Source organism: Palaemon carinicauda, chromosome 1 (genome assembly GCF_036898095.1).
Source record: "Palaemon carinicauda isolate YSFRI2023 chromosome 1, ASM3689809v2, whole genome shotgun sequence".
Taxonomy (NCBI): domain Eukaryota; kingdom Metazoa; phylum Arthropoda; class Malacostraca; order Decapoda; family Palaemonidae; genus Palaemon; species Palaemon carinicauda.
Window position 1 is genome coordinate 265,752,622 of NC_090725.1, and position 144,179 is coordinate 265,896,800.

The 144,179-nt window shown below is 47.6% G+C and overlaps 1 protein-coding gene across 1 annotated transcript; it reads left to right on the forward strand.

The window, feature by feature from the left end:
- The first annotated feature begins 7,435 nt into the window (after positions 1-7,435).
- LOC137656020 (pterin-4-alpha-carbinolamine dehydratase 2-like) lies at positions 7,436-96,695 on the forward strand. The gene is made up of 4 exons (XM_068390204.1): positions 7,436-7,588; positions 69,318-69,660; positions 82,012-82,134; positions 96,058-96,695. The coding sequence occupies exons 2-4, from the start codon at positions 69,367-69,369 to the stop codon at positions 96,235-96,237; spliced, it is 597 nt and encodes a 198-aa protein (XP_068246305.1). The 5' UTR covers positions 7,436-7,588; positions 69,318-69,366; the 3' UTR covers positions 96,238-96,695.
- Positions 96,696-144,179: the final 47,484 nt, after the last annotated feature.

Here is a 144,179-nt window from a genome sequence, read left to right on the forward strand (position 1 = left end):
TAGACCAAGGTGTGTAAGGTAGATTTTGATGAAGGAAAGATTCCGTATTGATTCGTGCGATGAATTTTACGATTTTGATAAATACTAAATGAGGATTTTATTGATGAAATAAACCAGAATGGAGTATTTTTAGAAAATGAAAAGGTTGTGTGAATGACGTTTTAAGCTTCGATTAAAATTTTTTGTGGCATTTACAAAGAGAGAAAGTTTTCAAAGTTGATCTAGCTGGAAAGGCATTGCAGAAGTAACTTTATTGTCGAATGTAGCTTGTTGAGAATGGTTACAGTTTTTTTTATAGTGAAAACAAAGTTTATGTTTGAATATATAATGGGGCAAGTAACTGAATTTGATTTAGAAGTATTGTAGGTCTGGGACCTTCAATTTCTTTACCCCAAGATTTTACAATTTGTTTGGATAGTGATGAGAAATCTGAAATAGGTGCAATTTGGGTGGAATGCTTAAGAATGGACGTGGCTATTTCATGTAGTGATTTTGATACATAAAGACATAAGAGTAGGGAAACAAGTGAGGTCGAAAGGGTGAGAAGACAAAGTATGAAGGCATTAATTAATCTACTGTCATAGTATTTAGAAGTGAATTTGAGTGCTTGCTGAATTAAAGTTGAAACGTGAAAAATCAATTTTTAACAAACCAGTCTTTGAATGATTGCATTGGAGATGGAGTAAGAAGGATGAATAGGGGTACAAGAAGATGGGAAAAATTATTTAACATGAGTTGAAAACAAGAGCCCTGGCTTTAATCATAAAAAAAGTATTTTCCATAAACTTGTTAATAAAGAGTGCAAAACCAAGGAAAGTACTGGTTAGACAGAGTAAAGTATGTCAATGATTGTTGGTATGTTGTAGGTGAGAGTGCTTACGATATAGATGTATTGTAGACCTACACATATTAAAGGGTCGTCAGCATGGTTATAAACTTCATGCTTAGAAATGTGATGGACTAATGGAGTGGAAGCTATCAACCAGCTGCAAGAGTTGATTAGGATTTAAGATAAGACCAATAAGGCTCGATGTCAAATAAAAAGAGGAATAAGGTTGCCTGAACTGAGTAAAAGTATCGAAGAGAGGTTCGGAGAAAATTAGAATAATCAATTATCAATTTGGCTTTGTGCTTGGAAAATTTATATTTGAAATGAGGCAATTATGCAATGAATTGTATTATAGGCGTACACTAGAAAATTCAGAAAGGCCATTCAACAATGTACCAAGTAAAATGTGGGTTAAACGAAAAGAATATAAAGGGTGCCACAAACTCATTGGCCATGTATAGCCCAAGACAAAACCTGAAGTGAAAACAGGCAGGTACAGTAAGCTGGAAGACTTTGAAATACAGGTAATTGTTTATGTTATTAAGGATCAGCACGGAGCCTAATTCCTTTTTATCATAGTAACAGATGCTAAAATAGAATAACTTGGAACCTACAGTTTGCAGATGAGTGTGAATGGCACAATCAACTGTAGAAATCACACCAATATTTATAAGTTGGAAGAATGTAATATATAAAGAAGGCTGAAAATCAATTTAAGGAAACCATGTTGATGGTGGTAGGTAAGGGGAACAACAAAGGTTACAAAGGTGTCAAAAGAAAATCTTTGGAAAAGAGACTCCACTGGCTTGGACACATAATGATGAGAGACCAGGAGGATGTTGGAGATGGATGTTCCAGGTAGGAGGAGGAGGGGAGACAAAAGAGGTGGATGGTGTGTGTAACATCAGATATGGAGGAGAAAGATCTCACAGTAGAAGACATCGGAGACAGAAGAAATTGGAAACGGCTTTCAAGAAATAGCGACCCTGTATAGCGGGAAAAGCTTTAGTCGAAGAAGATATTGATGGTAATAGGAAAGAGAACAAACTTTGAAGGTTGTTAGGAATATGTAATGGTGAAACAGCCCACTTAATGTGACAGATGGTGTCACAGAAGAAACAGTATGAGGCTCAAATGTATTAAAGTATTGTTAGTGTCTGGTGTGTAAGCAAAGAAGAGCTGCTTGTGGGAGTCATTAATGCTGCCAATGGGACCTCACGTAGTACATGATAGGCATTACTTAATTAAGGCTCTTTACAGCATTTCTTCGGGCCCTGGTTACTCTTGCTTTACATCCTCCTGCTTCACCTCCATTCCCACTTCCTTCCATTTTACTGTCCAACCTCTTATAACTTTTGCTTGTGTGTAACTGCAGAGTTTTCCTCCCAGTTTCACTTGGCTGCTAAATGGCCTGCAAGGCCCCAGCGCTGTGCTATAAAGCTCAAATTTATGAATCGAATCTAATCCATATAAAAAGCTAATAGTTTGAGGTTGAAGGAAGTTTGATTTGTTCTATCATCATGGTACAGTATTAACATCATCAAAGGTAACTCGCACATGTTATGGTAGAGTAGTATGGTAATTTCTTTAAAAAACAGAACATTTCTGAAAAGAGAGGACAGGACGAACGACAAACTTGATACAGTTGGATTAGACAGGTGGCAAATGTATCTTGTTAGTGGAGAGTAAAATTTTCTATTTATGTACTAACGTAAGCAGTTGAGACATTACCCTTAGAAGACAAGTGATGGAGTTTCTGAAAATTTGTGACTAAAGAAGGCTGTTGCATACCCATAGCAGTAGCTGGATAAGGGATTAGCAACCTATGACCTGATGAGGTCATTAGAGCATGAAGAAGTGTCTTCTTTTGCATATCCACCGGCTGTTGTTTCAGCTATTCATTTGATACCAGAAAAGGGGTACCTCTATATGGCCACCAGGAGGGACACCCCTCACCCTCCCTGGACGTTTGACGAGTTGTGGCATAAAAGTAATAATCCACGATAGAAGAGCGGGAGTTGTTGGAGAAAGGCATAATCGACAGTCAGAAGGCTATAGATTTTGTCGAATTGTATTCAGTCATATTGCACCCAAGTCAAAATTAGTAATAAATATTAATTCTCCCTCCAAACGGTGACTACTATGTGATAAACACACTAATAAAAAGTGGAAGGTGCAACGAATAACAATGAACATAACTTTCAATACTATAATGTTCAATATACTGTGTTAAATTACTTTCCAATCAAATACTGCACTACCCACCTCAAATGTACCTTGTTCTATTTTGTTTTATCACCCAAGGGAGAACCATGTAAATAGCTTTTACCCATTATACTGTGGCTGTGAGTGACAAGACTGAAATTTGTGACTGGAAAGTGTGGGAAGATTGCATTGCAAGAGGTAGACTTTTAGTGCACCGTAAGATCTGTATACCTTTAGGTCTTACTCATTTCATTTACTTTCCAACCAAGCCAAGCTGGTACGTGCAAGCATGTGCGTAGATGTGGGAACCGCCATTTCTCTCGCTTTGCTTCAAGGTGTAAATGGAACCAGTTGAACTTTATAGTGTAATAGTGGAGAGGCCAATTTTCTGAATTCCCCTCATTTGGAACAACCGCCACCTCTACTATACCCCCTCTCACCTACCGTTGTTCCAGTATTTGTGTTCCCTATAATCTTTACTACTGTCATACTCTCTGCCCCTCTCTCATCATGCTTTGCATCATTGATGTCTGCAAGTCAAAACTTTTTGGGAAAATCGTGCATCAAGTGAAACTGTCTGGTGGAGTTGCAGCTTGTGAAAGGGAGAAATTGGGGAGGGAGCAAGAAAACGGGCGTGTGAAAGAAGTGAAGATGGTCCATTTGTGGCATAAAGGGAAAAAAACTGATTGCCTAGAGAACTGGTTGGTATGTATAAGAGAACAAATTAACCAAGAGGTTAGGTTCAAAAGATTGAAGGGACGCATCTGGGGGTCCGAATAGGATGGGAGGATACATGCCCATGAGTTCAAAGGATTGAGTGAAAGTCATAGAGCATGTCAAGGGAACGAAATTACTAAAGAAGTTATCCTTTGGGGAACAGGGAATGGTGCTGTCAGTGCATCGCATGTGGTGTGCGGTAGGTAGCCTATTACTGACGAGTCTTTGCAGTGTTCCCTTTGCTCGTAGTTACATTGTTTTATAACCTTCAACTTTACCTCTTGTTTCCATTCATCCATCTTGCTGGCCAACCTCTTTTAACTTTAACCTCGCAGTGTAAATTTTGGGTTTTACCCTAGATGGACTTGGGTGATGAATGGCATCAGGCTTCAACACTGTGCTGTAAAGCCCAATTTTATCCTTTCAAGCTTTTCTTTTTTTATGGTTTGATGTTATATATTTAGCGAATTGCGTGTCAGCTGTTGTGAATATATATATATATATATATATATATATATATATATATATATATATATATATATATATATATATATATATATATATATATTATAAAAAAGCACTTTCCCAAGATTAGAATGGTTATGTAGCTAAGCAAGTAGTAATAATTATAATAAAATTTTAGTTTGCAGCCCCATTCCTTTTCAATCCCAGCTATGCCACCCCACAGCGACTAGTTGTCATATATCTAAATCACTAATTAGATTAACAGAAGCGTTAACAAACTATGTGTTATCTCTCTGCTATTACTAGGAATGCGTCTCTTAATAAAAATAGAAAAGTTGTAAATGTCGTAATGGTCGGGTTTATTAACCGCTGTCAATGTGGAAGAAATTAATGAATGACTGCTGGTGAATATGCTTTCGGTTAAAATCTCTCCTTCATTCTTAAGGTGTGATTGACTGCTAATTTATAGTCAACAGGCATCAATAAAAGGTCTTAGCACTATTTGTTAGCCTTGATTGACTTTCATTCTCGTTTCTTTTCCTCCATGTTGTTGTGCACTTCTTTTTCAATTTTTATTTCATGGTGCAATCGTGGGGTATTCCCATGTTGCACCTCAGTGCTGAATGGCATTCCCAGTCCCATGTCGGACAATATATATGGTCATTGTTTCATAAATTCAATCCAGTTACTATCTGTAACCGTAACAGGCTTTTAGTGGAGTCTCCAGAGATTGTTGTAGGCTCTATTTGGATTTATAAAATATGAACCATATAGTCAAGCTTTCGTACAGGCCAGGAGAGTCACAGTTGATGATTGGGAATCTTCTTAAGGAAAGTCGAACAAAGAAAAATTGTAATTCGGCTGTTGGTTTGACTTTACGAGCTATCAAGCTGCTAGTACCTCCTCATCACACTAAATCCAGCAATTGTCATTTGTACTTATGTCATAAAATTGAGTTAATGATCCAAGATTTCTACGTGCATTTGTTTAATTGATAGAACATTTGTAATATTTGTTTATCAGAAACAGAATTGACAGCTCAAATAGCCTACCCAGGTTATTAGGCCTAAATTATTTGAATTATTAAAAGCCTAGTTATTTATTGCCAATAAAGTTTGCCTTTAGATTTCTTCAAGAATTATTTCATTGTCAAAATAAGCTCAAAGTTCCGTCACCAGATATCTTTATCCTTAAATTTTACAGGTGAATTTAATACCACAACCACAGAAGGAGATAAAAAGGACTTTTCTTTTATGGCAATTTCAAGTTAGGATATAATTTTCTTGTAATCTGTTCTGTGAAAAAAAGGCTCTGATTTTTATTTAGAAGTTAGCATGACCGCTGAACGACTCACTTCATTACTTTCGTGAAATCATAACAATCTTCCTCATTATTTACTTTGAATACGACTGCGTTCACCTGTCTCCAAATCATCATTAGACCTATTGCGATTGTTTTAAGAAACCATTGATGATTTTATCGTAGGTGTGTGTGTAGAGAGAGAGAGAGAGAGAGAGAGAGAGAGAGAGAGAGAGAGAGAGAGAGAGAGAGAGAGAGAGAGAGAGAGAGATAATGTGTTACTTGCTATTTGTTTGTGGACATGGTTTATGTTTATAAATACACTTCCCAAACAAGTGGCCACGCTTTATGGTGAACACTTGTCTCTCTCTCTCTCTCTCTCTCTCTCTCTCTCTCTCTCTCTCTCTCTTGAATTGTAGGTAGTAGACTGTAGACTAGTAGTTCCTCAGTACCCACCTCTACCTTCAGGCGCAAGTTGCTACGTACAATATCTTTCCTTCCTGTGAAGATTTTTTAAATTGATATATAACTTTTCCGCAAATTACAAAGCGGTAGGTTACTCGGAATCAAGATTGCATCATGATAATGCAACCACAGAAACTGTGCACAATATATGTTGGTAACGGACTGTGGTTATGTCATGAAAAAGGCTGGGGTAAAAATTTCATTAACGAATATCAAATGAAAGGGCCAAAAATAGGTTGTCATATCCTACGGGGAAACTGCTCATACACACACACACACACACACATATATATATATATATATATATATATATATATATATATATATGGGAAGTGCGTTATGCTTTGCAAACACTAAAATACTTACCACATTCACGATAAACCTCCTCTATTTCCGTGATTAGCCTACCGGTTAATTTTACTTTTGTGTTATTCCTTTAATGCACAATGTTGGAGCTGTTATTATATTCAGTCTCCTGTGCTTAAAGGCCAAAATGGTGACTGTTTAGAATCGATGTTCACAAATGGGAAATGAGTGCAATAGTTCATTTTAAGGTTTTTGATTTAGTTGTTATACTAAAATAGCTATATTTAAGTTGGAAACAGCAACCCTACTTCTGAATTTGGGAAAATATTGAAAATACAGTGTAACCTTAATATTGCAAGTTGCATTTTATCTGAAGCATAACGATGATTATTTTATGTAGGCTACTGTATCGAAATAGTCCCACATTCTAAATCTGTTGTTAATGAAATTATTTGTTTAAGGTTAAAGAAAGAGGTTCGACTTTACTGTATTTGGTTTCGACAGAGAATGTGTTAAGATTCCCTTACCTTGTGTAAGACACAAGAGAGAGGGCGAATTTGAAAATATAATTATATTTAATACGTCTCTTCCCACTGTCCCACATTTAGTGAACGGATGTATCTATTAAGCTTGGTGTGAAAATTGTCCTTTAATAAATAAATAATAAAAGTAACGCTTATCCTTTACATTCAGATCTTCCTGGACAATTCCATTCTGTTCGTTATACCAGGCAGGCAGTTAGTTCTAATAGCCAGGCCTTCTCCGTCATGAGGCTCAATACTATACAGTATTTTAGAAGTTTTATTCCAGCTGTGACCAAGTTGTGGAATGATCTTCCTAATTGGGTAATTGAATCAGTAGAACTTCAGAAGTTCAAAATTGCAGCAAATGTTTTTATGTTGAACAGGCTGACATTAGTCTTTTTATAGTTTATATATGATATATCTGTTTTGACGTTGTTACTTTTATTAGAATGATTTATTAATTTTTTCTCATCATTTATTTATTTCCTTATTTCCTTTCCTCACTGGGCTATTTTTCCGTATTGGAGCTCTTGGCTTATAGTATCTTGCTTTTCCAACTAGGGTTGTAGCTTGGCTAATAATAATAATAATAATAATAATAATAATAATTGGGGTGACTTTCAGGTCAACGCTTAACTCTAGTAAAGTAGAGAGCCAAGGTTGTTGACTGTACCCAATGGAGGTTGTCATAGTGCAAGAACACGAGTAGCAACAACAAATCTTAGCCGAGTCAAACTTCTTCGTACCGAGCTGGAACTCTTATTGATCGTAAGAAATGGTGAGTTAAAAGTATCCTTCTCACTAGACCGTTGTGTAATGGCTATTATAAACATGAATAGTAGGGAGGCTTGTGAAATAAGGTCGGTTTGTGGGTTTATATGTTATCAGAACTGATGAAAACGCTTGGCGTAATGTTGGTCCTTGTGTCTTGGGGGTTAAATGAATCCATACGGTGGTTTGTCACGTATGAGAATTATATGTAAAAAAAGCAAACTTTACCAAACAAACCAGTTAGTTTAGGGGACATCTGCAAATGTTGTCATAAAGTGTAACCAACCGGACGGGCGTTTTGTCCAATGCTGGTCTCTCGTTGCTATCCTAGCTTGAGTATAGCCTAACCTACCATGGGATCTGAATTGGACAGGGGTCTAAACGAAGCCATATTGTGATTTTGCTGTGTACCTTTCTATTTCTGCCTTGCTAAAAGTTATGAAACATAGTGTAGCACAGCTTCTCCAACATAGGCCAAAACATCATTCCTTAACCCAAAAATAAAATGCCTTTTGTGGGGTGTATGTATGATAGCGGCCACCTATATGTTTGATTACGGCTAACTTAGAACCCCATAAGGTAACTAGGTAAGGACACGGCTTGTAGGTTAGGTTAGGGGGGAAAGTTTAGGTTAGTTGATATCCATTTTTAATCCACATGGGAGGAATGGGCCGCTGATATACAAAGGCTCCCCTTATGTAACTTAAGAGCCTATGCATTGTGAGAAGTTTGGATGATTCTGCGTAATACATATGTAAATGAACCATTTACATTTTGCTATGCTAGGTTTTGGTATACAAGGTGTGATAGTTGTGTAGTGCAGTACTTAGTGTCTGGCCAAATACATGAATCGTATATTATTCGGTATTACCGTAAACATGGAAAAGGAATGCCGTTTTATATTGAAAAACACCATTTTTCTTCGAAAATTTCCTATTTCCTTTGCAAAGAAATAGTTAATAAGATATAACCTAACACATCCTACGGTAATGGGGGCCACCGAGTGGGAACCGGGGGTTTTTGGTGGGAAAAATTTACTTGATAGATAATAAGAAAACTAATCTATTCTTCTCTATACAACATTATCTGGGCAGCAAAATAAATCCATGAAAAATTAGACAAAATGTTGGCTTCCTATTCCCCTGAATCGAATCAAATTTGCATTCTTACAGACTATGAGAAAAAGAGAAGACAATTAATGAAGAATGGCATGATATTAAGACCATATATCAGTCAGTTGGTAGTTAAGTTTTGAGACATGCAGTTACAAGGAGAAAACCATGGATATCAAATGGAACTTGGGATACAATAAAAAGGAAGGAAAAACAGAAATAGATTGTTGAAAGTTTAATAGGAAGTAATGAAAACAATAACGTAGAGAATGCTAAGTATTCCAGTATTGACAGCGAAGGTCAAAAGAAAAGCCAGGAATTATTAATGAAATTCTACTGGGACAAAGAAGAAGAAGCATATACCCATCAAAAAGAGGGATGGATCTGTTATAACAACAGAAGATGAAGAAAGAGAACGTTAGATGGAACACTTTGGTGATGTTATGAATAGGAGATACAAAGAGAATAATATGATTGATAGAATATACCTAAAGTTGAGGAAAGCCTTGATGTGCCCATGACTGAATTCTGTGTGTTTAAAGTCGAAGCTATCATTAAAAAATTCAAGAGATGGAAAGTTTGGCCCCCAGCCACCCATTGAGATACTACCACTAGAGAGTTTTGGGATCCTTTGATGGGCCAGACAGTACTTCATTTATACCTCTCTCTGGTTACGGTTCACTTTCCCTTTTCCCACACATACGTCGAATAGTCTGGCCTATAGAGTCCTTTCAATGACGTCACTGGGAATCGCGGGCGGCCATGCTGGAGGACATACAAAGCGAAAACATGGCGGCTGCTACAGCTAATATGGACAATGAGAGCGACTTTGTCAAACAATTGTCGGGTGATGATAAGCGTTTTTACAAGCAGAAACTCGATCTAATTGATGGCCTAGATCCATGCCAGATGCAGAATTCATTCAGTCAAATTATTGAGGATTATTTCCATTGAATAATCTGCTTCCAGAATTTGTTGTTTTTCCCTTTAATGCTTTTAAGTCCAAAATTAGATAAACACTGGGCCAATGAAGAGAGTGTTTATGATTATAAAGCTAATGTTGATCATTTAGCGTAACCTTGTGTCTTATAATTTTTGATTGTCAAAATTTATGTAAAAGTTTTGCATTATAATGTCAAATCTTTATCAGTTCATGCCTAACCATTGTGTTTGTGTTTGGTTACAAATGCTATAATTTCTTATATACATATGAACATATGATGGACAAACTCTATTGTAATGCTCTTGGATGATTGTTTTGCCTCCTTGCAATTAAATGCGCAAGTTTAATTATTTTTTCGATGTTTCATATATAAGCTGAAGATCCCTTCGGGTTAAACCAGCTTTCAGATATTATTATTATTTATAACCAATGTTTATTCATCACATAGGCCTGTATGTCTGCACAATTTAATACACAAATTAAAATAAATATAAATATACACTTAATTATATATAGGCATGAGCACCTTGACGAAATAGAGACCTAGGTAAGTAGCCTTTGTTAATATAGCCAATATGGGCGCTTTTAATTTTTGTTTTGAAAATCTGAGATGCCCCTCTTGATGTTTAAAAATTGAGATGCCCCCTCCCCCACACACACTACACACTGAACTGACGATGATACTTGTGAAGTCACCCATGCGATCGGATATAGCATGTTTACACAGGAATAATGATACTTTTGGGCCTAGCCGAGACTGACCTGATATGAAATGATCAGAACAGATACGTGCGTAGGGTAGTGAGGATTCATGTAGATCAGCCCGTGATATTGTGGTCAACCACAAGTCCCGTCTGCGCTTGGATAATTCTTCTGTATCTTTGTCCTGATTCTGAATAACTGCCGGTATGCGGTAGAAACTCTTGTCATCTCTTTGTCCTCGATTCCCACAGCCAACAATAGCGCAAAAACTTGGCATTGTGTGAATGTGAATGTGATGAGATGGCTAACTATTCAACAGTTCAACCACAGTTATTCACTGAACGCGTCTTTGTTTGTCCTCCAAGATGGCGGACCGGAAGTTTGATGACGTATAATAAAAGGACTCTATTTACAAATTCTCTTCCATCCTCATACACCTGACAACACTAAGATTACCAAACAATTCTTCTTCACCTAAGGATTACTTACTGCACTGTAGTTGTTCAGTGGCTACTTTCCTCTGGGTAAGGGTAGAAGAGACTCTTTAGCTATGGTAAGCAACTCTTCTTGGAGAAGGACACTCCAAAATCAAACCATTGTTCTCTAGTCTTGTGTAGTGCCATAGCCTCTGCACCATTGTCTTCCACTGTCTTTGGTCAGAGTTCTCTCTTGCTTAAGGGTACACTTGGGTACATTATTATATCTAATTTCTCTTCTTCTTGTTTTGTTAAAGTTTTTATAGTTTATGTAGGAAATATTTATTTTTATGTTACGGTTCTTAAAATATTTTAATTTCCCTTGTTTCTTTTACCCACTGGGCTATTTTCTTTTCCAACTAGGGTTGTAGCTTAGCAAGTAATAATAATATGATGGAATGACTGCTAAGATGATATTGGCTGAAAATGAAATGACTCCCAGAATACTTACAAGATTATTTTGTAGAATGTAGCTTGAAGAGGCAAGACCTGATTAATGGGAGCGAGGAGTATTGGTGAAAATAGCAAAGAAATATCTGACTGATTGCAATAATTATAGAGACATCAAACACGCCAGTTGTCATGAAATATGTAGTATGCTTATTCTAAAGAAACTAGAGTGAAAGATTGATGTAAAGCTGAGATGAACAATCGGGATTTAGGAAAGGTAGAAATTGAACTGACCAAATTTTCATTTTAAGGCATGTGGTACACCCTTGTGCAGAATATAGAAATCCACTTGTGATGGTATTTTTGGACTATGAAAAAGCATTTGATGGTGTGTACTGGCCAATTTTATGGAGGGTCCTGCATTATTATGTAGTTCCTCTCAAATATGTAAATTTGATTGTGTTCAGGAGCAGAGCAAGTACAAAGTCCATGTTAGTGGAGTCCTTTCAAACAATTTTCCAGTGAACAGTGGAGAACTCCAAGGGAATGTGTTGTCACCTTTGTTGTTTATCCTCCTCTGGATTTTGTATTGCATAGAACAGTTGGGATGGTGGAGAAGGATTGGACTGGATTGGTAACAGGAAATTAGCAGACCTAGAGTATGCGGATGACGCTTACCAGAATGGAGGAAATATCGCAAGAGGTTGGGCTCAAGATAAATAGATGAAAGACAGATGATGACAAGAGGAAATATTATTGGAAGGGGAAAGGATTAATGAGGTGGAATCATTTAGATCTTTAGGAACTATGATCTCTAATACAGGATCTTTAGAATTAGAGTTTAATGAAAGGTTGAAAAAAGCAAATTAGACAATGACTAGGTTAAGTAAAATTTGGAAATCAAATCATCTGAAATTACATAAAAATCAGGCTATAGAGATTGGAGTTACTGTATGGATATGAGTTGTGGTATAAAAATGAATCGATACCCAACAGATTTTGTAGATTTGAGAACGAAGCCCTCAGAAGAATATTGGAAGTTAAATGGTAGGACAGGATTAAAAATGAAACTAAAAGAGAGATTACTTGAGTACCATATGTGGATGAGATCATGATGAGGGGTAGATGGAGATGGTTTGTGCATGCTCTTAGCACTCCTCAAGAGAAATTACTTCACCAAACTTTTATCTGGTCTCCACAAGGTGCTAGAAGAGTTGGAAGACTCAGGCCTACATGGCTGAGGACTGAAACGTGAAGTAGATGAATGGAGAAGTGATGATTTAAAAGCTCAAGATAGAAACTGGCAAAATCTAACCGAGGCCCTTTATGTCAATAGGCGTGGGAGATGATGATGATGATGATGATTCCCCAAAATATTTCTATCACTCATTTATTTAAATCTAGGTCTGTGACCTTGGGATGGGGATCCAAGGGGCTGGCCCCTGCCTAGGTCTCAGAAGGGGGCTAGGTCTGTAACCTGAGAAGGGGGGGGCCTAGGTCTGTGACCTAGGTAGGTTTGTGGGTAAATTTTTATATTAAAACAATATCTTAAACGGCATTGAAAAACTGGTTCATGGTGTATTTATAGGTATTTTGAATGTTTTGATAATGATTTCAGCTGGAAAGCCATAATTTTTTAGTTATTGGGGGTTGACTTCCAAGTAATATTAATGAAACATTGTGAAAACACTGGACTTTTTGTTTGCCAGGACTTCCAGACTCATAGAAAACATAACTTTGTATCCCATTTTCCATGGAGGTGTTCGTGCAGTGTTTATCGTACTACAAATACCTCCATAATTAATTGAGCTAATGATTTAATGGTTTTTTGTTCTGCCTTATGCTTGCTTCGCTCGCTATTAAAAATGATCTCAATGCTTCTATGTTCTGTAAAGTGGAATATATTTCACTATGCTTGTTAGCCCTATGGGCTAGTGTTTCGGCGTTAATTATCACTTGTACAAACTTAGATTTTCTTACTTTGGTTATAATTACCCAGTGATTCATGATTATGGGTTTAAACAAATTTACTAGTAATGTTTTATTGAAATATGTTAATTAAAACTGTTTTGGGAAAATTGTGTTAATGTAAAATAAAATAGGTTTTTGACCTGGGAAGAGTGGGTCCTGGGGTATGCCCCAGGTAAGGTGTGGCCTGGGAATTACTAGGTTAGGTTAGGTGGATTTGTTAGGTTCTGTGCTCTTTTACAAATCGTGAAACTGTTAATAATCACGTTTTTTTTTCCTGTTTTCGCCCTCCCAAAGTCCCAGGTTCCCACCTGTGTCTGTTGGGAAGGGAAGGATAATGGTAGAATGGTTTATTTGCGATTGAAATAAAGGTCAAATTCGTTGAATGCACAATATTTACCGTAGGAAAATTTTCTCTATTGGAAATGTAGTTCTGTGTTGTTCTATAATTTTACTTATTTTCCCAACTGATCATCAAACACTGCAGTTCTATTAATTTCTGAATGATTATTTGTGTTAACCACCTGTTTACTAGTTTCCTTATCCCCCATAGCAACAAAATTCTGGCCCATAGGTTTAAAGGTGACTTATGAATGGCAGGGGCAAGGGACAGTGACATTGCCCTAGCAAGCAGGACAATGTCCTAGAGAGTGACCAATATTCATACGATTAGGCCCCTAGCCCCCTCCACCCTAGCCAGGACCAGGGAGGGCCAGGCAATGGCTGCTGATGACTCAGAAGGTAGACCTATTGATTCTCTCGAACCCCCATCCTTAGTTCACAAGGATGGTGAGGTTGCAGACACCCAAGTGACTATTGAGTTTGAGGAGGACTTGAACTCTAGTCTGGTGATCACCAGGCAGGGGCGTTTCTATTAGATCGCCATAGTTCAAATGTATTTTTTTTTTTGTTGGGAAATTCCCAAAACCTCTGGTTTGTACCATTTACAAACCAGTCAAAAAATTTATGCGTCATAGATTTGGTTAAAAGTTAATGTACCGTATTGATACCTATGCCGTAATTTATATTGCTTTCCCCAGATGGTATTTACTAAGTCATGACTCACTTTGGTTGCAATTAAACATATGTGGCAGCCATGTGTGAATATGGCAAAGGAAAATAGATGTGCTATGCATACCAACCATATATGGAATTTTTTTTGGTGATATTTTTTACATTAACATGAGCATCTATACAGTTAAGAAAGACTTTATATGTACTGTACTGTATATGGTAATGAAGAAGGTGAAATTACAACATTGTAATAAAATATAAGATTACTTTGTAATATATTACCAAAAGAGATTGAACGCTTCTCCCAGCGAGATGTTTTATTATAACTGCTGTCATGATGGAACTGAAGAGGAAAAGTGGGCATGATTGTTGTAGAACATCATCCAGGAACTTGTTCACAAATTCTTGGATCTTAATTCATTTGAAATTCCAGCCAATGACTAAATCATACAAAAAACAGAACAGCTCCCACAATTGATTACAGTACTCACAATCTATCGTTAACCTCCCTTAAATAAACAATGGATGTTAGTTATGGTTAATATATGATTTGTTCCGTAACTGGAATACAAACCACACTTTATTCCGTAACCGAACTACAAACCATGCTATTTACATTGGGTTTACCTTTTAGCGCAGCTGATTTGACGAGCCAATAGTTTTAACGAGGGTTAATTACCCCCGCGCTAGTTAGCGCGGGGTAGGGGAAGGGTAGCTTGCTACCCCTCCCCCCCCACACACCGGTGACTTGCTTCACTTCACTTTTGGCTCGGCGGTGATCAGACGTGTCTGTTCATCGTCCTCGTGACAGCCTTTAATTTTTCTGCTTTTTCTTTCTACAGCTTGTGTGTTGGTTGGAAGTTGACTTTCATTATTATTATTTTACAATGCGTACGTGGCCTGGTGTCGCCGGCTGCCCTTGTGGGACCTTTAGGCTATGTTGGCCTTAGATGCGGACCCTCACACCCTTTGCCCTCAGTGTCGGGGCCGACGGTGTGACTAGGAGAACATGTGTTGTGAGTGTAGGGAGTGGTCAGCCTCCCAGTGGGAGAGGTTTGGCCGCCGGCGTAAGAAGAAGTCCAAGAGAGACCGTTCTCCTTCGGGGGTTGCTTTGAAGGAGGAAGGTTCTCGAGATTCTTCTTTCGCCGCCCAAACCTCCACCGAAGCTCCCCCTCGATCGGCTCCTAAGGAGAGTCGGCCGGGTGGTAGCGCAGGCCATAGTTCTGTTTCCCGACCTTGGGTGGGGGGAGAGGGCGTCGCCTCCCATAGCGGGGCGGTTCCCCCTCCTCCTCCGGGGAGGTCATTGATAACTCCTTGTCTAATGATGATCTCTTACAGATTTGGGCTTCCCTGGGGCTTAAGGGCTGGGCAATCCTCTGCAGGTGCAGTTGAGGATGATGGTGCTGAGGGCTCTCCTCCCCCTTCCGTACATCCTTCGAAGGGGGAAGTGAGTCCTTCGGGCTCTTCTGCTGTTCAGCTTCCTTCTAATGGGAAGTGCTTTGACTGAGACACCCCATCGGAGGACTGATGGTCCTGATGATCTTCCCCGTGGCCACCTCTGCCGTAAGGCTCACCGTCCGCTGCGTCGCAAGGGCCTCCCTTCCCCTTATAAGGGGGTTAAGATGCGCCTTTTTGGATCTTCTTCCTCCGAAGGGGACTCTCCTCGTCGTACTCAGACTACAGCTCCTGCTCCTTTGGACCTCTCTGCAGACCGTTCTCCAACTCCTGATAGATCTTCACCTTCTGGGGAACTCGTCACCCGACGGGCAACGGTCCCTTCAGGGCAAAGGGATTCCTCCCTTCCACGTGCAGTGCTAGCGCACAGGCGCTCTCCTGCTCGTCAGCGCTCTCCTGCTCGTCAGCGCTCTCCTGCTCGTCAGCGCTCTCCTGCTCGTCAGTGCTCTCCTGCTCGTCGGCGCTCTCCTGATGTTCGCCCTCGTCGTCAGCGCTCTCCTGCTCGTCAGCTCTCTTCTGAGCGTCAGCGCTCTTTTGAGGATCATCGCCCTGTGGTCTCTGACCATCCTGCAGTTCCTGTTGAGCTCCCTGCGCGCCATCAGTCTCCTGAACTCTCTCATCCTGTGTCTACGTAACAACGTTCACGTTCTCCAGCGCGTGTGTCAAAAGCACATGTTCGCTAACGCGCCCACGATCTTCCTGTTCCTGTTCGTGAACGCGCCGCGCCACCTGTTCCTTCACAGGATCTCACGCGTCGCCCTCCTGCTCGCCAGCGATCACCTATGCGCCAGCGTTCACCTGCTCGCCAGCGCGCACAGGCGATTTTAGTATCGCCTATTCATCAGCGTTCTCCTACGCGTCAACGATCACCTACGCGCCAGCGATCACCTGCTCGCCAGCGCGCACAGGCGAATTTGGTATCGCCTATTCACCAGCGTTCTCCTACACGTCAGCGATCACCTGTTTATTGGCGTTCTCCGGACCGCCCGCGTGATTTACAACCTGCGCGCACGCGTTCTCCAACGCTTCGTCAACCGGAGGTTTTAAAGGGACATGGTTCGCCATCTACTAGCTCGCCATCGCGCGATCACTCACCTGCGCGTGCTGCTCGCTATCGCTCGCCAACGCATCACCATGCCACAACGTGCCATCGCCCACCTGCGCGTCAGCGCTCACCAGCTCACCACCGATCGTCTGTTGATCTACATCGCCAGCGATCTTCCTCACCCACGCGGCTGCGCGTTTCCTCGCCATTGCGCCAACGCATTCGTTCGCCGCCTCGGACACGCGCTCATTTACCTGCCCACCCTCGCGCCCACTCGCCTGCGCGCCCGCGCGATCATCCACCTACGCGCCCGTGCGATCGCGCTCCTGCGCGACCATCGTTCGCGGCGACTTTCGCAGCCGGCGGTAGCAGCAGGAACGCGTGTTCCGAGACAACGCTCGGGATCGCCTCCACCCAAACACAGGATTGTAGTGCAGGACAAGGATAATACTGAGGAGAGGTTAGTGCATCATTCTTCCCCACCTTCTTTTCAGGCAGGTACTGTGGTGTCCACTCCAAAGGATCGCCCGATCCCTTTCCCTTTAGCGAGGATTTCGGACTCTGTGTCCTTGGAGCAACAGACTTGGTTTGGTCCCCTGGCGCGGGCGTTAGTGAGGGTTATGAAGCCAGCACTCGCCGACCAAGGTAACAAACCAACGGCTGTCTCTCCTACGCTGAAGAGAAAGAGAGGAGTGGACTTCGTGGTGACTTCCCCTAGGCCGAAGTTGTTTCCCAAGAGGTCTGTCGCTTAGGCCCTTTCTCCTGCTCGAGTGCTTTCTCCTTCTCCCGTGGACGAGGCCTTTCCTTCCTCGGGTGAGTCCAGTGGAGCGGTAGTCTTCCCCTCGGCACCAAGGGGGGAGACTTCGCTTCATGGAGGAGAATCATCTCGTGAGGAAGGGGCTCCTCGAACCTCTTTGTTGGGATCCTGTATCCCTCCCAGGAGGGAATCCAAGGACTCCAAGACCGTCCCGAAATCATCTTCGAGGATTCGCCAGGAACCCACGGCTCCCCGGGGGAATGTCCACGTTTCACCCCAGGAAGAGATCCCTGGGGCAGGAGACTTAGCTACCAGCCCGCAGTGAGGAGATCAGCAGGAATCCGAACATGCCTTCTGGCAGGTCCTAAGCCTGATAAGGCAACTTAACAGGCTTATGGATCCAGTCATCGCCCCCCGTGAAGGCAAAGACACGATCTTAGATGAAGTGTTTGACGTTCGGAAGGCCCCGAAGTCCAGTGCGGCTCTGCCCTGGTCTCGGGGTCCGAAGAGTGCCAGAGCTAGGGCCAACGCTCAGCTCGCGATTCTTGCCTCCTCCAGTCGTTCCGCTGCCGGGAACAAGCTCCTCCCTCCTCCTCGTCTTCAGCAGAGGAGGTATTTCGAGATTCTGGGCGAGTCCAGCCTCGCTCTTCCTCTCCATCACTCTGTGGAGGAGCTGGTGAAGGGAGTTTCCCTTGAGAAGCTCTCTGCCCGGCAGGTGTCGTTCTCGGCGGCAGAGATCCTTAGCCACGAGAAGGTCACTAAGTGTGCCATGCAGGCCACTTCGTGGCTGGACTTTTGGCTAGGATCTCTGGGCATCCTGTTGCGCTCGGAGGACTTGTCCAAGGAGACCAATAGGAAGGCCCTGGAGACCTCCTTGCTCTCGGGCACCCGCTCCATCGAATTTTTGGCGTACCAGGTTACCATCCTGTGGGCCAACTCGGTGTTGAAGCGTCGCGATGCTGTGTCCGAGAGATTCCATCTGTAGGTCCCCGCCGTGGATGTGAGTAGGCTCCGACATGCTTCCCTTCTGGGGGAGAACCTGTTTGAGCCTCAAGACATGGAGCGAACAGCTGAGAGGTGGAGGAAATCCAGCACGGACTCCCTCCTACATAGGGCCCTTACAGCTCGGCCCTATAAACCTCCAGCTCCGCCGCAACAGCAGCAGCAGCCTCGTAAGGCTCCAAAGCAGGCACCGGCAGTTAAGAAGGTGGTGTCTAAGCCCCAGCCCTTTCCAGCCAAGGTCAAGAGGGGCGGTAAGTTCTCCAGGGGAGGCAAGACTCCTAGGGGTGGCGGCCGCGGCCGCAAGCCCTAGGGGTGGCAGTCCCCCTGAGTGTCCACCTGTGGGGGGATGCCTTCAGCGTTGCGTCTGCAGGTGGCAGCAACACGGGGCCGATGCTTGGACGGTCTCAGTGATCGGCCAAGGCTATCGCGTCCCGTTCACAACATCTCAACCTCCCCTGACAGCGAATCCAGTGTCGTTGAGCTCCTATGCCACGGGATCGGCAAAGTGGCTGGCCCTTCAGGCCGAAGTCGAGACGATGCTCGAGAAGGGTGCTCTCCAGGAGGTCGTCGACGGCTCCCCAGGCTGCTTCAGTCGACTCTTTCTTGTAGAGAAGGCTACTGGAGGCTGGAGACCCGTCATCGACCTCTCAGCTCTGAACGGGTTTGTCAAGCAAACCCGGTTCAGCATGGAGACAGCAGACACGGTCAGACTTGCAGTGAGACCACAAGACTTCATGTGCACACTGGATCTAAAGGACGCGTACTTCCAGATCCCAATCCATCCGTCTTCCAGGAAGTACCTGAGATTTCGCCTAGACGACAAGATCAACCAGTTCAAGGTGCTGTGTTTCGGTCTCTCCACAGCTCCTCAGGTGTTCACCAGAGTGTTCACCCTGATTTCATCTTGGGCGCACAGGAACGGCATTCGTCTCCTTCGTTATCTGGACGATTGGCTGATCCTAGCAGACTCGGAGTCGACCCTTCTTCGGCACCGAGACAGGGTTCTGGATCTTTGCCAGGATCTGGGGATCATGGTAAATCTTGAGAAGTCCTCTCTGCAGCCGTCCCAACGACTGGTTTATCTAGGCATGCTAATAGACACCAATCTCCACAAAGCCTTTCCATCAGACGACCGGATAGCAAGACTGAGGAGGGTGGCGGAACCCTTCCTCAGGCGAGAAGAACTCCCATCGTGGTTGCGTCTCTTAGGTCTCCTATCCTCCCTGGCTCGTCTGGTTCCAAACAGCCGCCTCAGGATGAGATCCCTTCAATGGCGGCTCAAGTCCCGGTGGAATCAAGGATCCGATTCCCCGGACATTCTGATCCCAATAGGGTCTCTGGAACAGACGGACTTGCGGTGGTGGCTGGTCGACGAGAACCTGTGGAAGGGAGTGATTCTTCTCCTCCTCCCCCCGGAATTGACTCTGTTTTCGGACGCGTCAAAAGAAGGGTGGGGGCCGCACGTTCTGAACCAGAGGGCCTCAGGCCTTTGGTCAGAATCAGAAAAGTGCCTACACATCAACCTGCTAGAATTGAAGGCCGTCTTTCTGGCTCTTCAGCAGTTCCAACGGTCCCTGGCGGGTCACTCCGTGGTGGTGATGAACGACAACACCACGGTAGTGGCTTATATCAACAAGCAGGGAGGCACTTTTTCGCAGCAGCTATCCCATCTTGCAGTAGAGACTCTGAGGTGGACCGAAACCCACTCGATAACACTATCAGCTCGCTTCATTCCTGGCAAGAGGAATGTGCTCGCCGACAGTCTGAGCAGGGCCTCGCAGATAGTGATTACCGAGTGGTCTTTGGATCCTCAGATAGCCAACAAAGTCCTGACTTTGTGGGGTTCCCCGACTGTGGACTTGTTCGCGACAGCTTTGAACTTCAAGCTGCCCCTGTACTGCTCCCCAGTCCCGGACCCCAAGGCACTCTGGCAAGATGCTTTCCAGCAACGGTGGGACAACATCGACGTGTACGCCTTCCCACCGTTCTGTTTGATGAGAATGGTGCTCAACACGACCAGACTCGGTCAACTGTTCGATGACTCTGGTAGCTCCGCTATAGCATCACCCGGAATGGTTTCCGGACCTTCTGCAGCTCCTGACGGAGCTCCCGAGGGAACTTCCTCCACGACACGAGCTTCTCAGACAACCCCACTCCGGCGTCCCTCACAGGGCCGTAGCTTTGCTTCGGCTCCACGCCTGGAGACTATCCAGCGTCTCCTCGCGGAGAGAGGCTTTTCGCAACAGGTTGCGGAGAGAATGTCTCTGCACCTGCGAAGGTCCTCTGAGGGAGTCTACCAAGCAAAGTGGAGAGTCTTTTGTGGTTGGTGTCGTGGAAGGGGTATCTCTCCACTCGATGCCACTATTCCAGCAATAGCGGACTTCCTCGTTTATTTGCGGGAAGAAATGCGCCTTTCTGTCTCGGCAGTGAAAGGCTATCGCTCAGCCTTAAGCTTGGCCTTCAGACTGAAGGGCGTGGATATTTCCTCATCGCTAGAACTCTCTTTACTCATACTTAGCTATGAGCTTACCTGCCCCCAGTCGGAAGTGAGACCTCCTCCTTGGAACGTGGTTCGAGTCCTCAGGTCTCTTAAGAGACCTCCTTTCGAGCCATTACGCCAGGCCTCCGATCGCCACCTGTCTTGGAAGACGGCTTTCTTACTCGCTTTGACTTCGGCCAAGCGGGTTAGTGAACTTCATGGTCTCTCGTACGACATCGCCCATTCAAGGGGAGGGGGGAGGTAACGTTCAGGTTCGTCCCTGAGTTTGTTGCCAAGACTCAGAATCCTGAAGTGCCGGATCCTCGCTTCGACTCTTTCAGGATCGCGAGTCTCCGTTCTGTAACAAGCGACCCAGACCAGCTGCTACTATGTCCAGTGAGGTGTCTGAGGCACTACTTGAAGAGAACGGCTGCAGTCCGTCCTCAAGTGCGAGCTTTGTTTGTGAGCACAGGCAGGACTAAGAGGAGGGTCACCAGGAACACCATCTCGGCTTGGATTCGAAGGGTTATCCACCATGCCTTGAATCCTGACCTTCCTCCGTCACGTCGCCCTCGGGCCCACGATGTCAGGGGTATTGCTACATCCCTGGCCTTCAAGAGAAACTTCTCTGTGACGCAGGTACTTCAAGCTGGGGTCTGGAAGCGTCAAACGACCTTCACAGCCCACTACCTGCAAGACGTGACCCACAGGAGCCTCGATACGTTTTCTATCGGCCCTGTGGTGGCTGCACAACTGCTGGTCTAACCTCAGGCTCCTTTTTGGACAAGTAGCAGTAGGTTGAGGGCATTGTTACCCGGTCTTAGTCTGCGTGAATGAAAGAGTATGTCTGACCCCTACTTCTTTCTTCATTCTCCCCTCTCTTGGGGAAGCAGCATCCTGGTCCTCGCATAGCTGACCTCGACCTCTGCAGGTAACCCATGCTTCTTTGTGCTCCTAGTATTAAGCTTAATACTGTTGCGTCTCCCATACCCTGACGAGGTGGTATTGGGAACATCCTATCCTAGAATTCCTATCTGAAGGTCTCAAGGTCAACTTCATAGGACGAATCACACTCTCCTCCACACACTGCTTATGTAGGCCACTCGTTCCTAGCGATGCTAGGAACTTGTGAGGTACAGGGGCTCCCTATCTCTAGTGCTGCTCACTGAGGGATCGAGCTCCCGGGCAAGCCGAAGTCAGTAAAGCTGTGGACTTTCTACCCTTCCTAAGGGGTAAGTCACCCAATGTAAATAGCGTGGTTTGTATTTCGGTTACGGAACAAATGACAAATTCGAAGATAATTTGTATTTTTCCTAACCATACAAACCTTAGCTATTTACACATATGTGCCTGCCATCCCTGACCCCCAAGTCAAATCCTACCTCTAAGTGAAGTGAAGCAAGTCACCGGTAATGGGGGCCACCGAGTGGGAACCGGGGGTTTTTGGTGGGAAAAATTTACTTGATAGATAATAAGAAAACTAATCTATTCTTCTCTATACAACATTATCTGGGCAGCAAAATAAATCCATGAAAAATTAGACAAAATGTTGGCTTCCTATTCCCCTGAATCAAATCAAATTTGCATTCTTACAGACTATGAGAAAAAGAGAAGACAATTAATGAAGAATGGCATGATATTAAGACCATATATCAGTCAGTTGGTAGTTAAGTTTTGAGACATGCAGTTACAAGGAGAAAACCATGGATATCAAATGGAACTTGGGATACAATAAAAAGGAAGGAAAAACAGAAATAGATTGTTGAAAGTTTAATAGGAAGTACTGTAATGAAAACAATAACGTAGAGAATGCTAAGTATTCCAGTATTGACAGCGAAGGTCAAAAGAAAAGCCAGGAATTATTAATGAAATTCTACTGGGACAAAGAAGAAGAAGCATATACCCATCAAAAAGAGGGATGGATCTGTTATAACAACAGAAGATGAAGAAAGAGAACGTTAGATGGAACACTTTGGTGATGTTATGAATAGGAGATACAAAGAGAATAATATGATTGATAGAATATACCTAAAGTTGAGGAAAGCCTTGATGTGCCCATGACTGAATTCTGTGTGTTTAAAGTCGAAGCTATCATTAAAAAATTCAAGAGATGGGAAGTTTGGCCCCCAGCCACCCATTGAGATACTACCACTAGAGAGTTTTGGGATCCTTTGATGGGCCAGACAGTACTTCATTTATACCTCTCTCTGGTTACGGTTCACTTTCCCTTTTCCCACATATACGTCGAATAGTCTGGCCTATAGAGTCCTTTCAATGACGTCACTGGGAATCGCGGGCGGCCATGCTGGAGGACATACAAAGCGAAAACATGGCGGCTGCTACAGCTAATATGGACAATGAGAGCGACTTTGTCAAACAATTGTCGGGTGATGATAAGCGTTTTTACAAGCAGAAACTCTATCTAATTGATGGCCTAGATCCATGCCAGATGCAGAATTCATTCAGTCAAATTATTGAGGATTATTTCCATTGAATAATCTGCTTCCAGAATTTGTTGTTTTTCCCTTTAATGCTTTTAAGTCCAAAATTAGATAAACACTGGGCCAATGAAGAGAGTGTTTATGATTATAAAGCTAATGTTGATCATTTAGCGTAACCTTGTGTCTTATAATTTTTGATTGTCAAAATGTATGTAAAAGTTTTGCATTATAATGTCAAATCTTTATCAGTTCATGCCTAACCATTGTGTTTGTGTTTGGTTACAAATGCTATAATTTCTTATATACATATGAACATATGATGGACAAACTCTATTGTAATGCTCTTGGATGATTGTTTTGCCTCCTTGCAATTAAATGCGCAAGTTTAATTATTTTTTCGATGTTTCATATATAAGCTGAAGATCCCTTCGGGTTAAACCAGCTTTCAGATATTATTATTATTTATAACCAATGTTTATTCATCACATAGGCCTGTATGTCTGCACAATTTAATACACAAATTAAAATAAATATAAATATACGCTTAATTATATATAGGCATGAGCACCTTGACGAAATAGAGACCTAGGTAAGTAGCCTTTGTTAATATAGCCAATATGGGCGCTTTTAATTTTTGTTTTGAAAATCTGAGATGCCCCTCTTGATGTTTAAAAATTGAGATGCCCCCTCCCCCACACACACTACACACTGAACTGACGATGATACTTGTGAAGTCACCCATGCGATCGGATATAGCATGTTTACACAGGAATAATGATACTTTTGGGCCTAGCCGAGACTGACCTGATATGAAATGATCAGAACAGATACGTGCGTAGGGTAGTGAGGATTCATGTAGATCAGCCCGTGATATTGTGGTCAACCACAAGTCCCGTCTGCGCTTGGATAATTCTTCTGTATCTTTGTCCTGATTCTGAATAACTGCCGGTATGCGGTAGAAACTCTTGTCATCTCTTTGTCCTCGATTCCCACAGCCAACAATAGCGCAAAAACTTGGCATTGTGTGAATGTGATGAGATGGCTAACTATTCAACAGTTCAACCACAGCTATTCACTGAACGCGTCTTTGTTTGTCCTCCAAGATGGCGGACCGGAAGTTTGATGACGTATAATAAAAGGACTCTATTTACAAATTCTCTTCCATCCTCATACACCTGACAACACTAAGATTACCAAACAATTCTTCTTCACCTAAGGATTACTTACTGCACTGTAGTTGTTCAGTGGCTACTTTCCTCTGGGTAAGGGTAGAAGAGACTCTTTAGCTATGGTAAGCAACTCTTCTTGGAGAAGGACACTCCAAAATCAAACCATTGTTCTCTAGTCTTGTGTAGTGCCATAGCCTCTGCACCATTGTCTTCCACTGTCTTTGGTCAGAGTTCTCTCTTGCTTAAGGGTACACTTGGGTACATTATTATATCTAATTTCTCTTCTTCTTGTTTTGTTAAAGTTTTTATAGTTTATGTAGGAAATATTTATTTTTATGTTACGGTTCTTAAAATATTTTAATTTCCCTTGTTTCTTTTACCCACTGGGCTATTTTCTTTTCCAACTAGGGTTGTAGCTTAGCAAGTAATAATAATATGATGGAATGACTGCTAAGATGATATTGGCTGAAAATGAAATGACTCCCAGAATACTTACAAGATTATTTTGTAGAATGTAGCTTGAAGAGGCAAGACCTGATTAATGGGAGCGAGGAGTATTGGTGAAAATAGCAAAGAAATATCTGACTGATTGCAATAATTATAGAGACATCAAACACGCCAGTTGTCATGAAATATGTAGTATGCTTATTCTAAAGAAACTAGAGTGAAAGATTGATGTAAAGCTGAGATGAACAATCGGGATTTAGGAAAGGTAGAAATTGAACTGACCAAATTTTCATTTTAAGGCATGTGGTACACCCTTGTGCAGAATATAGAAATCCACTTGTGATGGTATTTTTGGACTATGAAAAAGCATTTGATGGTGTGTACTGGCCAATTTTATGGAGGGTCCTGCATTATTATGTAGTTCCTCTCAAATATGTAAATTTGATTGTGTTCAGGAGCAGAGCAAGTACAAAGTCCATGTTAGTGGAGTCCTTTCAAACAATTTTCCAGTGAACAGTGGAGAACTCCAAGGGAATGTGTTGTCACCTTTGTTGTTTATCCTCCTCTGGATTTTGTATTGCATAGAACAGTTGGGATGGTGGAGAAGGATTGGACTGGATTGGTAACAGGAAATTAGCAGACCTAGAGTATGCGGATGACGCTTACCAGAATGGAGGAAATATCGCAAGAGGTTGGGCTCAAGATAAATAGATGAAAGACAGATGATGACAAGAGGAAATATTATTGGAAGGGGAAAGGATTAATGAGGTGGAATCATTTAGATCTTTAGGAACTATGATCTCTAATACAGGATCTTTAGAATTAGAGTTTAATGAAAGGTTGAAAAAAGCAAATTAGACAATGACTAGGTTAAGTAAAATTTGGAAATCAAATCATCTGAAATTACATAAAAATCAGGCTATAGAGATTGGAGTTACTGTATGGATATGAGTTGTGGTATAAAAATGAATCGATACCCAACAGATTTTGTAGATTTGAGAACGAAGCCCTCAGAAGAATATTGGAAGTTAAATGGTAGGACAGGATTAAAAATGAAACTAAAAGAGAGATTACTTGAGTACCATATGTGGATGAGATCATGATGAGGGGTAGATGGAGATGGTTTGTGCATGCTCTTAGCACTCCTCAAGAGAAATTACTTCACCAAACTTTTATCTGGTCTCCACAAGGTGCTAGAAGAGTTGGAAGACTCAGGCCTACATGGCTGAGGACTGAAACGTGAAGTAGATGAATGGAGAAGTGATGATTTAAAAGCTCAAGATAGAAACTGGCAAAATCTAACCGAGGCCCTTTATGTCAATAGGCGTGGGAGATGATGATGATGATGATGATTCCCCAAAATATTTCTATCACTCATTTATTTAAATCTAGGTCTGTGACCTTGGGATGGGGATCCAAGGGGCTGGCCCCTGCCTAGGTCTCAGAAGGGGGCTAGGTCTGTAACCTGAGAAGGGGGGGGCCTAGGTCTGTGACCTAGGTAGGTTTGTGGGTAAATTTTTATATTAAAACAATATCTTAAACGGCATTGAAAAACTGGTTCATGGTGTATTTATAGGTATTTTGAATGTTTTGATAATGATTTCAGCTGGAAAGCCATAATTTTTTAGTTATTGGGGGTTGACTTCCAAGTAATATTAATGAAACATTGTGAAAACACTGGACTTTTTGTTTGCCAGGACTTCCAGACTCATAGAAAACATAACTTTGTATCCCATTTTCCATGGAGGTGTTCGTGCAGTGTTTATCGTACTACAAATACCTCCATAATTAATTGAGCTAATGATTTAATGGTTTTTTGTTCTGCCTTATGCTTGCTTCGCTCGCTATTAAAAATGATCTCAATGCTTCTATGTTCTGTAAAGTGGAATATATTTCACTATGCTTGTTAGCCCTATGGGCTAGTGTTTCGGCGTTAATTATCACTTGTACAAACTTAGATTTTCTTACTTTGGTTATAATTACCCAGTGATTCATGATTATGGGTTTAAACAAATTTACTAGTAATGTTTTATTGAAATATGTTAATTAAAACTGTTTTGGGAAAATTGTGTTAATGTAAAATAAAATAGGTTTTTGACCTGGGAAGAGTGGGTCCTGGGGTATGCCCCAGGTAAGGTGTGGCCTGGGAATTACTAGGTTAGGTTAGGTGGATTTGTTAGGTTCTGTGCTCTTTTACAAATCGTGAAACTGTTAATAATCACGTTTTTTTTTCCTGTTTTCGCCCTCCCAAAGTCCCAGGTTCCCACCTGTGTCTGTTGGGAAGGGAAGGATAATGGTAGAATGGTTTATTTGCGATTGAAATAAAGGTCAAATTCGTTGAATGCACAATATTTACCGTAGGAAAATTTTCTCTATTGGAAATGTAGTTCTGTGTTGTTCTATAATTTTACTTATTTTCCCAACTGATCATCAAACACTGCAGTTCTATTAATTTCTGAATGATTATTTGTGTTAACCACCTGTTTACTAGTTTCCTTATCCCCCATAGCAACAAAATTCTGGCCCATAGGTTTAAAGGTGACTTATGAATGGCAGGGGCAAGGGACAGTGACATTGCCCTAGCAAGCAGGACAATGTCCTAGAGAGTGACCAATATTCATACGATTAGGCCCCTAGCCCCCTCCACCCTAGCCAGGACCAGGGAGGGCCAGGCAATGGCTGCTGATGACTCAGAAGGTAGACCTATTGATTCTCTCGAACCCCCATCCTTAGTTCACAAGGATGGTGAGGTTGCAGACACCCAAGTGACTATTGAGTTTGAGGAGGACTTGAACTCTAGTCTGGTGATCACCAGGCAGGGGCGTTTCTATTAGATCGCCATAGTTCAAATGTATTTTTTTTTTTGTTGGGAAATTCCCAAAACCTCTGGTTTGTACCATTTACAAACCAGTCAAAAAATTTATGCGTCATAGATTTGGTTAAAAGTTAATGTACCGTATTGATACCTATGCCGTAATTTATATTGCTTTCCCCAGATGGTATTTACTAAGTCATGACTCACTTTGGTTGCAATTAAACATATGTGGCAGCCATGTGTGAATATGGCAAAGGAAAATAGATGTGCTATGCATACCAACCATATATGGAATTTTTTTTGGTGATATTTTTTACATTAACATGAGCATCTATACAGTTAAGAAAGACTTTATATGTACTGTACTGTATATGGTAATGAAGAAGGTGAAATTACAACATTGTAATAAAATATAAGATTACTTTGTAATATATTACCAAAAGAGATTGAACGCTTCTCCCAGCGAGATGTTTTATTATAACTGCTGTCATGATGGAACTGAAGAGGAAAAGTGGGCATGATTGTTGTAGAACATCATCCAGGAACTTGTTCACAAATTCTTGGATCTTAATTCATTTGAAATTCCAGCCAATGACTAAATCATACAAAAAACAGAACAGCTCCCACAATTGATTACAGTACTCACAATCTATCGTTAACCTCCCTTAAATAAACAATGGATGTTAGTTATGGTTAATATATGATTTGTTCCGTAACTGGAATACAAACCACACTTTATTCCGTAACCGAACTACAAACCATGCTATTTACATTGGGTTTACCTTTTAGCGCAGCTGATTTGACGAGCCAATAGTTTTAACGAGGGTTAATTACCCCCGCGCTAGTTAGCGCGGGGTAGGGGAAGGGTAGCTTGCTACCCCTCCCCCCCCACACACCGGTGACTTGCTTCACTTCACTTTTGGCTCGGCGGTGATCAGACGTGTCTGTTCATCGTCCTCGTGACAGCCTTTAATTTTTCTGCTTTTTCTTTCTACAGCTTGTGTGTTGGTTGGAAGTTGACTTTCATTATTATTATTTTACAATGCGTACGTGGCCTGGTGTCGCCGGCTGCCCTTGTGGGACCTTTAGGCTATGTTGGCCTTAGATGCGGACCCTCACACCCTTTGCCCTCAGTGTCGGGGCCGACGGTGTGACTAGGAGAACATGTGTTGTGAGTGTAGGGAGTGGTCAGCCTCCCAGTGGGAGAGGTTTGGCCGCCGGCGTAAGAAGAAGTCCAAGAGAGACCGTTCTCCTTCGGGGGTTGCTTTGAAGGAGGAAGGTTCTCGAGATTCTTCTTTCGCCGCCCAAACCTCCACCGAAGCTCCCCCTCGATCGGCTCCTAAGGAGAGTCGGCCGGGTGGTAGCGCAGGCCATAGTTCTGTTTCCCGACCTTGGGTGGGGGGAGAGGGCGTCGCCTCCCATAGCGGGGCGGTTCCCCCTCCTCCTCCGGGGAGGTCATTGATAACTCCTTGTCTAATGATGATCTCTTACAGATTTGGGCTTCCCTGGGGCTTAAGGGCTGGGCAATCCTCTGCAGGTGCAGTTGAGGATGATGGTGCTGAGGGCTCTCCTCCCCCTTCCGTACATCCTTCGAAGGGGGAAGTGAGTCCTTCGGGCTCTTCTGCTGTTCAGCTTCCTTCTAATGGGAAGTGCTTTGACTGAGACACCCCATCGGAGGACTGATGGTCCTGATGATCTTCCCCGTGGCCACCTCTGCCGTAAGGCTCACCGTCCGCTGCGTCGCAAGGGCCTCCCTTCCCCTTATAAGGGGGTTAAGATGCGCCTTTTTGGATCTTCTTCCTCCGAAGGGGACTCTCCTCGTCGTACTCAGACTACAGCTCCTGCTCCTTTGGACCTCTCTGCAGACCGTTCTCCAACTCCTGATAGATCTTCACCTTCTGGGGAACTCGTCACCCGACGGGCAACGGTCCCTTCAGGGCAAAGGGATTCCTCCCTTCCACGTGCAGTGCTAGCGCACAGGCGCTCTCCTGCTCGTCAGCGCTCTCCTGCTCGTCAGCGCTCTCCTGCTCGTCAGCGCTCTCCTGCTCGTCAGTGCTCTCCTGCTCGTCGGCGCTCTCCTGATGTTCGCCCTCGTCGTCAGCGCTCTCCTGCTCGTCAGCTCTCTTCTGAGCGTCAGCGCTCTTTTGAGGATCATCGCCCTGTGGTCTCTGACCATCCTGCAGTTCCTGTTGAGCTCCCTGCGCGCCATCAGTCTCCTGAACTCTCTCATCCTGTGTCTACGTAACAACGTTCACGTTCTCCAGCGCGTGTGTCAAAAGCACATGTTCGCTAACGCGCCCACGATCTTCCTGTTCCTGTTCGTGAACGCGCCGCGCCACCTGTTCCTTCACAGGATCTCACGCGTCGCCCTCCTGCTCGCCAGCGATCACCTATGCGCCAGCGTTCACCTGCTCGCCAGCGCGCACAGGCGATTTTAGTATCGCCTATTCATCAGCGTTCTCCTACGCGTCAACGATCACCTACGCGCCAGCGATCACCTGCTCGCCAGCGCGCACAGGCGAATTTGGTATCGCCTATTCACCAGCGTTCTCCTACACGTCAGCGATCACCTGTTTATTGGCGTTCTCCGGACCGCCCGCGTGATTTACAACCTGCGCGCACGCGTTCTCCAACGCTTCGTCAACCGGAGGTTTTAAAGGGACATGGTTCGCCATCTACTAGCTCGCCATCGCGCGATCACTCACCTGCGCGTGCTGCTCGCTATCGCTCGCCAACGCATCACCATGCCACAACGCGCCATCGCCCACCTGCGCGTCAGCGCTCACCAGCTCACCACCGATCGTCTGTTGATCTACATCGCCAGCGATCTTCCTCACCCACGCGGCTGCGCGTTTCCTCGCCATTGCGCCAACGCATTCGTTCGCCGCCTCGGACACGCACTCATTTACCTGCCCACCCTCGCGCCCGCGCGCCGCGCGCCTGCGCGATCATCCACCTACGCGCCCGTGCGATCGCGCTCCTGCGCGACCATCGTTCGCGGCGACTTTCGCAGCCGGCGGTAGCAGCAGGAACGCGTGTTCCGAGACAACGCTCGGGATCGCCTCCACCCAAACACAGGATTGTAGTGCAGGACAAGGATAATACTGAGGAGAGGTTAGTGCATCATTCTTCCCCACCTTCTTTTCAGGCAGGTACTGTGGTGTCCACTCCAAAGGATCGCCCGATCCCTTTCCCTTTAGCGAGGATTTCGGACTCTGTGTCCTTGGAGCAACAGACTTGGTTTGGTCCCCTGGCGCGGGCGTTAGTGAGGGTTATGAAGCCAGCACTCGCCGACCAAGGTAACAAACCAACGGCTGTCTCTCCTACGCTGAAGAGAAAGAGAGGAGTGGACTTCGTGGTGACTTCCCCTAGGCCGAAGTTGTTTCCCAAGAGGTCTGTCGCTTAGGCCCTTTCTCCTGCTCGAGTGCTTTCTCCTTCTCCCGTGGACGAGGCCTTTCCTTCCTCGGGTGAGTCCAGTGGAGCGGTAGTCTTCCCCTCGGCACCAAGGGGGGAGACTTCGCTTCATGGAGGAGAATCATCTCGTGAGGAAGGGGCTCCTCGAACCTCTTTGTTGGGATCCTGTATCCCTCCCAGGAGGGAATCCAAGGACTCCAAGACCGTCCCGAAATCATCTTCGAGGATTCGCCAGGAACCCACGGCTCCCCGGGGGAATGTCCACGTTTCACCCCAGGAAGAGATCCCTGGGGCAGGAGACTTAGCTACCAGCCCGCAGTGAGGAGATCAGCAGGAATCCGAACATGCCTTCTGGCAGGTCCTAAGCCTGATAAGGCAACTTAACAGGCTTATGGATCCAGTCATCGCCCCCCGTGAAGGCAAAGACACGATCTTAGATGAAGTGTTTGACGTTCGGAAGGCCCCGAAGTCCAGTGCGGCTCTGCCCTGGTCTCGGGGTCCGAAGAGTGCCAGAGCTAGGGCCAACGCTCAGCTCGCGATTCTTGCCTCCTCCAGTCGTTCCGCTGCCGGGAACAAGCTCCTCCCTCCTCCTCGTCTTCAGCAGAGGAGGTATTTCGAGATTCTGGGCGAGTCCAGCCTCGCTCTTCCTCTCCATCACTCTGTGGAGGAGCTGGTGAAGGGAGTTTCCCTTGAGAAGCTCTCTGCCCGGCAGGTGTCGTTCTCGGCGGCAGAGATCCTTAGCCACGAGAAGGTCACTAAGTGTGCCATGCAGGCCACTTCGTGGCTGGACTTTTGGCTAGGATCTCTGGGCATCCTGTTGCGCTCGGAGGACTTGTCCAAGGAGACCAATAGGAAGGCCCTGGAGACCTCCTTGCTCTCGGGCACCCGCTCCATCGAATTTTTGGCGTACCAGGTTACCATCCTGTGGGCCAACTCGGTGTTGAAGCGTCGCGATGCTGTGTCCGAGAGATTCCATCTGTAGGTCCCCGCCGTGGATGTGAGTAGGCTCCGACATGCTTCCCTTCTGGGGGAGAACCTGTTTGAGCCTCAAGACATGGAGCGAACAGCTGAGAGGTGGAGGAAATCCAGCACGGACTCCCTCCTACATAGGGCCCTTACAGCTCGGCCCTATAAACCTCCAGCTCCGCCGCAACAGCAGCAGCAGCCTCGTAAGGCTCCAAAGCAGGCACCGGCAGTTAAGAAGGTGGTGTCTAAGCCCCAGCCCTTTCCAGCCAAGGTCAAGAGGGGCGGTAAGTTCTCCAGGGGAGGCAAGACTCCTAGGGGTGGCGGCCGCGGCCGCAAGCCCTAGGGGTGGCAGTCCCCCTGAGTGTCCACCTGTGGGGGGATGCCTTCAGCGTTGCGTCTGCATGTGGCAGCAACACGGGGCCGATGCTTGGACGGTCTCAGTGATCGGCCAAGGCTATCGCGTCCCGTTCACAACATCTCAACCTCCCCTGACAGCGAATCCAGTGTCGTTGAGCTCCTATGCCACGGGATCGGCAAAGTGGCTGGCCCTTCAGGCCGAAGTCGAGACGATGCTCGAGAAGGGTGCTCTCCAGGAGGTCGTCGACGGCTCCCCAGGCTGCTTCAGTCGACTCTTTCTTGTAGAGAAGGCTACTGGAGGCTGGAGACCCGTCATCGACCTCTCAGCTCTGAACGGGTTTGTCAAGCAAACCCGGTTCAGCATGGAGACAGCAGACACGGTCAGACTTGCAGTGAGACCACAAGACTTCATGTGCACACTGGATCTAAAGGACGCGTACTTCCAGATCCCAATCCATCCGTCTTCCAGGAAGTACCTGAGATTTCGCCTAGACGACAAGATCAACCAGTTCAAGGTGCTGTGTTTCGGTCTCTCCACAGCTCCTCAGGTGTTCACCAGAGTGTTCACCCTGATTTCATCTTGGGCGCACAGGAACGGCATTCGTCTCCTTCGTTATCTGGACGATTGGCTGATCCTAGCAGACTCGGAGTCGACCCTTCTTCGGCACCGAGACAGGGTTCTGGATCTTTGCCAAGATCTGGGGATCATGGTAAATCTTGAGAAGTCCTCTCTGCAGCCGTCCCAACGACTGGTTTATCTAGGCATGCTAATAGACACCAATCTCCACAAAGCCTTTCCATCAGACGACCGGATAGCAAGACTGAGGAGGGTGGCGGAACCCTTCCTCAGGCGAGAAGAACTCCCATCGTGGTTGCGTCTCTTAGGTCTCCTATCCTCCCTGGCTCGTCTGGTTCCAAACAGCCGCCTCAGGATGAGATCCCTTCAATGGCGGCTCAAGTCCCGGTGGAATCAAGGATCCGATTCCCGGACATTCTGATCCCAATAGGGTCTCTGGAACAGACGGACTTGCGGTGGTGGCTGGTCGACGAGAACCTGTGGAAGGGAGTGATTCTTCTCCTCCTCCCCCCGGAATTGACTCTGTTTTCGGACGCGTCAAAAGAAGGGTGGGGGCCGCACGTTCTGAACCAGAGGGCCTCAGGCCTTTGGTCAGAATCAGAAAAGTGCCTACACATCAACCTGCTAGAATTGAAGGCCGTCTTTCTGGCTCTTCAGCAGTTCCAACGGTCCCTGGCGGGTCACTCCGTGGTGGTGATGAACGACAACACCACGGTAGTGGCTTATATCAACAAGCAGGGAGGCACTTTTTCGCAGCAGCTATCCCATCTTGCAGTAGAGACTCTGAGGTGGACCGAAACCCACTCGATAACACTATCAGCTCGCTTCATTCCTGGCAAGAGGAATGTGCTCGCCGACAGTCTGAGCAGGGCCTCGCAGATAGTGAGTACCGAGTGGTCTTTGGATCCTCAGATAGCCAACAAAGTCCTGACTTTGTGGGGTTCCCCGACTGTAGACTTGTTCGCGACAGCTTTGAACTTCAAGCTGCCCCTGTACTGCTCCCCAGTCCCGGACCCCAAGGCACTCTGGCAAGATGCTTTCCAGCAACGGTGGGACAACATCGACGTGTACGCCTTCCCACCGTTCTGTTTGATGAGAATGGTGCTCAACACGACCAGACTCGGTCAACTGTTCGATGACTCTGGTAGCTCCGCTATAGCATCACCCGGAATGGTTTCCGGACCTTCTGCAGCTCCTGACGGAGCTCCCGAGGGAACTTCCTCCACGACACGAGCTTCTCAGACAACCCCACTCCGGCGTCCCTCACAGGGCCGTAGCTTTGCTTCGGCTCCACGCCTGGAGACTATCCAGCGTCTCCTCGCGGAGAGAGGCTTTTCGCAACAGGTTGCGGAGAGAATGTCTCTGCACCTGCGAAGGTCCTCTGAGGGAGTCTACCAAGCAAAGTGGAGAGTCTTTTGTGGTTGGTGTCGTGGAAGGGGTATCTCTCCACTCGATGCCACTATTCCAGCAATAGCGGACTTCCTCGTTTATTTGCGGGAAGAAATGCGCCTTTCTGTCTCGGCAGTGAAAGGCTATCGCTCAGCCTTAAGCTTGGCCTTCAGACTGAAGGGCGTGGATATTTCCTCATCGCTAGAACTCTCTTTACTCATACTTAGCTATGAGCTTACCTGCCCCCAGTCGGAAGTGAGACCTCCTCCTTGGAACGTGGTTCGAGTCCTCAGGTCTCTTAAGAGACCTCCTTTCGAGCCATTACGCCAGGCCTCCGATCGCCACCTGTCTTGGAAGACGGCTTTCCTACTCGCTTTGACTTCGGCCAAGCGGGTTAGTGAACTTCATGGTCTCTCGTACGACATCGCCCATTCAAGGGGAGGGGGGAGGTAACGTTCAGGTTCGTCCCTGAGTTTGTTGCCAAGACTCAGAATCCTGAAGTGCCGGATCCTCGCTTCGACTCTTTCAGGATCGCGAGTCTCCGTTCTGTAACAAGCGACCCAGACCAGCTGCTACTATGTCCAGTGAGGTGTCTGAGGCACTACTTGAAGAGAACGGCTGCAGTCCGTCCTCAAGTGCGAGCTTTGTTTGTGAGCACAGGCAGGACTAAGAGGAGGGTCACCAGGAACACCATCTCGGCTTGGATTCGAAGGGTTATCCACCATGCCTTGAATCCTGACCTTCCTCCGTCACGTCGCCCTCGGGCCCACGATGTCAGGGGTATTGCTACATCCCTGGCCTTCAAGAGAAACTTCTCTGTGACGCAGGTACTTCAAGCTGGGGTCTGGAAGCGTCAAACGACCTTCACAGCCCACTACCTGCAAGACGTGACCCACAGGAGCCTCGATACGTTTTCTATCGGCCCTGTGGTGGCTGCACAACTGCTGGTCTAACCTCAGGCTCCTTTTTGGACAAGTAGCAGTAGGTTGAGGGCATTGTTACCCGGTCTTAGTCTGCGTGAATGAAAGAGTATGTCTGACCCCTACTTCTTTCTTCATTCTCCCCTCTCTTGGGGAAGCAGCATCCTGGTCCTCGCATAGCTGACCTCGACCTCTGCAGGTAACCCATGCTTCTTTGTGCTCCTAGTATTAAGCTTAATACTGTTGCGTCTCCCATACCCTGACGAGGTGGTATTGGGAACATCCTATCCTAGAATTCCTATCTGAAGGTCTCAAGGTCAACTTCATAGGACGAATCACACTCTCCTCCACACACTGCTTATGTAGGCCACTCGTTCCTGTGAGGTACAGGGGCTCCCTATCTCTAGTGCTGCTCACTGAGGGATCGAGCTCCCGGGCAAGCCGAAGTCAGTAAGGCTGTGGACTTTCTACCCTTCCTAAGGGGTAAGTCACCCAATGTAAATAGCGTGGTTTGTATTTCGGTTACGGAACAAATGACAAATTCGAAGATAATTTGTATTTTTCCTAACCATACAAACCTTAGCTATTTACACATATGTGCCTGCCATCCCTGACCCCCAAGTCAAATCCTACCTCTAAGTGAAGTGAAGCAAGTCACCGGTGTGTGGGGGGGAGGGGTAGCAAGCAACCCTTCTCCTACCCCCCGCTAACTAGCGCGGGGGTAATTAACCCTTGGTAAAACTATTGGCTCGTCATTTCAGCTGCGCTAAAAGGTAAACCCAATGTAAATAGCTAAGGTTTGTATGGTTAGGAAAAATGCAAATTATCTTCAAATTTGTCATATTTAATAGGGGTATTACTGTCGGCGTAGCTGAAATGACAAGCCATTAAAATTTAACGAGGGTTTACTACCCACATCGCTAGTTAGCGGGACTAGGGGAGGGTAGCTTGCTCCCCCCCACCCCACCCCACCCCTTCCCCCTCACACACACCTGTGCTTGAGCCCACTTTACTTTTGGCTGGGAGCGAGAGCGGTTGTTCCTCTCTCCCTCCTCGCCTATTTTGGACTGCCATTAATTTTTGTCTTGTAACTTACTTTTTCTTATGCTTGTATATATACAGTATATAAACATTCTTGATGTTCATGTATATATATATGTGTATAGAAATGTAGTAAGTTTCCTTTTCAGTGTTTGTGTTGCGTGTGTGATTCATATACGACAAGGACACTTGCGTAGTAGCAAGGCCAGCACAGTTCCACTTCGTGGGGAACGATCTCTCCCTCTCTGGTCCATCGGTCTTCCCGTCGGCATATGTCTGTTAACTCGGCCGTCGCAGGGGAATCGTCATCGCTTGGACCCTCTTCATTCAACTATTGTCTTCGCCTTTTCCTCTTTTCCTACGGGAAACTTGGATTCTCGAGGTCGTTCACCTTTACTACAACAGCGTACTATTGGGGAAGCTCCTTTCCCGTGCGCGGGTTAGGTTGCTCTTCCGATTGTTTGTCTCAATTATTTTTAGTGAAAATCAAATTGTATTTTAACTTTTCAGCTTTCTCCGTTGGGAACACTTCCCTTCGGGGGGGTCAGTGGTTCTCACTATTAGTGAATATTCTTAGCTGATTTGAATATTTATAATTCTGTTTTTATTACAGTTACTCTGCTCCCCCCTTCTCCTGTGGTTGTGGTCTGGGGAAGGAAGGGCGCAATACTTAATTCTTATTTTATGTTGTTCCCTCGGGGTTCCTCTTCGGAGTTCCTCCTTAGGGAATTTCTGTTAAATAATTATTTAATTTTATTTTCCCAGTTAACTATGCAGTTTTTCTTCGTTCGACTAAAGAGTGCCAACGAAGCAGAGCTGTTCTGTTCATGCCTAGGGAATCTGCTGTCACTGCCGTCCCTCAGAGGACGTCGTCATGGGCGTCATCCTTTCTCTTAGAAGTACTCCCGTGACAACATGGCCAGCACTTCAGATCATCTTAGAATGCTAAAGGAGGTTTGCCTCCAGGGGTTGGACAACTTCCCTTCCGAGGGAAGTTTCCTCCCCAGGTGTGAGGTTGTTTCTCCCTTGAGAGGGAGAACTTCCCACATCTTAATAAATTCATCCCCTTCGACTGCTGTTGCTGCCCTTCGGTCAGACTTCTCTCCCCCCCTTGCTGAGTTTCTCTTCCTTCAGGGGTGGAGCTCGGTCTTGGCAAGTCTCTTCTATAAAGTGTTCATCTCTCTCGTTTGCGAGAGAGGCCACTCATAGAGACTCCTCTACGGAGGATCGCTACTGCTAAGGTCAGCTTGTTGATCCACCGGCAGTAAGGGGCATCATCACGAGTGTCTTCAAGTCTCTTCTACGAAGTCTTCACCTTTCTCGTTTGCGGGAGAGGCCTCTCATAGAGACACCTCTTCGGAGGATCAAGCAGACCTTCCAGTGCAGCCTGATCGTCCTGCGAGCCGACTTACCAGCGCAACCTTGTGCTGCAACGTTGTCCTTTGGAGTTCGGACCTAGACTCTAACACGGACCTTTTACGGTTCCCATCGGTGGATGCTCGCCCTTCCAAAGGACTCATCCCAGTTCCTGATCGTCCTGCCAGCTGACCTACCGATCTACCAGCGCATCCTTGCGCTGCAATGAATTCCTTTGGACTTCGGTCCTGGACTCTAACGCAGACCTGCTTACGGTCCCCATCGGTGGATGCTCGCCCTTTTTTAAAGGGCACATCCCAGTTCCTGATCGTCCTGCCACTGGTCAACCGACCAGCTGACCTGCCAACCTACTAGCGCTACCTTCGCGTGTGCTCGCCGATATTCTTACGCGCGCCGACGATCTTCCGCTCGCGGGTACAGATGGTCTCCCGCGCGCGCTTGCCGACATTCTTAAGCGCGCGAGCGCCGACGATCTTCCGCGCGCGGGTACCGATGGTCTCCCGCGTGTGCGCCGCTACCTTCGTGCGCGAGCGCCAACGATCTTCTGCGCGCGGGTACCGATGGTCTCCCGCGCACTCTCACCAACATTCTTCCGTGCGCGAGCGCCGACGATCTTCCGCCCGCGGGCGCCGACGATCTTCCGGCCGCGGGCGCCGACGATCTTCCGCCCGCGGGCGCCGACGATCTTCCGCCCGCGGGCGCCGACGATCTTCCGCCCGCGGGCGCCGACGATCTTCCGCCCGCGGGCGCCGACGATCTTCCGCCCGCGGGCGCCGACGATCTTCCGCGCGCGAGCGCCGACGATCTTCCGCCCGCTGGCGCCGACGATCTTCCGCCCGCGGGCGCCGACGGTCTTCCGCGCGCATGCCAATGGTCTTCCCCGCGCGTGCCGATGATCTTGCGCGCATATGTGCGCCAATAGTCTTCCGCGCGCACGCGTGCCAACAGTCTTGTACGCGGGTGCCGATAGTCTCCCGCACGCGCACCAACAGTATTCGACTTTCTTCTGCGCGCAGGCGCCGATGGTATCTTGCACGTGCGCCAAGAGTCTTCTACGCACCAATGGCCTTACGGGCGGGCGCGCGCTGACGGCCTTCGCGCGTGCCTGCTCCAATAATCTTGAGTGCGAGCACACAGCCTTCCACACGCGCCGACAGTCTTCTACGTGTGGACGCTGATGGTCTTCCGCACGCACGCGCCAACAGTCTCCACGTAGTACTCTCACACACGCGCCAATGCTCCCACTCTTGCGCAACCAGTCACACGCTTCGGTGCATTCTAGGGAGAATGCACAAAACTACACAGTGCCTTACTGCGCGCAAGCGCTCTTCCTCACTTTCCTGCGCAGTTACCGTCCCGGATCCATCCGCCAGCTCTTGCCAAAGAGTCAAGGCTTGCAGATCCAATGCACCAGCTCTTGCCTAAGAACCAGCACTTTCCATCTCTCTAGGCAGATATTAAGCACCAGCATCTGGACTCTAACACGGACCTTTTACGGTCCCCATCGGTGGATGCTCGCCCTTCCAAAGTGCACATCCCAGTTCCTGATCGTCCTGCCAGCTGACCTACCGATCTACCAGCGCAACCTTGCACTGCAACGAAGTTCTTTGGACTTCAGTCCAAGACTCTTAACGCAGACCTACATACGGTCCCCATCGGTGGATGCTTGCCCTTTTTTAAAGGGCTCATCCCAATTCCTGATCGTTCTGCCACTGGTCAACCTACCGGCTGACCCGCCAACCTACCGGCTGACCCGCCAACCTACCGGCTGACCCGCCAACCTACCGGCTGACCCGCCAACCTACCGGCTGACCCGCCAACCTACTAGCACTACCTTCGCGCGCACGCTCGCCGATATTCTTACGTGCGCGATCGCCGACGATCTTCCGCGCGCGATTGTCGACATTCTTACGCGCACGAGCGCCAGCGCCGACGATCTTCCGCGCGCGGGTACCGATGGTCTCCCGCGCGCGCGCCGCTACCTACGTGTGCGCGTGAAGCAACATTCTTACGCGCGCGAGCGCCGACGATCTTCTGCATGCGGGTACCGATGGTCTCCCGGGCGCGCTTGCCGACATTCTTACGCGCGCTTGCCGACATTCTTACGCGCGCTTGCCGACATTCTTAAGCGCGCTTGCCGACATTCTTACGCGCGCGAGTGCCGACGATCTTCCGCGTGCGGGTACCAATGGTCTCCCGCGCGCGGGCTCGCCAACATTCTTATGCACGCGAGTGCCGACGATCTTCCGCGCGGGTACTGATGGTCTCCCTCGCGAGTGCCGCTACCGTCATGCGTGCCGCTACCGTCGTGCACGCGCGAAGCAACATTCTCATGCGCGCGAGCGCCGACGATCTTCCGCGTGCGGGTACCGATGGTCTCCCGCGCGAGCTTGCCGACATTCTTACGCGCGTGAGTGCCGACGATCTTCTGAGCGGGTACCGACGGTCCCCCGCGCGCGAGCGCCGACGATTTTCCGCGCGCAGGTACCAATGGACTCCCGCGCGCGGGCTCGCCAACATTCTTATGCGCGCGAGTGCCGACGATCTTCCGCGTGGGTACTGATGGTCTCCCCGCGCGTGCCGTTACCGTCGTGCGCGCCGCTACCGTTGTGCACGCGCGAAGCAACATTCTTACGCGCGCGTGTACCGATGGTCTCCCGTACGCGCCAATAGTCTTCCGCACACCCCATTAGTCTTCCGCGCGCGTGCCAACAGTCTTGATCTTCTGAGCGGGCGCCGACGATCTTCTGAGCGGGCGCCGACGATCTTCTGAGCGGGCGCCGACGATCTTCTGAGCGGGCGCCGACGGTCTCCCGCGCGCACGCCGACGATCTTCCGCGCGCGCCGATGATTTTTCAAGCGCGCAAGCGCCAATGCTCTTGCGTGCGTCCCAATAGTCTTACATGCGCGCGTGGCAACAGATCTGCGCGCATGGGCCACCTTTCTTCCCCGCGCGAGCGCCTAGGGTCTCCCGCATGCGCACCAACAGTATTCGACTTTTTTTTTGTGCGCGGGCGCTGATGGTATCTTGCACGTGCTCCAACAGTCTACCGCGCACCAACGGCCTTACGTGCGGGCGTTCACTGACGGCCTTCGCGCGTGCGTGCACACAGCCTTCCACGCGCGCCGATGGTCTTCCGTACGCACGCGCCAACAGCCTCCACGTAGTACTCTCACGCACGCGCCAACAGCCTCACGTAGTACTCTCACGCACGCGTCAACAGCCTCCACGTAGTACTCTCACGCACGCGCCAATGCTCCCACTCTTGCGCAACTAGTCACACGCTTCGGTGCATTCTAGGGAGAATGCACAAAACTACACAGTGCCTTACTGCACACCAGCGCTCTTCCTCACTTTCCTGCGCCCTCCTGCGCAGTTACGGTCCCGGATCCATCCGCCAGCTCTTGCCAAAGAGTCAAGGCTCGCAGATCCAATGCACCAGCTCTTGCTCAAGAACCGGCGCTTGCCTGCTCTCCAGGCAGATATTAAGCACCAGCATCATCCTGTGTGCCATCGCTCCAGACTCACCTACACACTCGCGCAATTGTCAGTAAAAAGGAATAAAACTTTTTGGACAGGTCACCATTGCCCCATTCCTCCCCGCAAGCACATAAACATTGTCACCGGGAAAAGAAGAATAAGGCTCCACAGAAGGATTCAAGATCCTGAAGATTCCATCCTACAAGACGACCGGCAGCAAACAGGAAAGCATCAACTGACTGATCTCTAGATCACTGTTTGCTGATGGCTAGTTCATAGTTTACTGATTGCTAGGTCGCCGATCACCAGATCGCCAAGTGCTAGCTCAATGCTGATCTTTGACCTCTAGTCCCTCCAATTACTAACGATCTCCAATTGCTAGCATTTCTAATCATCGATTGCTAGTCAATAACCAGTCATCAGCTTGCTGATCACTAGATCACCGATGGGCAGCTCATCTTTCTTCGATCATTGAACTCAGCTCGCTGATCTCTGACCAAACAGGGGCGACCATAATCAGCTTGCTGATCTTGAACCTACCATCGGCTCACAGACCACCGATTCATCGGTCATCGGTTATTTGCCAGCAGTTTGTGACTTGAACTTACTAGTAAACTGCTTCCTGTAGTTCCTAGATCAGAAGTTATACAACATACTTCTTGCTTCTGGCCGTTTGCCATCACACTAAAGTGATCGGTAAACGTTCGACAACCCTCATCAACGGCTTGCCAACAGGGAAGTACTTGCGAGCACACTCTAACTGCACAATAACCACGATACCCAACTGTTAACCATTGATTAACATTCACCAGATTGATTCTATTCTAAGAAATAGCATCCATCCCATCAGGGCGCATGGTAAGGCTAAGCGTGGCCTTCCTTTTAAAGAAATTCTCTCTCAGAGAAGAATTCTTACACTGGGTATCGCGCCTGATCCTTTACGACACGAGTTAAGACTCCAGCGTCGACAATCTTCCATGCAAAAGGATCACTAAGGAGATGTCCCTTTGGGTCGATGTCCACACCATGTTGGAGTTCGATCAAGGCCTAAGAGCTCAGGTCTTCATTTGCACACTGGACCTAAAGGACACTTACTCCCAGGTCCAAACCATCCATCTTGGAAGGTTGGAAGATTCAGTCTAGACAAACAAGAAACACCAGTTCAAGGCACTGTGCTTCGGTCTTTCCACTACACTCATCCTGGTCTCACAGGATCACCTTCTTGTCTCCGTTCTCTCGGGACGACTGACTGACCTTAGCAGACTCAGTGGCAACCTTGCATTAACACTGGAACTTCTGAATTCTTTTTACCAAGATCCAGTGATCAGGGTAAACCTACAGAAATCTTTCTTTTTACCAAGATCCAGTGATCAGGGTAAACCTACAGAAATCTTTCTTTTTACCAAGATCCAGTGATCAGGGTAAACCTACGGAAATCTTCCCTACTTCCCTCCCAGGAGACTGGTGTATCTGGGAATGATTCTAAACACCAATCTCCACAAAAACCTTCTCGGAACGAGAACAACTTCCATTTCAGGAGACTTGCGTCGGAAAAAGAAGAAAGGAGGGACCATATTGCTGCACCACACGATCTCAACCCTCTGGACAGAGCCCGAGGGTACCTTCACTTAAATCTCTTAAGAGATGAAGGCCAACTTTCCGGTCCTTCAACAGCCTCATCGGTTCCTAACAGACCTCTCAGTGATGTGATGGACAACACACCACATAGAGACTCACATCGACAAGCAAGTAGGAACGGGCTTGTAGCCTCTTCCCATCTAATAGTATAAACACTAAGATGGGCCAAAGTCCGTTCGGTACCACTATCAGCCCGCTTCATTCCAGACTAGAAGAACGTGCTCGCCGACAATCTGCACAGCATCTCAGATAAGGTATACCGAATGGACTTTGGATCGCCTTGTAGCCAACAGAGTTCCAACTTTACGAGGTCCTCCAACTAGGGGTCTGTTTGCAACGCTCCTGAATCTCGGCTGCCGTTGCTCCCCAGCCCTAGACTCCAAGGCTCTCTGGTAGCAACGGTGGGTACAACAATGACGTTTACATCTCGTCCCTGTTTTGTCTGGAGAAGGGCACTCGAGAAGGCTAGAACATCGGTCAACCTCTCAAGGACTCTCCTAGCTCCGCTATGGCATTATGCAGAACGGTTTCCAAACCTATTGCAGCGCTTGATAGAGTCTCCAAGAGAACCCTCTCCACATCACAGACAACCCACTTCTACACCTACCACAAGCTATAGCTTTGCTATTATTGTACGCTTGGAGACTGCCCAATACCTGTTTGCGAAAACGTTGTCTAAATATCTGAAAGAATTCCTCAGCATCAGTCTACCAGGCAGTATAACGTATTGTGTGGTTGATGTCATGTGAAAGTGTGTCTCTCCACTTGATACCTCGATTCCAGCAATAGTGGAATCCTCGAGTATATACAAGAGGAAAAGACCCCCTATTCAGTTTCGACAGGTAAAGATGATCACTCAACCTTGATCCTTCACTTTCAAATTGAAAGAAAAAGACACCCTCTCTTTGAAAGACTTTTCCTAACTCATACGGACTTACAACTCGCCTTTCCCCTGTCGGAATTATCACTTATACAAACTTAGATTTTCTTACTTTGGTTATTATTACCCAGTGATTCATGATTATGGGTTTAAACAAATTTACTAGTAATGTTTTATTGAAATATGTTAGTTAAAACTGTTTAGGGAAAATTGTGTTAATGTAAAATAAAACACATGTTCGCCCGCGCGCGAACCAACGATTGTACCATCGCGCGAGCGCCAAGGGCGATTTCGACTGCGATTCTCGTCGGGTTTTCGCAACACGGGCAACCTGGCGAGTGTTTCTGGAGCGCATACTTTCAGATCATCATAGTCACGATCTTCACCTTGTAAGTGCAGAGCATGACATGTATAAACCATGAAGAATCTTCAGAAGAGTCTGGGTAACATTCTTCTCCCTCTTCAGGCAGGCCCCATCATCCCTCTCCTCAGGATCGCCCTATTCCCTTCCCTCCAACGGTGGCTGCTGACACTGCCTCTGTCAGTCGTCATCAGCGGGAATACTTCGAGATCATGGGGTAGCCTGATTTAGCTCTTCCTCTCCACCATTCCGTGTAACGGACCTTCCGGGGTTTTTCCCTCGAGAAACTCCGCCGGGCAGGTGACATTTTCATCTTCGGGAATCTTGAACCAGGAGGAAGCCGCGAAGGGTGCCAGGCAGGCCACCTCGTGGCTGATCGTCGAGCTTGAGTCTCTGGCCATCCGGTCGCGATCCGAGGTTTTATACAAGGTAGCTCCGGGAAGGTTATGGAACTTTCCTCCTCTCGGACACATGCACCTTTCATTTCCCGACACCAAGTGTCGAACTTGGGGACAAACTCGATGTTAAAGCATTGAGATGCAGTGACCGAGAGGCTTTCTCTCGTTGGTCCCTACTGTGGATTTCGGCAACCCAGACTCTCTCTTCCATCCTTGGAAGGGGCTTGTTTCAGCCCAAGGACAAGGAACGAGCAACTGAGAGGTGGGGAGAATCATATCATGATTTGCTCCTCCAAGGCGCTTACTGTATTTCCAGTCCCTACAAGCCTCCGTCGCCTCGACTTCTACAGCCTCGTTCAGCCTAGGACATCAGAACCGGCACGGGCAGCAAGACAAGGTGTCTATGCAGCCTCCCCCCTCCCATCGGGGACGAAGGGCGAGGAGCCCTTCTGGGAGGGCAATAATCTTAGAGGGGGCGGCCTAGGCCGCAAACGCTAGGATTGGCAACCCCTACCTGCATCCCCCAGTGGGGGGGATGCCTGGATTTGCGCCTTCAAGTGGCAGCAACTCGGGGCCGATTCCTGAACGATCTCCATGATCAGCCAGGGGTTTCGTGTCCCGTTTCGTAGCATCTCTTCCTCCCCTGTCAGCGAATCTGGTGTCGCTGAGCCCCTATGCCATGGGATCGGCAGAGGGCGAGACCATGCTCTAGAAGGATGCTCTCCAAGGTTGTTGGCGGCTCCTCCCAAGGTTCTTCAAACGACACTTTCTTGAAGAAGCGCCTGAAGGCTGGCGACCCGCCATCGTCCTCTTAGCCCTGAACAAGTTTGTCGTACAAACTTCGGTCAGTATGATACAACAGTTTCGATCAGTCTTGTAGGGAAACCACAAGACTTCACATGCATACTGGATCCGAAAGACGGGTACTTCCAGATCCCAGTCCATCCATCTTTACAGGAAGTACTTGGAATTCAGCCTAGGCAACAGATATACCAGTTCAAGGTGCGGTGCTTCGATCTTTCCTCAGCTCCACAGGCATTCACCAGGAAGTTCATCCTGAACCCTCATGTCCACACAGGAGCGGCATCCGCCTCCTTCGCTTTCTGGATGACTGGTTACCCGGGCGGTTTTGGTATCGACCCTTCTTCGACGCAGAGACAAGCCTCTGGGACTTTGCCAAGATTTAAGGATCATGGTAATCTCGAGAAGTTTTCTCTGTTTCTCTATTTCCATTGCAACAACTGGTATATCTAGGCTTAATTTTAGTCTCCAATCTACGTTAAGCCTTCCCTTCAGATGGCAGGATAGCAAGGCGGAGGGGACTAGGAGAACCTTTCCTCAGGCGAGAGGTGTCTCCAGCCCTTTTCTGGTTACGCCTCCTAGGTCACCTTCCTCCTTGACCCCTCTAGTCCCTAACACTCGGCTCGGAATGAGTCTCCTGCTTTGGTGACTCAAGTCCCGGTGGAATCAAGACCACGATACCCCAGACATTCTGGTCCTATGGGACCTGCCGAACGAGGGATCCTGCAGTGGTGGTTGACCTATGAAGCTTTTGCTAAAGAGTGGATCTTCTCGTCCCTCCTCCGCATTTGATGCTGTCCTCGGACGCGTCAAAAAAGGGGGGGGGGCCACGTTCTGAACCAAAGGATCTCAAGCCTATGGCCAGAGCTAGAAGGGTACCTCCACATCAATTGGCCAGGGATGAAGGCCATATTCTGACTATCAACAGTCCCAACAGGCCCCGCCGAGTAGAGTGACAACACCACGGTAGTTGCTTTTCATCAAGCGGGGAGGTACTTTTTTCATAAATCTCCCATCCTACAGTAGAGATACTGAGATGAGCCGAAGTCCGCTCAATACCTCTATCGGCTCGCTTCATTCTGGACAAGGAATGTGCTCTCCTACAGTCGGAACAGGGCATCGCAGGTAGAGAGTACCGAGTGGTCTTTGGAACCCCCAGTAACCAACAAGCTCGGACCTTGTGGTCCTGTTCGCGACGACCTTGAATTTCAAGCTGTCACTGTACTTCTCCCCAGCCCCGGACCCCAAGGCACCCTGCCGAGATGTCTTCCCACATCGGTGGGACAACATCAACGTCTACGCCTTGCCACCGTTGGGTCTGTGGGGAAAGGGGGCTCAACAAGACCAGACTTTCGGTCAACCTGTTGGTGACTCTGATAGCTCCGCTATGGCATCAGGCAGAGTGGTTTTCGAACCTTCTGCATCCCTTGATGGAACTCCTGAGAGAGTTTTCCCCACGACAAGAGCTATAGCAACCACACCACTACATCTACCACAAGCCGTAGCTCTGCTTCGGCTCCATGCCTGGAGTCCATCCAGCATCTCCTCACTCACCTGCGAAGTCATCCGCAGGTGTCCACCAGGCGAGGTGTAGAGTCTTCTGTGGTTGGTGTCGTGGGAGAGGTATCTCTCCCCTCGATGCCACTATTCCAGCGTTAGCGGAGTTATTGTCCATCTGCGGGAGGAATTGCGCCTTTTGCTCTCGGCGGTAAAGCCTATCGCTCAGCCTGAAGCCTGGCCTTCAGGCTTTAAGGTTAGACAATTCCTCCTCGCTGGATCTTGCTTCGCTCATACGAAGCTACGAACTTACCTGCACCCAGTCGGAAGTGAGACCTCCTCCACGGTACATGGCTCAGGTTCTTAGGGATCTTAAGGCTTCTCCCTGTGAACCAGTACGCTAGTCATCGGACAGGCACCTGACTTAGAAGAAGGTGCTCCGGCTCACTCTGGCTTCGGCCAAGCGTATCAGCGTACTTCATGGTCTCTTGTACGACTTCGCCCATTCAAGAGGATAGGGAGAGGTAACATTCGGGTTCGTCCCTGAGTCGGTTTCTGGACTCAAGATCTTGGAGTCCCAAACCTTTGGTTCGACTCCTTCAGGATTTCGAGTCTCCGTTCTGTAACAGATGACCCAGGCCTTCTCCTACTATGCCCAGCAAGGAGTCGGAGGTGTTATCTTAAAGAACAGCTGCAGTTCGTCCTTACGTGCAGCCCTGTTTGGGTGCACAGGAAGGACGAAGAGGAGGGTCACCAGGAATACCTTTGCAGCCTGGATTCTAGGACCATCCATCTCGTCCTGAATCCAGACCCTCCTCCGTCATGTAGCCTTAGAGCACACGATGTCAGAGACATCGCAACGTCTCTAAGAAGACTACTCTGTGACGCAGGTGCTACAAACTGGAGTCTGGAAGTGTCGGACAACCTTCACAGCTCACTACCTGCAGGACGTGACCCACAGGAGCCTCGATACGTTTTTCTATCGGTCTGTGGTGGCTACACAACAGCTGGTCTAACCTCAGGCTCCTTAATGGACAGGTAGCAGAAGGTTGGGGGCATTGTTACCCGGTGTCAGACTGCATGATTGAAAGAGATATGTGTGGCCCTTACTTCTTTCTTCATCCTCCCCTCTCTTGGGGAAAGCAGCATCCAAGGTTCTCTGCATAGCTGACCTCAAACCTCTGCAGGTAAACCATGCTTCCTTGTGTTCCTAGTATTAAAATGATACTGTCGCATCCCCCATACCCTGACGAGGTGGTATTGGGAAAGTCCTAGTCCAGAATTCCATCTAAAAGTCTTCAGGTCGACTGCCTAGGACAAGTCACGCTTCTTCCCTCCACACACAAGCTTATGTAGGTCGCACACTCCTTGCGGAGCAAGGAACTTGCGAGGTGCAGGGACTCTTTTTCTCGAAGTGCTGCTCACTCTGATTCTGAGTCCCCGGGTAATCCCAAAGCCAGTATGGCTGGGGACTTTCCACCCTTCCAAAGGGGTAAGTCACCCTATGTAAATAGCGTGGTTTGTATTTCGGTTACGGAACAAATGACAAATTCGGAGATAATTTTTATTTTTCCTAACCATACAAACCTTAGCTATTTACACATATTTGCCCGCCAGCCCTGTCCCCCAAGTCAAGTCCTGCCTCTAAGCGAAGTGAATCAGTTCACCAGTGTGTGAGGGGGGAGGGGTAGCTAACTATCTCTCCCCTACCCCTGCTAACTAGCGCAGGGGTAGTTAACCCTCGCTTAAAATCTAATGGCTCGCCATTTCAGCTACGCCGAAAGAAATACCCTATGTAAATAGCTAAGGTTTGTATGGTTAGGAAAAATACAAATTATCTCCGAATTTGTCATGCGCGCAGTCGTTCTCCTGTTCGTGGTACGCGTCATCGTTCTCCAGAGCACACGCAACATCGCTCGCCATCGCGCAAGCGTTCTCCAACGCGCCAGCGTTCTCCAACGCGCCAGCGGTCTCCGCCTGGCAAACGCTCGCCAAGTCGCTCGCGACTTTTTTCGCCTGATCATCGCCGTTCTCCTACGCGCCGCCGTCGATCGCCTAGTACTCAGCGCACACCTTCACCTGCGCGGTCTCATGCTCCTTCACGTGCACGCCAACGCGCCATCGTGTCCTTTCGCCCGCGAGCGAACGCACCCACGCGCCCCCTCGCCATCGAGCGAACGCACCCACGCGCCCCCTCGCCCGCGAGCGAACGCACCCACGCGCCCCCTCGCCCGCGAGCGAACGCACCCACGCGCATTCTTCCACATGCGGCAATGCGCCCGCGCTTCGGAAATCGCCCGCACGCAATTCCTCAAATGCCTTTTCGTGTGAGAACCGCCACGATCCCCATTCCCGCAGGGAACATCAGCGCGCCTAACCGACAGGGACACAGACTTCCAGATCAGCCTCTGGATCACCTCCGTGCAAGCGTAGGATTACCTACCAGGACCAGGAAGGATCTACGGAGAGGTCCATGCAACACTCTTTTTCCTCTTCTTTTCAGGCAGGCCCCGTGGTGTCCACTCCGAAGGATCAGGAGATCCCCTACCCTCCAGTGGGGATAACTGACACTGCGTCAGTTACCCGTCAGCCTTGGTTCCGTCACATTATGAACGCAGTGGTTCAGGCTGTGAAGCCTGCCCTCGTTGATATGGGACTTAAACCAACGGCAGGCTCATCCCCGCTGAAGAGAAGGAGAGGAGTGGACTTCGTGGTGACTTCTCCTCGGGAGAAGTTGGCTCCCAAGAGGTCGGTTAGGAGGGCTCCTACGCGCGCTGTTTCTCCTTCTCCTGTGGACGAGGTATCTCCTTCCTCAGGAGAGTCCAGCGAGGCAGGGTTGTCTCCCACGGCACCAATGGGAGGAACCCCTCCTCTTCGGAGAGAAGCTGATCGCGAGGAAGCCCCCTTCCGGACCTCTTTGCTGGAGTCCTGTATTCCTCCTAGGAGGGAGCCCAAGGACTCCAAGACGATTCCTAAATCGTCATCCAGGATACGTCCAGAGCCAACTAGACCCCGGGAGGACGTCCACGTATCTCCCCAAGATGAGCCTTTGGGGACCGGAGACTTAGCTGCCAGTTCGCAAGGAGGAGACCAGTTCGAGTCGGAACACGCTTTCTGGCAGGTCCTAGGCTTGATGAGGCAACTCAACAAGTTTAAGGACCCGGAGACTGTCCCTCGTGAGGGCAAGGACATGGTGCTAGACCAAGTCTACGACACCCAGAAACCCCCTAAGTCCAGCGCAGCTTTGCCTTGGTCCAAAGGGGTGAAAGGGGCCAGGGATAGGGTCGAAGCCCAGCTCTCCGAGCTCGCCGCCTCCGGTCATTCTTCTGCCGGGTTCAAACTTCTCCCGCCTCCTCGAGTACATCAGAGGAGGTACTTTGAGATCATGGGGGAGTCCAGTATGGCCCTTCCACTCCATCACTCCGTGGAAGAGCTGACCAGGGGAACTCCTCTCGAGAAACTCTCCACCCGACAGGTGACGTTCTCGGCGTCGGAGATCCTGAACCTTGAGAAGGTCGCAAAGAGTGCCATGCAGGCAACTTCGTGGCTGGACGTTTGGCTGGGATCTCTGGGCATCCTATTGCGCTCTGAGGATCTGTCCAAGGAGAGCAATAGGAAGGCTTTGGAGACTTCCTCCTCTCGGGCACGCGTTCGATCGAGTTCCTCGCTCACCAGGTTGCTAACCTGTGGGCTAACTCGATCCTCAAGCGTCGTGACGCAGTGGCCGAGAGGTTCCATCCGAAGGTCCCCGCCGTGGACGTTTGCAGGCTCAGGCACTCCTCCATTTTTGTATACATAAATTAAATGTTACCGGCATCAATGACCTTAGATGTCAGGATGCCTGAAAACTTTAAATCAATCAATCGAGCCCAAGGACATAGAACGAACATCCGAGAGGTGGAGGAGATCGAATCAAGATTCTCTCCTCCAGAGGGCCCTGACATCTCAGCCCTACAAACCTCCGGCACCTCAACAACAGCAGCAGCCTCGCAAGACACCGAAGCAGGCTCCGGCAACTAAGACAGGGGTGTCTAAGCCGCAGCCCTTTCAGACCAAGGACAGAAGGCGCGGCAAGTCCTCTAGGGGAGGTAAGAATCCTAGAGGCAGCGGCCGAGGCCGCAAGCGCTAGCATTGGCAATCCCCCCGCGTGTCCACCTGTGGGGGGATGCCTGAAAAGTTGCGCGCACAGGTAGCAGCAACTTGGGGCCGATTCTTGGACGGTCTCTGTGATCGGCCAAGGTTATCCCGTCCCCTGACAGCGAATCCAGTGCCGCTCAACTCCTATGCCATGGGATCGGCAAAGGGGTTAGCCCTTCGGGCAGAAGTCGAGACCATGCTCAAGAAGGATGCTCTCCAGGAGGTCGACGATGGCTCCCCAGGCTTCTTCAGTCGACTCTTTCTTGTAAAGAAGGTGTCTGGAGGCTGGAGACCGGTCATCGACTTCTCAGCCCTGAACAAGTTTGTCAAGCAAACTTCGTTCAGCATGGAGACAGCAGACACGGTCAGACTTGCAGTGAGACCGCAAGACTTCATGTGCACACTGGATCTGAAGGACGCGTACTTCCAGATCCCAATCCATTCGTCTTCCAGGAAGTACTTGAGATTCAGCCTAGACAGCAAGATCTACCAGTTCAAGGTGCTGTGTTTCGGTCTCTCCACAGCTCCTCAGGTGTTCACCAGAGTGTTCGCTCTGATTTCGTCTTGGGCGCACAGGAACGGCATACGTCTCCTCCGTTATCTGGACGACTGGCTGGTCCTGGCAGACTCGGAGTCGACCCTTCTTCTACACTGAGACAGGCTTCTGGAGGTTTGCCGAGACCTGGGGGTCGTGGTAAACCTCGAGAAGTCCTCTCTGCTTCTGACGAAACGACTGGTATATCTAGGCATGATATTAGACACCGATCTCCACAAAGCCTTTCCATCAGATGACAGGATAGCAAGGCTGAGGAGGGTTGCAGAACCTTTCCTCAGGCGGGAAGAGCTTCCGGCCCATTCGTGGTTGCGTCTTCTAGGTCACCTTTCCTCCCTGGCACGTCTAGTTCCGAATGGCCGCCTCAGGATAAGATCCTTGCAATGGTGGCTGAAGTCCCGGTGGAATCAAGGCTCCGATTCTCCGGACTTTCTGGTTCCTATAGGATCCTCGGAACTGATGGACCTTTGGTGGTGGCTGAACGATGTGAACCTTCGGAAGGGAGTGGATCTTCTCGTCCTCCCTCCGGATTTGACCCTGTTTTCGGACGCGTCAAAAGAAGGGTGGGGGGCCCACATTCTGAACCAAAGGATCTCAGGCCTCTGGTCAGAATCAGAAAAGTACTGCCACATCAATCTGCTAGAAATGAAGGCCGTTTTCCTGGCTCTTCAACAGTTCCAACGGACCCTGGCGGGCCACTCCGTAGTGGTGATGAGCGACAACACTACGGTAGTGGCTTACATCAACAAGCAGGGAGGTACCTTTTCTCTACAGCTATCCCATCTTGCAGTAGAGATTCTGAGGTGGTCCGAAGTCCACTCGGTCACACTTTCGGCTCGCTTCATTCCAGGCAAGAGGAATGTGCTCGCCGACAGTCTGAGCAGAGCGACGCAGATAGTGAGTACCGAGTGGTCTTTGGATCCTCAGATAGCCAACAAAGTCCTGACTTTGTGGGGTTCCCCGACAGTAGATCTGTTCGCGACAGCCTTGAATTTCAAGCTGCCCCTGTACTGCTTTCCAGTCCCGGACCCCAAGGCTCTCTGGCAAGATGCTTTTCAGCAGAGGTGGGACAACATCGACGTTTACGCCTTCCCACCATTCTGTCTGATGAGATGGGTGCTCAACAAGACCAGACTATCGGTCAATCTCTCCATGACTCTTGTAGTTCCGCTGTGGCATCACGCGGAATGGTTCCTGGACCTTCTGCAGCTCCTGACGGAGCTTCCGAGGGAACTCCCCCCATGACACGAGCTACTCAGACAACCACACTGCAACATCTTCCACAAGGCCGTAGCGTCGCTTCGGCTTCACGCCTGGAGACTATCCAGCGTCCCCTCACGGAGAGAGGATTTTCGCAACAGGTTGTGGACAGCATGTCTCGCCACCTACACAAGTCCTTTATCGGAGTCTACCAGGCGAAGTGGAAAGTCTTCTGTGGTTGGTGTCGTGGGAGGGGTATCCCTCCACTCGATGCCACAATTCCAGCAATAGCGGAGTTTCTTGTGTATTTACGAGAGGAAATGCGCCTTTCAGTTCCAGCGGTGAAAGGCTATCGCTCAGCCTTAAGCCTGGCGTTTAGGCTGAAAGGAGTGGACATTTCCTCTTCGTTAGAACTTTCTCTACTCATACGCAGCTATGAGCTTACCTGCCCTCAGTCAGAAGTAAGACCTCCTCCTTGGAACGTGGTTCAGGTCCTCAGGGCTCTGAAGTGAGTCCCGTTTGAACCATTACGCCAGGCGTCTGATCGCCACCTGTCTTGGAAGACGGCTTTCCTGCTCGCTTTGGCCTCGGCCAAGCGGGTCAGTGAACTTCATGGTCTTTCTTACGACGTCGCCCATTCAAGGGGATGGGGGGAGGTAACGTTCAGGTTCGTCCCTGAGTTTGTTGCCAAGACTCAGAACCCTGGGGTGTCAGACCCTAGGTTCGACTCCTTCGGGGTAACGAGTCTTCGTTCTGTAACAAGTGACCCAGACCATCTGTTACTTTGCCCAGTGAGGAGTCTGAGGCATTACTTGTAAAGAACAGCTGCAGTCCGTCCTCATGTGCAAGCGTTATTCGTAAGCACAGGAAGGACGAAGAGGAGGGTCACCAAGAACACCATCTCGGCCTGGATCCGGAAGGTTATTCAGCACACCTTGGATCCTGACCCTCCTCCGTCATGCTGCCCTAGAGCACACGATGTCAGGGGCATCGCTACGTCCCTGGCATTCAAGAGAAATTTCTCTGTGACGCAGGTTTTGCAAGCTGGGGTGTGGAAGCGCCAGATGACCTTCACAGCCCACTACCTGCAGGACGTGACCCACAGGAGCTTCGATACGTTTTCTATTGGCCCTGTGGTGGCTGCACAACAGCTGGTCTAACCTCAGGCTTCTTAATGGACAGGTAGCAGAAGGTTGGGGGCATTGTTACCCGGTTTTAGTCTGCGTGATTGAAAGAGTATGTCTGGCCCTTACTTCTTCTTCATTCTCCCCTCCCTTGGGGAAAGCAGCATCCTGGTCGTTGCATAGCTGACCTCAACCTCTGCAGGTAAATCATGCTCCCTTGTGCTCCTAGTATTAACTGTAATACTGTTTGCGTCCCCCATACCCTGACGAGGTGGTATTGGGAACGTCCTAGCCTAGATTTCTATCTAAAGAACTCCAGGTCAACTTCCTAGGACGAGTCACAACTTCCTCCACACACAACTTACGTAGGCCGCACATTCGTAGCAAGCAACGAAAAGTGCGAGGTGCAGGGACCCCCTTTCTCGAGTACTGCTCACTCGGTTTTCGGGTCCCCGGGTAAAGCCAAAAGCCAGTAAGGCTAGGAACTTTCCGCCCTTCCTAAGGGGTAAGTCACCCTATGTAAATAGCGTGGTTTGTATTTCGGTTACGGAACAAATGACAAATTCGGAGATAATTTGTATTTTTCCTAACCATACAAACCTTAGCTATTTACACATATTTGCCCGCCAACCCTGTCCTCCAAGTCAAGTCCTACCTCTAAGTGAAGTGAGACAACTCGCAGGTGTGTGGGGGGGGGGGGGGGGGGTAGCAAGCTACCCCTTCCCTATCCCCTGCTAACTAGCGGGGGGTAGTTAACCTTCGTTAAAAATCTAATGGCTCGTCATTTCAGCTACGCCGAAAGTAAACCCTATGTAAATAGCTAAGGTTTGTATGGTTAGGAAAAATACAAATTATCTACGAATTTGTCATTTGTTCTGTAACTGACATACAAACCACGCTATTTAATAGGGGTTATTACTTAAAGCGTAGCTGAAACGACGAGCCATTAGAATTTTAACGAGGGTTTACTACCCCCCCCCCCCTCACACACACCTGTGAGCTCACTTTGCTCTCGGCTCGGGTGGTAGTCAGATGTGTCTGCTCACACCCTCGCCTCTCTGACAGCCATTAATGTCTTTTTGCTTTCTCTCCTACAGGTTTCTGTGTGAAGTTGGCCTCTGCGAAAATGTGCAAATTTCCTGGATTACCCGACCGCCCTTGTGGTACATATATGTCGGCAGTGGAGACGGACCCTCACACCCTTTGTCCTTACTGTAGGGGCCAACGGTGTGATAGTAGTAAGTGTGGAGAGTGCAGGGAGTGGTATACCTCCCTGTGGGAGAGGTTTTCTCGGCGACGGAAAAAGAAGTCCAGGTCGGATATTTCTCCTTTGAAGAATTCTTTGAAAGGAGAAAATCCCAAGGACTCTTCTTCCACTGCCCAAACCTCCTCAGAACCTCCCACTCGATCAGTTTCTTTCGAGAGATGGTCGAGTGGTAGCGTATACCATAGTTCTGTTTCACGACCTCGGGGTTCGAGAGATGGTGTTGCCTCCCCTAGCGAGGCAGCTCCACCTCTTCCCCCGGGGAGGATTTAAATGATAATGTAACTGATTTATTCCAGCTTTGGTCTTCCTTGAGGTTCGAGGGTTTGCCCTCCAAGGAAGCTGTCAAGCAATTGCCGACTTTGGCAGAGGTTGATCCTCTGTCTATTGTCGACGTTGTGGTGTCAGAGGTATCCAATGCGGTATCTCCTAATACCTCTGCAACTTTTCAACCCGCAGTAGCTGAAGGCTTATTTTCTCCCGGTCCTGCACAACCTACGAGGGAGAAACTAAGTCCAACAGTCTCCCCTGCCGGTGATTCTCTCCCTCGGGGGAGTTCACTCACAGAGACTCCTCTTCGGAGGACTGCTGACGGTCAGCTTGCTGACCCAACGGCCTCCAGAGGGCGTATTCGTCGTAAGGCTCGCCTTCCTCTTCGCCGGAGAGGCCTTCCTTCACCTTATAAGACGGTGAGGAGGCGCTTCTTCGGTTCACCATCCCTGTTGCAGTGCAGTCTGCCGCTGAGGAGCCTCGTCATCGATCTCCGGCTGTTCCTGCTACTACTGGGTGCGGTAGGGAAGTTTAGGACTTCCCCTACTTGCCAGCGCTTGCCAATGCGCTGTCTGCTTTCACCTGCGCGCCAGCGCGCATTCACTTACATACGCCCACGCCCATCTCCCACAGCAGCAACGCATCGCCAGCCTGATGTGCGCCTACAAGAGGCGCGCCAACGAGCGCAGGTTCCAGCTGCGTTCCCGCGCGGAAGGGATATCTCCCCTGCACGCGCGCGCCCGACGACATCTTCTAAGATGCACGATCTTTTGCCTGCACGGGCTCTTCATCCTGATCTTGCGCACCCGCGCGCGCAAACATTCACCCTCGCGCGCGCGACCGTGCAAACAGCTTCCTGCGCACTCTCCGATGTCTCGCGCATCAGCAGTCTCCCGCGCGCACGCACGTGCGCCATCAGTTTCCCGCGCGTGACCCTGGGTATTCCCCATCGCGCGAGCGCCAACGTGCTCCCCAGCGCGATCACCAATATCCTCCCATGCGTGAGGCTGCAGGACAACGCGCGGCAAGGTCACCATCGCCGCATCCCCCCCTCCCCCCCGCAAGCGTAGAACAGCGCGCTCGCCGGTAAGGGGGAAGGTTCCAGAAAGGTCCAGGGACATTTCTGCTTTGTCTTCTTTTTCTTTACAGGCGAACCCCCCTATGGAAACTCCTCCCAGGGATCAGTCGATCCCTGTCCCTCCAAAGGGGGTGTCTGATAGCGCAGCCATCAGCTAGCAGCCTTGGTTTGGGGCACTTATCAGAGCGGTCATGCAGGCTGTCAAGCCTATTCTCTCTGATTTGGGCCACAAATCCTTGGCTGCGTCTACTCCCCTGAAGAGAAAAAGAGGAGTTTCGGACGCGGTGACTTCTCCGAGGACTAAGCTGTCTCCTCGTAAGCCTTCGAGGCAGACCCCATCCCCTCCAGACTTTTTCTCCCTCCCTTTCGGACGAGAATTACCTGTCCTCAGGGGAGTCACGTGAGGTGAGACGTTCCCCCATCGCACCAATGAGGGAAACCCAACCTCGCGCTGGAATGTCTTCTCTGGTAGGGGCGGAGAAGAGCCTACCTCCGTCGTTGTTGGAGTCCTGCATCCCTCCCAGGAGGGAGTCGAAGGACTCCAAGAACGTACCGAAGTCCTCGTCAAGACTTAGAACGGAGCCAGCCAGTCACTTGGAGAACGTCCGCGAGTCTCCCCAAGAAGAGCCTTTGGGGACAGGAGACTTCGCTGCTAGTCCTTCCGGAGGAGAGCTGTAGGAGTCAGAACATGCATTTTGTTAGGTTCTGACCCTTATGAGGACTCTCAATGGGTTTGCTGACCCAGAGATTCCTCCTCGAGAGGGCAAAGACACGGTCTTGGACTGAGTTTTTGGGACTCAAAATCCCTCTAAGGCCAGTGCAGCTTTGCCTTGGTCTCAAGGGGTTAAGAGTTCCAGGAACAAGATCGCAGTCCAGCTCTCTGAGCTAGCCTCCTCCAGCCGATCCAGTGCCGGCAACAAGCTTCTCCCACCTCATGTGCAGCAGAGGAGGTACTTCGAGATCGTAGAGGAGCCTTGTTTAGCTCTTCCCCTTCGCCATTCTTTGGAAGAGCTTACCAGGGGAGTCCCTCTTGAGAAGCTCTCCAACCGGCAGATCTCATTCTCGGCGACAGATCCTTAATCAGGAGAAGGTTGCGAAGTGTGCCATGCAGGCCACTTCATGGCTGGATATCTGGTTAGGGACATTAGGTATCCTGATACGTTCGGAGGATTTATCCAAAGAACGTACCAGGAAAGCTATGGAAACCTTTCTACTCTCAGGCACTCGCACGATCGAGTTTCTGGCCCACCAAGTCTCGAACTTGTGGGAAAACACCATCCTGAAACGTCGGGATGCGGTGTCTGAGAGGTTCCATCAGGTCCCTAGCACCGAGATAAGCGGGCTCAGACATTCTTCCGTGATGGGAACGAACCTGTTTGAGCCTAAGGACGTGAAGCATGCTGCTGAGAGGTGGAGGAAGTCCCACCAAGACTCCCTCCTACATAGGGCTTTGACATCCAAGCCCTTTAAGCCTCCAGCACCCTAGCAGCCCCGTCCTACCTTGATCACGAAACCGACAACGGCAGCGAAGACAGTGGTGTCTAAGCCCTTTCCTGTTAAGGACAGGAAAGGCAAGAAGCTCTCCAGGGTAGGGAAGAATCCTAGAGGGAGCAGCCGATGCTGCAAACGCTAAGATTGGCAGTCCCCCTGCATGTCCACAAGTGGGGGGATGCCTGAAAAGTTGTACAGACAGGTGGCAGCAACTCTGGGCCGATTCTTGGATGATTTCCGTATTAAGTCAGGGATATCGCGTCCCGTTCACAACATCTCTACCTCCCCTGACAACGAATCCAGTGTCGTTGAGCTCCCTTGCCTTGGGATCAGCAAGGGGGCAGGCCCTTCGGGCAGAAGTCCAGACCATGTTGAAGAAGGGCGCTCTCCAGGAGGTTCTCGACGGGTCCCCAGGCTTCTTCAGTCGACTCTTTCTTGTAAAGAAGACGTCTGGAGGCTGGAGACCAGTCATCGACCTCTCGCCTCTGAACAAGTTTGTCAAGCAAACTCCATTCAGCATGGAGACTGCAGACATGGTCAGACTTGCAGTGAGACCTCAAGACTTCATGTGCACACTGGATCTGAAGGACACGTACTTCCAGATCCCAGTCCATCCGTCTTTAAGGAAGTACAGTACTTAAGATTCAGCCTAGACAACAAGGAATACCAGTTCAAGGTGCTGTGTTTCGGTCTCTCCACAGCACCAGAGGTTTTCACCAGAGTGTTCACCCTAATATGGTTGAGGCACACAGGATCGGCATCCGTCTCCTCTGTTATCTGGACGACTGGCTGATCCTAGCAGACTCGGAGTCATCCCTTCTTCAACACCGAGACAAACTTCTGGGACTTTGCCGGGATCTGGGGATCATGGTAAATCTCGAGAAGTCCTCTCTGCTTCCCACTCAAAGACTGGTATACCTAGGCATGATTATAGACACCAATCTCCACAAAGCCTTCCCATCAGATGTCAGGATAGCAAGGCTGAGGAAGGTCGCAAGCCCTTTTCTCAGACGAGAAGAGCTTCCAGCCCAATCGTGGTTACGTCTCCTCGGTCACCTCTCATCTTTGGCTCGTCTAGTTCCCAACGGGCGCCTCAGATTGAGATCTCTCCAGTGGCGACTCAAGTCCCGGTAGAATTAAGGTTGCGATTCCCTGGACGTCATGATCCCTATGGGACATGCGGAACGGAGGGACCTCCTGTGGTGGGTGACAGACGAGAACCTACGAAGAGGAGTGGATCTTCTCGTCCTCCCCCTGGATTTGATGCTGTTTTTGGACGCCTCAAAGAAAGGGTGGGGAGCCCACGTTCTACACCACAGGACCTCGGGCCTGTGGTCAGAATCAGAAAAGTGCCTCCATATAAATCTTTTAGAGATGAAGGCTGTTTTCTTGGCCCTCCAGCAGTTCCAACAATACCTGGCGGTCACTCTGTGGTGGTGATGAGCGACAACACCATAGTAGTGGCTGTCATCAACAAGCAAGGAGGTACCTTTTCGAAGCAGCAATCCCATCTTGCAGTAGAGATATTGAGATGGACCGAAGTCCACTCGATCCCACTATCGGCACGTTTCATTCCGGGCAAGAGAATGTGCTCGCCGACAATCTGAGCAGAGTGTTTCAATGAGTACCAAGGTGTCTTTGGATCATGTAGTAGCCAACAAAGTCTTGACTTTGTGGAGTTCCCCGACTGTAGATCTGTTCGCGACAGCATTGAACTTCCAGCTTCCACTATACTGCTCCCCAGTCCCGGATCCCAAGGCACTCTGGCAAGATGCCTTCCAACAACGGTGGGACAACATCGACGTGTATGCCTTTCCCCCGTTCTGTCTGATGAGGAGGATGCTCAACAAGAATATCAGTCAATCTTTCAATGACCCTCATATCTCCGCTATGGCATCACGCGGAATAGTTTCCGGACCTTCTACAACTCCTAACGGAACTTACAAGAGAACTCCCTCCACGACACGATCTACTCGGACAACCACATGCCAACATCTTCCACAAAGCTGTAGCTTTGCTACGACTTCATGCCTGGGGACTATCCAGTATCTCCTGGCTGAGAGAGGATTTTCGCAGCAAGTTGCGATTAGGATGGCTGGACATTTGCGAAAATCATCCGCATCTGTCTACCAGGCAAAGTGGAAAGTCTTCTGTGGTTGGTGTCGTGGAAGGGGTATCTCCACTCGATGCCACTATTCCAGCAATAGCGGAGTTCATCGTGTATTTGCGGGAAGAAATGCGCCTTTCAGTCTCGGCGGTGAAAGGCTATCGCTCAGCCTTAAGTCTAGCCTTCAGGCTCAAAGGAATGGACATGTCTTCCTCGCTGGAACATTCCCTACTCATACGAAGTTATGAACTTACCTGCCCTTAGTCGGAAGTGATACCTCCTCCATGGAACGTGGTTCGAGTTCTCAGGTCTCTTTAAGAGAACTCCCTATGAACCATTACGCCAGGCTTCAGATCGCCACCTAACTTGGAAGACGGTGCTCCTACTAGCTTTGGCATTGGCCAAACGAGTCAGTGAACTTAATGGTCTCTCATGTGACATCGCCCATTCAAGGGAATGGGGGGAGGTAACGTTCAAATTCGTCCCTGAGTTTATTGCTAAGACTCAGAATCCGGGAGTGCCGGACCCTCGGTTTGACTCCTTCCAGATTTTGAATCTTCGTTCTGTAACAGATGACCCAGACCATCTCCTACTGTGTCCAGTAAGGAGTCTGAGGTTATATCTCAAAAGAACGGCTGCAGTCCGGCCTCAGGTGCAGGCATTGTTTGTTAGCACTGGGAGGACTAAAAGGAGGGTCACCAAGAACACCATCTCGGCATGGGTTAGCAGGGTGATCCATCTGTCCCTGAATCCAGACCCTCCTCCGTCACGACACCCTAGAGCACATGATGTCAGGGGCGTAGCTACGTCCCTAGCCTTCAAGATGAATTTCTCAGTGACGAGGGTTCTTCAGGCTGGGGTTTGGAAGCGTCAGACAACCTTCACAGCCCACTACCTGCAAGATGTGACCCACAGGAGGCTCGATACCTTCTCTATCGGCCCTGTGGTGGTTGCACAACAGCTGGTTTAGATCCTCAGGCTCCTTAGTAGACAAGTAGCAGAAGGTTGAGGGCATTGTCACCCTGTCTTAGTCTGCATGAATGAAAAGGTTTGTCTGGCCCTTATTCTTTTCTTCATCTTCCCCTCTCTTGGGGAAAGCAGCATCCTGGGTTCCTAGTATTAAGCTAATACTGTCACGTCCCCATACCCTGACGAGGTGGTATTGGGAGAGTCCTAGCCTAAAGTTTCCATCTAGAGGACTACAGGTCAACTTCCTAGGATGAGTCACACTTTATTATTCCTTCATACACAGCTTGCGTAGGCCGCAGTCCTTGCGTAGCAAGGTTCTAGCGAGGTGCAGGGACTCCTTATTGTAAAGTGCTGATACACTCAAATAATGAGTCCCCGGGCAAAGCCAAAAGCCAGTACTGGCTGGGACTTTCCACCCTTCCTAATGGGTGAGTCACCCCTATTAAATAGCGTGGTTTGTATGTCAGTTACGGAACAAATGACAAATTCGTAGATAATTTGTATTTTTCCTAACTATACAAACCTTAGCTATTTAATCAAACTTGCCCGCGAGCCCTATCCCCTATGAAGTCCTACCTCCAAGTAAAGTGAGCTCAAGCACAGGTGTGTGTGAGGGGGTTTTGGGTAGCAAGCTATCCTCCCTACCCTCGCTAACTAGCGGTGGGGTAGTAAACCCTCGTTAAAATTCTAATGGCTTGTCATTTCAGCTACGCCGAAAGTAATAACCCCTATTAAATAGCTAAGGTTTGTATAGTTAGGAAAAATACAAATTATCTACGAATTTGTCATTTTTCGATGATTTTTTTCTCCTTATGTTCCTAACGCTAACTAAAGCTTAAAGAAATCTTGCCTAAAGAAGATAAAGCTATTTATTATAGATTGCTGATTTTCCCTAGAATTAAATAAATGGTCATATTACCTGTTTATCCAGCAAGCTCAAGGCAAGTAAAGATAAAATGGAAATTTGAGGTTCTAGCTGGGTACCCTTAGTGCCCAGTGCCCAGTTCTCTTGACTGTTTACCTTTTGCCCAGATTTCAGGGTATTTCACTCTTTTATCTTTTTTGTTTAGTGAACGTTGGAGTTTGGTCGGCATTCAGACACTACGCAGTCTGTGTGCTACATCTGTCCATAGTCTGCAAACCACTACATAATTTTTGGTGCCCAGACCTCGGGAACACCAACCTTTAGTCATGGCTTTATCTTAGTCAAGGCTTCGTCATCGGCCAAGGATCAAAAGGCTAAGAGGAGCCTTAGTTGGGATGTGGACGGCCTCGTCTCGATTGTTAGTGACTCAGGTTAAGTCCCTGACACTCCAGGTGTTCCTTCAATGTCCCCGGCTTGGCCGAATGTTAATAGTCTGGCAATTCCTGTAACTGGTAGAGGGCCGGTGATTGGAGGTCTCCAGTCCCTCGAGGATTCTCACCGGTACCCCTACCTGTACCAGGCTCCTGGGAGTCTCCTGCTTGACTCCTCGCTTATTCCGGCAACCAACCCTTTTGGTATGCCTGGGACTTCGGCAAGCAGACTAGGGGAGCAGTTCCTCGTTAACCCGGCCGAAGACAGTAGGCCAGAAAAGGGTCCAGTAGCTACAGCTGAGGCAGTTCTAGCCAAGACATGGGCCATCCCAAAGCACAGGCGCCAGGCCAAGGAAAAGACCAGACCAACCATACCTGAAATGACAATTTCGTCACAGGAATCTACCAGTGAAGATTCTGGTAGTGAGACTTCTGGGGACAGTTCCAGCTCCTGCTCCAGGTCAGCTCAGTCTACACTGTCTCCACCGATTATGTCTGTTCCCTCCAGTCAGATTGTTGTCTCTGACCTGATAAAGGCCTTTGATTCCAGGAAGAGCCCCAAGCCTGGGATTTTCCTGCTAGAAACTGGCCAAAGTTTTGCCTGATTCCTGGTGGATTTTGAGGCCTACTGTGCTAGTTGGTATACTGCAGGAAGCTCTGGCTGGTGGACCGCTGGGCTAGGAAGATTCCTGAAGCGAGAAATCAAGGAGGCTTTCTCGGCAATAGGAGATCTTGAGATCTCATACCCCGACATGAAGGAACGCCTCCTTGACTGGTACCGAGAAGCCCAAGAGAGATGGGATGCAGGGAAGAAAGCCCGTTTCAGCAGTGTCACCCGTGGAGAGGTTGAACTGCTGAAGATTAAGGCCGTGGGGTTTTGGGGTTGGCCTCCCTGTACAGGTTTGCATATCCTCGATGTAGCTTGGACCGTAGAGAGCTGAGACCAAAGCTCCTCAGAACAGTTCCAAGCAAAGCTGGGAGTTGGCTGGAGCAGTCTATGGCCACTCTCAGTGTCTCTGCTGGCCATCACGCCACTTGGCAGGATGTCATACACGTGTTAAGTCTACTCGACGAGGCATCCCACCAGCAAAGCCAGAAGGCAGAGGACTTGGCCATTAGTTACGTGGAACAGTCATGGTAAGGCTCGTATGCTGACTGGGTTGCCATGGCTCCCCCCAACCGTTAACCTGCACCTGACCGAGTGTATCCATGCACTCCTTAATATGTCCCCAAACTTGCACCTGTGGAAGTATGCCTGCCACCACCTCACATTCCTGATAGTTCTCAGTTCCAGAGGAGGTACTGTACTGTGCTTGGTGCAAGAAACCAGGGCACCTTGTGGATGAGTGTCGCAGACTCCTCAACCTGTGCCTACACTGTGGTTCGGCCAACCATCATGTGCAACCGCCCCTCCCCCCTCCATGCACAGAACACCTGTCCAGAAGACAGCTACAGCCCGCAGCCCTAGGAGGGAGACCACCTCTGTCTAGATTCCTAGGTGGAAGGCAGTACCAGTGAACGTTACTCCGACCCCTTTGTCCTACTCTGGTTCGAGTGGAAGAGAGTCCAGTGCTTCTTAACATAGGTCTTTGAACAACAGGCCTTCGATGTAGAAGATGGGGCTACATTGAAGGAAGGTACGAGTGCTGGAAGCGTGCTCCTAGTATTCCGGTGGCAGCCTCGGAAATCTCGATTTCCAAAGTTACCTCTCAACCTGAAAAGGTCATTGCACATCCAATGACTCTTCCAGGATTGGCCAGTGATAACTTGTCCTCGACACTGTCCAGAGCTTCTTCAAGCAACTCGACCAGGGAAGGAGGAGGAACTGAGGCTGTATTGAAAACCCTTCATTGTACCAGTGACCATGTCTGAGTTTCCATCAGGAGCATTAGATATGCTCATTGAGTCTGGAGCTGAGGTAAATCTCCTGTCATCGAGTGTAGTGTAGGAATACCAGCTGCAGATGGTATCCTACCATTGATTTGAAGGGTTTAGGGCAAACAGGACCTAAGACCTTAGGTACTGTACTGTTGAAACCTATACTGCATGGGATGTCATTCACCCCAAGTGTGTTTCATGTAGTACATTCAGAGACTATGGCTGAGCACGTAGTGCTTGGTTACCAGTTCTTGAAAGCAAATGGGGTGATAGTTGATGGAGCCTGAAATCGGCTGAGAGTTGGCTGTATTCCCTAAGAGCCTCTTTGGGAGTATTATGTCCTAATACGTGGGGCCTGTGCCTATGCTGTGGTTTGGCCAACTATCATGTTTTGCCGTCTAGGCAACAGGCCCCTCCAATGCACAGAACACCTGTCCAGAAGACAGCGACTGCCCACAGCCCTAGGAGGGAGACCACCTCTGTCCAGACTCTTAGGTGGAGGGCAGTACCAGTGAACTTTACTCCGACCCCTTCGTCCTACTCTGGTTAAAGTGGAAGTGAGTCCAGTGCTTCTTCACGGTCCGTTGAGAAGAAGAAGAAGAAGAGGAGTATGAAGTCAAAGCCCAGGAAGTCATCAAGGACCGAGGAGTATCGTAGGGCGTTAAACACCAGGCCTTCGATGTAGAAGATAGGGCTACATTGAAGGAGGGTGCGGGTGCTAGGAAGCGTGCTCCTAGTATTCCGGTGGCAGCCTCGGAAATTTCGATTTCCAAGGTTACCCCTCAACCTGAAAACGTCATTGCACATCCAATGACTCTTTCAGGATTGGCCAGTGATAACCTGTCCTCGACACTGTTCCAGAACTTCTCCAACTGACTCCTCTAGGGAGGAAGCAGGAACTGAGGCTGTATTGAAAACCCTTCATTGTACCAGAGACCATTTCTGAGTTTCCATCAGGAGTGTTGAATATGCTCATTGAGTCTGGAGCTGAGGTAAATCTCCTGTCATCGAGTGTAGTGCAGGATTACCAGCTGCAGATCGTATCCTACCATTGATTTGAAGGGTTTAAGGCAAACAGGACCTAAGACCTTAGGTACTGAACTGTTGAAACCTATACAGTGAACCCTCGCTACTTCGCGGTTCGACCATCGCGGATTCACCACTTCGCGGATTTTTTCCATAACCCATATATATACAGTAATATATATATATATATATGTATGCATGTATTTATGTATATATGTAGGTATGTATATGTGTATACATATAAATATATATATATATACACACACACACACACATATATATATATATATATATATATATATATATATATATATATATATATATATATATATATATATATCTAAAGTAGGAAGATGTGATGTAGTTCTAAGGGAAAAGTATGGGAAATATGTCTGGGTAATAAGCAAAGCTCTACCTCCAGTTTGTTTCTTCATTATGATCAGAGATAAATGTAAACAAAACATTGGTTGCCATTTTTTATCGTGCTTTTTAGCGTGTTTAGGAAATGCATGATATAAAATCACCTTTAATATTTGTGCCTGTTTTAGTTTAGGGTACTGTAGTACATGCATTAAGTGTTCTGTACATTAAAGGGTAGTTTGTTAACAGTACTACTTACAAGGGAAGGTTTTAAAAGTCTGAATATACATGTTGAATAAATAGGTAAATAGGGTGTCACTACTTCGAGGATTTTCACCTATCGCGGCCGCGACTGGAACCTATCTACCGCGATAAACGAGGGTTCACTGTACTGCATGGAATGTCATTCACCCCAAGTGTGTTCCATGTAGTACCTTCAGAGACTATGGCTGAGCACGTAGTGCTTGGTTACCAGTTCTTGAAAGCAAATGGGGTGATAGTTGATGGAGCCTAAAATCAGCTGATTGTTGGCAGTACTCCCCAAGAGCCTCTTTGGGAGTATTATGTTCTAATACGTGGTTACGCACTTGAGGTCCATGCAGCCGATTCAATCAGGATTGCCACTATTGAGCCCGTACTTGTTCCTGTTGCTTTAGACTTTCATAAGGGACTTTACTCTTCTTTTAGGTGCCCTGCTTGTCCGTTCAACTGTTGGCCGGAAATATATTATGATGGCAACATCATAACCCTCAGCCTGTCAAGAAAAGCTAAGGTGATCCCTGGCATCCTAGAACTGAAAGATGGAAAAGCCTCAATTTTAATCAATGGTTCATCTGAAGGAACTGGCAAGATCAAGAAGGGTGATCTCTTGGGGAAGGTATATACCATAGGAATGGTGGATGCTCCTATATCCTGCCTGATAGCACAGGAGTGTGACCTGACACCTGGACCGAGCATACTGGAAGAGATAGACAATCTGTTTATCTCTGACGAGCTAGACTATTTTCAGAAGAACCATTTCTGTCAGATGCTTCGGTGTCATCTTCCGGTCATCAGTAATGGTGACGATGATGTGGGAGAGTGCTCAAGCACACCAATACGCATCCACTTTAATGATGAGACACCCATTTATCATAGGGTTCGACAATTTGCAAAACCTGTCGCTGACACCATCGGGGAACAGTGCAAGGAGTTGCATGAACTGGGTATTATTGAACCCAGCATTTCTCCTTGGTCTTCATCCCATTGTTCCAATCCGGAAAAGGGACAGCAGTATACGGTTGTTTGGACTACCGTAGACTGAATAAGGTGACAGTCTCTGATAAGTTCCCAATGCCAAACATGGCAGACTCTGTATTTGAGCTACAAGGAGTAAAATATTTTACAACCCTTGACATGGCTTGTTGAATCTACCAGTTTAGCAGAGGACAGTAAAGAATACTCGCCTTTTCCTACCGCCTTTGGACTCTGGCAGTTCAGACGCTTATCGTTTGGAGTGAAGAATAAATCTGTAGTGTTCCAGACAGAAATGCAGAGTATTCTCCAAGAGTTCCCGAAAGCCAAGGTGGTTGTCTACATTGATGATATCTTGATCCTTGGGTCTTCTTTTGAGGAACACCTGAAACTGGTAGAACGAGTTTTGGCTACTCTCCAGAACCACAGACACGAAGATAAAATTTGGGAAGGGTTCTTGGGTTCAAGCCGAGGTTAAGTATCTTGGTCATCTGGTTGGTGTTTCTGGTATGCGTAAGTGCCACAATACATCCAGAAAGTAGAGGACTTCCCCAAATTTACCACTGTGCGTGAGCAACAGGGATTCCTTGGGCTGGCTTAACTTCCAACGGAAGTTTATCCCCATGTGCTCACAGATAGCCAAACCTTTATCTGCAAAGACTGGAGGTCCTAAATCCCAAGGGACCAGAAAACTGAAATGGATGTGTCTTATGTTGTCGAACCCTGTCTGCTCCGTGGATACTACAATTATGGAGTTGTTTGTTGATGCTTCAGGTGAGGGTGCTGGTGCTTGTTTGTGCCAAGAGTTCTTGGAGCATTCAGGGGAGCATTGGGGGATAGCATACAACTCCATGACCTTCCTTGACTGCGAGACCCGGTATTCTACCATTGAGCGTGAGTTGGCTGCTCTGCGATGGGGTGTTAAAACCTTCACGGCTTTCCATTATGGTCAGTTCTTTATAATCCATTCTGATCACCGCCCCCTGATTTATTTTCATGACATGAAGATGGTGGACAGTCACCTAACACGGACACTGGAGGACCTGTCCATATTTAACTTTGTCGTGAACTACTGTCCAGGTGATCAGAATGCCGCAGCAGACTGGTTATCCTGCTGGCCCATATTAACTAACCGTTTGTTGCCAGGTCACCAGCCACCCGTTGAGATACTATCGCCCGAGAGTTATGGGGTCCTTTGACTGGGCAGACAGTACTACTATGGATCCTTCTCTCTGGTTACGGTTCACTTTCCCTTTGCTTATGCATACACCGAATAGTCTGACTTATTCTTTACAGATTCTCCTCTGTCCTCATATACCTAACAACACTGAGATTACCAAGCAGTTCTTCACCCAAGGGTTTAACTACTGCATTATAATTGTTGTGGCCACTTTCCTCTTAGTAAGGGTCCAAGAGAGACTTTAGCTATGGTAAGCAGCTATTCTAGGAGGACACTCCAAAATCAAACCATTGTTCTCTTGTCTTAGGCAGTGCCATGGCCTCTGTACAATGATCTTCCACTATCTTGGGTTAGAGTTCTCTTGTACACTCGGGCACACTTCTATCTAATTTCTCTTCTTGTGTTAAAATTTTTCTAGTTTATATAGTAAATATTTATATTAATGTTGATACTGTTATTAAAATAGTTTATTTTTCCTTTCCTCACTGGGCTATTTTCCCTGTTATGGCCCCTGGGCTTATAGCATCCTGATTTTCCAACTTGGGTGTTAGCTTAGCAAGTAATAACAACAACAATAATAATAATAATAATAATAATAATAATACTGAACCTACCACTCCCAAGTTGCCTGCTGGACTAGACTTATAAAAGAAGTTTCGTGATGGTCCAGATTCTCTTAATAGAATCTTTGGAGCTAGTCGTGAACGGCTGGATGGAAGGGTCAAGTGTTACTCCCGACTCTCAGCTGAAGGGAGGTAAGCTCCAGGATGTCATAGTTCAGCAGTTTCTGAAGGCGGCTGGTAAATAGCGAAGGGTTTCTATTTGTGCTGGAACAAATAACAAATTTGGAAGTAATTTGTATTTTTCCTAGCATACAAACCTGGAGCTATTTACTGTATACAAATTGGCCCGCCACCCTATCCCCCAAGAAGTCCTGCCAGAAAGAAAAGTGGTTACTCAACCGTGAGGTGTGAATGAGCGGGATAGCTGGGTTACTTCCCCCCCCTGCTGATTAGCTGATGGGGGTAGTTATCCCTCTCTAAAATTATCTTGGCTCGTCTTTCAGCTAAGCCGAAAGTAATACCCCTATAAATTGCTCCAGGTTTGTATACTAGGAAAAATACAAAGTACTTCCAAATTTGTTATATCTTTACCATATGCTGTCCAATATTTAATTTTTCTTTATATGTTTTTCAATGGCTATAAATTTATGAAATAGATGCTTGTACTATTAATTATAAAATTCCATTTTTTCCAGGTACTGTAATCTAGTGTTCAAGTTGGATTATTTAGGAGTTTGAATCACAATGAATTCTAGACTTAACAGTTTCAACCCTCTTTGGTTAAAGGACCCCGAGTTCAAACACTGGGTTGGAAGGGTACCTAACAATCCTCACAAAGCTTGTTGTTTGCTTTGTGAAAAAGACTTCTTAATAGCTGACCAAGGTCATCATTCTCTTAAAGCCCATGCAGCCACTCCAAGGCATAAAATACGTTCCCAGATGGCCTCGAGTATAAAACACGAACGTCGCTCATCTGACAGCTTCCCTGGTTCCCCAGGAAGCTCAACATCACAAGGAGACACCCTAGGTAGTAAGAGTGTGAGTATGAAATACCATATTTAGTATGCGAGTTGACATATTTTAAGGCAGTTGGTCAGCTGAGGTGGGTTTTCATGAAAAGCCAGAATCCATCAACCTACAGAGAGTAAATCTCAGCTCTCTATTTTTAAATGATTGCTAAAAACTAAATTGGTTTCCTTTTATGTTTTTATTTGCAATCATGGTTGGAAGGATCCAAAAAATCTAATTTCTCTTAAGGATTTGTACTTGAAATAGATGCAACTACAGGATATGTCAAATGATAGAAGTGACCATTAGTTATTTAACTGCAATTCTTTGATGAGACACATATGTGATATTCAAGAGTATAATAAATCTGGCTAGAGGGATAATATACAGAAAAAAAATTCATATGAAGTTATTTTAGTTTCTAAAATATAATTTCATCGTAGACTAATTAAAGCTGAAATTCTTTTTCATTAGATTTTTTGGTGGATAATGGGACATTTAATTTCTGAATCTCCTTTGCATCCTATGAATCATTTTTATAAATTAAAGTTAGATGGCATTTGGATCATGAAAATGTACCTCAGGTATAATTAGGCTAAAATAGTGAGTTCGAGTAGAGAAGTTTATTATAGATTCTCTTCATTAAAAGATTGTCTGGAATACTAAGAAAAGACATAAGGTAGATAGGAATTTTAATGATATTTGGAATGTTAACAAAGAAAGAATTGACTTTTAATTTACCTACTGTAGAGCTTGGAGTGTCAGTATCACATCTGGAATGCCTTTGCAGTAGACTAATATTCACAAAAATGCTTGGGGAATACAATTAGAAAATGAAATTAAGAATGCTTTGAAATTTTTTTTAAAAAATGTACTTTATACGGCTAATCTTTAATGTTTTTCGTATAAGAATATTTTTTATTCAGTATATGGTATATAACATATAATGTTTTACAGATAACATCCTGTGTAGTGTCTTCAAAAGTATGCTTTGGCAGTAAAAATCACAGTTTAGCAAGCTGTAATTTGATTGGCTATGTTATTTTGTATTTTTTTTTTAACCTTCCATAAAAATGCAGGGTTTAACACATCGTTTGCTAGTTTTATCCACCTAAGCTAAGTAGCTGCAAAAAATATGTCTTCTTTTATTCCTAAATATTGTATTTCAAAGCTACATGCTTTCCAAGAAAGTTAAGCTGAACCTTACTTGCATAATAAAGCAACCTTGGGTAGCGTGATGGATGAAGCGCTTGTAGAAAGTTTGGCTCTGGCAATGTGATACAGATTAATCTAATCTGAATGTTTATCTTTAAATCTGATTTTTACATCCTGACTTACTTGTTAAGGTACCATACACATTGAAGAAAGATAATGACTTTTGTCATTTTCTTAGTGGGTGATGATAATTCTTTTTATATTTCTAAGACAGTATTTTTATGTAATAGATATCTATTACATTTGTTTCCTGTTTTAGGGAGCATTCATCTTATCTTTGTCTGAAGGTTTTACAGTACATTAAAGCCATTTGGATGACTACGTACTTACATCAGGGTGGATCAAAGGTGATGATCACTGTTGATAAATTGATGTCTTGTGGGTCAGGTTCTGGTCCTCTGGAGATATTTAGGTTCACATTATTATAACCTTAGACTATCCTCTTATCATCTAGCCTCAAATTGTCATTAATCGTGATAAGAGTCCAGTTTAGAAAAGAATTCATTTTTATTGCTCTCACATATTATCTTTCCACCTTCCCAATTCTTTAATGAATTTCCATTCACTTTCTGGGTGACTATGACATTTTATTTCATTATAGAAGATCTCTCTTTATCAACAAGATAAATTTTTTCCTACTTGGATACAAACTTCTGAGTCGTTTAAATAGGTTACTCCTTGTTCCTTTTTGTATGACTAGACAATAATAAAAGAAAATGGGTTTGGTTGCATCATGATTGGTTACAAAATAAATACTATGGTGGCCTCCCATTTTATAAATTAAAATCCCAATATGGTATGTAATAGCAGAGAGTTGATATTTAAGAACAAAGAAAATTAACTATAGTTACTGAATGAAGTAGTAGTCATTGACAGCAGGGTTATTATACGTGGAAACATTGATCTGTCAATTGTAAGTAACATCTTTGAACCACCCTGTGTAGATGGTCCTTAAGATTGCTAAATAGTATAGTAGACTTTTAAGACCCTGTAAGGGAGTAACTCTAGAAAGCAAGGAATGTAGCCAATTTATTTATGTAAAATATAAAAATATCTTATGTTCATAAAATATAGTGTACATAAAAACAAAAAGTTCCACTTCATTTAGGGTACACATTACTGGACATGATTTTAATTTTGGGGGTGTTGAATGATATATAGTTTATATTAATTTATTCTGGGACAGGCTTAACAATTCTCAAATTGTTTTATGTTTACCTGCAACCAATTCTGTTAAGGTAAATCCTCCAAAACATACAGAATACTTGCTTTCTGGGGTTGCGGTATGAGGAGGGAATCTCTTGCAGAGTCTTAGAAAAGTCCTCTTGTTTGAGTATCTTTGGCACCAAATTCTTTTAGCAAGTAATCCAGAGCTGAATGATGATTTGAGGGAGCGTTTAAAGAGGCTGAAGCCTTTGCTCTGAAACTGGAAGTGTCCAATGAAATAAAAAGTAGGATATATGCTGGAATTAATAGACATGGAGGTTTCTCTTTTCTAATGATAAAAGATAATTTTTTATCAGTGGGTCTGGGTAACCCTTGCTTCCAAACCACTTGCCTAATGATTTGGCACTCAAGCGCCAGGTATTTTTTTTTTTTTTTAACAACTCAGCACAAAAACTGTACAAGATAAGACTTAGCAACATTTAATATCATATAGCTAAACACATTTTCTTTTCATTGACATATGTTACATATTTTGGTGAATTTTTATGTATGTAAATAATAAAACAAAGATTAAAAAATGGTAATTACTTGATGTAAGTTATGACTCTGAAGGGAGTAGGAATAATGTATGTAAATTAGCACGGAAGTGAGTTGGAATAGTGGAGTAATTTTAGTGCTCAAAGGGTTAAACTATTGCAATAAAGTTAAGCAGTAGATTAGCAATTCAGTCAAACTACTATAAAAAAAGAAGCTAGAATGATTTTGGTTGTGAATTTATTGATAAGCCAAGTTTGATGATGGTCTCGACTATCTTAATCTTGTGGCTGTGAAGATCCTATCATAGAACATTTGGGTAGTTTTTATTGTTAGTTTTGGGGTATGTTTTGCATGCTGACATTAACTTGTTGATCTCGGGCATGATCCTTTTCTGCGTTGGTGAGGTAAGATATTAGGAAATAAAGATAGTATAGTTAGATTGCATTTAAAAAGTATCCTGGAAACTGGATCTCAGCACTTTGTGCTAAAGGTTCTACTGACTTCTTTTGCCTGAGAAGTTAGGTCCGGGATAAAATACACCCATGACCATGTTATGGTTGTCCCAATGATCCATCAAAGACTTTTGGCGAAACTGTGCTTGAGTCTTATCTTACTGCTTCGGAAAATCAAAATATTTATTATCCTTATCAAAGATGTGGATGGAGTCTGTGTGGAGGACAGTCTATCTTTCTACCATGGCACTCTACCTATATTTTGGGAGGTAGCTGACACCAATAAAGAAACAAAAGTGGATTTTTTCTCATCGTTCCTTTGTATGATGAGGGACTCAGCCAGATATGGTTGATATTGCTTGGGTGCCACGTCCAACCCTCCCCCATTTTCCACCACAAATGAAGCTTTATATGCTGGCTCTTCTACTGCAGCTGCCTCGGTCATCACCATGGTGACCCGAGGTAGCAGCAGAGCGCATGGGAACGGAGTCACAATTGATCTTCTTTCATTCATATTTTTTAAACTGAGACCATGTGGTTTTTATGAGTTTTTATATCAGAATCAGAATAAAGGTCAAATGAAAGAGTTGTAATCTTGTCATATTACCCTCGGTCTGAGTTCAAAAAAAGAAAATATCTTTATTATATAAGCCATAAAGGATTAGTCAGAAAGCTCTACAAAGGCATTAAAGGCTGAATTTCCTAAGTTTATATGCACTTTTTTCTTTTAAAACTGTAGTAATCTTGACCGAGATGAGCATTTGGGACACTTAAATTCTGCTGATCTTGTATCCACTTGTTTATCAATGTCGAAATTTTTATGGTGTCGACCTCAATTGCCATCTCATTTCCTCCATAGAGGTATGATGCTGGCCTAGCAGATTGAACGTGTGTGTACATGTATGAAATTAAATGGGTTGGTCTATTATAAAGATAAGGTTTACTTATGATACGTCTTTCAATTTGCTGAAATTAAGAGATATCCGACATTGGCAGAAAAAAATGTTTAGGTAAAGGCCTACTGAGTTTGTTAAATCTGTCATCCTTTAAATTGGCCAGGATGACATATATGTGCAGATTTTGATGTTGAACACATCATTATGGCATAAGAACATTTGGTTATGTAGTATTATGATTATGAAGATGGTTAAAAAGGGCATGACTATAGTACACAAAGAAAGGCAGGAAAAAATTAATAATAGAACAATCTCACCAGACCAAACTTGCTTCAGAATATTGGTAAAGCAAGAAATTTTTCAGGTTTTTAACTTAAGAGAGATCCCTTACCTTAAGAGAGATCCCTTACCTCTTAGAAAACCAGATCAATTAGGTGAATTTTTATTCTATACTTACGTCACTTTCTACTCGAATGATAAGTACTATTAAATTATTAGTTTACAGTTTGTTTAAAAATGTTTTTTGTTTTCTTTTGTGCATTGGTATTTGTAGTCATTACATTTGTTTTTCAGTTGTAGTGTAATTACTGTATACTAAGTACGGTATCCTTTGAAAGTTCATGTACAGTATACATTACATCTGGAAGTTTAGATATAATTAAATAAAAAAAAAAACAGATGTTAATTTTCTCTCAAAAATTTAATTTTGTCTGATATATTGATTTGTTTCGTAACTGACATACAAACCACGCTATTTAATATGGGTTATTACTTTCGGCGTAGCTGAAATGACGAGCCATTAGAATTTTAACAAGGGTTTACTACCCCACCACTAGTTAGCTGGGGTAGGGAGGGTAGCTTGCTACCCCCCCACCCCTCCCTCACACACACCTGTGCTTGAGCTCACTTTGCTCTCGGCTCGACTGGTCCGCTCTCACCCTCGCCTTCTTTGACAGCCATTTAATGCTTTTTGCTTTTCCTTTGACAGGTGTGCGTGAAGTTGGCCTCGGCTATGCGAAAGTGTCCTGGATTACCCGACCGCCCTAGTGGCACGTATATGTCGGTGGTCAATACGGACCCTCACACCCTTTGTCCTTATTGTAGGGGCCAGTGGTGTGATAGAAATAAAGTGTGTGGTGAGTGTAGGGAGTGGTCTACCTCCCAGTGGGAGAGGTTTTCTCGGCGCTGGAAGAAGTCCATGCGGGATATTTCTCCTTTGAAGGTTTCTTTGAAAGGAGAAAATCCCAAGGGCTCTTCTTCCGTGGCCCAAACCTCCTCCGAAGCTCCCACTCGATCGGTTTCTTCCGAGAAACTGTCGAGTGGTAGCGTAGGCTATAGTTCTGTTGCCCGATCTCGGGGTTTGGGAGAGGGAGTTGCCTCCTATAGTGAGGCAGCTCCTCCTCCTCCCCCGGGGGAGGATTTAAATATTCATGTATCTAATGATGATTTGTTTCAGCTTTGGGCTTCCTTGGGGCTTGAGGGTTTGCCCTCCAAGGAAGCCTTGTTTGACATGATCCGGTTGGGGGCCACTGTCAAACAATCGCCGACTTTAGCAGAGGTTGATCCTCTGTCTATCGTCGACGTTGCTGTGGCAGAGGCTTCCGATGCGTTATCTCAAACCCCTGCTCGTGATGATCCTGCTGTAGCTGAAGGCTTAGTTCCTCACTCTGCACATCCTTCGAGGGAGGAACTAAGTCCAACGGTCTCTCCTGCCGGTGATTTTTTCACTTCACAGAGACTCCTCTTCGGAGGACTGCTGATGGTCAGCCCGCTGACCCCACGGCCCGCAGAGGGCATATAAGGCGTGAAGCCCGCCTTCCTCTTCGCCGTAGAGGCCTTCCTTCACCTCACAAGGGTGTTAGGAGGCGCCTCTTCAGTTCATCTTCTCCGCAGTCCGCCGCAGAGGAACCTCGCCATCGTTCTCCGACTCTCCCAGCTACAACCCTTGACCTCTCTGCAGATCGTTCGCGATCTCCTTCGGTGGAAGGTCGTCCTTACAAAGGACACGCCGACCTTCCACCCGTCAGACCTGCTGATCTGCCGTCGCCGTTTCTGGCTGCTGACACGTTGTGGGCACCAATGCATCCTGTTGTAAAACGGGCAACGGTCCCTTCGGGGCATCAAGGGCATATGCGCAAAGATAGTGCATACGTCCCTTACGCGCCAGGTCTCCTGCGCGCCAATGCTCACCTGCGCGCCAGCGCTCAGCGGCAGAAGCAGATCTTGTTAAAGTGCGCCAGGGCTCATCTGCGTGTCAGCAATCTGCTGCGCGCCATGCGCGCCTTCGTTCGCCTGCACGCCAGCGCTCGCCTGCGCGCCAGCGCTCTCCTGCGCGCCAGCACTCTCCTGCGCGCCAGCACTCGCCTGCGCGCCCGCGGCAACGATCTCCTGCGCACCCACAATCTTCTGATCTGGGCGCAGTGGGGAAGCTAACTTCTTCCAGCGATCACCAACGCGCCAGCGATCGCCAACGAGCCATCGGTCCCCGCCTGCGCACCATCCCTCGCTCGCAGTCTCCGATGCGTGCCCACGAGGTTGCGCACCCACGCCCTGCGCACCCACGCCCATCGCCACAGCCGGATGTGCGCTCTCATGCGTGCCCGCGCGCAAGAGATGTGTCTCCTGCGCGCGCACGCCCAACGGTATCGCCAGCACGGGCTCTTCGGTCGGACCCTGCGTGCCCGCGAACAGTCACCTTCGCGCGTGCGAGCACTTATCCATCCTTCAGTGCACCCTCTGCCTTCGCCAGCTCGTGCCCATGCGCGCCCCCTCGCCACCGCCTTCGCGCGCGACCCAGGGCATTTCCCATCGCACGAGCGCACGCACGCTCCCCAACGCGATCCTCAAACACCCCCCCCCCCCCCCCCCCCCCCCCGCTAGGCAGCAGGACCATGCGCGCTCACCGGCGGGAGGGAAGATTCCGGAAAGGTCCAGGGACTTTTCTTCTCCTTCATCTTTCCAGGCGAAACCCCCCTTTGGTGACTCCTCCTAGGGATCGGTCGATCCCCTTCGCTCCAGAGGGAGTTTCTAACAGCTGCAGCCTTGGTTTGGGTCCCTGGTCAGAGCGGTCATGCAGGCTTTTAAGCCTGTTCTCTCTGAGCTGGGCCACACATCATTGGCAGCTTCTACTCCCCTGAAGAGGAAGAGAGGAGTGTCGAACGTGGTAACTTCTCCGAGGGCGAAGCTGACTCCTCGTAAGTCCTTGAGGAAGGCCTCCTCAACCCCCCCCCTCCCCCCCAGACTTTCACTCCCTCCCCTTCGGACGAAGATTTTCCGTCCTCAGGGGAGTCACGGAAGTGAGGTGTTCCCCCATCGCACCAATGAGGGAAACCCCACCTCGCGCTGGAAAGTCTTCGTGGGTAGGGGTGGATAAGAGCCTCCCACCATTGTTGTTGGAGTCCTGCATCCCTCCCAGGAGGGAGTCGAAGGACTCCAAGACTGTGCCGAAGTCATCTTCAAGGCTTAGACCGGAGCCAGCCAAGCACTCGGAAAACGTCCACGAGTCCCCCCAAGAAGAGCCTTTGGGGACAGGAGACTTCGCTGCTAGCCCTTCAGGAGGAGAGCTGCAGGAGTCAGAGCATGCGTTCTGGCCGATTCTGACCCTTATGAGGAATCTCAATGGGTTTGCAGATCCAGAGATTCCCCCTCGTGAGGGCAAAGACACGGTCTTGGACCGAGTCTTTGGGACTCAAAAACCCTCAAAGGCCAGTGCGGCTTTGCCCTGGTCTCAAGGGGTTAAGAGTGCCAGAGACAAGGTCGAAGCCAAGCTCGGAGAACTCCAGCCGATCCAGCGCCGGCAACAAACTCCTCCCACCTCCTCGTGTCCAACAGAGGAGGTACTTTGACATCATTGAGGAGACCTGTTTAGCTCTTCCCCTACACCACTCTTTGGAAGTGCTTACCAGGGGAGTCCCTCTAGAGAGAGACTCCACCCGGCAGGTCTCGTTCTCGGCGACGGATATCCTTAGCCAGGAGAAGGTAGCGAAGTGTGCGATGCAGGCAACTTCGTGGCTGGACATCTGGCTAGGGTCCCTAGTCATCCTGTTACGTTCAGAGGACTTGTCCAAAGAAAGTATCAGGAAGGCCATGGAGACCTTTTTACTCGGGCACTCGCACGATCGAGTTTCTAGCCCACCAAGTCTCGAACTTGTGGGCTAATACCATCTAAGAGATTCCATCAAAAGATCCCAATACCGAGATCAACAGGCTCAGACATTCTTCCGTTATGGGGAAGAACTTGTTCGAGCCTAAGGACGTGGAGCAGGCGGCTGAGAGGTGGAGGAAGTCCAACCAGGACTCTCTCCTACATAGGGCTCTAACATCGAAGCCCTATAAACCTCCAGCACCCCAGCAACCACATCCTACAAAGACCACAAAACCTGGACGATTTCCTTAATCAGTCAAGGATATCGCGTCCCGTTCACAACATCTCTACCTCCCCTGACAACAAATCCAGTGTCGTTGAGCTCCCTTGCCATGGGATCGGCAAGGGGGCAAGCCCTTCGGGCAGAAATCCAGACCATGTTGAAGAAGGGCGCTCTCCAAGAGGTCCTCGACGGGTCCCCAGGCTTCTTCAGTCGACTCTTTCTTGTAAAGAAGGCATCTGGAGGCTGGAGACCAGTCATCGACCTCAGCTCTGAACAGGTTTGTCAAGCAAACTCCGTTCAGCATGGAGACCGCAGACACGGTCAGACTTGCAGTGAGACCGCAAGATTTCATGTGTACACTGGACCTGAAGGACGCTTACTTCCAGATCCCAGTCCATCCGTCTTCAAGGAAGTACTTAAGATTCAGCTTAGACAACAAAGTGTACCAGTTCAAGGTGCTGTGTTTCAGTCTCTCCACAGCACCACAGGTTTCACCAGAGTGTTCACCCTAATATCATCGTTGCCACACAGGATCGGCATCCGTTTCCTCCGTTATCTGGACGACTGGCTGATCCTAGCAGACTCGGAGTTAGCCCTTCTTCGACACCGAGACAAACTTCTGGGACTTTGCCAAGATCTGGGGATCATGCTAAATCTCGAGAAGTCCTCTCTGCTTCCCACTCAAAGACTGGTATATCTAGGCATGATCATAGACACCAATCTCCACAAAGCCTTCCCATCAGACGACAGGATAGCAAGGCTGAGGAGGGTCTCAAGTCCTTTCCTCAGACGAGAAGAACTTCCAGCCCAATCGTGGTTACGTCTCCTCGGTCACCTCTCATCTTTGGCTCGTCTAGTTCCCAACGGTCGCCTCAGGATGAGATCCCTCCAATGGCGACTCAAGTCTCGGTGGAATCAGGGTTATGATTCCCCGGACGTCATGATCCCTATGGGTCCTGCCGAACAGACGGACCTTCAGTGGTGGGTGACAGACGAGAACCTACGAAGAGGAGTGGATCTTCTCGTCCTCCCCCCGGATTTGATGCTGTTTTCGGACGCCTCAAAGAAAGGATGGGCGGACCACGTTCTGCAACACAGGAACTCAGGCCTGTGGTCAGAATCAGAAAAGTGCCTCCATATAAATCTGCTAGAAATGAAGGCCGTATTCCTGGCCCTTCAACAGTTCCAACCATATCTGGCGGGTCACTCTGTGGTGGTGATGAGCGACAACACCACAGTAGTGGCTTACATCAACAAGCAAGGAGGTACCTTTTCAAAGCAGCTATCCCATCTCGCAGTAGAGATACTGAGGTGGACCGAAGCCCACTCGATTCCACTATCGGCTCGCTTCATTCCAGGCAAGAGGAATGTGCTCGCCGACAGTCTGAGCAGAGCGTCTCAGATAGTGAGTACAGAGTGGTCTTTGGATCATCTAGTAGCCAACAAAGTCCTGACTTTGTGGGGTTTTCCGACAGTGGATCTGCTCGCTACAGCACTGAACTTAGAGCTTCCGCTGTACTGCTCCCCAGTCCCGGATCCCAAGGCGCTCTGGCAAGATGCCTTCCAACAACGGTGGGACAACATCGATGTATACGCCTTTCCCCCGTTCTGTCCGATGAGAAGGGTACTCAACAAGACCAGAATATCGGTCAATCCTTCGATGACCCTTATAGCTCCGCTATGGCATCACGCGGAATGGTTTCCGGACCTTCTGCAACTCCTAACGGAACTTCCAAGAGAACTCCCTCCGCGACACAAGCTACTCAAACAACCACACGCCAACATCTTCCACAAAGCCGTAGCTTTGCTACGACTTCATGCCTGGAGACTATCCAGCATCTCCTCGCTGAGAGAGGATTTTCGCAACAAGTTGCGGTCAGGATGTCTAGACACCGGCGAAGGTCATCCGCATCTGTCTACGAGGCAAAGTGGGGAGTCTTCTGTGGTTGGTGTCGTGGAAAGGGTATCTCTCCACTCGATGCCACTATTCCAGCAATAGCGGAGTTCTTTGTGTATTTGCGGGAAGAAATGCGCCTTTCAGTCTCAGCGGTGAAAGGCTATCGATCAGCCTTAAGTCTAGCCTTCAGGCTTAAAGGAGTGGACATTTCTTCCTCGCTGGAACTTTCCCTACTCATATGAAGTTATGAACTTACCTGCCCTCAGTCGGAAGTGAGACCTCCTCCATGGAACGTGGTTCGAGTTCTCAGGTCTCTTAAGAGACCTTCCTACGAACCATTACGTCAGGCTTCAGATCGCCACCTAATTTGGAATACTGTGTTCCTACTAGCTTTGGCCTCGGCCAAGCGAGTCAGTGAACTTCATGGTCTCTCTTATGACATCGCCCATTCAAGGGGATGGGGGGAGGTAACGTTCAGATTCGTCCCTGAGTTTATTGCTAAGACTCAGGATCCGGGAGTGCCGGACACTCGGTTCGACTCCTTCCAGGTTTCGAGTCTTCGTTCTGTAACAGATGACCCATACCATCTCCTACTGTGCCCAGTAAGGAGTCTGAGGCTATATCTCAAAAGAACGGCTGCAGTTCGTCCCCAGGTGCAGGCATTGTTTGTAAGCACTGGGAGGACTAAAAGGAGGGTTACCAAGAATATCATCTTGGCATGGATTCGTAGGGTGATCCATCTGTCCCTGAATCCAGACCCTCCTCCGTCACGTCGCCCTAGAGCACATGACGTCAGGGCCGTAGCTACGTACCTAGCCTTCAAGAAAAACTTTTCAGTGACGCAGGTGCTACAAGCTGGGGTGTGGAAGCGTCAGACGACCTTCACAGCCCACTACCTGCAAGACGTGACCCACAGGAGGCTCGATACGTTTTCTATCGGCCCTGTGGTGGCTGCACAACAGCTGGTTTAAAACCTCAGGCTCCTTAATGGACAAGTAGCAGAAGGTTGAGGGCATTGTTACTCGGTCTTAGTTTGCATGAATGAAAAGGTATGTCTGGCCCTTATTCTTTTCTTCATCCTCCCCTCTCTTGGGGAAAGCAGCATCCTGGGTTCTCTGCACAGCTGACCTCGAACCACTGCAGGTAAACCATGTTTCCTTGTGTTCCTAGTATTAAGCTAATACTGTCACGTCCCCATACCCTGACGAGGTGGTATTGGGAGAGTCCTAACCTAAAGTTTCCATCTAAAGGACTACAGGTCAACTTCCTAGAACGAGTCACACTTCATACCTTCACACACAGCTTATGTAGGCTGCAGCCCTTGCGTAGCAAGGTTCTAGCGAGGTGCAGGGACTCCTTATTGTTGAGTGCTGACACACTCAAATACTGAGTCCCCGGGCAAAGCGAAAAGCCAGTACTGGCTGGGACTTTCCACCCTTCCTAATGGGTGAGTCACCCCTATTAAATAGCGTGGTTTGTATGTCAGTTACGGAACAAATGACAAATTCATAGGTAATTTGTATTTTTCCTAACTATACAAACCTTAGCTATTTAATCAAACTTGCCCGCCAGCCCTATCCCCCTTGAAGTCCTACCTCTAAGCAAAGTGAGCTCAAGCACAGGTGTGTGTGAGGGGGGTCCCTACCCCCCCCCCCCGCTAACTGGCGGTGGGGTAGTAAACCTTCGTTAAAATTTTAATGGCTCGTCATTTCAGCTACGCCGAAAGTAATAACCCATATTAAATAGCTAAGGTTTGTATAGTTAGGAAAAATACAAATTACCTACGAATTTGTCATGTTTCATATTACTGCGTAAAGAAAATTAATATTGTACTGTATATTATTTTTCAGGTTTTTCCATTGACCAGATATGAAAGGGATGACCAGTTAATACCTCTACTTGATAATGGGTGGAATATGGTGGACGGACGAGATGCCATCAATAAGACATTCTTGTTCCAGAGTTTTAATGAGGTTGGTGTTTTGTTTACACTTGAATTTTACAACTGTTACCTTAGGAATTCTGAACATAATCCATTTGAGCTAATTTTTATATGAAAAGAATATTTACGTAAGATGAAGTAATTAATTTCCATATTAATATCCATTATCTTAAGGTAATTTATCTAGCCCTAAATCTCTAAAACCTCAAAAATTTTAACCACATTTGCAACCCTGCTACCTTCTATTGTCACCCCCCCTTGGCAACACTGCAGGCTGAACCGGCTGTCTAGTCACCTTTAAAATTTGTTGTTAATGACCACTCAGGCTGTCAACAGCCCAGAGAGCTTTCATGCTTTAGAGTTTGTTGGTTCTTGTGCAATACTAATTACCTCATTAGTGCTTTTATGTGATTTCCTTATGTGGATTTTCATTGATTTTGGGTAATTTTTGTGCAACGTGGCGGATAACTTCATTATGGAGTCTCAACAATTCTACAATCACCCCTTCGAAAATAGTTAGGGGCTGTCCTATGTGTTGGATGCAGTGAATTGCAGGGAGTATGAACTATATGATAATTGTACTGATTACGAAGGTAAGGTGATTGTTTTGCTTCCTGTGGTACTTGTGTTGAACTTGGCTGATACCAAAATGAGTGCTTTTGTTGACCATCTAAAGTTCTTTCATCACAAAGGAGTCATAGGAAAAGAGAAGTTCTAGTGTTGAATTCCTTGTATTTTGTACACTGGGCTTTGTCTCTCTGATTTCTGGCCTCAAAGATAGCACAGTCTATAGCCATTTCTTGTTGAAATCTCTGTTTTAATTCAACATCAATGACCTTTCATATCAGGATGCCAGAGAACTGTAAATCAATCAATCAATCTTTGTTTTAACAAATTCTCCATTTTTCTTTTTCCTTTTGAAAAATATGCTAGTTTTCAACACTGCAGTTGCCAGTTTTTTGGTTCCTTATCTCCCCCCCCCCAGTTTTTCCTCCAGTAGTCTTTTCCAATTTTGAGCCTAGGTTTACTTCTTGTAAAGTTAGTTCTGTTTCTAAACAAATACAAACCTTTTGTTCTTTACTAGGGATGTATTGTTCTGGTGTTGCTGGAAACTAGCCATAAACATTTTACGTGAGGTAAATACCGCTAGAGTTGAAGTCACTTTTGTTTTTGGCTCAGTGCTCTCTCTACTGTACTGTACACCTGTACAGTATATAGAAGTGGCTGTAAACTCACTTTTTCTTTTCTGGTGACATGTGTGTGTGTGATCTTTTTAAGGGCTGCTGATATGCAGGTTTGACCGCGAATTGAAAGTCACTCTTGTAGGACCTTTATATCAGCTTGGGAGACGTTCCTCATTCCCTTTGGCCTTTGTGCAGACGGCACTCCTACATTCAGGCATCTTTTCTGCGGAGTGTCAGGAGTGGCCATCCTCTCAGTGGGAGCGGTATGTTAGGTGACCAAAGGAGAAGTCTAAAAGAGATTCTTCTAATAGAGGTTGAACGAGTTCCAACTTCTTACTCAGTCACTTCATCGGCTTCCTGCTGACTCTACTGGTTCGGTCTCCTCCGGAGGACAAACGAGTAAGTGATATGACCATTTCACCCCCGAATAACCCTTAGGTGTGCAGGGCCCTGTTGCTTCCCCTAGCAAAGCAGCAACACCCACTGCTGAAAAGGAATCTATCTCTTTTTGATGCTATGAGTCATCTCTGACTTTTCTAGGGGCTTTTGGGTTTCCCCTCTTGGAGATGCTGAAGCCTGGGGCATAGTGAGAGCGCACATTTGACTGCAGGTATTGGTCACATCCTCCCCCACTAGCCCCTGGAGTGGCATTCCCTCCAAAAGGTCTGTCCTTTGCTGAAGCGTCCTGTACAACTTCTTGCCCACATGAGTTGTTGCTGGCAGGGTCTCCCTGGCCTAGAGTCCCAGCCAGGCTTGCAATCCTCCCTGGGTGAGCATGCTGGCTGAACAGCCAGCGAAGCTTGCTCAGTATGCTGTGTGCACTCGGCACCGTAAGCTTGCTCAGTGCTTTGAGTTCTCTTAGCAGGAGAAACGTACTTTTCATCCACCTTTCAAGGAAAGTCTTCATCCTTTCCATTGTGAAAGGGCAACTTCTCGTGAGTGGTCTTCCCCTCGAGTTCCTCGTGACTGGACTTTAGATTCGTCTATGCCATGCTCCAGCTTTTTGAAGCATCCTGATGGTGGAGGTTGGCGATTGCTTGCAGTCTCAGACCCTCACCATTGTTACATCGAGTTTCATGAGGCAGGATCCTTCGGTTTCTTTGCCTCAGGCTTCTACCCCTACCAGGATAAATCCTGCTTGTTCTGACATTCCTATTCCCCCCCCCCCCCCGAGGGGAAAGATATGGTCCTGGACTTCTGCCAGTCCCCCAGAACTGGCAAAACCAAGATAGTTTCCCTGGTCTAGGATGGTGAAGAGAGCCAGGAAGAAAGTCTTCTCCCAAGTTGCTGGGACTTCAAACTCTCATAGAGCTGGGCATTCATCACGCCTACTTCCTCTGTTTTTATGACAGATAATCTTTCTCCCTTGCTATTAGATCCGGCAGTATTAGCCCTTTTGAACAATGTCACCCTCAATAAGTTGGTAGCAGAGCAGGGGATGTTCTCAGATGCAGAGGCTGTGAACATGGAGCGGGTTGCAAAAGATTCTTTGAAAGCCACTTCATGGATCAATTACTGGCCTGGTTCAGTAGGCTACCTGATCGCCAATGAGGGTCCTAGACAGATCCCCAGGCTTCTGCTGTTAACCCTTTCTTGTAGAGAAGGCATTTGCAGGCTGAAGACTGGTAATGAACCTCTCTGCCCTGAACAGGTTTCTGCTGCAAACCCTGTTCAAGATGAAGTCTGATACAGTAAAACAGGTTATCAGACCAAAAGATTTCATGATAGCTCTGGATCTCAAAGATGAGTACTTCCAGATCCCAATCCATACGTCAAGGAAGTATCTAAGATGCATCCTCCATGAGAGAATATACCAGTTTAAGATGCTCCTCAAGTTTTGTTATGATCTGGGGATCATAAATCACAAGAAGTCCTCTTTGCAACTACTGCCAAATCTAATATATTTCAGGATTCTGATAAACACCTTATTAGGTAGGGTTTCTCCATCCCAAGATAGAATAGAGTGACCAAAGGAAGAGGCACTTTCCTTCCTAAAGCAAGGCTTGCTACAAGCACAACTGTGGCTACACTGGTTAGGGCATTTGACCATGGAACCTCTGGACCCAACGGCTGTCTACACTTTCGTTCTCACCAGTGGCAACTTGATCTCAGCACAGGGATCCTCCAAACTTCCGAGTTCTGATAGCATCAGAACAAAAAAGGGACCTGGTTGGTGGTTAAATGTTACCAATCTCATGGGAGTAGATCTCTCTCCATAATGGATTTGATGCTCTTCACAGATTCATGAAAAGAAGGATGGGGGGCTTACCGGTTGCAACATATGGCCTCTAGTCTGTGGTCCGAATCCAATTGGCAGTGTCATAGAAATGAGAGCAGCATTCCTGGCTTTCAAGTATTTCCAACAGCTCCCTTTTAGTGCACTTCATAGTGTTGATGAGTAACAGCACGACGGTAGTGGTGTATCTAAACAATCAAGGAGGTACTTTTTCAGATCAGTTATGCCATCTACCTGTGGAAATCATAGGATGGGCGGAAGATAATCTGATGGCCTTGTCAGCCCGATTCATTCTGAGCAAGAAAAAACTTCCTTGCCGACAATCTAAGCAGGAAGACTCGGATAGTTGGGTTCGTAATGTCTGTATGTCCTCGAATAGCCAAAAAAGACTGTTGGGTTCGCTAATGATAGATCTATTCGCGATGTCCCTGAACTGGAAGCTTCTGGTGTACTGCTTACCAATACTGGATCCTAAGTAGCTCTACAAGAATCCATCCAACATCCGTGGGAGAACCTGGACTTCTATGCACTCTCTACGCCCCCTCATCTGTCTAATAAGGAGACTTATCAACAAGGTGAAGGCATCGCAATACCTGTCAATAACCCTAATAACTCTGCTGTGGCAGCAAGCAGAAAGGTACCCAGACCTACTTCTGCTCACAGAGGTACTGAGAGAACTTCCTTCCCTTCCTGACCTGGTCAATCTCACACACAGATTACCAGAAAGCAATCGCTTCCCTACAACTTCAGGCCTGGAGGTTTTCCAGCATCTCCTCTCACAGAGGCTTTCCGTAAGCAGTGGTGAAAAAGATGTCTGCATACCTCCATAAATCATCTTTGTTCCAACACAGGGTACTTACCTAGAACTACCTTCTTAGGAGTTACTGGTAACTCTACCCTAACCGACCAGCTTTTTGTGTAGTTTACCCTATTCCCGTTTTCTAAGGGGGTAACCTCAGGCGGAGTGAAACGCGCCCTGAAGCGACCCGGGTTCGGAGAGCGTGCAAGCTCAGGTCGTCTCTTCAGTAAGTTTCTGGTCGCGACGTGATCATCATCTCGCCGCGCTCTCTCTTACCCTGTGCGACCCTTTGTGTCCCCCGACCCTACCATGCGCTACCCACGTGTTCATTTCCTTACCCTTTCCTTTGTATCCCTGTGTCTCTTGGTGACTTATGTGTTGTGTTATGGAGCAGCCTCGTTGTTGCCCTGGGCCTGTGGCCGGGAAATCTTGTGGGGCTTTCCTTTCTAAGCCCGAAGTGGATCCCCACTCTTTGTGTTCGACGTGTAGGGGCAAAGTGTGTTCCCCTACCTCCACGTGTCCGGAGTGCGAGTCCTGGAGTGAGATCCAGTCGGTGCTCTACCGCACCAAAAAGAAGAAAGCGGTGAAGAAGTCTCCCAAGAAGGCCAACGTGTCTTCTCCTTTCGTTTCCCCAGGCGCCTCGTCAGATCGGGGCTCCCTTCCTGCTTCCCCTACCCAGGGTAGGGGACGAGGTAAGTCCTTTGCGGGGAAGAGGCCCATTGCCCTTCTCCAAGAGTCTGATATACCTGTGGATGGGAATTCTGGTGTTGTGCAGGCATGTGTGGGGCCTGAGGGAAGTTCGGGAGTTTGCGTGGGAGACGAGGTCCTGGTGCCTACAGGTCCCGTCTCCACTGTAGATCCTATGTGGGGGAAGTCAGGTTTTGATACTTCCCCAGAGTCGTGGATGTATGTTTCAGGTGCTTCTGCTGCCGGGGGAGACGCCGAGAAAGGTAGCTCGTCTAATTCAGACCCCTCCGCGTGGGAGGCGCCAAGGAATCCCTTCAGGTCGCCCTTGAGAAGGGAGGAAGATTTCGAGCAATGGTTCGGCCACAAGAGGTTTTCTTGGTCTCCTCCAGCCCCCCCTTCTACGCTCCCGCCCGTGTTTCTTCAACCCCCGACACCAGAGAAGCGACGTGGAGTCCACCCTGCGGTGTTGGACCTTTCAGGCAGTTCGGTGATTCCTCCTCCTCCTCATCGTCATCCACGTCATCAGACTCTTCTTCGTCGGAGGACGATAACGGCAAGTCTACGAAGAGGAAGCGGGAGAAGTCCCGGAAGAAGAAGTAGTCCCGCTCCCGTTCCGGAAAAAGGAAGGAGGAGTCCAAGTCCTCCAAGAAGAGGGCGAAAATAAGTAAGTCGAAGGAGTGGGTGAGCATCACGGTACCCCGGAGCGAGCTGTTTAGGGTTACCACAGCCGCGGCCGCTTCCGGGTGGCCCCCTAGAGCCTCGTCGCCTCTGTCTCACTCCCCCTCCTTCAGACCAGATTTACGTCAGAGGTTGTCCAACCAAGCCCCCCGTGACGAATCTAATCAAGTGAAGGCCTCCGCTTCTTCTTCCCAACGGAAGGACGCGCTGCGTCGGACGGAAGGCATGGCGTCAACCACGGGCACCTTGGGGGACTTCCTTAAGCACCAAGGGCACCCGTCGATCCGCCTGAGTTTCTCAACCACGGAGTCTCCCGCAGGCCAAGGTAATCCCATGACGGATACCCTCGCCCACACAGAGCAGCCCGTGCCACGGGCAGACCCGTCCAGCGATGCCCCTCCCACCGCTACGGAGGGTACCCGTGTGGAGGTACTGGTGACGGAGGCCCTGGTGGAAGGAGGGGAGTGCTTGTCTGACGACATCTCCTTTTACCGTAAAGTACTGGCCCTGATAAGACGCCATCACCGTCTTGACGAGCCCAAGCTCTCGGTGGAACAGGCCGTGCTCTCCGGACTGACTAGGTTGGTGGAAGGTCCGGTACAGCAGAAACCTTCCTTGGCTCTCCCTCTAGCTCCTGACGTCAGGCTGGGGATGGAGCACATAGATAGGTACCTGGCTGGTCTAGCTGATGCTCCTAGAAGTCAGAGTTCCTTGAAGTTGATGCCGGGACTGAAAACTCAGAAGAGGTTTTACGTGCCAGAGGGTCGTCGTGGAGGTCCCCGCGCAGTGGAAGCAGCAGTGACCTCTTTGAACCAAGGAGCCGTCCACGGCCCCCGTTTGCTTTTCCCCGACGGAGACCTCCAGGATGGAGGACATGGCTCAAGACCTGGTATACGTATCCTCCTGGTTAGACTGGTGGGCCTGCACCTTGGTAGGTTTTCAAGCATCACACGATCTCTCCCTTCCTGAAAATCAGACCTTGTTGAAAGATCTTATTAGTTCAGGGGGCAAGGCCCTGAAGTTTTTGTCTTCCCAATCTCTCTCGGTGGCCACGAACTGGGTTCTGCGAAAGAGAGACACAGTCCTCAGCAAACTTATAAGGAAGTTGCCGGACAGGGAGGTGAGGAGGTTAAGGAATTCCTCAGTATGGGATGAATCCATCTTCCCCCTCAAGATGGTGGAAGACACCATGGAGAGGGTAAGAAAGATGAAGGACGTAGAACATAGGCCTACCCCTATGAGGCGGCCAGTGCATAGGAGACCATCAGTGGACGTCCCTTACTCCTCCCAGGCACCACCGACACAACCTTCGGCACCTTGGCTACAAACCTCGCAGCCCCCCCGTAGGGGTAACACGGCACCTCAGTCGGCCTTTAGACCTTCCTACAGTAACTCAAGGAGAGGTCGGTCCGGCCGCCCCTCCAGAAGGAGGTAGGAGACGAGGCCCCCTACTCCTGCAGGAGCCTCAAGTAGGGGGATGCCTCAGACACTCTTGGCGAGCATGGCGGGATTTCGGTGCGGATCCCTGGACAGTAGCGGTCCTGAAGGAAGGCTACAGGCTTCCCTTCCTGACGGAACCTCCCCCACTCATCCCAGCTCAGAGGGCCGGGTGGTTAATTCCCAAAGACCCCTTGAAACGGGCGGCTCTGCAGGAACAGGTGTCATCCATGATCTCCAAGGGAGCATTGGAATCAGTGGAGAACCCCGGCCCGGGGTTCTACAGCAGGCTCTTCCTTGTGGAGAAAGCAACAGGAGGGTGGAGGCCGGTCATAGACCTCTCAGCCCTCAACAAGTTTGTCTCAAAGACGAACTTCAAGATGGACACTCCGAAGACAGTGTGGCCTTGAGGGAGGGAGATTTCCTAATGTCCCTCGACCTCAAGGACGCTTACTTTTAAGTCCCCGTGCACCCCTCCAGCAGGAAGTTCCTCAGGATAAAGTGGGAGTCCCAAGTCCTTCAGTTCAAAACCCTTTGCTTCGGTCTGTCGACGGCGCCTCAGGTGTTCACGAGGGTATTCACGACGGTCTCGGTATGGGTGCACGAGCATGGCGGGACGATTGGTTGCTTCTTTCAGCCTCAAAGTTGCTTGGGCTCTGCAAGGAATTGGGATCACGATCAATTGGGAGAAATCCCAGTTGAATCCCGACACCAGGATGACCTACTTGGGGATGGTCCTGGACACCCGGTTAGTGAGAGCCTTCCCCTCAGGGGAGAGGTTAGAGAATCTGAAACGAATTCTGCAACCCTTCCTGACGGACCAGCCCAGGAGGGCCAAGGATTGGCAGAAACTGATAGGGCACCTGGTATCGTTGGAGAAGTTAGCACCGCAGGGGAGGCTCAAACTCCGGGCGGTTCAATGGAACCTGAAGGAGGTGTGGCCCCAGGGAAGGGAACCCCACACAGTAGTGCCACTCTTTCCAGAAACAAAGGACGTCCTGCAATGGTGGAACGACAGGTCGAATTCTGGGAAAGGAATGCCCTTCGCACCCGACCCTTCGGAGATGCTGTTGTTCACGGACGCATCGAAGGAAGGGTGGGGAGCACACCTTCTGGGAAATTCGACAAGAGGCAAATGGTCCAGCGAGGAGGCGGCACGACACATAAACATTCTGGAGATCGTGGCCGTGTTGAGAGCGTGTCGGGAATTCGTTTATCTCCTCCGAGGAAACACCGTGGCGTTGATGTGCGACAACGCCACTGTAGTGGCCTACGTAAAGAAGCAAGGGGGCCTGAAATCAAAAGAGCTATGCGCCCTAGCGACGGAACTGTTGGAATGGGCGGCAAAGGAAGGGATGGATTGATTGATTGATTGATTTAAAGTTTTCAGGCATCCTGACATCTGAGGTCATTGACGCCGGTAACATTTAATTTATGTATACAAAAATAAAAGATAAAATAAAATAAAAAATAAAAGAGTATTCAATTAAAATCATAAAAGTTGAATGTAATAAAAGTTAAATATTTTTCAGAAGACCTGCTTCTGAAATATATCTAAAAATGCCACTTGCATGGTAGGACACATCATTTCCAAGAATCTTGGCAAGGATGAACCTGCCACCCTCACCTCGAGCCTCAAACAAATATCTATTCCGCAAGTTGTTATAATTGGGGCATTCGGTCAACAAATGCCTTACTGTTAGAGGTACTACACAGTCGTCACAATACGGTTGGTGTTGGCCCTTCAGCAGGGTGGGTCAAGGGATAGGCTCGGAATGGACCATACACCCGGAGGTAGCTCGGGCAGTCATCCTGAAGTGGGGCTCCTCAGTGATAGACATGTTCGCCACACGTCTGAACGCCCAGCTTCCCGTGTTCTGTTCTCCAGTCCCAGAGCCGTCAGCAGCGTTCGAGGACGTCTTCCAACATCCTTGGGACAACCTCGATGTTTATGCCTTCCCTCCCTTCGGGTTGATCAGACAAGTGCTATACAGAGTGAGGTCGGCGACCAACATGACAGTGGCTTTGGTAGCGCCTTGGTGGCCGGAGAGCGAGTGGTTCGCAGACCTAAAAGAATTAGCTCTCCTTCCTCCTTGGCCACTCCCAGACAGGACAGATCTGCTCCGTCAACCTCGCTTTCACAGGTGGCACGAAAACCCTCGATCCCTCCGCCTTCACGCGTGGAGGTTATCGAGAAGCTCCTGAAGAAGAATGGTTACTCATCAAGGACCGTGACAAGGATGTCAGGCTACCTAAGGCGTTCCTCGACGGCAGTCTACCAAGCGAAATGGGCGGTCTTCGCGAAATGGTGTGCTTCCAGAGATATCAGACCTTTAAGGGCGTCCATTCATGACATAGCAGACTTTCTGGTATACCTTAGGGACGATGTGGGCTCGTCTATTCTGGCCATTAAAGGAGTGCGTGCAGCATTGGGACAGGTCTTCCTCCTTAAGGGTATTGACTTGGGAGCCTCCCAACATATCTCGATGCTCATCCGAAGGTTTGAGCAGTCATGTCCCCCCAGGAAGTGAGGGTACCGCAGTGGGACCTTGCTAAAGTCCTCAAAGCCCTGTCTTAGCCGCCCTTCTAACCGCTCAAGGACTCCTTAGACAGGGAACTCACCCTCAAAACAGTCTTCCTCTTAGCCCTGGCCTCAGCGAAGAGAGTTAGGATGGCGAGAGGCTTCCTTTAAATTCGTCCCTAGTTTTGTGGCCAAAACACAGAACCCAGCTTGTTGGGATCCTCGGTTCGAGGGCTTTTCAGTACCAGCCATCCCTCGGTCAGACAACCCAAAGGACTTACTCTTATGTCCCATGAGAGCAGTAAGGAAGTACTGTACCTGGAGAGGACAGCAAAATTCCACCCAGAGATCAAGAAATTATTCGTCTCTGCTGGCCGGATAAAGAAACCAGTTTCTAAGAATTGAATCTCCTTCTGGCTTCGCTAAGTGATAAAGAGAGCCTACGAGGCCTGCAGAACCCCGCTCTCAGGTAAACCAAGGCCTCATGATATTAGGGGTCTTAGTACCTCTCTAGCCTTTGAAAAGAACATGGCTGTGGGCAAAATCCTGAAGGCGGGTACGTGGTCTAGACAATCCACCTTCACGGAACACTACCTCAAGGATTGCTCAAGGAAATCCTTGGACGGTTTCTCCATTGGTCCAGTCATTTCGGCCCTTCAAGAGATCTAAGGTCATGGCCCCACGGTAATCGGGGGTGTTAAAGCCAAGAGTCACTTGTTCCTTCCTTATCTTTACCCCCCCCCCTATTCATCCTTCCCCTGGACAGTATTCCCTGCGTGAAAGTACTCAGAAGACCTTAGCCACTAGAAGAAACGTCCTCTACAGGAATGCGTCTCGGAACTGGTTTGGACGAAGGTAAGCCATTTTAGACACTAAGTTAGTTTTTTTTTGGATAGTTTCCCTATTTCTCGTTCAGTTTTTCATGTGGTCGGAAGAACCTAGCCTCCTATCTAGGTGCCTCCCTCGCGTGCCTCCAGCCTTCGGCCTCTTGTCCCTGCAGGACTCTCCCTCCTCCTAAAGTTTAAGTCTCCTAAGAAGGTAGTTCTAGGTAAGTACCCTGTGTTGGAACAAATCACAAATTTTTAAGTAATTTGTATTTTTCCTAACATACTTACCTAGAACTACCTTCGGGTTATGGCCCACCCAACCTTCCCCGAGGGACCTGCAGGGCCGAGGAGTACCTTTGCCGACGAAACTTACTGAAGAGACGACCTGAGCTTGCACGCTCTCCGACCCCGGGTCGCCTCAGGGCGCGTTTCACTCCGCCTGAGGTTAGCCCCTTAGAAAACGGGAATAGGGTAAACTACACAAAAAGCTGGTCGGTTAGGGTAGAGTTACCAGTAATTCCTAAGAAGGTAGTTCTAGGTATGTTAGGAAAAATACAAATTACTTAAAAATTTGTGATATCTCCATCTATCCGGTGAAGTGGGTTATCTTCTGAGGTTGGTGCCACAGAAAGAGTATCAGTCCTCTCGATGCTAGTGTCCCCTTGATAGCAGAGTTCTTATTGTGTACATCATGGAAAAAAAAACTCTACTCAGCCTCGGTGGTGAAAGGTTATCACTCAGCCTTGAGCCTTGTCTTTAGAGTAAATGGAGTTAACATGCCTCCTCGACGGAATTCTCTCTCCTCACATGGAGCTTTGAGCTTACCTGCCCCGAGTCAGAAGTTAGACCACCTTGGAATGCAGTTTGTGTAGTACATTCCCTGAAAGGAGCACCTTGTGGACTGCTGCATCACTTCTTAGATCATGACTTGACTCCTGAGAGGGTTTTCCTTCTTGCTCTGCCCTTTTCCAAGAGTCAGCAAGTTGTATGGTCTTCCATACTCCGCCCATCCAACGAATGGGATCAGGTAATGCTTAACTTTGTCCCCGAGTTCATCGGTAAGTCTCGAAATCCAGCTGAGGCCGACTCTAGGTTTGGGCCATTTGAGATTTCTAGTCTCCGTCATGTAACCTATGATCCTGATCAACTGTTACTATGTCCTTTGAGGGCGCTGAGACACTATCTCAATTAATATAGGACATACCTGGTTTGATGTTACTGTTTTTAGAATGATTTATTGTTAATTTATTCTCATCATTTATTTATTTCCTTTCCTCACTGAGCTATTTTTCCCTATTGGAGCCATTGGGCCTATAGCATCTTGTTTTTCCAACTAGGGTTGTAGCTTGGCTAGTAGTAATAATAATAATAACAAACTGCTGGAGCTTGTCCTCATGTCAAAAGACAGTTTGTAAGCATGGGCAGGGTCGAGAGGAGAGTCACCAAGAATACGATCTCGGCTTGGATTCGCCAGGTCATCGAACTGTAATTGAATCCTGACTTTCCTCAATGATATTGTAGACCCAGAGCTCATGATGTTAGGGGCATTAGTATGTCCCTAGCATTCAAAAGAAACTACTCTGTGATGTAGGTTCTACAAAAAGGCGTCAAGGCACCAACCACTCGTTGAAATTCCATATTATTATTATTATTATTTGCTAAGCTGCAACCCTAGTTGGAAAAGCAGGATGCTATAAGCCCAGGGGCTCCAACAGGGAAAACAGCCCAGTAAGGAAAGGAAACAAGGAAAAAAATTAATTGTTTTAAGAACAGCAACAATATTAAAATAAATATTTCTTATATAAACTATAAAAACTTTAACAAAACAAGAGGAGGAGAAACAAGAGAGAACAGTGTGCCCGAGTGTACCCTCAAGCAAGAGAACTCTAACCCAAGGCAGTGAAAGAATAAGAACAGTTACTGTGCCAGACAATAATCATGCTAGAGTCTTTGACTTAAGAGGTTTTTAAAATCCTCAATTTATTTTTCTAAAACTGCCTTGCTAATTTAAGGGTGCGTCTTACCACTTGTAGCGTCTTATGACACGGGAAATACGGTAATCTATAAAAAGAGACTTATGTCACCCTGTTCAACTTAAAAACATTTGCTGCCAGTTTGAACTTTTGAAGTTATACCGATTCGACTACCCGATTAGGAAGATCATTCCATAACGTGGTCACAGCTTGAATAAAACTTCTAGAATACTGTGTAGTATTGAGCCTCATCATGGAGACGGCATGCATATTAGAATTAAATGTATACCTAATACTACGGTGAGAGTGACTGGCTTCTCTGTCCTTCATAGGCTCCTCAGTGCTATCTTGAGAGAACTGTGCACTTTATGTTTGAGCTCTCAAGTCTTTTCTCAACAACGTCAGAATAAATAAAAATGTATTCAAGAGTACAGCTTCTTTCTAGCTTTGTGAAATAATAGTTGGCCTGTGCCTCAACCAGCGAGGGCATTAGAGGTCCAACTTGGGTAGGGACTCGCCAGATTAGAGATAAATGGTCTTTTTTATCACTCAGGGAAAACCTGTCAGTGACTTTGGTATTAAGACATGAATCTGCTAATGCTATAAATTGTTTACCTTCCTCTACGGGAGTATACCCATAAGTCCTTGGGTACCTTTAGCCCTGTACTCTTGTTCCTGTGGGGCTGTACATCAGGATGATGTAGCTATCTCTTTCACCAGACAGTTTGCATCTCGTCTAAGATTGAGGTTTCGGCATAAACCTAGAAGTAAAGGTAGAATGACTGCTCTTCTACTCTTCTTTCCCTACTTGTGAGTTGCAGCAGCTGTGGTCATGATAAGCTTGATCAGATGTCAAATACAGGGGAGCTTCGTAACAGAGCAACTTTTCTTTACAGTAGGATCTATTAAGAGGGTTCTCCCCTATCCTACCAGATGAGGGGTAGGATGGAATGTATTCAAACCCATTCCTTTCATTAGTTATGAATACATTCGGCCAAATTTCCTATACAAAGATCCAAGTTCGGGGACAGAGTACCATTTAATCTTGGTACTGGCCTTACCTAGTGTTTGTGGCAGCCATATGCACAGACCATTTGTAGGTTGGCGGGAGTCACACCTTTGCTCCTGTACTGTACCCGGTGCTCTGACAATTCCCGGGAAAGTGGAAATAGCCAGTAATTTGGTTCATCCCTCCCTAGGATGTGTCTCCTATTAAAGAATGATGGTTTGTATTCATGTAGGAACAAATCACAAATTTAAAAAGTAATAAGTATTTTCCTAAGGATACAAACCCGAGTCCTTTAATAGTCTTTAATTATTCTGTTAATCTTAGGTCTAAAGCCCAATAGAGTATCTTGCCAACTTGACAAGTGGGGCACTTTGCCTCCATCTGACTGTAGTTGCAACTACCGCATTTAACTTCAATGGCTATAATAGCTTCGTAGAAGTCCTACTCTTATTAAAAAAAAACGGATTTTATAGTTAAGAGAAATATTACCTAGTAAAATTATGTGCAGAATTTTATTTATTGGTGTTACTTTGTTTTTCTGTTTTAAAATGGATTAAAAAGTGCCCTCAATTCATATTTTATTCTTCATCTTTTCAATTTCAGGCATGGAGTTGGATGAGTCGAGTAGCATTAGCAGGAGAACGGATGGGTCACCATCCTGAATGGTTTAATGTTTATAACACTGTACAGGTCACATGGATAACTCCTGAATGCAATGGTATAACAGTGAGAGATGTCAAAATGGCTCATTTTTGTGATAGTACTTACAAATATTATAAGTGAATAGGTTTTAAAGCTTTTACACACTGTACTGTTAGAAGGCTTTAGATGGCAATTTTGTTCAGGTCTTTAGTCTTTTATAACATTGACTAGGCAAATTTTTTATGTATATTGTCGATCATGTACATTTATGGTCTTGAAATCAGACCAATGGAAAACATCACTAGTTTAAAAATACAGTATGGCCAATTTTGTAAAAGTTATGTATATATTGGGCTCCCTGATAGTGAGAACCATTTTTATAACACAATAACATACATATACACAGCAAATTTTTCATTATCAATCGAGTCCTATTTTTCAAGGAATTTAGAAATAAGAGAAATAAATACCAAAAATAGTAATACCAATGAAGTACACGCAATTATAAATGATGCATACAGTACTGTACTCTCTTTTCTGAAGGATTTATCATAACTTTACCATTTTTGAAAGTTTTTTAATAAAATTGTGAAATTTAATTTTTCTTATTTTACCATTTAGTTTAGTTTAGACGGTTCTTAGAGAAAAACAATTAGATCCAGGATTTTGTCACATGCCTAACGTTACTGTAGCTTGTAGGTCATCTTGCTCATCTGAGATTTTCTAAATATTAATTGCCCCTTTTTCTTATGAATACTGTAACTAATTGCATTATAATACTAATGCCTTATTTTGCATCTACAAAATTATAGATACAGTATTAACTTTCAACAGCAGACAAAGTTGTTCACTTTTCCAGCAATTTAGGTATAAAGATTGCAGCAAGGGCTTCCTATGATACTTTGAAGACTACCAGATTGATAATTTTTAATTTTGTTGTTGTCAGGACCTCAAAGTAGTATTGAGATCTGAGAAATTGTAGGTAGAGATATTGATGGGTACATCACTTGCTAGTTTAACTAAAATAGTGGTCACTTGAAAACTTACCATATGGGGTTAGTGTTGATGAATTTCCAAATTAAGAGCATTAGCGATAAATCACCGTAGAAATGGGACAGAACCAAGGATCAAACAGAAAATGAGAATTGATAACAGCATTTACAAATGCTAAATCTTGTAAGTTAAATATATTTTTCCTAATTTTACAAACCAGAATCCTTTAAATAGAAGATACTGTAACCCAAGATGGAACGGCTGTTGACTCATTCACAAGTTAGTTCGTTAATGGCAAAGTGTTCAAAGGAATGGTCCCACCTCGCCTGTGTCAAGACAACCCCCTTTTGACCAGAATGAGGGGTGGGGTTGAGGGAAATATAAACAATCTAGCCTTTTATAGCTAGGAAAATACATATAACTTTAAATTGATATTTGTTCAGGTATGAACACACATCCTTTAGATAAAAGACTTCCTGTTGGAAGGCTGTCCCCTAGAACCAAACAGGGAGATTAATTTTCTTCTCGGGAAATATCGTCCTTCATGTTCACTTAGGGGAGCAAGAAAACAATTTAAAAATGGTAAGTACCTAATCATGGGGGAGGCAAAAGCTGTTAGGGCTTGGATAAGTACTAACCCTAACCATCGGAGAATCCGAGGATGTACTTTGTCATCATACATTTATGTAACCGTAAATGCGTGGAATACTTATTTCGCAGAAGTATTCACTAAAAAACGTAGTGTCATCCAAGGAAACTGAAATTTACCTCTGAGCGAGGGCAGTTGAAGGGCTTAGTCAAAAATGTCTTTAAAAAACAGATAGCAACAATGCCCGAATAGGACTAATCAAATAAACATTCAGTAACTAGTGAGCATTAACTTAAATATCAGGAGTTGACACATTCAACATTTTTTACTGCATGCCACCAGAGATCAGGAAGTGTTCTTGCATTTGTTCATAAAAGGTGTTTGTTCCGTAACTGGAATACAAACCACGCTATTTAAAGTGGGTAATTACTTTCGGCGAGGGTTTACAACCCCACCGCTAGTTAGCGCGGGGGGGGGGGGGGGTAGTTAGCTACCCTCCCCCTCACACACCTGTTTGGTAAGCTCACTTTGCTATCGGCTTGGGTGCTAGCTGGACGTGTCCACTGTCACCCTCGCCTACTCGACAGCCATTTAATCTATGCTTTTTGCTTTTTCTTTTCTAGAGTGTTGTGAATTGAATTGAATATGGGATTTAGGCATTAAGCCAAGCACTGGGGCATCAAAGGCCATTCAGCGCTATATAACGAAAATCATTCAATCATATCTGTACACTCACACCATTTAGTATCATTTTAACCTTTAATACAAATCGTAACACTTTCATACAATAAAATCTAGATGTGAAATAAATAGGGATTAAAAGGGTAAAATAAATAAATAAATTAATAAAATCAATTATAGCTCGTAATATAACCCAATACTTTGTATAAATTTTCTCAAGTTCAGGGTATTACAGTTTTCCCCCAGTATATCTCTTAACGGTTTGTCCTGGAGTAAATGTGTCCTCCTCTGGAGATTAAAAACAGGACAATCGACTAAAATATGTTTAACATCCATTGTCACTTGACAGGTATTACAAAGAGGGGCCTGTCTCCCTTCCCCACTCTTCATTAAATAATTATGCGTTGCATGTGTATGGCCAATACGCAGCCTAGTTAAAATAATGGTATCCCTTCTACTTGTAGAATTACAACATGACCATTTATCCACCAATGGGTGGATTTGTTTCAATTTTGTATTGGTGGTCAGTTCAGACCGAGCTTGCCACTTATTTTTACAGTAAAGATGAATCTCACTTTTAAGATCTTTGTAAGGAATACTCAAGGGGGATGGATTACTTAGCCCTGAAGCTTCCTTTGCTGCCTTATCTACTTGTTCATTCCTATCCACCCCAACATGGGCAGGGACCCAACAGAAGTGAACACTGATACTCTTCCTAGATTGCAGAAGTACTAACCAGTCCTGCACCTCTTGTATTAGATGATGGCCTGGCATAATTTGTTTTAATGAGAGTAAAATACTATTGGAATCCGTAAAAATTGTATAAAAACTATTTTGGTTGCCATTTTTAAAAATATGTTGGACTGCGAGAATGATTGCGTACAGCTCAGCAGTAAAAATTGAACAAGAGTATGGGAGTTTCCTTCTAATAACAATATCCCCCACCACAGCTGCACTTCCAACTCCTGCAGCCGATTTGGAGCCATCTGTAAAAACATGTTTCCCATGATGTTGAGCAGCATGATTTAAAAACTCACTTTTCATTACCCTACTAGGTAAGGTATTTTTCCCTCCTGCCGTAAAACATACTTTAACAGGTGGATTACACCAAGGAGGAGACTTGGGATATCCTACCTCTGCTATCTGTGCTGTTAACAAGCCTACTTCTCTAGCATCATTTTTCAGCTGTACTTCCAAAGGCTTAGGCACTCTAGATCTGTTAGGAGCCCGATCTAAAGGCGCCCTAACATATTTACAGTTAGGATTGTTTCTCACAGCAAGGGACCTAGCTAAAAACCTCAAACTCAACTCCTCTCTCCGAATGGAAAGGGGAGGTATGCCAGAATCAACATAGAGACTGTCAATGGGAGATGTTCTGTAAGCACCTGTGCAGATGCGAAGCCCAGCATTGTGAACAATATCAAGTTTTCCAAGTAATGTCTTTGTAGCTGACCCATATATTTGGCATGCATAGTCTAACTTGCTCAGACACAGAGATGTATAAATTCTAAGCAAAGTTGTTCTATCAGCACCCCAATCAAAATGCGATATCACTTTCAGAATGTTCAGTGACTTCTTAACCCTGATAGATAGGTCATTTATATGGGGACCAAATGTCATTTTCTTGTCGAAAATGACTCCAAGAAACTTGACACTATCCTCATATGGCAAAATACAATCATTTAAGAAAAGGGTGGGGATCTCTTCCCTTTTACGAGTACGAGTAAAGCGAATGGCTTTGGTCTTCTGAGGAGAAAACATGAATCCGCGAGAATTTGCCCATGCGGAAGCAGCATTTATTGCAATTTGAAGATTTTGGCATGCTTGTAGTGCAGATGATCCACTACAATAAATTGCAAAGTCATCGACAAATAGTGATCCTTGTATGCCAGGAGGTATGTGACTAATGAGACTATTAATTGCAACAGCAAACAAGGTCACACTCAATACGCTGCCTTTGGGGACACCTTCTTCTTGCATGTAGGATGAAGATAGTTCTGACCCTACTCTCACTTTAATGGAGCGGTTTGATAAAAATTCTTCAATAAAAGAGAACATATGTCCTCCTATACCCCACGAGGCCAATTGCTTTAAAATACCACCCCTCCAGGTGGTGTCATATGCCTTTTCGAGGTCAAAAAAGACACCCACCACCTGGTTTTGGTTAGAAAAAGCATTTTAAATTTCCCTCGATAACATCAGCAAAGGGTCTAGAGTACTTCGGTTCTTCCTAAAACCAAACTGTCTGTTAGATAAAAGATTTTTTGATTCTAGATACCACACAAGTCTGTTGTTGATCATTCTCTCAAATAGTTTGCATATGCAACTGGTCAAGGATATGGGCCTATAACTAGATGGCAGTTCTGGGTCTTTACCAGACTTGTGGCCTGGAATTACAATTGAAGTATGCCAGGAATCAGGAGATGTATGGGAAGCCCATAGACCATTAAAGGTTTCTAATAAAAATTCCTTGGTATCCACTGGAAGATGTGATATCATTTCATACCGGATGCCATCCTCACCTGGGGCAGTTAAAAAAGAGCTGGAGATAGCATTTTGCATCTCCTCCATACTAAAAGGCAGGTTAAAAGCTTCAGTATTTGAAGAAGCAGGAGGAACAACAGATGTTGATGCTCTAATTTGTTGAAATGCTGGGGAATAGTTGTCAGCACTTGATACATGAGCAAAGTGCTTAGCAAGAACCTCTGCTACATCTTTGGGGTCAGATATATATCTATTATTTTTCCTTAATATTGGTAGAGGCTTAGGGACGAATTTACCTTGAAGTTTTCTAATCTTGTCCCATATTTCCTTTGAAGGAGTTTTGGTATTAATATTAGATATATATTTCTTCCAAGATGCTCTCTTTGCTGTTTTAAAAATTCTTTTTTGTTTGGCACAGGCTCTGAGATATGCTATTCTATCTGCTAAATAGTTTGTCCTCAAGTATCTTCTGAAGCAAGTTCGGGTCACTTTTCTTGCGTTGGCACATTCTTTACTCCACCAAGGAACTACAGAGCGATGAGGTAAACCGCATGTTTTAGGTATAAACTTGCTAGCATTATCATCAATAATATTTTCAAGATGTTGATAGGCATGCACTGGAGATGTAAATTCATCATATTCTTTATCAGTGTGTGAACAGTTTTCATAAGCTGCCCAGTCTGCCTCCTCTATCTTCCATTTTGGTGGACACTGAGAAGGAAGATTATGGACATAATTTAACATTATTGGCCAATGGTCACTGCCATGTAGGTGTTCATTTACTGACCAAAGGTAGTCCAATCGAATGGATGAGGAACAGATTGACAAATCAATGGCTGATGTAGAGTTGTGGAATACATCATACCTAGTTGGAGAACCATCATTCATTAGTATTACATCATTGTTGTCGATTAATTCTTCAACAAGATTACCCCATCTATCGCACACATTTCCACCCCATAAAGTATGCTTTGCATTAAAATCACCCATTAAAATAAAAGGGGCAGGAAGCTGATTGATCAAGTCTTGGAGGTCAGAAAGTCTAAGCCTTCTTGGATTACCAGCATGATCTAAGAGGAAAAGTTCTAAGGATGGTTCAATATATAGCGAGCATAAAGTAATTTTTTTCCTGATATGAGTTCTAACTGCACATGCCTGTAGTGGTGTATTGAGTGGGATTGTTTCAAATTTTACAGATTTGTGAATAATAAAACCTGTACCACCTTGAGCTCTTGCAGCTTGCAAAGGAGGGGATCTACAATAATGATAATTGAGTCCAGGATTAAATGGTTTGTCACTGATCTTGGTTTCCTGTAGGCAAATTACCTTTGTGTCTGAGTCCCTGGTTAAAGTTTTTATTTGCTCAATGCTAGTACTTAGACCTCTGCAATTCCACTGGATGATAGACATTATCTTTTGTTATTATTTTTCTTTGTCTCATTTGTCTTTTGGGACTTTTCAGATGAAGCCATGTAAGGCCTGGAGATGGAAGGCTTTACTAGGCCACCACTCTTCTTTTCTTTCTTTCTAGAATCTTTATAAGTCAACCTTAGGATCATGAGCAGTAGGGCACTTACCTGACTTAGATGAAGGTGAGGATGATGGGGACCTTTTCCTCTTTGGAAGATCTTGTTTTCCAATCTCCATCAAATCAGGTAGAGATTCTGCCTGAGACAATACATTTAAGGTGGTGGAAGCCACATTGGCTTCCTTGGAGGATTGTGCTAGAACTTCAACAGTTCGAGCACTTAACCCAGAAGGCTGGGCTACTACCTCTAGGAGAGATGCTCCCATCGGTGACAATACTTTTGGTGTGTTGGACACCATATTGACCTCTCTGGAGGTTTGTGCTCTGGCTTTTATAGCCTGAGCACTTGACCCAGATGGCTGGGCTACTACCACTAAGGGAGATGCACCTGACGGGCCAGGTGCTGCCACTGGTCCCCCTGTGGTAGTAAGGGGTAGTGGATTATAATCTTTTGTTGGCATCTTAACCGCGCGAGCAAAATTAAGTTGCCGATTGAGTAAATGCTTTGCATAACCTACACTTATATGTTCAGCATTTGCTTTCAAGATTGCAGCTTCTTCATTCTTGTATTCTCTACATCTTTTATCATTTGGTTTATGATTATCTTTACAGTTTGCACAGGTTGTATCTCTGTTGCATTGGCCATGTTCTAACAAAGAACAGTTAATACAGATCTTCGTATTATTGCAGTACCGGGAAGGGTGACCGTACTTGAAACAATTAAAGCATTGTAAAGGCCTAGGTTTATATTCTCGAACACGTACTCTTTCATTCTCAATAATTATATGATCTGGTATAACAGGGGTTTCAAATGTTAAAACTACCATGCTTGTTTGAGGGATCTTACTTACTTTCCAAACATTAGCAGGGCACATGTCCAGAATTTCTGGTTCTGAGAATTCATATAGATCTTTATCAAAAACTACTCCTTTACCATAGCTGAAGCTCATATGTGGTTTAATATCCTTAATAGGATCAATTTCTGCAATCTTCATGCCACAAAGCATGTGAGCTTGAGTATCTGATTTTGCATTTATCAAAACAGATTGCTTACCGTATCTACTAATATCCTTACTTTTAATTAATCCAACTTTTTTTTGTATAAATTTACTAATCTTATAATAGTTATAATTATCTATCTTTCCAGATGCAATTATCCATGTTGGGGGCTTGGGGGTTCTTACTTCTGGAAGTCTATGCTCTATTTCTTTTTCCATCCATTCTTCTGGTTTATATACCTCTAGGTGTCTTGGTGCTTTATCACATAAAGCCCCAGAAATCAAACAATTGTCAATTTTTATGCTCTCTAAATTTTTATTTGCTTCTAAAGCAATCTCAAAACTTGAAAATGATACCCAAGCTTCCCAAAAGCCTTTACTAAGCCTTTACTACCATTAAGCTCCATTAAAATTTCTTTGATTGCTCCAAATCTACAGAAGGCTTCATGAATTATGTCATAGCTACAACCAATTGGTATGTTTTTTAAGTGGAGAATTTTCAGATTTTTTGTTGGATCTGGTAATGAGCCAGAACCAGAGAGTAAAGTATTACGGTTATTACAAGCATCATTTTCCACCAGTGCCGATAAATTGTCTTTAACAACACTGGTCAAAGAAGTATTGTTGGAGGAATCCTTTTTATTGCCGAGGTTGTCAACAGAGCTTTCCCTATTTAAACAAGCAGAAGTCGTCAACGGTGTCTGGGGTTCGCCATTTGATCCAGGGGTACGGGGAATATTAAGTTTACTCATTAATTATTTTTTTCAGGGGGAGGGAAGGGGTCATAATAACAATGAAAAAAAAAAAACAATGGAAAAAAATATAGTTTAAGGGAGAGAAAAAATTAAGACTGTCTGAAATTCCAAAGAAGACACCGTTAGCCTTTCCTGGAATTAATTTCTCCACCAATGACACCTGTGAAAGCTGCTTACCAAATGTCCACTCCCTACCCTACCACAAAGGGATGGTACCACTATGATTAGAGTGGCTCAAGTGTATGCCAAACCCGCTTGATGGGACTGAGAGCATTTCAAGAATACAATCATCCCCACTCTAATCATAGTGGCAGGCAAACCGGACAGAATGCCGAGAGTCCTATCTCTATAAAATCGCCAACCCCTGGAATCCGAAGGGCAAATTTCCTAAGAGATAGTTCCGCGTGCCAGTATGGGAATACTGACACTCCTAGGTGTCCAAACATTTTCGGGCAGTTGGCAAGACCACCACAGCTCCCACAATTGATTTTGAAATAAAAACCGATCATGGATACAATGTCCCCTCTAAAAAACCTGGACAGTGAAATGGGTAAAAGAGTTTTGACAGCAAGGTTGGAGACAGCTGATAATTATGAAGGAGGAATAAGCAATAAGAGGTAATAGAAAAAGAATGAGAGAAATTTAGAGTCAAACTGAGGAAAAGAAATTCCCCAGTTCGAGAGCCCTCTTGCCCGTCACAAGCCTTCAGCACGGGAATGATATGCCGTGCTGAAGCCCAATGACTTCATCAAGGCATTCTCTCCTTAAGAGGGTAGAGTGTTGTAAAGTTGGCCTCTGCAATGCGGAAGTGCCCTGGGTTACCTGACCGCCCTTGTGGGACCTTCATGTCTTCAATAGACACGGATCCACACACCCTATGCCCTTATTGTAGGGGTCAACGGTGTGATAGTGGTAACGTATGTATTGAATGTAGGAAGTGGTCTACCTCCCAGTAGGAGAGGTTTTCCCGGCGCCGGAAGAAGAAGTCCAAATGGGATATTTCTCCTTCAAAGGTTTCTTTGAAGAAGGAAAATCCTAAGGGCTCTTCTTCCGTGGCCCAAACCTCCTCCGAAGCTCCCACTCGGTCGGCTACTCGCGAGAGGCCGTCGAGTGGTAGCGTAGGCCGTACTGTTGACCGATCTCGGGGTTTGGGAGAGGGAGTTGCCTCCCATAGCGAGGCAGCTCCTACTCCTCAACCGGGGGAGGATTTAATTATTTCTCTTTCTGTTGATGTTAATAATGATGATCTTTTGCAGCTTTGGGCTTCCTTGGGGCTTCAGGGTTCGCCCTCCAAGGAAGCCCTGTTTGACATGATCAGGTTGGGAGCAGCTGTCAAAGTCACCGGCAGTAGCAGAGGTTGACCCTCTGTCTATTGTCGAGGCTGTTGTGGCAGAGCCTTCAATAAGTGTTCAAACCCCTGCTCCTGTTGTAGCTGAAGGCTTAGCTCCCCCCTCCGAACATCCTTCGAGGGAAGAACTAAGTCCAACGGTCTCTCCTGCGGGTGATTCTCCCCCCCCGGGGGAGTTCACTGACAGAGACTCCTCTTCAGAGGACTGCCGATGGTTTGCCTGCTGCTCCCAGAGAATGTATCAGACGTAAGGCTCGCCTTCCTCTTCGTCGCCGAGGTCTTCCTTCTCCTCACAAGGGTGTTAGAAGGCGCCTCTACGGATCTTCATCCTCGCAGTCCCCCGCAGAGGAACCTCGTCCTTCAGCTACCGTTCCTGCTACTTCTTTGGACCTGGAACTCTCCGCAGATCGTTCGCGATCTCCTTCTCCTGCCAGACCTGCTGACCTGCCCTCGCCCTTCCAGGCTGCAGACGCGCTGTGGGCGCCCACCCATCCCGTTTTCCAACGGGTACCGGTCCCTTTGGGGCAAAAGGGGCTTTCACACATTGTGTGTAAGTCCCTTAAGCGCCAGGTTTCCCGTGCGCCAACGTTCGCCTGCGCGCAAGCGCCCTCCTGTTGCAGTTTCATCTCGCCAGCGCTCTCCTGCACGCCCACGAGCTCCTGCTCGCCCGGCAGTTCCAGAGACTACGCGCCCATGATCTCCTGCTCGGCAACGGACCTCTGCGCGCCCTCAGCCTGATGCACGCCATGGACGCCTTCAGTCTCCTGATCGTCAGCGATCTCCTGTGCGCCAGCGCTCTCCTGCTCGCCATCGCTCGCTTGCTCGCCCTCGATCTTCGGATCAGGGCTCCAGAGGGAAGTCTTCATCCTCTCCTGCTCACCAGCGCTCTCCTCCACGATCGCCGATGCGCCATCGGATCTCGCCTGCTCGCCGTCCCTCGCCTACGCGCCATTGCCTGCTGTCTCCATCGCGCGCCCACTGCCAGAACTTCTGTTCCAGATGAGCGCCTTCCTGCGTGCCCGCGAGCTAGGGATATTTCCCCTGCACGCGCGCGCCCAACGGCTTCGCCCTTACGGGCCCTTCAGGATCCTGTGGCTGCACACTATCCGAGGTCTCCGGAACGCACACCTGCGCGCCAACGCGCCCCTTCACCGACGCGCCCACGCACCCTGTCGCCTGCGCGCCCACGAGCTCCTTCTCCTGCACGCCATCGTTCGCCCACGCGTGCCCTCTCCCACACGCCAACGTGCACCCTCGCCTACGCGGCATCGATCGCCCGCGTGCGCGCACGAGCAATCGCCCCCCGAGCTAGGCAATGGCCTATCGCGCGAGCACGATGCCCAGCGCGATCCACTGCGCGTTTCCACACGAGATCCTGCAGCACGACGCGCTGTCAGGTCATCCCCCCCCCCCCCCCCCCCCCCCCCCCCCCCCCGTTAGCGCAGGACAGCGCGCTCAACGGAGGGAGGGAAATCTCCGGACAAGTTTAGGAACATTTCTTCCACAGCTTCTTCCTTTCAGGCAGACCCCGTTGTAGTGTCCACTCCTAGGGATCTTACGATACCCTTCCCTCCAGAGGGTGTCTCTGACAGTGCTGCTGTCAGTCGGCAGCCCTGGTTTGGGCCCCTGATCAGAGCGGTTGCGCAGGCTTTCAAGCCCACTTTCTCTGAACTAGGCCTCAAATCCGCAGCTAACTCGGCCCCCCTGAAGAGGAAGAGAGGAGTGGACGACGTGGTTACTTCTCCAAGGGCGAAACTGGCTCCTCGGAAGTCGTCGAGGAAGGCTCCCTCCCCTCCCCAGACTTTCTCTCCATCCCCTGTGGACAAGGATTTTCTGTCCTCGGGATTCACGTGAGGTGAGGCTTCTCCCATCGCACCAATGGGAGAAACCCCACCTCGAGCCGAGAAGTCTCTTCGGGTGGAGGTGTAGAAGAGCCCTCCACCATCTTTGTTGGAATCCTGCATCCCTCTCAGGAGGGAGTCGAAGGACTCCAAGACGGTTCCGAAATCATCTTCGAGGATCAGACCAGAGCCAGCTAAGCCGCAGGAATCGGAGCATGCCTTCTGGCAAGTTTTGGCTCTGATGAGGAACCTTAACAGATTCTCGGATCCAGAGATTCCTCCTCGAGAGGGCAAGGACACTGTTCTGGACCGAGTCTTTGGTACCCAGAAGCTCCCTAAAACCAGCGCGGCTTTGCCTTGGTCCCAGGGGGTCAAGAGTGCTAGAGATAAGGTCGAGAGCCAGCTCTCCGAGATAGCCTCCTCCAGCCGTTCCAGCGCCGGAAACAAACTCTTCCCACCTCCTCGTGTCCACACCAGAGGAGGTACTTCGAGATCATGGAGGAGTCCTGTTTAGCTCTTTCCCTCCACCACTTGGTGGAAGAGCTCTCCAGGGGAGTCCCTCTCGAGAGACTCTCCAACCGGCCAGTGTCGTTCTCGGCCTCGGAGATCCTCTGCCAGGAGAAGGTAGCGAAGTGTGCCATGCAGGCCACTTCGTGGCTGGATATCTGGCTAGGATCTCTTGGCATTCAGATACGATCCGAAGACTTGTCTAAGGAGAGTACCAGGAAGGCCTTGGAGACCTTCCTTCTTTCAGGCACTCGTACAATGGAGTTTCTGGCCCACCAAGTCTCGAACTTGTGGGCTAACACTATCCTGAAACGCCGAGATACGGTGTCTGAAAGATTCAATTCGAAGGTCCCCAACACCGAGGTCAGTAACCTCAGACATTCCTCCCTTTTGGGGAGTAGTCTGTTTGAGCCAAAAGATGTAGAGCAGGCGGCTGAGAGGTGGAGGAAGTCAAACCAGGACTCCCTCCTCCAGAGGGCTTTAACATCAAAGCCCTATAAGCCTCCAGCACCTCAACAACCTCGCCCTGCGAAGACGACAAAGCCGGCAGTAGCAGCAAAGGCAACGGTGTCCAAACAGCCCTTTCCCGTCAAGGACAGGAAAGGCAAGAAGTCCTCCAGGGGAGGCAAAAATCCTAGGTGGAGTGGCCGAGGCCGCAAACGCTAGGATTGGCACGTCCACCAGTGGGGTGATGCCTTCAAAGTTGCGCGGACGGGTGGCAGCAACTTGGGGCCGATTCCTGTACGATCCCCGTGATCAACCAAGGATATCGTATCCCGTTCATAACATCTCTACCTCCCCTGACAGCGAATCCAGTGTAGTAGAGCTCTCTTGCCATGGAATCGGCAAGAGGGTATGCCCTTTGGGCAGAAGTCGAGACCATGTTGAAGAAGGACGCTCTCCAAGAGGTCCTCGACGGGTCCCCAGGCTTCTACAGTCAACTCTTTCTTGTAAAGAAGGCGTCTGGAGGCTGGAGACCAGTCATCGACCTCTCAGCTCTGAACAGGTTTGTCAAGCAGACCCCGTTCAGCATGAAGACGGCAGACACGGTCAGACTCACAGTGAGACCGCGAGATTTCATGTGCACACTGGATCTGAAGGACGCGTACTTCCAGATCCCAATCCATCCGTCTTCAAGGAAGTACCTAAGATTCAGCCTAGACAACAGGATCTACCAGTTCAAGATGCTGTTTCGGTCTCTCAACAGCACCTCAGGTTTTCACCAGTGTTCACCCTGATATCTTCGTGGGCACACAGGATCGGCATCCGTCTCCTCCGTTATCTGGACGACTAGCTGATCCTAGCAGACTCGGCGCCAACCCTTCTTTGGCACCGAGGCAAACTTCTGGGGATTTGCCAAGATCGGTAAGTCTCGAGAAGTCTTCTCTGCTTCCTACCCAAAGACTGGTATATCTAGGCATGATATAGGACACCAATCTCCACAAAGCCTTCCCATCAGACGACAGGATAGCAAGGCTGAGGAAGGTCGCAAGTCCTTTCCCCAGATGAGACGAACTCCCAGCCCAATCGTTGTTACGTATCCTCGGCCATCTCTCTTCCTTGGTCCATCTAGTTCCCAACGGTCGTCTCAGAATGAGATCCCTGCAATGGCGACTCAAGTCCCGGTGGAGTCAAGGACACGATTCCCCAGACGTCTTGATCCCTATGGGTCTCGCGGAACGGACGGACCTTCAGTGGTGGGTGGCAGACGAGAACCTACGAAAGGGAGTGGATCTTCTCGTCCTCCCCCCCCGATTTGATGCTGTTTTCAGACGCCTTAAAGAAAGGGTGGGGGGCCCACATTCTGAACCACAGGACCTCAGGCCTGTGGTCAGAATCTGAAAAGTGCCTCCATATAAATCTGCTAGAAATGAAGGCCTTTTTTCTGGTCCTTCAACAGTTCCAACATCACCTGGCGGGTCACTCTGTGGTGGTGATGAGCGACAACACCACGGTAGTGGCTTACATCAACAAGCAGGGAGGTATCTTTTCAGAGCAGCTATCCCATCTTGCAGTAGAGATACTGAGATGGACCGAAGTCCACTCGATTCCACTTTTGGCTCGCTTCATTCCGGGCAAAAGGAATGTGCTTGCCGACAGTCTGAGCAGAGCGTCTCAGATAGTGAGTACAGAGTGGTCTTTGGATCGTCAAGTAGCCAACAAAGTCCTGACTTTGTGGGGTTCCCCGACTCTGGATCTGTTCGCGACAGCGTTGAACTCAAAACTGCCGCTGTACTGCTCCCCAGTCCCGGACCCCCAGGCTCTCTGGCAAGATGCTTTCCAACAACGGTGGGACAACATCGATGTATACGCCTCTCCCCCGTTCTGTCTGATGAGGAGGGTACTCAACAAGACCAGACTATCGGTCAGCCTCTCGATGACTCTCATAGCTCTGTTGTCGCATCACGCGGAATGGTTCCCGGACCTAATGCAACTCATTACGGATCCTCCGAGAGAACTCCCTCCGCGACATGAGCTACTCAAACAACCATACGGCAACATCTTTCACAAAGCCATAGCTTCGCTTTGGCTTCACGCCTGGAGACTATCTAGCATCTCCTCACAGAGAGGATTTTCGCAACAAGTTGCGGAAAGGATGTCTGGACAACCGAGAAAGTCATCCGCATGGGTCTACCAGGCGAAGTGGAGACCTTTCTGTGGTTGGTGTCGCGGAAGGGGTATCTCTCCACTCGATGCCACTATTCCAGCAATAGCGGAGTTCTTCGTATACTTGCGAGAAGAAATGCTCCTTTCAGTCTCGGCAGTGAGGGCTGTCGCTTAGCCTTAAGTCTAGCCTTCAGGCTCAAAGGAGTGGACATTTCTTCTTCGCTAGAACTTTCCCTACTCATACGTAGTTATGAACTTACCTGCCCTCAGTCGGAAGTGAGACCTCCTCCATGGAACGTGGTTCGAGTTCTCAGGTCTCTTAAGAGACCTCCCTACGAACCATTACGCCAGGCTTCAGATCGCCACCTAACTTGGAATACTGTGTTCCTACTAGCTTTGGTGTCAGCCAAGCGAGTTAGCGAACTTCATGGTCTCTCTTATGACATCGCCCATTCAAGGGGATGGGGGGAGGTAACGTTCAACTTCGTCCCTGAGTTTATTGCTAAGACTCAGGATCCAGGAGTGCCGGACCCTCGGTTCGACTCTTTCCGGATTTCGAGTCTTCGTTCCGTAACAGATGACCCATACCATCTCCTACTGTGCCCAGTAAGGAGTCTGAGGCTATACCTGAAGAGAACAGCTGCAGTTCGTCCCCAAGTGCAGGCATTGTTTGTTAGCACTGGGAGATCGAAGAGGAGGGTTACCAAGAACACCATCTCAGCATGGATTCGAAAGGCAATCCATCTGTCCCTGAATCCTGACCCTCCTCCATCACATCGTCCTAGAGCTCATGATGTCAGGGGAGTAGCTATGTCTCTGGCCTTCAAGAACAACTTCTCAGTGACGCAGGTTCTACAAGCAGGGGTGTGGAAGCATCAAACGACCTTCACAGCCCACTACCTGCAAGACGTGACCCACAGGAGGCTCGATACATTCTCTATCAGCCCTGTGGTGGCTGCACAATACATACATACATATACCAAAGGCACTTCCCCCAATTTTGGGGGGTAGCCGACAACAACAGGAAACAAAACAAAAAGGGGACCTCTACTCTCTACGTTCCTCCAGCCTAACCAGGGACTCAGCCGAGTTCAGCTGGTACTGCTAGGGTGCCACAGCCCAACCTCCCACATTTCCACCACAGATGAAGCTTCATACTGCTGAGTCCCCTACTGCTGCTACCTCCGCGGTCATCTAAGGCACCGGAGGAAGCAGCAGGGCCTACCGGAACTACACAATAGCTGGTTTAAACCTCAGGCTCCTTAATGGACAAGTAGCAGAGGGTTGAGGGCATTGTTACCCGGTTTTGGTCTCCATGAAAGAAAAGGTATGTCTGGCCCTTATTCTTTTCTTCATCCTCCCCTCTCTTGGGGAAAGCAGCATCCTTGGTTCTCTGCACAGCTGACCTCAAACCAATGCAGGTAAACCGTGTTCCCTTGTGTTCCTAGTATTAAGTAAATACTGTCGCGTCCCCATACCCTGACGAGGTGGTATTGGGAGAGTCCTAGCCTAAACTTTCCATCTAAAGAACTTCAGGTCAACTTCCTAGGACGAGTCACACTTTTTCCTTCACACACAGCTTACGTAGGCCGCAGCCCTTGCATAGCAAGGTGCGAGCGAGGTGCAGGGACTCTTTATTGTTGAGTGCTGACACACTCAGATAATGAGTCCCTGGGCAAAGCCAAAAGCCAGTATGGCTGGGACTTATTCCACCCTTCCTAAGGGTTAAGTCACCCGCTTTAATTAGCGTGGTTTGTATTCCAGTTACGGAACAAATGACAAATTCGGAGATAATTTGTATTTGTTCCAACACAGAGACTTACCTTGAACTACCTTCTTAGGAGTTACCTGGAATCTCCTCTCAACCGACCAGAGTTTTGTGTAGTCTACCCTACTTCCGTTTTCTGTGGGGACTAACCCAGGCGTAAGGAGAACCTGCCCTGAGGGTAGTCCTGAGCTAGGTCGGCGTTAGCTTGGGTCTCGCTCGTCAGTAAGTTCTCTGGTTGCGTCGTGATTCTATCACGCCGCTCTCCATTCTCTTGCGACCCTTTGTGTCCCCGACTCGTGGTTACCGCGTGGTATCTCTGTGCTCTCCCTTGTGTTCTCGCGCGTTCGCGTATTTCCCTTGTGTTTCCCAAGTGTTTTCCTTATCCCTTCCCTTCGTGCCTGTGTCTTGTGGTTGTGTTGTGATGGAGCAGACCCGCTGTTGTCCTGGGCCTAGAGCCGGGAAGTCGTGTGGAGCGTTCCTTTCCAAGCCGGAGGTGGACCCGCATTCCCTTTGCTCTTCCTGTAGGGGTAGTGTGTGTTCGCCGACGGATACGTGCTCGGAGTGTGTTAGCTGGAATGAAATCCAGTGGGTGCGTTATAGCACGAAGAAGAAGAAATCCTCTAAACGCTCCCCCAGGAAGGCGAGCATCTCTTCTCCATTGCCGTCGCCAGGTGGAAGGTCTGACGAGGTTTCTGTTCCTTCTTCCCCTATCCAGGGTAGGGGACGAGGTAAGTCCATTGCGGGGAAGGTGCGGATGGTTCTTCCCCAAGAGTAATGTACATGATGTGGGGGTTGCTGAATCGTCACAGGCTAGTGGGGGGCCTGAGAGTGCTTTGTCTGGGGGTCTGGGAGACTCTGCCCTTGTGATTGGGGGGCACGTCTCCTCCGATGACCCCATGTGGAGTAACACTGTTCCTGTCTCTTCACCCGCATCTTGGGCCTGTGTTTCAGGTACTTCAGCAGCTGATGGCGTCCAGGATAGGTTAGACTCGACGGTAGGGGAGCCCTTCGGGCGGAAGCTCCCGAAAACACCAGGTAGGTCCCCGTTGCGGATGGAAGATGGCCTAGATTCCTGGTTCCCCAGCGTAGTGCGGCCCACCTCCTTTCCAGCCCTCTGACGGCGGTGCCGGACGCGTTTTTACAACCCTCGACCTCTGGAACTCAACAGTTCACGAAGACCTCCGTTGCCCCCGCTCCCATCCGTCGGTCAGGTTACACAGTGTCGTCGGGATCTCCGGAGGCCGGCTCTTCGGTCTCTTCGGAGGGTGAAGCGAGGAGGAGGCGCCGGTGGAGGAGAGAGAGATCCAGGAGCAGGGGCTCCCGCTCAAGATATAGTAGAAGACGATCCAGGTCACCAAGGAGGAAGTACAGGAAGAGTAGGTCCCCCAATGGTAAATGGGTCTTCGTTCCCCGCAGGAGGGTCGGGGACTTCGACGAGTTTCAGCGTTCTCCAAGCCGGCGGTCCAGAGACTATTCTCCACGGAGGTCCTCGGCCAGACATAAGTATGACCCTCGCAAGGAACAGAGCGAGAAGACCTATTCAGGTAGGCGTAAGGCCGCGAAGCTTCCGGCTCAACCCGCCCAGCGGGGGGAGCCGCGCTTTCGGACGGGCAGCCTGGTCGGGTTAGCACAGCTGACTCGGCCCTTGGACTCGCAGGGACGGCTTCCTCCGTCGGGCCAGCCCACGGAAGCCGCGTCCTTGTCGTCCAAAGACATTTTACGGACGGTAGTTCTCGCCGACACGGCGATCCCCGTCCCGGCACCCGGGCCTAGTGCGGAAGTTCCCGTCGGCGCAGACCGTTACCACCGCAGGGAGGTGCTCGTCGAGTCCGAGCCACAACGACCGTTGGGAATGCCCGTTGACCCGACACCTCGGAATCAAGCAGAGTGTGTTGCTGGCGACAGGGAAGGTTCCCCATCCGAGGACTCGGCATATCGAAGAGTGATAGGCCTTATAAGGAGACATCACCGGATCGAAGAGCCTGTTCCAGCCGACGACTCCTGGCGGTTCAGTCTTAATAGGTTGATGGAGGCCCCCGTGCAGCAAAAACCCTCCCTGGCGCTGCCTGTGGCCAGGGATTTGGTCCTGGGCCGTGCCCACGTTGACAAGATTGTGGCGGGCAATGCCGAAGCCCCCAAGTCACAGAGCTCCTCAAAGTTACTACAGGGACTCAGGTCCCAGAGTAAGTTTTATGTCCCAGAAGGCCAGCGACCGGGAGCCTGCAAAATAGAGTCTTCCCTAGAAGAATTGAGCCAGGGTGCCCCAGAAGACAGAGCCGCATCAGCCCTGATTTGTTTTTCACAGTCGGAGGCTGCGATGATGGAGGAAATGTCCAAAGACTTGGTCCACGTCGCCTCCTGGTTGGACTGGTGGGCCTCCACTCTGTTAGGTGTTCAAGCCACCTACGACTTGACAGACCCGGCGAAACAAGAACTCCTGAAGGAACTCATCATCTCCGGGGGAAAGACTTTAAAGTTCCTAACTTACCAGTCTCTTGCCCTGTCAGCCAACTGGGTGCTTCGGAAAAGGGATACGATATTGGCCAAGCTTTCCCGGAAGATCCCTGACAGAGAAGCAAGGGCTTTGAGAAGCCTACCTGTGTGGGGTGACTCCCTGTTTCCATTGAAACAGTTATAGGAGCTAATGGAGAATGTCTCGAAGAGGAAGGATGTGAGCACACCCAGACCCCACCCCGGGAGGAGGCCCGCTTACAGGAGGTCAACGTCGGATGGCCCCTCTACTTCTCACGCCTCTCCTAGCCTGACGAGGAGAGACGCCCCATCTACCTCTTGGGCTCAACCACCACAGCCCCCCCTGTAGAGGAGCCCCAGCTGCATCTGCCTCTTTTAGGATGGCATACTCAGCATCCAGGAGAGGGCGTTCAGGCCGCTCCTCCAGGAGGAGATAGAGTGGGAGGCCCCCTACTCCTGCCCAAGCCTCAGGTTGGGGGATGCCTCAGACAATATTGGCAAGCATGGAGGGCTCACGGTGCGGAGCCCTGGACAGTATCCGTACTGAAAGAAGGGTACAGACTCCCGTTCTTAACAGAACCTCCGCCTTTGATTCCAGCCAGTCTGGCGGAGTGTCTGGCACCCTAGGACCCCTTCAAGAGGGCAGCCCTTCAGGAAGAAGTTGCATCTATGATGGAGGAAGGTGCAATGGAAGTGGTCCTACATCCGGGCCCAGGCTTCTACAGCTGAATTTTTCTGGTGGAAAAGGCGACAGGGGGATGGAGACCCGGTGATAGACCTGTCAGCCCTCAACAAGTTTGTTTGCAAGACGGACTTCAAGATGGACACCCCGAAGTCGGTCTTGCAGTCCTTGAGGGAGGGGGACTACATGATGACCATAGAGCTCAAGGACGCATACTTTCAAATCCCGGTCCACCCCTCAAGCAGGAAGTTTCTCCGGGTGAAGTGGGGTGCCCAGAAACTACAGTTCAAGACCCTCTGCTTCGGTTTGTCAACAGCTACCCAGGTATTCACGAGAGTCTTCACGACAGTTTCGGTGTGGGCTCACAAGAGGGGTATTCGCCTCATTCGATACCTGGACGACTGGTTGCTCCTTTCCTCCTCAGAGGGAGTTTTGAAGGAGCAAGGTGTAAAACTACTTCGATTCTGCAAGGATCTGGGGATCACGATCAACCAGGAAAAATCAAATCTGACGCCCTCCACCAGGATGACCTACTTGGGGATGACGTTGGACTCCCGACTAGTGAAGGCCTTTCCGTCGGAGGAACGGGTGGACAACCTGGAACGGATCCTCCTGCCTTTCCTTTCGAGACAACCCAGGAGAGCCAAAGACTGGCAAAGGCTAATAGGGCATCTAGTGTTGTTAGAGAAACTTGTTCCCCAAGGGAGGCTCAGGCTCAGGAGCATCCAATGGAACCTGAAGGGTCTCTGGAACCAAGTAGACTCGCCTTACAAATTAATCCCCGTCCTGCCAGAGACAATACCCTCCCTGGAGTGGTGGCGGTGTCGGTCGAACACTCTCAAGGGGATGCCCTTCGCAACCGAGCCTCCCGAGATGCTTCTGTTCACAGACGCCTCCAAAGAGGGATGGGGGCCGCATCTCCTCAACGTGACAACAAGAGGAACCTGGACGGACGAGGAGAAAGGGCAGCACATCAACGTCCTGGAGTTGAAGGCAGTCCGAGAAACTTGCCTACAGTTCGTCGATCTTCTAAGGGGAGACACGGTGGCGTTGATGTGCGACAACGCCACGGTAGTCGCGTACATAAAGAAACATGGAGGTCTAAAATCAAAGGAGTTGTGCGATCTCTCTCTGGAGATCCTGGATTGGGCAGAGTCGAACCAGATAGTGTTTTCAGCGAGGTTCATTCCAGGCAAACCGAACGTCCTAGCCGACGGCCTCAGCAGGATGGGACAAGTAGTGGGAACAGAGTGGTCCCTCCTCCCAGAAGTAGCCAGACTCATCATTCAAAAATGGGGATCGCCAGAGATGGATCTCTTTGCAACCAGACTGAACGCACAGCTCCCCGTGTTCTGTTCTCCTGTCCCAGACCCAAAGGCGGCCTTGAAAGATGCTTTTCAACACAAATGGGACAACCTCGACGTGTACGCTTTTCCCCCCTTCACATTGATCAGGCAGGTGCTCAACAGAGTACGGACGGCACAAAACTTAAAGATGACTTTGGTAGTGCCCTGGTGGCCGGAGAGGGAGTGGTTCGCGGATCTAAGGGACCTGGCATGTCTTACTCCGTGGCCTCTACCCGACAGGCCAGATCTTCTACAGCAGCCACACTTTCTAAGGTTCCACGACAATCCTCAGTCTCTATGCCTTCACGCCTGGAGACTATCGAGCGGCTCCTGAGGAAGGAAGGATATTCAACAGGTACTGCAGAAAAGATGTCACGTTATCTGAGACGGTCTTCAGCAGCAGTCTACCAAGCGAAATGGGCTACTTTTACGAAATGGTGTGCCTCAAAGAACATCAAGCCTCTCAAAGCCTCGGTCCCAGATATCGCGGATTTTCTAGTGCATCTCAGAGACGAAGTGGGCATGTCAATTCCGGCTATCAAAGGAGTCCGTGCAGCCTTGGGCCAAGTCTTCCTACTGAAGGGCATCGACCTGGGAACCTCTAGGCACATTTCTATGCTCATCAGAAGCTTCGAACAAGCTTGCCCTCCGCAGGCCTCCAGGGTGCCGCAGTGGGACTTGGCAAGGGTATTGAAGATGTTAAGTGATCCCCCCGTTCGAACCCCTGAAGGATATAGTAGACAGGGATCTCACTCTCAAGACGGTCTTCTTGTTGGCCTTGGCCTCTGCTAAGAGAGTAGGAGAGATCCATGGTTTGTCTTACGACATCTCTCATTCGAAGGGGTGGAGGGAAATCTCCCTCAAGTTCGTCCCTTCTTTCGTGGCAAAGACTCAGAATCCAGCAGTCTGGGACCCGAAGTTCGAGGGATTTTCAATACCGGCCATTCCTAGGACAGGGAATCCAGAAGATTTGAAGTTGTGCCCCGTCCGTGCCGTTAGAAAGTACCTTGAGAGGACGGCCCATCTCCGCCCTGGTATCAAAAATCTTTTTATCTCCACGGGTGTTACGAAAAAGCAGGTATCTAAGAATACCATCTCCTTTTGGCTGAGACGGGTTATTGTCAGAGCCTATAATGAGGAGGGACTGCCCCTGCCAGGTACTCCCAGGTCCCATGACATTAGGGGTCTAAGTACTTCTCTAGCTTTTGAGAGGAACATGGCGGTGGGCCAGATCCTTCGAGCAGGCACCTGGTCGAATCAGTCGACCTTCACAGCACATTATCTCAAGGATTACTCGAGGAGGTCTTTAGACGGTTTTTCTATTGGGACAGTCATCTCCGCGCTCCAAGCGATTTAACGGTGAAGCCCCAGGTACAATCGCGGGTAACAAAACCAGGAGACACAGGTTCGTTCCCTTTCACCCTAGTCCCCATTTTACCAAAGAAGACACGTCTCTACAACTTCGTCACAGGACTCAGCATTGTGGATTTTTTTTTTTTTTTTTAAAGGGTGAGTACTTAGACACTAACATGACCTCTTTGTGTAGTTTTCCCTACGTTTCGTTTTCCGTTATATATTGCAACCTAGTTCCCATCTAGGTTACTGGACGTCCGGTTAGCTTGGTCTGAGGTTCAGGAAGCCACTCCCACCTCCTAAAGTGTAAGTCTCCTAAGAAAGTAGTTCGAGGTAAGTCTCTGTGTTGGAACAAATCACAAATTTTAAGTAATTTGTATTTTTCCTAACATACTTACCGAGAACTACTTTCGGGTAATGGCCCTCCCGACCTTCCCCGAGTGCCTTTCTGCCCCTGAAGAACGGTTTGTACCATCCGAAGAACTTACTGACGAGCGAGACCCAAGCTAACGCCGACCTAGCTCAGGACTACCCTCAGGGCACATTCTCCTTACGCCTGGGTTAGTCCCCACAGAAAACGGAAGTAGGGTAGACTACACAAAACTCTGGTCGGTTGAGAGGAGATTCCAGGTAACTCCTAAGAAAGTAGTTCTCTGTAAGTATGTTAGGAAAAATACAAATTACTTAAAATTTGTGATTTTTCCTAACTATACAAACCTTAGCTATTTAATCAAACTTGCCCGCCAGCCCTGTCCCCCATGAAGTCCTACCTCTAAGCAAAGTGAGCTTACCACACAGGTGTGTGAGGGGGGAGGGTAGCTAACTACCCTCCCTACCCCCTGCTAACTAGCGGTGGGGTAGTAAACCCTCGTTGAAATTTTAATGGCTTGTCCTTTCAGCTATGCCAAAAGTAATTACCCACTTCAAATAGCTAAGGTTTGTATAGTTAGGAAAAATACAAATTATATCCGAGTTTGTCATTTTTTACATAATTTCCATAAAAAATAAAGTTCCAAAAATAATTATATTTTTATGAATATTTTGAAAGATTATCTTATATTTTTTGTATAATTTTACAATATTTATTTTAATACTTTTAAACATTGCAAAGATATGCTTACATTATGGAAATGCGTAATAATTCCTCGACATTATGCAATAAACCAGAAGTTCATACATGTTATATTCTGGCTGTAGCAAGGCATAGAAAAGTTTCTCAGCTATTGCCTCCACACACACACAAACACACAGTAATCCCTCGCCATTTTGCAGCTCAAGTTTTGCGGTCTCAGTGCATCGTGGATTTTCAAAAATATTCATAAAAAATTAGAAAAAATGGTGCGAGAGTTAGGCGGGCACTAGCAGAAGACAGAGAGTACAGTAGAATATCAGGTATCAACACAGAGATGGCGCGCAACTCGAAATCCACCTCTCTGATTCGTTGGCCATCTCGGCTCTAGAACCTCGCAAGCTGATTGGCCGAGACGCTTTACCGAGCATCTCTCCCTGCCGTGCGCCCTGCAAAGGGAGACCGCATTCATTGTTCTCTTTCGCTTCGCTTGTGTTGCTTAGTCTTGCCGGGTGGAACTTTTAGCTGTTTTCTTGTGCTTTTTAGTATAAAATAGTGCTTGTGACGCCCTTGAAAATGGCTCCTAAACGTCCTCTACCCTCTACATCCTCTAGTGAACCCAAGAAGAACAGAAACATAATGACGGTAAACGAGAGAGTGAAATTATTGGACATGCTTAAGGCAGGCAGTAGCTATGCATCTGTTGCCCGCATTTATGGAGTGAATGAATCGACGGTTCACTACATAAAAAAAAAGATGAAATGAAAATACGTAAAACTGCCTCAATATCGTTCTCCAAGGACACTAAGCGCGTTGTGACTTCTTGTAATAAGACGATTGTGCAAATGGAGAATGCATAGTGAACAGTCTGGTCTCGAAGATATGGCGCAAGTAAGTATTCAATTAGGAATATTACACAGCATAGGTGAGTATATAATACGGATAAAACATATTATTCTTCTTATTTCAAAGAAAAGGGTAATGAAACTATGACAACCATGTATTTAATAGTATGAATAGGAGCGGAGAGAGACGCACAAGTAATAAAATAGAAATTTTATTTCACAATTGCAGGTTATAGTAATAATAAATGCAATAAATGGTGTAAAGTTAATTTACAAACAAATTATAATGTACATAGCAATGAGAAGACTTCGCTCTTGAATCTGAAAGGAATTTCAAATTATTAGAAAGCACAAGTTCCATAGGAACGTCAGTCTTTAATAAGGAAAAAACACATCATGCTCTAGGCATGTGGCACTCATGTGACGACTATGACATTTCACCTTGTAAAGAACAGTCTATGAGAAACACTAAGTATCCATGAAATCACTATGTATCACACGAGGGTCAACACAGGCACCCGTAGAGTTAAAGTCCCAAGTAACTCGCTGTTCTATGCAGAGTCAACTGCAGGTTTCATAACACTACCTGCGGCTACCATGAAATGTTTGACTTCATGCACTTGCTTCGCGTAGTGCTTGAAGAAAACGCGCGAAGATTTCCATCCTGTGAAGCTCTTGAGGCTTTCGAAATCCATACTCTGGAAAAAATTCAGAGATGATGCGACTTTTCTAGGATCGTGACCTGCGGGTGTACTGTCAGGATCCGCTCTGCGAATGAAGTAGGTGATTTTCGCTCTTAGTTGTTTCAGTGACAGGTCGGTACCCAATGTTTCTCCTTTGAAGAGTTGGCCTCCACCAAAGTCTGAAGTTCTCTGAAGATAGACCTTGAGGCTCTCTACCGGACATAGAGAGGCATCTTCTTTCAGGGGGCAGATCCTCCAGGGGCCCCATCTCTTGGTGGGTAATTCGTTTCTCGCGATAAACGTCGGATCAGGGAAGAGGGTAAGGTCTCCTGAGTCTGTAAACAGGATATGACCCTCGTCTCTTGATAATGACACTATTTCGCTGACTCGGGCTCCTGAGGCGAGAGCAAAAAGAAATATAACTTTTTGAGTCAGATCCTTGAGAGGGCACGAATCGTTGTCCAAGTTGGAGGCAAAATGGAGCACCTTGTCCAGGGACCAAGAGATAGGTTTTGGCGGAGGTGCTGGGCGTAGACGAGCGCATGCCTTTGGTAGTTTATTGAAGATATCGCTGGACAGATCAATCTGGAAGGCGTACAGTAGTGGTCTAGTCAAGGCCGATTTGCAAGTAGAAATCGTGTTGGCTGCTAAGCCTTGTCCATGAAGGTGAATGAAGAAGGACATGCAAAAATCAATGGTGATTTCCTTAGGATTTTTTGCCTTGACGAATGAGACCCACTTTCTCCAGGATGATTCGTATTGCCGTCGTGTGGATTCGGTCTTGTATTCCTCGAGGAAGTCTAGACTTTTCTTCGAGATCCCAAACCTTTTCTTCGCGGCTAGGGAGAGAAAATCATGAGATGAAGGTCCCTGACTTTCGATGATGAAGCGAAGACAGTCGACTTCTGTACTTGCTGGGAGAGAACTGGGCCCGGGAGAGGGATCAGCTTGGGCTGCAGCTCCAGGACCAGGGGGTACCAATTGCTCCGGGGCCACTTGGGAGCCACTAGGGCCGCTGTCCCTTTGAAGGTTCTCAGCTTGGAGAGGACTTTCAGCAGAAGGTTGGTGGGAGGGAACAGGTAGATCCTGGACCATCTGTTCCAATCCAGTGACATGGCGTCCACTGCTTCTGCCTTGGGGTCCTCGTACGGGGCCACATAACGAGGAAGTTGATTGTTGTCGCTCGTCGCGAAGAGATTGATCTGAAGTTCCGGGACTTGGTGAGAGATGAAGGAGAACGATCTTGCGTCTAGAGACCATTCCGACTCTATCGGGCTTGTCCGAGATAGAGCGTCCGCCGTCACGTTGCGGAATCCTTGTAGGTGAACTGCAGACAGGTGCCATTTCTTCTTTTCTGCCAGGCGGAAGATTGGGAGAAGCACCTGATTTATCTGGGGCGATCTCGAGCCCTGACGATTGAGACATCTGACTACCACAGAGTTGTCCAGAGTCAGACGAATGTGGATCGAGGGAGGCGGAGAGAGTTTCTTCAGAGTGAGAAGGACCGCCATGGCCTCCAAGATGTTGATGTGAAACGTCTTGAATAGGGGAGACCATGTCCCTTGAGCCTGTTGTTGGTGGGAGTGACCTCCCCAACCCTCCAGCGAAGCGTCCGTGTGGATGTTGAGTGATGGAGGTGGGTGTTGAAGAGGAATGGACCTTTTCAGGGCCTTTGCTTCCGACCACGGCTTTAAGAGTAACCGAAGTCTGTTTGGGAGCCGTCTCTTGAGGTCTCTTCGAGCGATGGATGCAGAACATCTCCAGACTCCCGCGGCATCCTTTAGCTGTGCACGAAGCACTGGGTTTGTCACCGAGGCGAACTGTAGAGAGCCTAGAACTTGTTCCTGCTGACGTCTTGAGATCCTTTTGGATTTCAGCAATTTTCAGACAGACCCTGCTATTTCTTTCCTTTTCTTCTGTGGAATGGGAAGGAGGTGTGACTGAAGATCCCACTGGATTCCTAAACATTGGAACTTCTGAGCTGGAGAGAGGCGAGATTTCTTGGTGTTTATCTTAAATCCCAGGTGTTCTAGGAACTGGGTGACTTTGTTGCAGGATCTTACACAATCTTCGGGCGATGTAGCCCAGACCAGCCAGTCGTCGAGGTAGGCCATCACCTGGACGCCGCGGAGGCGGAGCTGTTGAACGATGGCATCTGCCAGCTTGGTGAAGATCCGTGGGGCCACGTTGAGCCCGAAGGGCATGGCCCTGAAAGCGTAGCTTTTCCTTTGGAGTCTAAATCCTAGGTAGGAGGAAGCGTGGTGGTTCATTGGAACGTGCCAGTAGGCATCCACCAGGTCTATCGAGACCGTGTAGGAACCTTGAGGCAGAAGGGTCCGTATCTGTTGGAGAGTCAGCATCTTGAACTTGTTGTTCGCTATGAACTTGTTGAGGGGGGATAAGTTTAGAATGACTCTGAGTTTGTCGGAGTCCTTCTTGGGGACGCAAAACAGTCTCCCTTGGAACCTGGTTGACTTTACCCTCCTTATCACCTTCTTGTTCAAGAGTTCTAGGACATATTCTTCCAGGAGGGGGGTTGACTGTTGGAAGAATTGCTGGAAGGTTGGGGGTGGTTGAGTCCAGCTCCAGCCTAGACCTTTCTTGACGATGCTGTGTGCCCAGGGATCGAAGGTCCAACGATCCTGGAATTGGCGGAGTCTTCCTCCCACCGGAAGCACTTCATTGCTTCTGGCTTCCCGAGGGTTTGCTACCTCGGCCGCTAGCTCCCCTTCCTCCTCTGCCTCTGGAGGAGCGGCGAGATGCATCTCTGCCTGCACCTCTGTTTGAGCCTCTACCTTTGGGACGAAAGGTAGTTGACTGCTGCTCAAATGCAGGGGTGAAGACCGGCGACTGTGACAAGACCGGTTGGGTGACCAATTGAAAGGTCTGTTGTGGCTGAGCTGCCACTTGGGGAGTAGCGGATCCCGGAAACTGCCGTATCTGTTGACGTTGCTGGGGTTTTGGTTTGGTGGGTCTCCTCTTAGGTTGAGGGCCGCCGTCCTGAGAGGATTTCCTTTTCTTTGACATGCCCCATTTGTGGAGAAGGTTCCTGTTCTCCGTGGCGGCTTTGTCAGTGATCTCTTTCACTAGGGAGGAGGGAAAGAGGTGTTTTCCCCAGATGTTGGAGGAAATCAGCCTCCGGGGTTCATGTCGTACTGTCGCATTTGCAAACACGAATTCACGACAGGCTCTACGAGCCTTCGTGAAGCTGTACAGATCCTTTACGACCGTTGCCAGATGTGTCTTGGCAAGGACCATGTAGTAGTCAGGGACCCTAGTGTCACCGGCCATGACTTCGAGCTGTACTTGGAGGGACATAGATGCGGCGAGCCTTTCCTTCGTATCATGTTCCTGACGAAGGAGATGATCATTAAGTTTCGGGAGGTCCTCGTTAAACTGACGACCAGCGACGTCAGGCTCTATTTTCCCCACTACGAAGGTTGACTGGACGTCTTTCCAGTGTCTAACATCAGGGGGAGTGGTCAGGGAGAAGGGCCTGCACTCCTCCAGTACACGGCAAGGTTTCCCTTCTTCCACTGCCTTATGTACCGCAGTGAAGGCCTTTTCCAGAAAGGGGAAGGTCGCATTGTCTGGTGCGACGAAGGTCGGGTGCTTTTTGCTAAGTGCCGGCATTTTCGAGTTGGTGAAGCCCCTACTTTTCACTGCGCTGGCTAACATAGCCTGGGCCTTCGAGAGATCGAACACGATAACCTCCTTTGGTTCGGTCTCTTCTTTAGAGGCGGGTTCGGACCTGAGTCGGACGTAACAGTCCGGGTAAGCCTCAAAGTTCGGGAAGAATTCCACTTCTTCCAACGCGATTGAGCCGACCTTCTCACTGATAAAGATCTTGCCCGTGGTGATCGGCATGTGCTCGGCATACCTCCATGGGTTAGTATCCGAGCATGCAGGGAGGTCCTTAACCGAAATCCTTTTCGGTTGCTTCGAACTTCCGAGGTTGGAGCTGAAGAATTCATGCGTCTCGCGAAGTTTCTTATCCATGAGAGCTTCAAGCATCTTGAAGATCTCCCGAGTGCTAGATGGGGTAGGGTCCGGGGTAGCGGATGTAGAAGGAAGTGATACTTCCGTCAGTGTAGGAGTTGGTGCAGGGGTGGAAGCTGGAGCGACCTCTTGCTCCAAATCAGGGTATTCCACCTGATCTTCCGCATAGTCGAGCTCGTCCCCCATGAGGTTCCTCTCCGTGGTCTCCGACACTTCCGACATACGGTCCACGTTGTCGGAATCTAAACGGCACTCATGCATGGACTGAGCCATGACCACATCAGGTTCCACCACTATCTGGACGGTGGGAATCTGATCACTAGGGACCACTGAGTCTTTTGATGCTTTTGGAAATAGCAAGGCCCTCAAATCTTCGGTAGCGAGATACGGTCCGGTGGCGTTATTCTGGAAGCCACGCACCCACTTGCGTAGCTTCTCTCGAGCGTTGTCCCTTACCTCCGCTGAAGGAGGATCGTCGAACGCTTCGACCAGACGACTCTTGCAGACTGTACAGTGCTGCGGGTCCCAATACTTTAGGTCGCCTTTCTTGGCGGCGCATGGGGCGTGGGTCCGACACGCCGTGTGCCCGTAGAAGTCCGGGCGCTTCACTCCACAGAAGTTGTGGTCACACTTGATGTACTCCTCCTGTAAAAGAAAGAGATAATGAGTATACGGAAGGCATAAGAATGACTTACATTACTTTAAAGTTAAATTTTAAGTAGTTAAACTTTCACTTAACATTAAATAATACAAGAATATTGTAATGTTAAAGAGAGGAGCGGGAAAGGAAGTAGATAGACACATACTTGTGCATCCCGCCCAGTTGGTTACCGTAACCTTATCAATAGGCAATTTCATTTGTGACCGAGGACACAAAAACGGAAATCTTCATGGATCACCGTAGAGGGTAGAAGATAATTCTAGCAGAGATTGCCTGCGAGGTGTATCAAGGACTGAGACCACTCAGACCCTTAGAGTAAAGGGGGTAGCAGGAGACCCCATATAGATTTAGGTTCCGGCAACCAACTGTGCTAAGACACACACAGTATGCTGGAAATTTGTAATATGCAAGAAGACAGCACAGCCACTAATAGAACGGTAAGACACCTATCTATTGGAGTAACCAAGCTATCTGGTTGCAGTGTAGGGCTATCAGCATGTAGCTGACAGTTAGTATACCCAGACACGCTGGAGGCCGGCTCGAAGGACGGACAACCGAAACTAGGTAATGGATGGGTGGGCCATTGGCTGTACGCCGACGGAAGACGGCAGCCCTCCGGCACACGGAAGGCTGTCGACTTAGGGGAGGGAGGGTATCTCAAGAATGTGTCACCAAGGGAAGGGTGGTGTCGCCGGCAGTAGAGGCGGCAAGGGACCGGCACCAGGATAGGTAGAGAGACAGATAAGGAGGGATTGGAGGGGTAAGATCACATACCCCTCTGGCATCCCACCTGAGTGAGTGTACCCATGATAGGAGTGGGTCCTATCACCCAATGGCAGGGGGCTGGCAGTCGGCCGGGTGCCAGGGTAACCCAAGGGAGGGTTAGGGTACACCCAAGAGGGGGGAACCCCTGTTGGACAAATCGTTTCCAGTGGCTAACCCCATAGGACGCTATGAAGGGTATATGTACCAGAGCGGCCTGCTCAACAGGAGATCCAGATAGCCCTATCGCTCCACCCGAAGGAGGAGTTGTAGGACTAGGGACAGATATGTATAGGCTAGTCTATGCCAAGGGATAGGTGGGGAGGGAGAAGAAGAGGGGTCTTCCATAGGGGAGGCTCTGTACAAGAACGGCCACCAAGGAAGGGAGGACGCTCCCTAGCCTAGGGTAGGTAACCTGAATGAGAACGGTGCACGAGTACCGTCTCAAACTAAAACAGTACAGAACTAGCCCCCCCCCAAGGCCTAACCTAGATAAGGAGTGTTAAATCCCAAGCTAGGTAGGCTGAAAGACACATCGCGAGTTGCATGGAAGGTTAAGTAACCTAACCGAAGCAACTGAGGAAGGACAGGCCGTTCCTCTTTCTCGGACGCAACCCTAAGGGGGGGATCATTCCCTTAGGGAGGACAGAGAAGCGATAAATACTCTGATTACGGACATGATCCCCCTATATAGAAGGGGGAGCATGGCCACACAGAGGGAATGCCCGTAGGCAGGGGGTGAAGGGAGCAAATAGGGGTCCTACATTTAGGTTAGGTTAGAAAGGCACACAATCAAACCAGTCCCCTATATGGTCCCTGAAGGCGAAATACACTTGCATCACAGTAAACAGTATGATAAATAATGCCACTATCTTCATAACTTAACCTAGGATCACTGGAATATATCATGCATGAACACTGGTGCTAGGCAATCTGGCCTAGGGGCTAAGCTAGCAATCTAGTATGGGGTCAGGCGATGACCGGATAATAGAGCGTTAAAACACGATATATGAAGTTCCTAGCTATGAAGACTAAATAACTAACAATATCAATTAGTTAAGAGGCCGGAATAAGCTGTTCAGACTAGCTAAATAAGGCATGCAAGAGAACAGCGACGCCATAAAATGGCGTGTCTGGTAGCAGCACAGCTCAGCCAGAAAACACGAAAAATCTCGAAAAGTATAAGTTACTTTACGGCCAGAGCTTATTTAAACAATACTGGGACCTGGTACTCAACTTTCCAGAAGAAGGCGAGGCCGAAGGTAGCGACATTACGAAGATGCAAGCCGATAAAAAACGCACAAGGGGAAATCCGTCTATGCAAGGCAGCTACAGGCAGAAGGATGAGGACGGACGTGACGTCATTTAGCAATGGCGCCCGTTTGTTTACGTTTCGAGTACCAAAAGTAGCCACGGACGAGTGTAACTGTGGAACGGCTCCCCAGTTATTCTCCGCCCCTCCATATCGAAGTGTTTACTCTATATGGGGTGCAGATAGCTATGTGGCGTGTTAATACATGCGTCCCCTGTTGATATACGATGTCCTAAAGGGAAACCTTTAGGATACTCGCTCCAGAAGTAAGAATTCTGTGATAACCTGTGGTTTAATTCTCTGGGAATATCCTTGTAGTCAATATACCCAAGGAAGCTACCAATAAGGAACCTTCCATCAGGACGTCATGGCTTGAGCCCAAAAAAGGTGTTTACACCCATCCTGGTTGTAATTTTAACCTTTTTTCAAGTTATTAGAACTTTAAAGTATATTAAATGTTTGATTTATTTACAAGAACAATTTGATATTATAAAGAAACACAGTATAGTACATAGAAAGTATTGGAAATGGGTAGTAAACACGTTTAAATAGACAAGTTGCTGGTTGCCATGGCCCCAATGGAATTATTTCTGTTAGTTGTGTGTTTCGAAATATGCGATTTTCCATTTATACGAGGTCATTGATCGACCAAATTCTCGCATAATTCGGGACCCTACTGTAGCTCTAATTTTATTTAATACTAAAAGGTTAGGGTAGAAATTTTGATACATTTACTACAATCATGGGAAATGAAAGGTAGAAATTTTGATACATTTACTACAATCATGGGAAATGAAAGCCAAGTCCATGTTTGAACAGATGTTGGAGCACGAAGCTATAACTTGCCCCTTTATGTTCTATAGATAACACTGAAATACTAGCCAACGGAACTAACGCTCATAGCAAAATGATTCCACTTGCCAGAATATAGTAGCAATGAGATAATGATTATTCGCTAGTGAAGCGAGGATACGATTGAGCAAAAACCAGTAAATAATTAGCTAAATGAAGAATTTGTAGTACGATGATCACTATGAATGATTCCATAGAAAATGGGATGGGAATCCTGGCAAACGAAAGTTCCTGTGTTGACAATTTTCTTACTATTATGTGGTTTTGATTATGCTAACTTTTTTAATGACAAACTTTTTTTATGAATGGCGAAAAATAAAAAAAAATTGATTTAAATAGCAACATAATTATACTAGTACACTATATTGTAAGGTGTTTGGAATGTAATTGATGCTGATACCCAACGCAAAGCTTTATCTTTTCAGTTATGGTAGTTGACCGACCATAATCTAAAAACTAGTAGTTCCGTAATCGAAATACAAACCACGCTATTTACATAGGGTTTACTTTCGGCGTAGCTGAAATGACGAGCCATTAGCGGGGGGTAGGGAAAGGGTAGCTTGCTACCCCTTCCCCCCCACACACCTCTGAGTTGTCTCACTTCACTTTTGGTTCGGACGAAAGACAGACGTTGCTGTTTTCGTCCTCGTTAATGACAGCCTTAATTTGTTTTTTTGCTTTTTCTAGTTCTGTGTGTTTGGAAGTTGGCCTCAACCGTTGTCATCGTTATGCGCAAGTGCCCTGGACTCGCTGGCCGCCCTTGTGGGACCTTCATGTCAGCGGAGGACACCGATCCTCACACCCTTTGCCCACAGTGCCGAGGCCGACGGTGTGATAGGGAGAATACGTGCAGTGAGTATAGGGAGTGGTCTGCCTCCCAGTGGGAGAAGTTCGGCCGCCGGCGTAAGAAGTAGTCCAAGAGAGACCGTTCTCCTTCAGGGGCACCCTTGAAGAAGGAAGGCTCTAAGGACTCCTCTTCCACCGCCCGAACCTCCTCCAAAGCTCCCACTCAATCGGTCTCTCGTGAGAGACTACCGAGTGGTAGCGCAGGCCCTAGTGGTGTTTCCCGACCTCGGGGTGCGGGAAAGGGCGTTGCCTCCCTTAGCGTGGCAGCTCCCTCTTCTCCTCCAGGGGAGGATAATTTGGAATTTGATGAATATGACCAAACTGTGTCTAATAATGATTTGTTCCAGCTTTGGGCTTCCTTGGAGCTTAAGGGCTCGCCCTCCAAGGAAGCCCTGTTTGACCTGATCCAGTTGGGGGCTGCGATCAGTCGCCGGTAATACCGGAGGTATTCCCTTCGGATTTTGTCGACACTGTTTTGGCCGAGCCTTCCGATGGGTCTGGTCAAACCCTTGATACTGCTCCTGTTGCGGACGTTGCTGATGGCTCTCCGCCCCCCTCCGAAGATCCTCCGAGGGGGGAGGGGAGTCCCATGGTCTCTCCTGCGGGCGGATATCCCCTTGGGGGAACGCGCTAACAGAGAGTCCTTTTCGGAGGACTGATGACCCCGACGCCCTTCCTCGTGGTCGTATTCGACGTAAGGCTCGTCGGCCTCTTCGCAGCAGAGGACTTCCTTCTCCCTATAAGGGAGTTAGGAGGTGCCTCTTTGGGTTGTCCTCACCTGATCCTCCCCCTAAGGAGGAGCCCCCCCCGTCAGGAGCAGCCCGTCACAGCAGCGCCCCTTGACCTCTCCGCGGATTGTTCGCGATCCCCTACGCCTGCCAGACCTTCCGACCTGCCTTCTCTGTTCCTGGCTGCAGATGCGATTTGGGCGCCTTCTCACCCTGTTATCCAACAGGCACCGATCCCTTCAGGGAAAAGGGACTCTACTCACGGTGTGGGTAAGTCCCTTGTGCATCAGGGTTCCCCTGCGCACCCACCTGCGCGTTCGCGTGCAGTAGCGCTCAAGCGCTCCCCAGAGTTACAGTCTTCGGACTTAACTCGCCAGCGCTCTCCTGCTCGGCAGCGATCACCTGCTCGCCAGCGCTCTCCTGTGCGGCAGCGATCACCTGCTCGCCAGCGCTCTCCTGTGAGGCAGCGATCACCTGCTCGCCAGCGCTCTCCTTCTCGCAGGTCTAATGCGAAGCAGCGCCCTCATGTTCCTGATGTGCGCAAGGCGCACCCACGTTCTCCTGAGCGCCATCGTTCTCCTGTGCGCAGCCACGCTACTGCTCAACCTGTTCCTGATGTGCGCCCGGCCCGCCAACGATCGCCTGATCTGGACTTAGGCAAGGGTACCATCCCGTCGCCTCGCCCACGCGTCCCTGTGCGCACTTCTGCTCCGGCGCAACAGCGAGCTAAAGCTCCTGTTCGGAAGCGTTCGCCTGCGCGTTCGTCTCCATCCACCTCTTCAGATGTGCGCAGTAATCTTACTGCACGCCAACATTTTCCTGCGCGTTCACGCGATCACTCGCCTGTGGGCAAGCGCTCTCCTGGGCGCCATCGCCCTCTGAAGTCTGATCACCCCAGGTCTCCAACTCGCCCGTGCGATAAAGCGCCTGTGCACAGTCGTTCGCCTGTTCGTGGTACGCGCCGTCGTTCTCCGGAGCACACGCGACATTGCTCGCCATCGCGCCAGCGTTCTCCAATGCGCCAGCGCTCTCCGCCTGGCAAATGCTCGCCAAGTCGCTCGTGACTTTTTTCGCCTGATCATCGCCGTTATCCTACGCGCCGCCATCGATCGCCTAGTGCTCAGCGCACACCTTCACCTGCGCGGTCTCGTGCTCCTTCACGTACGCGCCTACGCGTTCTCTCGCCAGCGGGCCCACGCGTTCCCTCGCCAGCGGGCCCACGCGTTCCCTCGCCAGCGGGCCCACGCGTTCCCTCGCCAGCGGGCCCACGCGTTCCCTCGCCAGCGGGCCCACGCGTTCCCTCGCCAGCGGGCCCACGCGTTCCCTCGCCAGCGGGCCCACGCGTTCCCTCGCCAGCGGGCCCACGCGTTCCCTCGCCAGCGGGCCCACGCGTTCCCTCGCCAGCGGGCCCACGCGTTCCCTCGCCAGCGGGCCCACGCGTTCCCTCGCCAGCGGGCCCACGCGTTCCCTCGCCAGCGGGCCCACGCGTTCCCTCGCCAGCGGGCCCACGCGTTCCCTCGCCAGCGGGCCCACGCGCCCACTCGCCAGCGGGCCCACGCGCCCACTCGCCAGCGGGCCCACGCGCCCACTCGCCAGCGGGCCCACGCGCCCACTCGCCAGCGGGCCCACGCGCCCACTCGCCCCCTCGCCCGTGCGCCCACGCACCACCTCGACCGCGCGCCCCCTCGCCCGCGAGCGAATGCTCCCACGCGCATTCTTCCACACGCGGCTATGCGCCCGCGTGCGATTCCTCGAATGCCTTTTCGCGTGAGAACCGCCGCGATCCCCATTCACGTAGGGATCATCAGCGCGACCAACCGACAGGGACACGGACTTCCAGATCAGCCTCTGGATCGCCACCGCACAAGCGTAGGATTACCTACCAGGACCAGGACCAGGAAGGATCTACGGAGAGGTCCATGCAACATTCTTTTTCCTCTTCTTTTCAGGCAGGCCCCGTGGTGTCCACTCCGAAGGGTTAGGAGATCCCCTTCCCTCCAGCGGGGATAACTGACACTGCGTCAGTTACCCGTCAGCCTTGGTTCCGTCACATTATGAACGCGGTGGTTCAGGCTGTGAAGCCTGCCCTCGTTGATATGGGACTTGAACCAACGGCAGGCTCATCCCCGCTGAAGAGAAGGAGAGGAGTGGACTTTGTGGTGACTTCTCCTCGGGAGAAGTTGGCTCCCAAGAGGTCGGTCAGGAGGACTCCTACGCATGCTGTTTCTCCTTCTCCTGTGGACGAGGTATCTCCTTCCTCAGGAGAGTCCAGCGAGGCAGGGTTGTCCCCCATGGCACCAATGGGAGGAACCCCTCCTCTTCGGAGAGAAGCTGCTCGCGAGGAAGCCCCCTCCCGGACCTCTTTGCTGGAGTCCTGTATTCCTCCTAGGAGGGAGCCCAAGGACTCCAAGACGATTCCTAAATCGTCATCCAGGATACGTCCAGAGCCAACTAGACCCCGGGAGGATGTTCACGTATCTCCCCAAGATGAGCCTTTGGGGACCGGAGACTTAGCTGCCAGTCCGCAAGGAGGAGACCAGTTCGAGTTGGAACACGCTTTATGGCAGGTCCTAGGCTTGATGAGGCAACTCAACAAGTTTAAGGACCCGGAGACTGCCCCTCGTGAGGGCAAGGACACGGTGCTAGACCAAGTCTACGGCACCCAGAAACCCCCTAAGTCCAGCGCAGCTTTTCCTTGGTCCAAAGGGGTGAAAGGGGCCAGGGACAAGGTCGAAGCCCAGCTCTCCGAGCTCGCCTCCTCCGGTCGTTCTTCTGCGGGGTTCAAACTTCTCCCGCCTCCTCGAGTACATCAGAGGAGGTACTTTGAGATCATGGGGGAGTCCAGTATGGCCCTTCCACTACATCACTCTGTGGAAGAGCTGACCAGGGGAACTCCTCTCGAGAAGCTCTCTGCCCGGCAGGTGACGTTCTCGGCGTCGGAGATCCTGAACCTTGAGAAGGTCGCGAAGAGTGCCATGCAGGCAACTTCGTGGCTGGACGTTTGGCTGGGATATCTGGGCATCCTATTGCGCTCTGAGGATCTTTCCAAGGAGAGCAATAGGAAGGCTTTGGAGACCTTCCTCCTCTTGGGCACGCGTTCGATCGAGTTCCTCGCTCACCAGGTTGCTAACTCGATCCTCAAGCGTCGCGACGCAGTGGCCGAGAGGTTCCATCCGAAGGTCCCCGCCGTGGACGTCTGCAGGCTCAGGCACTCTTCCATTACTGGAAGGGATCTGCTTGAGCCCAAGGACATAGAACGAACAGCCGAGAGGTGGAGGAAATCGAATCAAGATTCTCTCCTCCAGAGGGCCCTGACATCTCGGTCCTACAAGCCTCCGGCACCTCAATAGCAACAGCAGCCTCGCAAGACACCGAAGCAGGCTCCGGCAGCTAAGACGGGTGTCTAAGCCGCAGCCATTTCAGACCAAGGACAGAAGGCGCGGCAAGTCCTCTAGGGGAGGTAAGAATCCTAGAGGCAGCGGCCGAGGCCGCAAGCGCTAGGATTGGCAATCCCCCCGCGTGTCCACCTGTGGGGGGAGGCCTGAAAAGTTGCGTGTACAGGTGGCAGCAACTTGGGGCCGATTCTTGGATGGTCTCTGTGATCGGCCAAGGTTATCACGTCCCATTCACGACATCTCCACCTCCCCTAACAGCGAATCCAGTGCCGCTGAACTCTTATGCCATGGGATCGGCAAAGGGGTTAGCCCTTTGGGCAGAAGTCGAGACCATGCTCAAGAAGGATGCTCTCCAGGAGGTCGACGACGGCTCCCCAGGCTTCTTCAGTCGACTCTTTCTTGTAAAGAAGGCGTCTGGAGGCTGGAGACCGGTCATCGACCTCTCAGCCCTGAACAAGTTTGTCAAGCAGACTTCGTTCAGCATGGAGACAGCAGACACGGTCAGACTTGCAGTGAGACCGCAAGACTTCATGTGAACACTGGATCTGAAGGACACGTACTTCCAGATCCCAACCCATCCGTCTTCCAGGAAGTACTCGAGATTCAGCCTAGACAGCAAGATCTACCAGTTCAAGGTGCTGTGTTTCGGTCACTCCACAGCTCCTCAGGTGTTCACCAGAGTGTTCGCACTGATTTCGTCTTGAGCGCACAGGAACGGCATACGTCTCCTCTGTTATCTGGATGACTGGCTGGTCCTGGCAGACTCGGAGTCGACCCTTCTTCGACACCGAGACAGGCTTCTGGAGGTTTGCCAAGACCTGGGGGTCGTGGTAAACCTCGAGAAGTCCTCTCTGCTTCCGACGAAACGACTGGTATATCTAGGCATGATATTAGACACCGATCTCCACAAAGCCTTTCCATCAGACGACAGGATAGCAAGGCTGAGGAGGGTCGCAGAACCTTTCCTCAGGCGGGAAGAGCTTCCGGCCCATTCGTGGTTGCGTCTTCTAGGTCACCTTTCCTCCCTGGCACGTCTAGTTCCGAACGGCCGCCACAGGATAAGATCCCTGCAATGGAGGCTAAAGTCCTGATAGAATCAAGGCTCCGATTCTCCGGACTTTCTGGTTCCCATAGGATCCACGGAACTGACGGACCTTCGGTGGTGGCTGAACGACGTGAACCTTCAGAAGGGAGTGGATCTTCTCGTCCTCCTCCCAGATTTGACCCTTGTTTTCAGACGCGTCAAAAGAAGGGTGGGGGGCCCACATTCTGAACCAAAGGTTATCAGGCCTCTGGTCAGAATCAGAAAAGTACCTCCACATCAACCTGCTAGAAATGAAGGCCGTTTACCTGGCTCTTCAACAGTTCCAACGTACCCTGGCGGGTCACTCCGTAGTGGTGATGAGCGACAACACTACGGTAGTGGCTTACATCAACAAGCAGGGAGGTACCTTTTCTCAACAGCTATCCCATCTTGCAGTAGAGATTCTGAGGTGGTCCGAAGTCCACTCGGTCACACTTTCGGCTCGCTTCATTCCAGGCAAGAGGAATGTGCTCGCCGACAGTCTAAGCAGAGCGACGCAGATAGTGAGTACCGAGGGGTCTTTGGATCCTCAGATAGCCAACAAAGTCCTGACTTTGTGGGGTTCCCCGACAGTAGATCTGTTCGCGACAGCCTTGAATTTCAAGCTGTCCCTTTACTGCTCTCCAGTCCCAGACCCCAAGGCTCTCTGGCAAGATGCTTTTCAGCAGAGGTGGGACAACATCGACGTTTACGCCTTCCCACCATTCTGTCTGATGAGAAGGGTGCTCAACAAGACCAGACTATCGGTCAATCTCTCCATGAATTGTAGCTCCGCTGTGGCATCACGCGGAATGGTTCCCGGACCTTCTGCAGCTCCTGACGGAACTTCCGAGGGAACTTCCCCCACGACACGAGCTACTCAAGACAACCACACTGCAACATCTTCCACAAGGCCGTAGCGTCGCTTCGGCTTCACGCCTGGAGACTATCCAGCGTCTCCTCACAGAGAGAGGATTTTCGCAACTGGTTGCGGACAGGATGTCTCGCCACCTACGCAAGTCCTCTATCGGAGTCTACCAGGCGAAGTGGAAAGTCCTCTGTGGTTGGTGTTGTGGGAGGGGTATCTCCCCACTCGATGCCACTATTCCAGCAATAGCGGAGTTCCTTGTGTATTTACAAGAGGAAATGCGCCTTTCAGTTCCAGCAGTGAAAGGCTACCGCTCAGCCTCAAGCCTGGCGTTTAGGCTGAAAGGAGTGGACATTTCCTCTTCGTTAGAATTTTCTCTACTCATACGCAGCTATGAGCTTACCTGCCCTCAGTCAGAAGTTAGACCTCCTCCTTGGAACTTGGTTCAGGTCCTCAGGGCTCTGAAGAGAGCCCCGTTTGAACCATTATGCCAGGCGTCTGATCGCCACCTGTCTTGAAAGACTGCTTTCCTGCTCGCTTTGGCTTCGGCCAAGCGGGTCCGTGAACTTCATGGTCTTTCTTACGACGTCGCCCATTCAAGGGGATGGGGGGAGTTAACGTTAGGTTTGTCCCTGAGTTTGTTGCTAAGACTCAGAACCCTGGGGTGTCAGACCCTAGGTTCGACTCCTTTGGGGTAACGAGTCTTCGTTCTGTAACAAGTGACCCAGACCATCTGTTACTTTGCCCAGTGAGGAGTCTGAGGCGTTACTTGAAAAGAACAGCTGCAGTCCGTCCTCATGTGCAAGCGTTATTCGTAAGCACAGGGAGGACGAAGAGGAGGGTCACCAAGACCACCATCTCGGCCTGGATCTGGAAGGTTATTCAACACGCCTTGGATCCTGACCTCCTTCGTCACGTCGCCCTAGAGCGCACGATGTCAGGGGCATCGCTACGTCCCTGGCATTCAAGAGAAATTTCTCTGTGACGCAGGTTTTGCAAGCTGGGGTGAGAAGCGCCAAACGACCTTCACAGCCCACTACCTGCAGGACGTGACCCACAGGATCTTTGATACCTTCTCTATTGGCCCTGTGGTGGCTGCACAACAGCTGGTCTAACCTCAGGCTCCTTAATGGATAGGTAGCAGAAGGTTGGGGGCATTGTTACCCGGTTTTAGTTTGCGTGATTGGAAGAGTATGTCTGGCCCTTACTTCTTTCTTCATTCTCCCCTTCCTTGGGGAAAGCAGCATCCTAGTCTCTGCATAGCTGACCTCAACCTCTGCAGGTAAACCAAAACCATGCTCCCTTGTGCTCCTAGTATTAGCTGTAATACTGTTTGCGTACCCCATACCCTGACGAGGTGGTGTTGGGAACGTCCTAGCCTAGATTTCTATCTAAAGAACTCCAGGTCAACTTCCTAGGACGAGTCACAACTTCCTGCACACACAACTTACGTAGGCCGCACATTCGTAGCAAGCAACAGAAAATGCGAGGTGCAGGGACCCCCTTTCTCGAGTGCTGCTCACTCGGTTTTTGGGTCCCCAGGTCAAGCCAAAAGCCAGTAAGGCTGGGGACTTTCCGCCCTTCCTAAGGGGTAAGTCACCCTATGTAAATAGCGTGGTTTGTATTTCGGTTACGGAACAAATGACAAATTCGGAGATAATTTTCATTTTTCCTAACCATACAAACCTTAGCTATTTACACATATTTGCCCGCCAGCCCTGTCCCCCAAGTCAAGTCCTACCTCTAAGTGAAGTGAGACAACTCACAGGTGTGTGGGGGGGGGAGGGGTAGCAAGCTACCCCTTCCCTACCCCCCACTAACTAGCAGGGGGTAGTTAACCCTCGTTAAAAATCTAATGGCTCGTCATTTCAGCTACGCCGAAAGTAAACCCTATGTAAATAGCTAAGGTTTGTATGGTTAGGAAAAATACAAATTATCTCCGAATTTGTCATATTTCTGCCAGGAATTATCAAAAATGTTCAAAACGCCATATGACACATTAGAAATCAGTCTTGTTTTCTACAAACCGTTCATTTCACCATTCTAGAATTTTATCATAGGTTAGGGTAGAAAAGGTTGCTAAATTTAATCTGATAATGAAAAATGGAAGGCAAGTCCAGGTTGGAACAGAGGCTGGAGCATGAAACAACAACTTGCCCTGGAAAGTAAGACGCAATAAGCCAAAAATCGTGAATGCTTGGTGTCCTAGGGTGGGATAACTTCTAACCTAACTCCTCACTACTATTGCCTTCACTAGGATAATTAACCCACTAAGTACAGTACTGACTAATATTGATTTTACTCATTTATCACAGTATAGTTGTTTCTATCTAGTGCTACTATATAACACTCGCTGATACAGTACTGCAGTGTATATTACTAAAAACTACTATCATTACAGTAAAGCTTAACTGTACTGTGTTCGCTGTTTTCGTTCGTAAGACTTGACTCGCAGCACACGTTGTTAGAATATTAAACTTTTATTTATGATGCATTAGTGTTGTTGATTATGCGCTTGGGTACAATCATTTGTTTTTACCCATAATTCTTGTCATGATGTGCGTGGCGTGACGCCGCTTTCTTTTGTCCATATAGTGTAACCGGCAAGTTCATGGCCGAAGGAACTGTGTACTGCTGCCTCCCACATTCTCCATTAAAGTGACTCTTTTAGTGATAATCTTTTATTATAACCCACCATCATGTCCTTCGAGCTCACAGGTTATGGGCCCAGCTCAAGCAAGAGGAAGTTGTATTTTGATGGTGATGAGGAGAAATATGAAATGTGGGAGATAAAATTTCTAGCCCATCTGAGACTTCGAAAACTTACCCTAGACGAAAGTGAAGATCAAACTTCAGCGGAATTCAGTGCTAAAAATGCTGACATTTTTGCCGAGATCGTTCAAGTTCTAGATGATAAGAGCCTCCAATTAATAATGAGAGATGCAGTCAACGATGGAAGAAAGGCATTGGAGATTCTACGGGACCATTACCGAGGTACTAGGAAACCAAGAATCATCTCCCTCTACACGGAGCTGACATCACTGAAAATGAGAGGGAAAGAATGTGTAACTGATTATTTTCTTCGAGCAGAGGCAGCCTCCACTTCGTTAAAGTCAGCTGGTGAGACGATCAGCGACAGCCTTCTTATTGCTATGGTGTTGAAGGGTCTTCCAGAGGAATTTACTCCATTTAATACTGTTGTTATGCAGAAGGATACCGAGTCTACGTTTCCAGAATTCAAGTCTCTGCTACGGAGTTATGAATAAAGCCTGAGGAGTCGAGAGGCACACAGGCCTGATGTGAAGAGTGAGAACGTCCTTAAGGTGAATTATAAGAAGAATCCTGATTATCAGTGTGGTGGATCTGCCAGTGGCTCATCAGTAAGATGTTATTCATGTGGTAAGACTGGACATAAGTCTTTCGAGTGTAGGTTGAAGAAAGACAGAGGTAAGTGGTGCAAAGAATGCAAAACCATTACACACAATTTTGATGAATGTAGAAAGGCTAATAGGGCTACTAGATTTTCTAGTGCAACTGTGAATGTTTGTAAGCCTAGATCCACTAATGATTATAGTGATGAAGAATGTTGTTTCAAAATAAGTTGCTCTGTTGATAACATATCTACAGATGTATGTAATGTTCTTGTTGATTGTGGTGCTACTACCCACATCATTACTGACAAATCCAAGTTTAAGTGTTTTGATGAAGACTTTGATGAATCAAAGCATATGGTTGAACTTGCAGATGGTGCAAGATGCAAGAATATTGTTAAAGGTAAAGGTAAGGCTAAAATTGTACTTTTTGATACAAATGGTATAAAACAAAATGTTGTTCTTGATAATGCCTTGTATATTCCTACTTTTAAGCAGAATATATTTTCTGTACAATCAGCTGTTAGTAAAGGAGCTACAGTAAGCTTTAATCCTAATCATTCTGAGTTGATAAGTCCAAATGGTGTGTCTTTTGAAATAAATAAGAAAGGTAAGCTATATTATCTAAATAATGTAAACTCATGTAAATCTCGTTCACTAGAGGAGTGGCATAAGGTTTTGGGACACTGCAATGTTAAAGACATTTTGAAGTTAGAAGATAAAGCTGAAGGTATGAAAATTAGTGCCAAAAGTAAGTTTGATTGCATAACTTGTCATGAAGGTAAAATGCATTTATCTAGGAACAGATTACCAGATGAGAGAGCAAAGAGTAAAATGGAATTTGTACATTGTGATCTTGCTGGACCAATGAGTATTGAATCAAGGGAAAAATCTAAATATTGTATTGTTTTTGTAGATGATTATTCAGGATCTGTTTTTGTTTATTTCTTGAAGCAGAAAAGTGATGCACTTGATGCTACTAAGAAATTCCTTGCTGACACTAGTTCTTATGGTGTTGTTAAAAGATTAAGGTGTGATAATGGAGGAGAATTTACTTCTTCAGAATTTGAAAAATTTCTGGTAAGTAATAAGGTTAAACAAGAATTTTCTTCACCAAATTCACCACACCAAAATGGTACTGCTGAGAGAATGTGGCGTACATTGTTTGAAATGGCTAGATGTCTCTTAATTGAAGCAAAGCTACCAAAATTCATGTGGAATTATGCTGTTAGGGCAGCTGCTTATATAAGGAATAGATGCTACAATTCTAGACTAGATAAAACCCCATATGAAGTGTTAACGTCTAAGAAGCCTAAACTTGAAAATATGCATATTTTTGGTTCCCTGTGTTATGCTTATGTAGAAAAGAAAGCTAAGCTAGATCCAAGATGTGAAAAGGGAATATTTGTTGGTTATGATTCATACAGTCCTGCTTATCTTGTATATTATCCAGGAACTGACAGTTTGAGAAAGGTTAGGTTAGTACATTTTACTGATAAATTCAATTTTGATAAATCCCAAAGTCTAAAGGAAGATGGTGAATCAGAAGATAGTGAATTTGATTTTGATAATGAGAATGTCATTTGCAATGAAAAGAAAACAACTGTTAATGATAATCAAAGTGATCCTGTTTCTAAACATATCCTTGTTGAAGATGAGCATAGTGAAATTAATACAGATTTGACTGAAACTGAAAGGGAAGGAGAGTCCCGTTACCCAAGTAGGGAGCGAACTGCTCCCAAATATCTTGAAGAATATGTTGATCCTGATAATGTTGATTTACTGGGCTATTCTGTTCATTATTGTTGTAAAGTAACTGAAATTCCTGAAAGCTATAGAGAGGCATTAAATTCACATGTGGCTCACAAATGGATAGCTGCAATGGATGATGAAATTCAATCTTTGAGAGATAACAATACTTATGAATTGTGTAGTTTACCAAACAACCGTTGTATTGTAGGTGGACGATGGGTATATGCCATTAAAGAAGGGTTAAATGGTGAAGAGCAATATAAAGCTCGCTATGTTGCAAAAGGGTATTCCCAAATTGAAGGTGTTGATTATACTGATACTTTTTCTCCTACAGTGCGTATGACCTCAATTAGAATGCTTATGCAATTGGCAGTACAATATGATTTAATTGTGCATTGTATGGATTTTAAAACTGCCTATCTTAATTCTGATATTGATTGTGAAATATTTGTTCAACAGCCTGAAGGTTACATTGAGACAGGAAGTAATAATGAACAATTGGTTTGGAAACTGAATAAATCTCTGTATGGTTTAAAGCAATCAGGCAGAAATTGGAATAATATGCTCCATGATTTCTTAATTCAAAATGATTTTGAGCAGTCATTAAGTGATCATTGTGTGTATGTCAATAAAAGACATAACTTTCATGTAATTATTTTGGTTTGGGTTGATGATATGATCATTGCCAGTAGTAATGAGAAAGCTCTGTTTGACACTAAACGTGTATTATGTCATAGATTTGAGATGAAAGATTTAGGGAAACTTTCATGGTTTTTGGGTATTGAGTTTGTTTTTGATGGAGACTGTATAAAAATGAACCAGAGTAAGTTCCTTGAGAAAGTTTTGAGAAAGTTCAAAATGGATGAATGCAACCCAAAGTCAATTCCTTGTGATCTAAGTGTTAATAAGTGTACTTTTGAGGAAAGTCCTGAACTAGTTGATAGTACTCTTTACAGAAACATTGTTGGAAGCTTGATATATATCATGACTTGTACTAGGCCTGATTTAAGTTTTGTTGTGTCTAAACTTTCACAGTATATGGCTAGGCCAACTCAAAGTCATTTGGCTATGTGTAAATATGTTCTAAAATTTCTTAAAGGTACTAAACAACATTGCCTTGTTTTTAAGAGGTCTTACGATACTATTGAGATTTCTGGTTACTGCGACTCAGACTGGGGTAGTTCTGAAGATCGTAAAAGTATTTCAGGTTATTGTTACCAAATGAACGCCGATAGTGCTCTTATTTCTTGGAAGAGTAAGAAACAAAGCAATGTAGCTTTAAGTTCTTGTGAAGCTGAGTATGTTTCATTGACTTTTGCTATCCAAGAAGCAAAATTTTTGCAGCAGTTGTTAACTGATATGATTAATGTTGAAGTCAAACCCATCATATTATTTGTTGATAACCAAGGGGCAATTAAACTTGCTAAGAACCCTGTTTACCATCAAAGGTCTAAACATATAGACATACGCTATCATTTTATCCGTAATGAAGTTATGAGTAAAAATGTTGATTTAGTGTATGTCCCCTCAAGTGAAAATAAAGCCGATATGTTTACAAAACCAGTAACTAAAGCAAAGTTGATTTATTTTAATTTGTGTCAATAATGGTTTTGTAATATTGACCTTTGATAGCTTTGTATTTTGTTTGTTTTTGATTACCATGATGCATATATTTGTTTGATGTGTAGTAATTTGCAGATTGATGAGAATAAAAGTTTATGAGGGGGTGTTAGAATATTAAACTTTTATTTATGATGCATTAGTGTTGTTGATTATGCGCTTGGGTACAATCATTTGTTTTTACCCATAATTCTTGTCATGATGTGCGTGGCGTGACGCCGCTTTCTTTTGTCCATATAGTGTAACCGGCAAGTTCATGGCCGAAGGAACTGTGTACTGCTGCCTCCCACATTCTCCATTAAAGTGACTCTTTTAGTGATAATCTTTTATTATAACCCACCATCATGTCCTTCGAGCTCACACACGTAGCCTACATTTACAAACAAAATTACTGTAATTCTGTACTGTACAATATGTATACAGTACAATTTAAGATAAACTAATTGTATTGTATATATTTCATACAATGACCACCAACCATATTAGTACAAAGTTCTACATAGCAATCTTGAAACATGGCCCAATTCCTAATGGTTGTCTCTTGCAGTGTGTGGGTGGGGGGGGGGGGGGGGCAGGGAAAGAAATGTTTCTTTGTCATCAGAAGAAAAGTTTTTAGGTCATTGTATGTATGCCCCCTTAGTAATTCACTTAGGATTAACTTCAGTGTCAAAGAAAATTTTTTCCTTACACATCTGTATAACAATCACACAATCATTTTACAATGAATATACAGTAAAACGGATTTTGAGTGAAGCGAAAAATCTATTTTTGGGTGAAATAGCCATGTCGTCCTGATGGAAGGTTCCTTCAGTAGCTTCCTAAGGGTATATAAGACTATAGTAGATATTCCCAGAGAATTAAACTAAAGGTTTCACAGAATTCTAACTTCTGGCGCGAGTACCCTTAAGGTTTCCCTTTAGGATATCGTATATCAACAGGGGACGTATGGTTGACACGCCACATAGCTATCTGCACCCCACATAGCGTTTACGCTTAGAGGGGGAAATGGTGGCAAGTTATGGGAGGAGCCATTACAAAGTTCTCCTCCTCCGTTACTGTTTTGGTACTCGGCGACGTCAACATCCGGCCGCCATCTTAGATGACACCGCCGGAGCGCGCCATCGTCATTCCTTTCGGCGTATATGCCAGCCTCCACGATGCAATAAGATTGGGAGGGGTCTGACAAGGCCGAATAGAGAACAAGGGCGGGTCCATCAGGACGACATGGCTATCTCGCCCAAAAATAGATTTTTCGCTTCTCTCAAAATCCGTTTTTTTGGCTCAAGCCATGTTGTCCTGATGGAAGTGAACCAGAGAATTAATGTATCGTGGATTTTTCCCTTTTATGTAGTGCCTTTCGACTTCTAAATAATATTCCTTTGGTCTGATGACCGCAGAGACCTGTGGCATATCCGTCACATGCCACTTCAGATAAGCATATACCATGTTACTGCTTCCTGCCCCCCTGGCAGGGAAGTCCTAATTGAACAGAAGGAACATCTTGAAGTTTTTTGATAGAGGAACTCTCCTAGCCTCGGAGATACCTGCCGGTCCCAGGGCCAGATAGAGAAGTTAAGTATACTCGTGTTGGAACAAGTTACCTTAATCTAGATGAGCATGCATCAAGAGAATAAGTTTATGACATAGTTTATAAAATATCAAAACAAAGGGTAATAAAGTCTGTAACAGTAACTTCATTTCATGAGAAAAAGAGGGCGAAATGAGACGCACAGGGTAACCTAATACACTTTTTTTTAACTTAGCCGGTGGATATATATGTAGCTAACGTCTTTGACGGTCGACAGATTAAAAAAACTTGCAAATGATCGCCGTGGTGGTTGCTGGGTGTGACAACATTGGTTCTGCTCACGCTTAACCTCAAAGTTTTCAACTAATTGGTGAAGTACTTTTTTCATGGTTTTATGGCTTTCGCTGTGTTGGATTATTCTCAAACAATAAGATCTTCAATAGATACTTTTTGAAAGGAGAAATTTTTACTTTTTTTTTTTTCTTTTTTTTTTCTTAAACACTCTGGATTTTCCATAGAGAGAGAGAAGATGGCCTACCCTTCCTTCAGTGTACGGAAGTGTGTTGAAGGCTTTTAGTTTTTAGTAAGTTTATATTTTTTATAAGCGATCTATGCCTATCCTTTGTAGGCGGTACCGACTTGGAAAACTAAGTTAAGCAACATTGAGCCCATTCAACTTTTATATTTTACATTTTTATAGATTGATGGGATTAATATTTTTAGAAATATATTTTAAGTGATTTTTTGCCTTTTAAAATTTATTCTTTGAATAGTCTT

Excerpts from the sequence above, each read along its gene's own strand:
- LOC137656020 (XM_068390204.1), top strand. The coding sequence starts at position 69,367 with ATGAATTCTAGACTTAACAGTTTCAACCCTCTTTGGTTAAAGGACCCC. Across the intron at positions 69,661-82,011 it reads ACACCCTAGGTAGTAAGAGT|GTTTTTCCATTGACCAGATA; the intron begins GTGAGTATGAAA and ends ATTATTTTTCAG. Across the intron at positions 82,135-96,057 it reads TGTTCCAGAGTTTTAATGAG|GCATGGAGTTGGATGAGTCG; the intron begins GTTGGTGTTTTG and ends TTTCAATTTCAG.